Source organism: Dendropsophus ebraccatus, chromosome 2 (genome assembly GCF_027789765.1).
Source record: "Dendropsophus ebraccatus isolate aDenEbr1 chromosome 2, aDenEbr1.pat, whole genome shotgun sequence".
In the NCBI taxonomy this organism is placed as follows: domain Eukaryota; kingdom Metazoa; phylum Chordata; class Amphibia; order Anura; family Hylidae; genus Dendropsophus; species Dendropsophus ebraccatus.
The window spans coordinates 104,590,167-104,734,345 of record NC_091455.1 but is presented as its reverse complement, the minus strand read 5'-3'; the positions used below and the strand labels follow the sequence as shown (position 1 = coordinate 104,734,345).

The following is a 144,179-nucleotide window of genomic DNA, read 5'->3' as shown; positions in this document are numbered from 1 at the left end:
CATGACGGGGTTAAGGTAATCCCCCTGGCAGTTATCCTCCCTAAAGTTAGTAAGTTAGTACCCCACCCCCGGGGAAGTTAGCCCCCCCCCCCCAGGGCCGTTTTAATACATTGGTGGGCCCAGTGCACAGCCCTCAAGAGTGGGCCCCCTATATATAGACCACTAGGTGCTGCCCTCAGTAGTATATAGACCCCTTGTGTGCTGCCCCTAGTACTATAGACGACTAGGTGCTGCCCCCAGTAGCATATAGCCCCCTCTGTGCTCCCCCAGTTATATATACCCCCCAGTGCATCCCCCAGCAGTACATATACCCCTCTGTGCACCCCCCAGTAGTATGTATATCCCCTGTGCTCCCCCCAGTATTATATAGTCCCCCTGTGCACCCCCAGTAGTATATATATCCCTTGTGTGCCCCCAGTATGCTTTCTTAGTTATATATACCCCCTGTGCACCCCCCAGTTATATATATATATATATATATATATATATATATATCCTTTGCTCCTCCTGTTTGGCATGGGCTTTCAAAAAGATCAATCTTGACCAGAGAAAAATAATTCAAAGGACTTTTATTTTACTCCACAAAAATAATTCACATGACAGCAGTCAGCTTGCTGCTTTCCACATTTTAACATAGTACAAAACTTCACAATCCACTCAATCATTTACACCTGATGGGGTTTTATACCCTTGTCAACTCCCACAATGCTTTGCACATTTTCCTATAAAACCCATGAGTTTCTGCTGGTCTACTGCTTACATGGTCAGAGCACACACCTTGCAGCTGCTCCAGGCAGGTAAGTAAAAAGAAAATACACAATTGATATAATGTTACATTTCACATTACAGTACTTTTACTTAGTTTTAGTACATTGTTCCCTGGTGGCAATACCAGAAATGAGAGGAAAAATTAGAGCATTAGGTGGCCAGCCTAATGAGAAAAGCAAAGCAAGAAACAAAAGAACCATTCACACAGGTGGTTTGTCAGTCCAGGGAAATTCATGTGCCAACACAAAGTTTACAGTTTTTTTTCCTTTAAATTCACATAAATCTACTAACATCTTCACACACCCCCAGTTATATCCCCTGTGCGCCCCCAAGAAGTATATAGCCCCCATGTGTGCTCCCTGTTATATATACCAGTTGTATATACCCCCAGTTATATATACCCCCGTGCACCCCCCAGTTGTATATATATCCCCTGTGCGCCCACAGTAGTATATAGCCCCTCTCTGCGCTCGCCCTGTTAGATATACCCCCCTGTGCACCCCCAGTAGTATATAGCCCCTCTCTGCGCTCGCCCAGTTAGATATACCCCCCTGTGCACCCCCAGTAGTATATAGCCCTGCTCTGCGCTCCCCCAGTTATATATACCCCCCTGTGCACCCCCCCAGTTATATATACACCCCGTGCACCCCCAGTAATATATAGCCCCTTCTGCGCTCCCCGTTATATATACCCCCCTGTGCACCCCCAGTTATATATACCCCCTGTGTACCCCACGTAGTATATAGCCCCCCTTGTGCTCTTACCGAGTTATATATACCCCGTGCCCCCCAGTTATATATACCCCCTGTGTGCTCCCCGTTATATATATACCCCCTGTGTGCCCCACCCCCAGTTATATATACCCCCCTGTGGACTCCCCATTATATATACTCCCTGTGTGCCCCACCCCCCAGTTATATATACACCCCTGTGCACTCCCCGTTATATATATATACTCCCTGCGTGCCCCCCCTCCCCGTTATATATACCCCCTGTGCGTGCCATCCCCCCCCAGTAGTATATAGGACAACCCTTTGGCACCCCTAGTAGTATAGACCCCTGCTGTGTGCTTCCCCCTTTATATAGCCCCCTTCATGCTCCCCCCCCCAGTAGAATATAGGCCCCCCTGTGGATCCCTGCTGTGTGCTGCCCCCGGTTATATAGCCCCCCTTTGTGCTCCCCCTCCCTGGCCTCCCATATAGCAAATAACAACAAAAAAAGCAGGCAGTACTTTGCCTGCAGTCACAAGAGGCCGCCCTCCCCTCTCGCGATGCCGGCACTGTGTGACGTCACCCAGCGCCGATACCACTGCGGGAGAGCGGCCTCTTGTGACCACAGGCAAAGTACTGCCTGCGGCCACCAGGATGGCTGACAGAGAGGGAGCCAATGGCACTGGGCGTCATGGATGGGTAACTTACCCATCCCGATGGCGCCCCTTGGCAGGCTGGTGGCCGGTGCCCTGTGCGACCGCAATGGTTGCACAGAGCAAAGGCGGGCCCTGCTCAGGGTGGGCCCGGTGCACGTGCACCATGTGGCCTCTGGTTAAAGTGGCCCTGCCCCCCCCCCTTCATTTAGGCATCATCTTTAACATAAAACTCACATACTGTACTTACCTGGCTCCTGTAAAGTCCACTGGTATCTTGTTATCCTCCTCACTCTGCAGACATATCAACCACAGAACTGCAATAACCGAGTCCCAATGATGGCCCCATCCAAACTAGAGGTGCAGCGAGCCGGGGTTGCGTGGGAAGAGTGAGGGGAGTGAGGAGAGGATGATGGTGATGGAAGTCTCTCCTGAGCGTGGCGCTGAGCTCCTCTGTGAGGGGATGCACTGAGAGCTGCAGGGGGAGAGTGTGCTATACCTGCAGGATGGCTGGAACTTTGTCACGGTCACAGGTGAGCACGAGGGCTTCTGCAGGTACAGGGGGACTCTCTGGCGCTTCCCGGGTATCACTCTCTCTTCTGTGGCTGCTGCAGCGGTTTCTGTAGGGGGGCTGCACCCGTGTATAAGGTGGTCGGTGGTGTGGACCTGTAGTTCCCCCGGGGCCAACCCCAAAATACTGCTGTCTGGTAATATGGCCCTTGATGGTGGTGTGGTGCAGATGGACCAGACAACAGGGAGACAAGGAGGGAGGCAGTGTAACAACAACTCCTTTACTGTTAGTCTTGCAGATGTTATACAGTCCTTTAGCGTACAGTGGTGAATACTGGCGGCTTTGACTAGGTTACTGTACTTGTGAGAGCCTGGTGGTGTGTAGAGGGACGACCTGCCTTAGGTCCTGGTCTGCCAGTACGTGTGGGACCCTGGTGAGCACTGTGATCCTGTGGAATTCTCCCCAATGGCTCTTGAGTCTGCTTTTCCCTCCCTGTCTGCTAGGGAGCTTCCTGCTTAGGTTACTGGGCCGGGCCTTAGGCCACAACTTTCGGGTCCCAGAGGTATCCAGGGGTCCTAGTCAATCCTACCCCCCGAATGTCAGGAAGATGGGTGCCGAGGCCTAGGTTAACTCGGCTCCCTCTTACAGCCAAGTCTCTCCACTGGGTGTCTGTCTTTAGGATTCCCACTGACTGTATACGTGCTGGCCCTTTCCTGAGGGTGCACCTGACAAACTGTCTCTCAAGGTCTCTCTTTCTCTCACCTCCAGCTGTTTGTTCTCTTGCTGCTCTGTGTAAGATCTTTCTCCTTGTTCCCCTCAGCAGCTTCTCTCTGTGGTGATCTCCTGAGGTGATGTTATTCCCTCTACAGCTGGTCACTTGTCTCACTAGTCTCTTGTCTCCTGTCTCACTTGTCTCACTTGTCTCACTTGTCTCAGCTAAGCCACAGGAACCATGTTCTGGTATACTACATAATTCCTCCTCTAAAAATAAGCCGGCCTCGGCGACGGGCTGGGGCGAGGATGAAAGCTGGAAACACAAATAAAAGGCACCATACCTGTATAAAAGTGTAAAAGTTTGGTTAGGCACATAGGCAAATATAGTGCAAACAATTTTGTAAACATAGTGGGCTCCTGCCCAACAGGGAACTCTTAAAGTCTCTCTATTGGCACTTAGCACAGCGTCCATATTAGAGTGGTCCTTTTGAATAAGCAATACACATGGCTGCAATAACAGTGTAATAGTGCAAACAAACTCTTTGGCACATGACCTGGGTAGCGTCCATTAGAGTCTGAGTTAAAGTGGAACACTGGAGTGGGCAGTCCATGGCATATGTGTTTCTTTTTAACACACTAAACCCCAACAAAAACATAACCCCCCCCCAAACAATAGCACTTTAAATGCAATAATGTGAAATGATCACTTTACATGGTGTAAGAACCAGGCACTTCACTTGAACGTTGCAGCACACATAAAACCTTATAAAAGCATACTTCAGATCATGGCAGATGCCAGGCACATAGCACTTAAAACGTTGCAATAAACAGTTAACTTGTAGTAGTCCCTGAGGTAACTAGGGCATTCCTGCCAACAATGGGTAGACAATACCTCAGTCAAGTTCAGCGCTGCAGTTGCTGATAGAGAGCCAAGATGGCGGCTCTGCCCTTAGCGCTGGTTAAGGGTGGTCGCTCTTCACCTGGTGGGAGTGGCGGAAACGCTGGTAGCTGTGCTGCTGCTACTCCAGATGGTGTGTGGGTGGAGGACTCGGCCGAGACCCCTGCAGGCACTGCTTTCTCCTCTCCGGTGGAAGTGCTGGGACCGCTGAGCACCTTCACTCATGGGGCTAGGTGCATATGCCAGGTAGCATTCGCCTCCACAATAGTGGTGGTGGCGACGTCCCGGACACCCGGAGGGCTTGTGGACCAGGTTGCCGTGGACACAGGCTTTGCAACCACCAGGGTGGCCTCTGTAGTTGCGGGTGGTACCTCTAGGGTGACGGTGGGAACCGCTGGAGCTGTGACAGTAGGGACCGGAGCAGGCGGAGCCGCTTCTGCAGCTACTGCTGGAGCTGGGACAGTAGGGACCGGATCAGGCGGAGCCGCTTCTGCAGCTACTGCTGGGGCTGAAGGGGGAGAAGGCGCTGGTTCAGCCGTGCTGGCGCTGGGAGCACTCCCATCAGTGTCTGGGGGCGGTAGCGGCAACAGACGCAGGCCCTCTGGGGTCTCTCGGAGGGCTACGGAGGGTCTGTGGGGGTCTTCTGACCAGTCCTCATCTGGGCCGCTATAAGGTGGGGGCGGTACCCTGGTGACACCCGCTGCCCACCACCCTCGGGGTCCCAGCATGGGGGTAAACTCTACCTGTTCTCCTGGGAACAGGGAGTGTAAGTGTTCTGGCAGTTCAGAGCGTTTCACTGAAGCCCGGTTCACGAAATACCACTTGGGCCCGTGGTTGTCCTCAATAAACCCATACCCCCGGTCCCGGCTGAATTCACGTACTGTCCCTTGCAGCCGTAAGGGGCGTTCGTCCTTCTCGGTGGGCTCCTTCAGCCTCTGGCGGATCTCCCGCTCTCGGTCCATCCTCTCCTGGTAAAACTGCTGATACTTCTGGTCGGTGTCGGGGCTGGGTCCCCTGGACTCTGTTAGCTTCCCGGATCTCAGTGAGGATCTGCTGCAGGCAGTTTCCATCCCCAAAGCACCATTTTGGGATCGCGGATTCCTCCGGGCTCGGTGGCCGACCGTCCATCAAACGGGGTTTTATCGATGCCCTGTCCTCCCAGGGTATGACAGGAACTTGGCGTGGTGGAGCCTCTAGTGCCCGTGCCTCTTCTGGGTTGGCTGTCTTGAGCACTGCGTCGGGAGGCATACTAATGCAGACCTGCTCCGAGGAGTTAGGGGCAGGCTGCGGCTCAGGCATGCCGTCCGGGTTGGCGGACATGGCAGATGTGGGAACTCCGGTCTCGGGTTGCTGCTTGCTCGCCATGCTGCTCGCTACTGAACCCCCTCCTCTTCCGGGCGGTCCAGGCTCCGCCCACTTCCTGTGTGGGACGGAGGCGCTCTTTTTCCTATGAGGCTGGGACTCACCCAAGATGGCGGCACACAGTGGACTCCGGAAGCGCTGTCTGTGCAGACCTCTAGGAGACTTGGCGGGCGACTGTTGCTGTTGTGGTGCTGCGTAGCTGCTCTGAGGTGAGGCGGGACTTACCCTTTCCCGCGCTTCAGCGGAGCTGTAGTTAACCCCTTGAGGGGCGGTGCACTGCGACTGTGACGCAGCAAACAAATCCTTCTTCTTTAGGATAGTGGCAATGTCTCTGAGAGCACAGTAAAGGTGGCACAGTGAAACAAACATGGTGGCTTGTAAAGTCTCTTTCAATAAAGCAAAGTCCATGCTGTACATCTGCAAATCCACACACAGGGATATGGGTTCCATCTTCCCCCTCTTTTAAGCAAAGTTTCTCTCAGGGGAAACAGTTCAGTAAAACAGTAGCAGAAACACTTTAGCAGTCTTTTCTCACAAGCAGCATACAGTTAAAGTCTCTGTGGATACAGGGTTCCCCCTCTTTTGCGGTTAGCACACACTTGAGGGCAGTTTTCTCACAGCTGAGGTGTTGGTACTTTGTGACAGGCACACAGCCTGTCCTGTTCGTGACGCCAATTAAAACATGCAGCGAGCCGGGGTTGCGTGGGAAGAGAGTGAGGGGAGTGAGGAGAGGATGATGGTGATGGTAGTCTCTCCTGGTAGTGTGGCGCTGAGCTCCTCTGTGAGGGGATGCACTGAGAGCTGCAGGGGGAGAGTGTGCTATACCTGCAGGATGGCTGGAACTTTGTCACGGTCACAGGTGGGCACGAGGGCTTCTGCAGGTACAGGGCAGTTCCCACTAAGGTCAGTAGATGTCGCTGTAGTGTGTTGTGTGCAGTGTAAGCATGTAACCCATCTCTGCCTGCCAGTTACAGGGTACAGAGAAATACACAGAATGGTTGCACATAAAACATGTTAACTCCTAAAATATATAATAACACTTGTTGACAGGTGCCATCCTCAGCCCAGCCACAGGAACCATGTTCTGGTATACTACAGAGGCTCCTACATACATAAGTGCATGAAGACGGCTACAGATTGCAGTTCCATCCCAACAAACACATATATGCACAAGGCCGTGCAGCACCTCCTCTCTCCCAACAGTCTGGTGGCCCTGTACAATGACTATAAGCACACATAGCTAAGAGGGTGGGATATGCTCAGAACAGTAATCTCACAGCATGCAGACCAAGTGCTTAGTATTGTCACAGAACTTACAAGACTTACACATTGAAGTAACGATATAGGAATAATGCACGTCATGATATCATAGCACTGAGGTAATGCTTACAGAAATTGTCACTATGTATGAGTGACTTCTCATCAGGGAGCAAACCCTACAGTATTTATTGTATATTACATGCTAGTAAAATGCACATGTGATAATAATACATTAATGTGACAGTATATAAAAAAGGGAAGGAACAAGATTGGGACCCTTAAATATTAAATAAGGAAATAAGGATTTAGGAAAAAAGTGTTTTTAATAAGAAGCTAAAAACAAGAACAAGGGAGCACAGACTGAGGTTAGTTGGGGGAACTATCAGAAGCAACATGAGAAAATATTAATTAACTGATGCCACTGAGTTTATTAGCTTTCCTACGTTAGATAAGGTTAGCTAGGGTTTGACAATTTAGTGTAAAATAAACAGTTTGTAATAAAGACAGAAAGATAGTAATATAAAAATGCTTGTTGAATTTTGCTGGTGGGAATGAGGGCACATTTGGCCTCTTGTAAATTCCTTTGGAAATTTATATTGGAACACTCAATCAAAACATGCTCCTAAATAATTCAAAGTTCAGTTGTATTATAGTTCTCATGTAACACATTACACACATGGTGCATCTCTTCATGGGAAGAATTATTTTTATGTAATTATAGAACAGTTGGTATAACACAAACATTATAAATAATTAAGCATGTGACACTATTCTCAGTCTAGGCATTGTAAAGCTATGTGACAACACAACAGTTTTGCTCAATATTTTGCAACCAATACAAGGAGTGGATTGAAAACACAGAAAGGCTATGTCCAGACACTGTTGAAATTGAGTGAATGCCCATCATTTAATGGCAAATATTTGCTGTTATTTTAAAACCATGACCTTTATTTGCAAAAAAATGGTGGCCATCCACTCAATTTCAACAGTGTGTGAACATAGCCTTCCTGTATTTATAATCCATGCCTGGTTTTGGTTGCAAAATACTGAGCAAAAATCCTGTGTGGAAACATAGCCCAAGGCTATGTTCACAAGGTGTATAAACAATGGTCGTTTGACAAAGCCATTGTTTGCATTGTCAAACAGCTGTTGTTTTACATGTTCATTCGGCCGGCACTGCATTATCAGCTGGCTTAAGATTACAGTGGTACCTCCATTCTCAAACATAATCGGTTCCGTCCACCTCTGCCGACTCCCCAAGGTTTGGAGATCACCCCCGCTCGCCTGCCCCAGCTCCTGGCACCCCTCCCCAAGTTCCTGAGCTGTCCCGCGTGAAAATCAAACCAGCCGGCAGCCAGTTCAGGATCCTGGGGTGAAGTGTCAGGAGCTGGGGCAGACCCTCAGCTTGGGGAATCAGCAGAGGTGGCGGGAAAAGGAGAGCTGGTGGCTATGGTGTGGAGGGCCACCAGTACTGGAGCGGCCTAGAGAAGAGTGCTGGGAGCTGCTCCAGGACGGGTGAAGCAGCTTAGGGAATTCTCGTCATTATGTGTTCCCCAGAGTAAAGAGGAAAGGCAGAAGCAGGCGGCTTATTAAACTTGTTGTGCCCTCCTGCTTCTCTCAGCTGCGGAGAGCACCCTGTAAAGAAGGGGGGATTCCCATCATAATGTTGGGAATCCACGTTCCTGTAAACTTGGTGTTCCCAAACACCCCAAAAACTGTCAGCCGAACAGTTATCTCCCCTGATTTTGTTTGGATCCCGAACAATGTTTGAGTACTGAACAAAACTTCAGGGGGGAATTTTGTTCGAATACCGAAGTGTTCGAACACAGAGGTATTACTGTATTTTAAAATCATTATAATCTGGCCGCCCTATATGTGTGCCAGGAAATCAATTAACCATTGATTTCCAGGCACACTACAGCCACAAGACAGCCACATGCTGTTTGTAAACAACGGCCGGAAATAAATGACAGCAATCACTTAATGACTTTGAAGCAATTTTATTTTTCCAGCAATCGTCTTTTAGATGAGTAGATAAATCTTCACAAAAACTTGTTTTTTCAATTGTTGATCATCGTTCAACTGATGTTTTTTGCTTTTATACAGTACAAACAGATTTTAGACAAAACAATCTAAAAACGTAAATTACTCACCGGTAATTGTTTTTCTGTGAGCCCATGACAGCACCCCTGGAGAGCGTCCTTCCCCTTCCCAAAAGACAGGAAACAGCCGCCAAGGATGAAAGCTTTAAAAGGGGCAGGACCGACCCCAAACTCCAGTTCACAACAAGTTTTCAGGAATCTAGAATAAAACAGAGCTCTGCTCTCCAGCAGAGAAAACACTTTCCCCTCCACGGAGAAAAAAAATTTTCTATCTGCCCTTCTTTGGGCTGAAAAAAAGAAAAAAGAAGCTAAGGTTTAATTTTATCTTCATTTCTCCTTACTACTTATAACTCTTATTCCCTCTCTCCAATTTGTACAATTTCAATTTATAATACATTTATCTATCTCTCTTTCTGGGTGGGTATTATGAGGGGTGCTGTCATGGGCTCACAGAAAAACAATTACCGGTGAGTAATTTACGTTTTCCCTATTCGCCCTATGACAGCACCCCTGGAGACTAGAATAGGCTTTCTTATTAGGGAGGGACTACAGCCTGAAGCACCTTTCTCCCAAAGGAAAGGTCTTCTGACCCTGGAAGCTGAAGTCTATAATGCTTAAAGAAGGTGTGTGGTGAGCTCCAGGTGGCTGCTCTACAGATCTGCTGCTCTTTCTGCCCAAGATGTTGAGATTGCCCTGGTTGAATGAGCCCCAAAACTCCCTGGAGGGGCTAATCCTGACGAGGAGTATGCTAAGCTAATGGCCTCCTTAATCCATCTAGAGACCGATCTAGAGGAGGCAGCCTGACCTCTATTCTTTCCCTGAAATAGAAGTAGTAACCTCTGAGATTTCCTCCAATCCTTAGTCTTTTCCAGGTAGAATAAGAGACAACGTCTTACATCCAGGTTGTGGAATCTACGTTCCCCCTCATTCTTTGGATCGGGACAGAAGGAGGGTAGAATTACTTGTTGGGATCGGTGGAAATCTGTAACAACTTTGGGCAAAAAAGCTGGATCAGGAGATAAAATGATTCTATCCTCTAGTACAGTCATATAAGGATGGATAATAGACAGGGCTGAAATCTCCCCCACCCTCCTAGCCGTAGCTATAGCTAACAAAAAAGCAAGTTTGAGGGATAGAGTCTTCTCTGAAAGCTCCTCTAAAGGTTCAAAAGGAGGGAGGGCCAGGGCCGACAACACTATATTTAGATCCCATGGAGGGATGTTTGATCTTACTGTGGGTCTGAGTCTCTGATGCTTTTATAAATCTTTTTATCCATTGGTGGTCTGCAATACGAAAATCAAACAGAGCACTTAAAGCTGAAATTTGGACTTTGAGGGTACTGGTGCTTAGCCCTAACTCTAGACCCTTTTGTAGAAACTCTAGAATCTTGGTTATGTCAGGTGGATCGAGGACATTAACCGGAGATCCCATAAATCTACAAAATACTTTCCACGTCCTTAGGTAGATTTGTGAAGTAACTCTCTTTCTACTAGCTAAGAGTGTATCAATAACTGATGGGGATAGACCTCTATCCATCATCAGTTGCCTCTCAACAGCCAGGCCGTCAGATGAAGATGCTGCGATGTGGGATGCAGAACTGGGCCCTGGACTAGGAGATCCTGGGTCTCTGGAAGAACCCATGGCCTGGCTATTGAGAGCTTCCTCAGCCAGGAAAACCATACCCTTCTGGGCCAAAAGGGAGCAATGACTATTATAAGGGCCTTGTCTGTTCTCACCTTTCTTAGCATTCTGGGGAGCATACGTATGGGGGGAAAGGCATATAGTAGATCCCTGCTCCAATCCTGAGCAAATGCGTCCACTCCTGACGGCATCTCTACTGGATTCAGTGAATAGAACCTCTGAACTTGTCGATTGGCTCTGTTGGCAAACAAGTCTATCACTGGATTCCCCCATAATTCCGTGATCTGTCTGAACACTGACCGACTGAGGCACCATTCTGACTGATTCAGAGAGACTCTGCTCAGATAGTCTGCGGTCACGTTCTCTGAACCCTTCAGGTGGAGGGCTGATAGGGAAAGAATCTTCTGCTCTACTAACCTGAAAATGAAGTGAGACACTTTTCATGAGTTTGTCTGATCTCGTCCCCCCCCTGATGATTGAGGTAAGCCACTACTGTGGAGTTGTCCGTCAGTATTCTCACATGTTTTCCCTTTATCTTCTCTAAACTGCCTAACAGGGCAAAAAACACTGCTCTTAGTTCTCTGACATTTTGTGGATCTTCTGCCTCCCTGGGATTCCATTTTCCCTGCAACAGAAGGGCCTCTGCATGGGCTCCCCACCCTCCTGGGCTGGCATCGGTCGTGATCTGGAAGATCTCCTCCTTTTCCCAGAGGACACCTCTGGATAGATTCTGGGGATTCAACCACCACTCCAGTGACCTCAAAACCTGTGGAGATAGGGAGAACTGCATCTCCAAGGAGGACCTGTGTTTGTCCCAAACCTCCAGAATCTGAGCCTGAAGCCTCCTGGAGTGGTATTGGGCCCAACAAACCCCCGGAATGGCTGAGGTCATTAACCCTAGAATAGACATTGCTTGTCTGATGGTGCAGGACCCCCTTCTCTTTAATTCCATCACCCTTGATACTAGGTTTGTGACTTTCTGCGGGGGGAGAAAAGACGTCTGGACTATTGAATTGAGGCTGATCCCTAGGAAGGAACATATTTGACTTGGCACTAGACAAGATTTCTCTAGATTTACTTCTAGACCTAGCTTGGCTAAAATCTCTTGTACCACTAGTCCCTGCTGTGCAAGTATCTCTACTGAAGGACCTATGATCAAAAAATTGTCCAGATACGGGACTATCAGCACATCTCTCTCCCTTATGTGGGCCATTACCTCTGAAATAATCTTTGTAAAGGCTCTGGGAGCCTGACAAAGCCCGAATGGGAGAGCCTGGAACTGATAGTGATGTATCTCCTTTTGGATTCGGACTGCCACCCTTAAGTATTTCTGATGACCATGAAAAATTGGAACATGATAATATGCATCTCTCAGGTCCAGTGTCATCATAAAACAGTCCTTCGAGAGATTCAGGATGGTCGATTGAATCGTCTCCATCCTGAACCTCTCGTAGCATAAATGCTGATTTAGGTCTTTCAGATTTATAATAGTTCGGAACGTTCCATTGGGCTTTCTTACTAGAAATAGGGTTGAGTAGAAACCCTTCCCTATCTCTGACTGAGGGACTGGGATTAATACCTTTAGGAGAAGAGACTGGATCTCTAATTCTAGAGCTGACTGCTTTTGAGGATCCCTGTTCAGATCTGTAATGACAAAACGACCACCTGGGAGAGACGACATCTTTAGTTTTAGACCAACTTTTATTGAATCTAACACCCATCTGCTTCTGCTTATCTTTTCCCATTCTGGGTGAAATAGGGTCAAGCGTCCCCCCACAGGTGGCCTGGCGTCATTGCTTGTCATCTTTTTTACTGGTCGCACTTTTGGGAAACAAAAAATTCTTGCTTTTCCCCTGCGCTTTCCAGTTTTTTCCCCTAGATGAGGAAGATTGGGCTCCCCCCCTACCCTTGCCACGAAAGGGCCGTTTAGCCGGAGGAGGACCAACTGAAGGGAACCCCTTCTTCCTGTCAGATGCTTTCTCTAAGACAGTGTCCAGGGCGGGGCCAAAAAGAAATTGACCCTGACATGGCATAGCACAGAGGCGTGATTTGGAGGCCATGTCCCCTTTCCAGTCCTTAATCCATAAAGCCCTACGGGCTGAATTAGAGAAAGCAGTGGATTTTGCTATAAGTCTGAGTGCGTCATCAGATGCATCTGACATAGTCTAAGGCATTAGAAAGAGATGGGAGAGATTTAATTAATTCTTCTCTGGGAGTACCATCTTTAATACTAGACTCAAGGTCAGTTAACCACATCTTTACTGACCTAGCAACCGAAGTAGTAGCTGCAACAGGCTTAAATAAAGCCGCTGTCGCCTCCCAACTCTTTCTAAGAAACCCATCAGCCTTTTTATCCATCGGGTCTCTTAACACTCCAGTATCCTCAAATGGAAGAAAGGCCCCTTTACAAATTTTCGCTACTGCCGGATCCACCATAGGGGGCCTGTCCCAATACTCCGTTTCTATCTCATCGAACGGATACTTCCGTTTGAGGGTTCTGGGAACAAAGAACTTCCGGTCTGGTTTCTTCCACTCCCTCTGGATTAAGTCCTTAATATTTTTATGTAATGGAAACACTTTCTTTTTCCTAGGAGCCAGGCCCTCAAACATCTTGTCCTGCACAGACAGCTGCTCCTTGAATTCCTCCACCTTCATAGTATTTCTAACAGCCTTGACTAAAGCGTCCACACTGTCAATAGGGAACAACGCTTTTCCTGCAGCATCCTCCTCAGAATCAGAAGACTCCCTGTATTCCCCCTCCTCCTCATCCTCAATCTGGATAGGCTCTTGAGGAGACATAGGAACAGAGGGAGATAGTGCAGAAACCTCTAGCTGAGAGGTAGAGGTAGAAGGCTTGTCAGATGAAATGGAGGATCTGATCTCATTCTTAATGAGGGTTCTGCAAGGAATTAAGAACTTGTCAGGAAAAACCATTCGGGGAAAAAAACTCCGAAAGAGAACCCCTTACAAAAAACATTCTTGCTTAACAGTAGCCATGAAAGATGGGGCTTTTTCCTGCATGACTTTAGTAATGCATGTATTACAGAGGTTCTTGGAATAGGATGATTGTAATTTCTTCCTACACATGGCGCATTCTTTTTTAGCCTTAGGTCTTTTGGAACCTTCCTAAAATATATACATGAAACCATTATAGAGGGAATAAACCATGTTGGGGTACAACCCCTCTCACCCGACCATCACAGTCACCTCCGACCCGGTCTCCTGGGATTCAGTGTGCTCTGCTTCTTCCATGTTGCAGAATCAGAAGAAGGGGCAGTATACACGGGGAAAAACTTCCACTCTGCCTGGAACTGGCTGGCGTCCCGTCCGAGGAGCACACACCTCTGTCTAAGTCTCCTGTTCTTTTTAAAGGGAGCCTTTTTGCCCCCTCCCTCTCCATTTCCGGTGGTGGTTCGGAGCACGGCCCCTAGCCTACCCCTCCCACTACCGGAGCCCGCCCGGAGGTTTCAGGATCGTACCTGACTAATCCGCCGCCTCCCTGCTTCCCCCACAGGAAAGGCCGCCGTCCGCGCCAGGCCGCACCGGAACTCGTCAGACGTCCAGCGGAAGTGATGTCACACGCCAGCCGGAACACCCGACAGACTCCGGAAGCGCTCCCATAGGAGCGCTCGCACGTGACGCTAGGCTGCCGCTGCCGGGAGGACACACAGGAAAGGACGCCCGGACAGACTGGCACTCACCCCGCCTCCTTAGCTGACTCCCGCGCGAGAGGTGAGGGCGAACAGGAGGCCCGACGGACCGGGACAATCCAGACTGGCCGGCAGCTTCCACCAGAAGAGTTACGCCAGGCACAGGTAACCCGTTGTCCTGAGGACTAGTCATAGGGACCGGGCGCCTCAGTTCTCATTCCTCGGCGGTACCTTCCTGGGAGAGTGAGACTGCAGTCTCACTCTCCCTCTTCCTAGAAGACAGGAAACAGAACTGGAGTTTGGGGTCGGTCCTGCCCCTTTTAAAGCTTTCATCCTTGGCGGCTGTTTCCTGTCTTTTGGGAAGGGGAAGGACGCTCTCCAGGGGTGCTGTCATAGGGCGAATAGGGAAAAATACCTGTGAAGGACCAGCCACAATTTACGAAAAATAGATATTCCAAATAAAAAATGGAATTTTAAATTTGACCCCATTGTTCTTTAAGTCCTGTAAACTAAAGGGTGAACAAACTTTCTATATGGGGGGTTCTAGCATAAAGGCCTCTCAAATCCATTTCAGAAATGAACTGAAATTAAATGGAAAAAAAAATCGATGTCTGAAATTTCCCTAAAAATTTTAAAATTTGCTGCTAAACTTCTAAATTTAGTACATACTTTGCAGGCTGCCCTAATGTCGTAAAAGGGTTTTCTGGGAAAATCATAAATTGTGCCTACTGTCTCCCAGCAACAAACAAGCCATTCTTTTCACACACACAACCCCCCTCCCCTTATTGCTACCAATGTGCGATCCTCAAGTCTTAGCAGGATCCACGTTTGTTCCAAGGCAGAACATCAGCAGATGCCCACAAGATTGGAACACAGCCAGAACCAAAAGATTGTACAACAGGAGCAGTGGGGCAGTGAGGGGGGCTAAGTATGGCTTGTTTGTTGTTTAATGCCTTGAGGGGGTGTATGTATAGTATAGTTTCCCTAGAAAACCTATTTAACCTCTTAAGGACCCATGACGTACCGGCACGTCATGGATCACTGTCACTTAAGGACCCATGACGTACCGGTACGTCAGCCCTTTAAACGGGCGCCGCGGCCGGCCGGGTCCCGATCGGGGGAGATAGCCTGCTATAATACATAGCAGGCCATCTCTCCATGTCGGCATGGAGGGTTGTTAACCCCCCCCATGCCGACGATCGCCGCTATTGGCTGATAAGCCCATAGCGGCGATCGGAACCTTTCCGGGCCATCGGTGGCCCGATGACCCGGAAAAAAATGGCGGTCGGTGCTGTCCGAGGACGGCACCGACCGCCATTACTGTAAAAAGTAATGGTGGTCACGGTACCACCGTCCCGATCGCCGTGAACGGCGATCAAAGTCCCCACAAGTAATAAATACCTGCTCCGGACCCCTCAGCTAGGTAGCTGAGGGGTCCGGAGCAGGTATTTGTACATTACTCACCTGTCCCGGGGTCCTGATCGGCGTCTTCCGGGTTCCCGGCGTCCTCTTCATCTTGTCGGGACTTCGGCTTCTTCCGTGAGTCCCGATCGGCTTTTCCGGCTCCAGCGTCGTCTTTTTTCGTATTTTTCCGGCTCCAGCGTCGTCTATTTTCGGATCTTGCGCTCTGCTGCCCCCTAGCGGCTAAGTGTAATACACGTATCAGCCACTACAGGGATGTTCAGAATGTAGTAAAAAAAAAATTTTTTTTCCCAATTTTTTTTTTTTCTATTTTCCGCACCCTATCGCCGCTGAGTGTTGATCAGCATCGCACGAAAGTGCGCTGCTAATCAGAAACTCCTCCTTTTTGGTGTAGGGTGGGGTTTTTTTATATCCTACTGCCACGGTCTGCTGATAAGTGCCGAACATAAGTGCGGCATTCATCAGCAACACCATTTTTGGCGTAGGTTTTTTTTGTATACTTACTGTAAAAAACACGTAAAAAAACACTACATTACACCACACTACATTGAATAAAGTTTTACACTACACCACTACATACCCCATATACCAATCCCCATATAAAGATGGCCCCCAGGGTGTTTTCGGTATCGGACGCATACATTATTATTGCCTCCGACACCGAAACAGCCAGTGAGGATGAATGGGGGGTCCTTTGTTCCTCCATTCATCCTCATCCTCCTCATCATCCAGTGACGTGTCTGGGAGTAGCGTAGCGTACGCTGCCCCCCAGACACGTCTTTTCCGCCAGTACCGTCCCAATAAGAGATGACGGTATGGCGTGAAATTCTACAAACTCTGTGAGAGTACCTCAGGGTACACTTACAGATTTAGGGTACGTGCACACTGCGGAATGGCGAAGGATAACCCTTCGTGCATTCCGCAGCTGGCACCCGCTGGCGGACTGATGCAGGGGCGCGTCTCCGCCCGTGTCATAGACTCTATCCTATGCATGGGCGGATTCCATCATCCGTCATTCCATCAACACGTTGGACGCAGAGCGGAATCCGCCCGTGCATAGAATGGAGTCTACGACACGGACGGAGACTTGCGCCTGCATCAGTCCGCCGGCGGGTGCCAACTGCGGAATGCACAAAGGGTTATCCTTCGCGATTCCGCAGTGTGCACGTACCCTTAGAGTGTATGAAGGAAGGGACACTCTAATCCAGCCCCCAGATGCCCACTCCCCCCCCCCCCCCCCCCCCCATCCTCGGAGTTAGTGGGGACATCGTCCGGGAACTGATCTTCCCACTGCTGGATAAAGGTTACCACCTGTACGGGGATAACTTTTATACCAGCACCCCCTCTTCCGGTCCCTCGCTGCCCGAGCTACTGTAGCTTGCGGCACGATCCGAACATATCAGAAGTAGTAATAGAGCCCTAATATTTAGCAGCCATGGAGCGGACCCAGCACTTCTGGATATAAAGGACCCCGTATCGCACCAGGACAACATTTTCCAGGTGACGTCCCCCACACTGGAGAAAGGGAGACCCCAGAAGAAGTGCAGAGTGTGGGGTAACAGGGGGATCAGGAAGGACACCATTTACCAGTGTGACACCTGTCCTGATCCCCCCCGGCCTCTGCATACTGGATCGCTCCAAGGCGCACCACACGTCACTGGGGTTCTACATTATCTAAATTCTGTCCCTTATTCCTATTTCAGGGGTCACGTTGATCCAGGGATTATTCTGATCGCCAATATGGAGTCGGGAAGGAATTTTTCCCCTGTGATGAGGCTACTGTCGTCTGCCTCACGAGGGGTTTTTGCCTTCCTCTGGATCAACACAGGTTGAGTTTGATGGACACCTGTCATTTTCAACCTTATAAACTAATAATTGGCCTAATACCCCCAAATAAATTAGAATTGTCCCTTTTCCCCAGCTAAATAGGTATGGCCGCCATTCCCATTAGAGACTTGCCATGATGCAATTACAAAGCCTCTGTGCGGCCAGGACAGTAGAAACCCCCCATAAGTGACCCCATTCTGGAAACTACACCCCATAAGGAATCTAACAAGTGGGGCAGCGGGTATATGGCCCCCTGGTGACGGCCACATTTGGGACGTGAAAATGAAAAAAATGGTATTTTTTATTTTCACGGCACATGTTCTACACATGTGCCCATCACTAGTGGGGTCCATATGCTCACTGCACCCCTTGTTAGATTCCTTATGGGGTGTAGTTTCCAGAATTGGGTCACTTGTCGGGGGTTTCTACTGTTCTGGCAGCACAGGAGCTTTGTAATTGCGACATGGCCTCCATCCCCCATTCCAGCCTCTAAATGGCGCTCTGTCCTTTTGGTGACTTGCCCTGTGCCCATATGGCAAATTATGTCCACATGTGGGGTATTTTCGTACTCAGGGGAAACTACCCTACACGTTTTGTGTTCATTTTCTTTTTTAACCCCTTGTGGAAATGGAAAAAAATCAAGGCTAGACCAACATTTAGTGTAATTTTTTTTTAATTTTTACTCTAAATCATTGATCTTGTCTTTATTTTTTCATTTTCACAAGGGGTTAAAAGATAAAAAAAAACACAATGTGTAGAGCAATTTCCCCTGAGTACGGAAATACCCCACATGTGGACATAAAGCGCCATGCGGGTGCAGGTTAAGCCTCCGAAGGGAAGGAGCGCCATTTGGTTTTTGAAGGCTGGATTTGGATGGAATGGATTTCGAGGGGCCATGTTGCATTCAAAAGGCCCCTGTGTTGCCAAGACAGTTAAACCCCCCACAAGTGACCCTATTATGGAAACTACACCCCTCAAGGAATGTAACAAGGGGTGTAGTCAGCATATGGACCCCACTGGTGACGGGCACAAATGTGGAACAAAGTGGCGTGAAAATGAAATATAAAATTTTTTACACTATAATGTTGGTCTAGCCTTGAATTTATCATTTTCACAAGGGGTTAAAAGAGAAAAAAAAACACAAAATGTGTAGAGCAATTTCCCCCGAGTCCGTAAATACCCCACATCTGGACATAAAGCGCCATGTGGGTGCAGGGCAAGCCTCCGAAGGGAAGGAGCGCCATTTGGATTTTAGAGGTTGGATTTGGCTAGAATGGATGATGAACGCCATGTCGCATTTACAGAGCCCTTGTGCTGCCAAAACACTGTAAACCCCCCACAAGTGACCCCATTCTGGAAACTACACCCCTCAAGGAATCTAACAAGGGGTGCAGTGAGGATATGGACCCCTGGATGACGGGCACATTTGTGCCATGAAAGTGAAAAAATGAAAATTTTCACTTTCAAGTCACATTTTTCCACATTTGTGCCCGTCACCAGTAGGGTCCATATGCTCACTGCACCCCTTGTTAGATTCCTTGAGGGGTGTAGTTTCCAGAATGGGGTCACTTGTGGGGGGTTTCCAGTGTCTTGGCAGCACGAGGGCTCTGTAAATGCGACATGGCCCTTGAAATCCATTCCAGTGAAATCCAGCTTCCAAAAGCCAATTGGCGCTCCTTCCCTTTGGAGGCTCGTCCTGCGCCTGCTTGGCACTTTATGTCCACATGTGGGGTATTTCCGTACTCGGGAGAAACTGCGCTACATGTTTTGTGTTTTTTTTTTTCCTTTTATCCCTTTGTGAAAATGAAAAATTGAAGGCTAGAACAACATTTTAGTGTAAAAAATACTTTAGTCTTTTTTCAAGCCATATTGTTTGGAAAATCTGTGAAGCACCTGTGGGGTCCAGATGCTCACCGCACCCCTTGTTACATTCCTTGAGGGGTGTAGTTTTCTAAATGGTGTCCCTTTAGGGGTGTTTTTTAGGTTTTGGCACCCCAGAGCCTCTGCCAACCTGAAGTGGTACAGTCAAAAATGACCAAAAATAACGGAGCCATTGAAATTCACTAGGCGCTCCCTTATATCTGAGGCTTGTGGTTGCGTCAAATAGCGCAATAGGGCCACATATGGGGTATTTCTATAAACTGCAGAAACGGGGCAATCAATATTGGGGTGCATTTCTCTGGTAATAGGTTTATAACTATGAAAAATATTGGATTACAATAAAATCTCTGCACAGAAAATTAAAATTTACAAATTTCTTACACACTTAGCTTTTATTTCTGTGACTCCCCTAAAGGGTTAAAAAACTTTCTGGATGTGCTTTTGCAGAGTTTAGGGGGTGCAGTTTCTGAAATGGGGTGCTTCGTGAGGCTTTCTAACACACAGTCCCCTCAAATACACTTTAAACCTGAACAGTTCCCTAAAAATATCTGATTTTGAAATTTTACTGAAAATTTGGAAATTTGCTGCTAATGTTTTAAGCTTCCTATTGTCTAAAAATAATGAAATATAGTTTAATAAATGCCGCCAACATAAAGTAGACATGTTGCTAATGCTATTTAATATATAATTTATGTGGTATAACCATTTTCTGTATAAGCAGAAAAGTTTTAAAGTTGGAAAAATGCATTTTTTCACAATTTTTCACGCTATTTTGGGTTTTTTCATAAAGATTCGTTATAAGTATCGACTCCAATTTACAAGAAATGTGAAGTACAATATGTCACGAGAAAACAATCTCAGAATCAGCCGGATAGGTAAAAGCATCCCGAAGTTATTAATGAATAAAGTGACACTGGTCAAATTCATAAAATTTGCTCCGGTCCTTAAGGCCATTTCAGGCCCGGTCCTTAAGGGGTTAAAGAAGTACTCTGGATAAAGGTGAAAAATACAGAGGGGAACAGGGGGAGGGAACATAAAAAGGTCACTCTTCCCCTTCCCCCCCGTAGGGCAGCGCCACTAGTTCTTTGTTGGCATGCTGTTTTAATAGTTTTACCTTTTATTTACATAGTAACATAGTAACATAGTAAATAAGGTTGAAAGAAGACAAGAGTCCATCAGGTTCAACCTAGGAGAATCCTACTGTGTTGATCTAGGAAGGCGAAAAACCCCTATGGGGCAGAAGACAACCGCCCCACCACATGGAGAAACTCCCCCCCTCCCCCCCTCCCCCCCCCCCCCCGACTGCAATGGCAACCAGAACAATACCCGGATCAACGTATCACCAGAAATCTAATGCCCATAACTTGTTATATTATATTGTTCAAGAAAAGTATCAAGTCCTCCCTTGAACTTATTTAATGAATCGGCCATGACAACCTCATGTGGCAGAGAGTTCCACAGTCTTACCACTCGCACAGTAAAGAACCCGCGTCGATGCTGATGATGAAATCTTCTTTCCTCTAGACGTAGAGGATGCCCCCTTGTCATTGTTACAGACCTAGGAGTAAAAAGACCACTACAAAGATCTCTGTACTGTCCATTCATATATTTGTACATTGTGATCAGATCGCCCCTAAGACGTCTTTTTTCTAGCGTAAATAACCCCAAGCTTGATAACCTGTCTTGGTACTGTAACCCACCCATTCCCTTAATGACCTTTGTTGCCCTCCTCTGCACCCGCTCCAGTTCACCTATGTCCTTCTTATATACCGGTGCCCAAAACTGTACACAGTATTCCATATGTGGTCTGACCAGTGATTTATAAAGAGGCAAAACTATGTTCTCATCTTTAGCATCTATACCTCTTTTGATGCACCCCATTATTTTATTAGCCTTGGCAGCTGCTGCCTGGCACTGATCACTAAAGTTGAGTTTACTGTCCACCAATACCCCCAGGTCCTTTTCGGAAGTACTTTTACCCAGTGTTTTATTATTTAGCACATAACTGTACTTATTATTTCTATGGCCCAAATGCATAACCTTACATTTATCCACATTAAACTTCATTTGCCATTTCTCCGCCCAAGCCTCTAGCTTCTCCAAATCCCTCTGTAATATGATATTATCCTCCTCTGTACTGATTACTTTACCCAGTTTAGTATCATCTGCAAAAATGGAGATTCTACTCTGTAGCCCCTCTACAAGATCATTAATAAAAATATTAAAAAGAAGTGGACCCAACACTGACCCCTGTGGTACCCCACTAGTAACTAAAACCCAATCTGAATATTTTCCATCAATGACCACCCTCTGTTTTCTATCACACAACCAGTTACTTACCCATTTGCATACGTTTTCCCCGAGTCCCAGCATCCTCATTTTGTAGACCAACCTTTCATGCGGCACAGTATCAAATGCCTTTGAAAAGTCCAGATACACAACATCCACAGCCTCCCCCAGGTCCAGTCTATAACTTACCTCTTCATAGAAGCCGATCAGATTAGTCTGACAGGACCGATCCCTCATAAATCCATGCTGGTGCTGCGTCATAAGATTATTATCATTAAGATACTCTAGTATAGCATCTCTTACAATCCCCTCAAATACTTTACCTACTATAGATGTTAGACTTACGGGCCTGTAGTTTCCAGGATCACTCCTTGACCCCTTCTTGAATATCGGTACCACATTAGCTATGCGCCAGTCCTGTGGAACAATCCCTGTCGTAATAGAATCTTTAAATATTAGGAATAACGGTCTGTCCAACACAGTATTTAATTCTTGCAAAACTCTAGGATGGATACCTTCTGGGCCCGGTGACTTATGGATTTTAATGTTTTTAAGGCGTTTCCCCACTTCTTGTTGTGTTAGGCAGGTGAGATTTATGGGAGGATTAACATTATCCCTAGTCATGTCGTCTGTTATGGGATTCTCCTCTGTGAATACAGTAGAGAAGAATGTATTTAGTAGATTGGCCTTTTCCTCTTCCCCCTCCACCATTACACCCAGATTATTTTTGAGGGGACCAACATTTTCGGTTTTAAGTCTTTTGTTATTTATATAAGTGAAGAACATTTTGGGATTTGTTTTACTTTCTGTGGCTATCCTTCTTTCTGTTGCTATTTTTGCTTCTTTTATTTGCGTTTTACACATTCTATTCTTCAGTCTATAGTTGCTCAATGCTTCCCCACTACCTTCTTGTTTTAGTAGTCTGAATGCTTGTTTCTTATCATTTATTGCACCCCTTACAGCTGAAGTTAACCACATTGGATTTCTCTTATTTCTACTACTTTTATTCCCATATGGTATGTGTAGTTCACACGATTTACCCAGGATGCTCTTAAATATGTCCCATTTCTCTTGTGTACTTTTATTTCTGAAGGCATTGTCCCAGTCTATGTTCCCAAGGTCCTCTCTTAGTTTTTGGAAATTAGCCTTCCTGAAATTTAATGTTTTTGTAGCCACTCTACTAATAATTTTATTGAAGGATAATTGAAAACTTACTATGTTATGGTCACTATTACCTAGGTGACCCCCCACCTCTATTTTTGATATTCTGTCGGGCCTATTGGTTAAGATCAGGTCCAGAAGGGCCCCCCCTCTTGTTGGTTCCTCTACTAGTTGGGAAAGGTAATTATCTTTTACTATTTCCAAAAACACGCTTCCCTTCCTGGAGCTGCAGGTTTCTGCTTTCCAGTTTATATTTGGGTAGTTAAAGTCCCCCATAATAATGACTTCCCCCTGCTTCGCTGCCGCATCTATTTGTCTTATAAGAAGATTTTCTGATTTTTCCACTATACTTGGAGGTTTATAACTCACTCCTATAAGAATTTTATTATTCTTCGTCCCTCCCCTTATTTCTACCCAAAGAGACTCCACATTATCATCACATATATCCTCCCGCAGAATAGGCTTAAGGCATGATTTAACATATAGACAGACCCCTCCCCCTTTCTTATTTTTACGGTCATTTCTGAATAGACTATAACCCAGGATATTAACAGCCCAGTCATAACTCTCATCCAGCCATGTCTCGCTTATCCCAACTATATCATATTTCTCTTCAACCATTATGAGTTCTAATTCCTCAGCTTTATTAGTGAGGCTTCGAGCATTAGTATACATACATTTAATATATTTGTCCATATTCCCTTTCCTTTTATCACTAGTGACTATTCTAACCCCTCCCGCCGCTCCACCCCCAGTTCCATAATCTAGGCCCAGCTCTCCATCTACTCTGTCTTTACTCACTATATTGTTGTTGCCCTCCCCCCCGGGCCCTAGTTTAAACACTCCTCCAACCTCTTAGCCATCTTCTCCCCCAGCACGGCTGCACCCTCCCCATTGAGATGCAGCCCGTCCCTACCGTACAGCCTGTAACCGACCGAGAAGTCGGCCCAGTTCTCCATGAACCCAAACCCCTCTATCCTACACCAGCTCTTGAGCCACTTATTTACCTCCCTAATCTCCCGCTGTCTCTCAGGTGTGGCTCGTGGTACAGGTAATATTTCAGAGAATATCACCTTGGAGGTCCTAGTTTTTAGCTTCCTGCCTAAGTCCCTGAAATCGTTTTTAAGGACCCGCCACCTACCTCTAACTTTATCATTGGTGCCAATGTGGACCATGACTGCTGGGTCATCGCCAGCCCCTCCCAGTAATCTGTCAGCCCGATCCGCGATGTGACGAACTCGAGCGCCAGGAAGGCAACACACTGTTCGACGATCCCGGTCTTTGTGACAGATTGCCCTGTCTGTCCCCCTAATAATTGAGTCCCCCACTACCAGTACCTGCCTGGCCTGCCCTGAACTCCTGTTTCCCACCTTACTGGAGCAGACACCCCCCTGGCTTTCAGAGGCAGTGTCCTGCTGCAGCAATGCCACCCCTGAATCAACATCCCCCTCATCCGCCAATTTGGCAAACTTGTTGGGGTGTGCCAGATCAGGACTGGCCTCCCTCACACTCTTCCCTCTACCCCTTTTTCTAACTGTGACCCAACTAGCTGCCTCTTCCTCCTGTAGCTCCATGCTATCACACTCTCCCCCATCTACCCCTTGGAGTGCTTGCTCAGTGAGCACCAGACCCCTTTCCAGTTTGCTAATGCATCTCAATCGTTGCAGCTGCTCATTTAGATCCAGGATCTGGGCTTCCAAACCAGCAACATGCACACATCTCCCACAATGGTATGCACCCTCGATCGGTTGATCAAGGATTGCATTGCAAGGATTTGTTCAATAGTTTAAAAAAAGGGGTATTATGGGCAAAGGTGAAAAATCCTGGGGAGAGCGAGGGTGGGGGGTAAATAAAAAGAAATCATACTTACCCATCCCTGTGCCTCCGGAGCACAGCCCCATCAGTTCTCTGTCAGGGTTTGGTCTCCTCAATCTTGTGAGTTCACACGCTGACTGACACACTCACACACTGTCCTCTGATGTTCAGCTCACTCACTCTGCACTACAGTGAGTGGGCTGAACATTAGAGGACCAGGCCCCTCTCCCTCTCTGGGCCCCTAGAGGTGCTGTGAGCCCCAGCACTTGCCCAGGTAAGCCTGGTGGTGATGCCGGACCTGGATACAAATAAGTGCAAATTATTCCTATTGCAGGGCCTTTACAGGACTTTACACCCTTTTCATCATAGTTGGTCACATATTCCCTTTTACACCAATAGGTACATGTGTGTGCAGCCGACTGCATTTTTTGTGTGGGCTTTTAAATCATTGCTAATCAACTTCTCAGTCCTCAGCTGATCACTGGATCTTTGACACAGTTCAGTTAACGACAGTGAGCATTCCTGCTTGCTGATAATCAGCCTCTGTAAAAGGACCTTTACTTGAACTGTGGACTACCACTATAATGTTAACTGCTACAAACAAAAAAACACCCAAATATAGGTCTTTAAGATCAACCCTACCTACAGTACCAATGCAAAACCTCTATTATTGAGTAGGTATCAAGACAAATCTAGTATGCATGACAATCTTGCTCTTTTTGGGCTATTATTGCACATTTTACTGGCTTTCTGTCGACCAAGTATGTAGCATTTCCTAAAAGGTTAAACTTGTATTAAAGATTAGAAGTATAATAGTGTGTTTACGGAATCACTAAAAGAATGCAAACGTAATCCACTATTATGTTAAGGAATTTACCAGAAAGGGCTTAATCTCAGTCAGGCATATGACAGAGGAAAGAAATTTTACTGCCAATGTAAAATATAACAGTCTGGTCTCATTTGGATTTCTGTTGTTGTATGTGGATACGAAGATGAGAAGTGGCTAAAAACCACATGAATGTCATGTAATACCTATAGCTCATGGTATAGGTGTATTCTGTACATTTTCTACAAAAAGAGAAATCAATAAAGCTTAAAGGGGTAGTGCGGTGTTCGACTTTTTAAAATAAATAACCCATATTACATTGTAATGTGTGTTATTTAAGTGAATGGCCCCCTTCCCCATGTTGCCAACCCCCACCCCACCCCTGGCCGTGGACCTGGAAGTGTGATACAGTATACTTGCGAAATCCCTGTCGACCCCGGACGCCATCTTGGGACGATCACCTCATCTTCAGGAGGCCGGCCTGACTGCTCCGGTGCAAATGCTGTGTACTGTGTACAGTATATTGCTTGTGAGCATAATGCTTACACATATAATAAACTGCAACACCGTTAAAGTTCCTTTGTGTGTACTAGAGTGGTATGTGCTGGAAAATAATACCAATAAATATACAAGTTTTTCTGCAACACAAGAAGCTCCCACTCAGCATAAGAAAAAATTAACCAAAAAGGTACAGGTCTTGGATTGTGGCGAGAGTTTTTTTTATTCAATAAAAAGTGTAACTATTGTGCCAAACTAGTAAAACATAAAAAAACTATATACATTTAGTATCACTGTAATTGCTCTCATCAAGAGGATAAAAGTGCAATGTTTTAATGCTAAGTAAACGCAAAACAATTGATACAAAAATCTACATTTTACCCTCCCAAAAGAAACATTTATAAAAGTTAATCAGTAAGTTACATGAACTAGAGATGAGCGGAACTTTCGGAACACAGCTCTCTCCAGTGCGATGCCTGCGATCCCGGGAGCGTAGTTGAGCTCCCGGGAATCTGCGGGCAGAATCTTCCAGGGAATTTAGGATACATTCCCTGGAAATTGAGGGAATGTATCTTGAATTCCCTGGAATATCCTGCCCGCAGATTCCCGGGAGCGCAACTATGCTCCCGGGATCGCAGCCATCCCAGGCATTGTAATTGAGCGAAGATGCCGTCAGACCAAAAGTCCGACGGTTCGCTCATATCTAACATGAACCCCAAAATGGAGCCATTAAAAAGTCCAACTTGTCCCACAAAAAACAAGCCCTAAAATGCCAACAAAAAAATAAATATAGCAACAATGAACAAAAAAATTAGGAAAACTGTTTCGGCAACAAGGCTCACATTGGCTTGGTCACTAAGTGGTTTAAAAGGAACCAATTAGCACGATTGTGCTGATATGATTCCCTGCAGCACAGTAAAGAGCTACTGTGCAGCTCACTGAACATATCAGCAATGAGCTGCACAGTAGCACTATACTATGCTTTAAGATAGGATGCCAACAAACATTTGATTCACAGTTATCTACCATAACAAGCCAATTATTGTGCAGATCCATCTGGTACCACCAGAAAAGCCCAAACCTATCTTAACATGGGTTATGTACAGTGCAGTTTGAACTCTTATTTACCACTCTTTATTTTGGCAGCATCCTTGTGTATCCTTAGTTTGTCTCTTGGACTTTGAGCTCCAGCCATTGACATGCTCTATGCTTCAAGTCATACATCCATGTTTAACCCCTTAAGGACAGAGCCAATTTTGATTTTTGTGTTTTCGGTTTTTCCTCCCTGTGCTTAAAAGGCCATAGCACTTGCATTTTTCCACCTAGAGACCCACATGAGCCCTTATTTTTTGCGTCACTAATTGTACTTTGCAATGACAGGCTGAATTTTTGCAGAAAGTACACTGCGAAACCAGAAAAAAATTCAAAGTGTGGTGAAATTGAAAAAAAAAAACGCATTTTGTTTATTTTACGCCATTCGCCCTGGGGTAAAACTGACTTGTTATATATGTTCCTCAAGTCGTTACGATTAAAACGATATGTAACATGTATAACTTATATTGTATCTGATGGCCTGTAAAAAATTTAAACCATTGTCAACAAATATACGTCACTTAGAACCGCTCCATTCCCAGGCTTATAGCGCTTTTATCCTTTGTTCTATGGGGCTGTGTGAGGTGTCATTTTTTGCGCCATGATATGTTCTTTCTATCAGTACCTTGATTGCGCATATACGACTTTTTGATCGCTTTTTATTACAATTTTTCTGGATTTGATGCGACCAAAAATGCGCAATTTTGCACTTTGGGATTTTTTTGCGCTGACGCCGTTTACTGTGCGAGATCGGGAATGTGATTAATAGTTCGGGCGATTACGCACGCGGGGATAGCAAACATGTTTGTTTATTTATTTACTTTTATTTATAACCTGGGAAAAGGGGGGTGATTCAGACTTTTATTAGGGGAGGGGGCTTTTTACTAATAATGACACTTTTTTTTTTTTTTTTTTACTTTTACACTTATACTAGAAGCCCCCCTAGGGGACTTCTAGTATAAGTGCTTTGATCTCTCATTGAGATCTCTGCAGCATAGATATGCTGCAGAGATCCATGAGATCGGCACTCGTTTGCTTTCGGCTGCTGCAGCCGGAAACAAACGAGTGCCGAGCCGGGGACGGCGCCATCTTGGAGCGGTCCCCGGCTGAATTCAGTTACGGAGATCGCTCCTCCGGGATAACATCCCGGAGGAGCGATCTCCCCACTAGACACCAGGGATGACGCTGCGTCCGGTAATCGGATGCAGCTGTCATGTTTGACAGCTGCATCTGATTACTGTATTAGCGGGCACGGCGATCGGACATCGGGGGACAGCGGACAGGTAAATAGACTTTTTTCTTTTTCTTTTTTTTGGTGACTGATGGACCCCACTGACTTACTGTATAAATGTGTTTGCAACGGTCAATTATTACTAGTGCTTGAGTTGCTACCGATTTGGAGGCTTTTACAGTTTGCTTCCTTTACATTCCATATGAAATCATAGACCATATTAGCAAGTGCATCAATTTCAGACTCATGTGGGAATATGCTATTGCACACTAGCAAAGTGAGAGGCTTTAGATATCCAAAAGTTCCCATATTCAGTGATGAAAGCAAAGGATCTAATATGGAATATGCATTCATATAAAAGGACCCTAAGGCTCAATGTCAGCAAACTGCATCACAAAGTCACATATCCATATTTTCCAGAACTGTATAAATATTTCTCACTTTTTTATATTTTTGGTTCGTTCAGCTAAAACATTCATTGCTTTTTATTTATACCCATAACCTAATGAAATCTTGACACATATCTGGATTTCACATTAACTTTAAGTTTAGTTTTAGCACTATAAATCCCACTGGGAAACAGTTGGAACACAGCTGAAGCCCAGAGGCCCCACTTCTTTATTCTGACTACATTTGAGATATGCAGCAGATGGTGAATGCATGACCTGAATTATGAACTATTCTACTTGTTTTATTTACAAAGAATTAAAAAACAAAGAAACAAAAAAAATAAAAGAAATACTGTATAACTAATAACAGGTGAGCTGAAAAGGGTATTAATTGTTATATTCATAGCCTTAAAAACACCCAGCACGATGTGTATGGAAAAGTGCACCGCTAAAAGCTGAAAGGATGCTAATGAAAAATAAACAGAATATACATTCTAAAGAATTTAGGTTTCATAAGTAAAATAGCTTACTGGTGAGAAAAGTGTCAACTCGAGGAAGAGGTGGGGTATTATCTCTCCACTAGATTCCAGAGAGTGACACGAGGCTGAATATAGAGGCTTGTATGTGTTTTTATTGATATTCTGCCTTACCTAGATCTGAAATCTGCTGTCGGTCTACCGTAGGGTGACTGCTTATCTTGTCTACAAAGCAAACCCATACCTCACAACTTTTATTAAATGGAAAGAGGGACAGATTAGCTCCATTCATTTAGAATAACTGCATTCAATCCCCAATACCCACTAAAATATAAAAAATAATAGGACAACGTAAAGTACAGCACTTACACTAGACTGTGGACATACTGGGAGCAGCACTTACACTAGACTGTAGACTGACTGGGGGCAGCATTTGCACTACACCGTGGACTCCTCAGGAGTAGCACTTACATCAGATTCTGGACTGACCATAAGACAACAATTACACTAGACTGTGGACCTAGGGAGATGTTTGGAGTAAAGGCTAAGCTCTACACTACCATTCAGTGGACAGTGCTGCCACACAAATATTGTATACACTAAGGGCACATTCATCACACTCTACACCTAGCGCAAACTTTAAAAAATTGGGCAACTTTTTGCACAAAAACACCCAATATGCAAAAATTAGCATTTTTTTTCAAGTTTGCGCTTTGAACGCAATATCAGTGGCGAGAGGACGGGAAGAGGCCATGACATTGCATGAGGGGAGGCAAAATTGATCAATTTGCGGCTGGATTAGCCAAAAAAACTGGATAAAAATAAGTGCTCTGCAAGAAAAGCTCGCTTTGCCCCTAAATATATACACACTATATACATACACATATGCATGTATACTATACTATGTAGCAGCTGTGGCAAAACTAGGCATTGCTTATATAGTCCTTGCTGCCTTGGATTAGGAACAAAATTCATTCTGGGACTGTGCTTGTAATCCAAATCTACTCTTAAACCAAAGCAAATTTTCCCATAAGAAATCATTGAACTGCAGAAAATTTGCAGAAAACAGCTGAATGTCATATTGCATGTATACTATATGCATGTATAATATACTATATGGCAGCTGTGGCAAAACTAGGCATTGCTTGTATAGTACAGAGGTGCCTTGGATTACGAGCATAATTCATTCTGGGACTGTGCTTGTAATCCAAATCTACTCTTAAACCAAAGCAAATTTTTCCCTTAAGAAATCGTTGAACTGCAGAAAATTTGCAGAAAACAGCAGAATATGTGATATTATAGGTTACTGTGCAGTATAGCAATCAGCATGTGGAGTATAATGTATAATATGTGCATAAACCAGAAGAAACAGCCGCAGTTTGTAGATACAGGATGGAACTGCAGATCCCCATAATACAGAAGCATAGTAGAACAGGCTTGAATAGAGAAGCAGGGCTGCTGTCAGAGGTATGTGTGGTCACATGACAGCTATGGGGAAGAGCTGCGTGTTCATCATGGACCAATCAGGAAGTGAGAATCACAGAGCTGTACAGAAGAACAGTGACGGAGACTTCTCTATACAGTAGTGTGAATGGCTGAGTGTAAGTGCAGGTGTAGTGACCCACAAGGCACTACAAAGTTTTATCTGCAATATGACATGTGCTTTGTAGAAAGTAACTGTATAATGCTTTATCACTGGTGTCCAGCAGGTGGCAGTGCATTGCCAACATGTTGACAGTGAGCATTGGGACCCAGCGGCCTTCCACCTCAAGTGTGTTGCCTAGGCAACAGTAGGAGGTCTGACAGGTCTTGAGAGGAGTTGAGGAGATGTAGTCGGTGAGGAGGAGCAGACACGTGCTCTCCATCATAGTCAGATATAAGCAGTCGTGTGCTGACTAAAAACTTCAAGTGAAGTAACCTGCTGAGTGCAGAGCAGTCAAAGCAAGAGGAGAGATTCTAACCAGCCAGATAAAGGCTATAACCACTAAGGCAGAGGGAACCCAATGCTCACTTCATGCAGCCTGACTGGAGAGTGACTGAACACCATTCCAATGTGCTGTATTACTGTGTAAACCAGAAAGTAAAGTCCCTCAGTTATATCACAGTCTATTCATTGTCTCCAAACACTGGAAACCAACCACCTCATTGCTGTGACGACCGCCCGGGGCCTTAGGAGAGCCAGGACCGCTGAGGTAGGAGTAAAGCACCGTGACACTATTGCCCCTGACAACACCACCGGCACCCTATCTGGTCCTAATAGTGCCTCCAGTCCACCGTGCGGACGTTGCAAAATGGCGTCACGAAACAGGATCGAGACTTCTGCGCCTTGATCCATCAGTACCCTACTAATATCCAGGGGTGCCCCCTGACAGAGACTGAGATTAGAAACCCCAAAAGTGACTTTTACCTGCTTAAAACATCTGAATACTGCATTCACTAATTCACACTGGCAGAAGAGGGGTTAATCGGCCATTTTAAGAGATTAGACTGCCCTCCTGCTGCCCATATATGGAGAGAGGCTGTGTGCTGGACTGTGGTATTACATGCTGTGTCTGGGTGGATTGCTTGCAAGTCTCCCTGTGAATAAAGTCTATGCTAAAGCCCCCTCTATAAGTGTCTCTTACAGAAATAAGAGTTCAGCAAGCTGCTTTACCAGAGGAGCCAACCTTCTTCAAGGGGGAGCACAAAAATACAGCCGGCATTGTGTGAAAGGAACCCAGCTAGGCTGTACACTCAGCAAGCTCCTAAGTCCCTGGAGTCCAGGATTTCCTGCTGTGGACACATGAGTGAGTACTATTGGGGGAATAAAGCAGGGAAAAGTCTGTTTGAAGTATTAGCTATCTCCCTGAGTTGCACATTTTCCATAAACAAGTTGCTGCATTTATTCTTAAAGGAGCCACGTCCCAATTTCCTGCCCGTTGCCCATAGCAACGCTCCCAAAAAATATAAGTTAGCTCAATTTAAATCTGCTAGGCTGGTGCAGAATGTTGAGGACAATGTTGGACAGCGAAGACAACACCCAAGTGGGCCACAGCAATTCTTCAGCTCCCATTACACCCAGCTGCATTATGCAAATAAGTATGCCATACTATCCAGGCGCATCATGGTATCCGCATTATGATGGAACACCTGGTACCCTTCAAGAATTTAGAGAAAAAATGCAAAGTCATTTTAAACTGTTCTCTGTTACTGAAGAACAGAAAGTTGAAATTTTGATCAACCAATTACAAGGACCTGCACTCCGTGAGGTCAAGTCCTGGCCTGGACATGAGCACCAAAACAGTAAACAGATTCTAGACCGACTGAGTGTTACATTTGAGTCTAGAACTGCTTCTGAGCTGAAGAAGCGTTTCTTTGGGATGAGACAACGCCCCAAGGAGTCGCTTAGAGACTATTCCCTGACCCTGCACGAAGCATGGCGAGCTGTTATTTGGGTCGATCCTCATGAAGCAGTAGGTCAAGATCAAACCCTTCGTGAACAGTTTATTGAAGGTGTGTTAGACAAGACTCACAGGAGCCAGTTGAAAATGTTGTCTGTACAACATCCAAATGCTTCTTTCCTAGAATTTAAAGAACTAGCCATAGAAATACTAGAGGAGAAATCTCTGCCAGAATGGCAAGAAGATAACAGAAGTGTGACAACACCCATAACAGCACCTGTAAGTCTGATGGTTGAACAGAGTGCTCAGTCCCCGACTGCTCAAGTCTCACATTGCGCTAAAGCTATGGAAAAAGTAGAGCATGAAGCAACACTGGCTGACCAAATATCACACCTCACCAAAGCAATGGAAAGAATGATGAAGCGGATGGATCAACTAGAAAACCCCTCTAGACAAGGAAGAGAAAGTCCTCCCATACGGAACCGAGAGCGACCACCACCACCTACAAGAGAAAGACAGTGGCAACCAACGGTTAGACGCTCAGATACCTGGTATCAGAGTACCAGAGGATTACAGTGTAAATATTGTCACCGCAAAGGGCACCGTGAGGAAGATTGCTGGCAGTTAAACGACAATCCCCTGAGGCTGCGGGACACCCCTCAGGTGGAGAGGCGATAGGTCCCAGAGATGCTACATGGATGCCAAAGTATGTGGGTTCTAGGCCTACAGTCGAAGTCAGCATTAACAGTGTGAGCTTCCCTGCCTTGATTGACACTGGATCTCAAGTGACCACTATAAGGGCCGCAGCATTTGAAAAGTGTAGTAATGGGGCACAGTTAACAAAAACTCCAGAAGCCTTGCTCCACATCATCGCTACTAATGGAAAATCTGTACCCATACACGGGTATTGGGAGCCAACCTTGCAGATTGGCGACACAGAACTTCCCCGACAAGGAGTGATCGTGATTCAGGTCCCTGAGGATGAAAACTTCTCAGTGATCTTGGGCACCAACGTACTCCGCCATTGCTATACTGAAGTGCTGGAAGCCCTACGAAAGACTTTACTAAATGTGCCTAGAGGCTCTCAGAAGGCCATCCATAAAACTATGAAAGTGCTGGCAGCTCAGCAGAGGTTCACTAATATCAAAGGAGAAATATGCCGTGCTCGCATCAAAGACTCTCAACCAATCCGGCTGCAACCTGGCACTGAGACTATGGTGTGGTGTAGAGCTTCCATGGGACTACAAGGACAAGATTACCCGGCATTGATAGAACCGACCCTAATAGGAGATGACATACCTGTCATGGCGGCTAGAAGTCTTGTGACAGTATCTCGTGGCCAAGTACCCATTCGTTTGTTGAACCTTAGCAACCAGCCAGTGGACTTGAGAAAGTATCAGGCAGTAGCCAGCTTGTACAGTATTCATCAGGAAGATTTGCTTGAAACGTCTGTTACTGCTGCCCAACAAACTTCAGCAGGCAATTCAACTGAAGATCCAGATTCACAATCCTCGCTGTCAGAACTAAGTATCTGTGATGACACCACCTCCACTGAACAGATTCAAGGTGTGCTGGAGGTAGTCAAGCAACATCATCAAGTCTTCAGCAAACATCCTATGGACTATGGACAGACCAGTTTAATCCAGCATACCATACCAACCGGTACGCATCCTCCTATCAGGGAGAGATACCGGCCTGTGCCTCCTTCCATGTACCAACAAGTGAAGAAAATGGTCCAAGATATGAAAACCACCAACATTGTCCAGGATAGCCACAGTCCCTGGGCTGCTCCCCTAGTCCTAGTAAGGAAGAAGGACGGAACAATCCGCTTCTGTATGGACTATCGTAAGGTCAACAACATAACGCATAAGGACGCCTATCCATTGCCTCGGATAGAGGAGTCACTTGCAGCTTTAGGCTCTGCAGCCTTCTTCTCAACTCTGGATCTGACCAGTGGCTACTGGCAAGTTCCCATGGCACCAGAGGACAAAGAGAAAACCGCCTTTACTACCCCGATGGGCCTCTTTGAATTCAACTACATGCCATTCGGGCTCTGCAATGCTCCCGGAACTTTTCAGAGATTGATGGAGAGATGTCTAGGACATTGGAACTTTGAGACAGTCCTATTGTACTTGGATGATGTAATAGTGTACTCCAAAACCTATGAAGAACACCTACAGCATCTGGCGGAAGTGCTTAAAAATCTTGCGTGGCATGGGTTGAAAGTTAAGCCTTCAAAGTGTTACTTGTTGAAACCACAAGTGAAATACCTTGGTCATGTTGTGAGTGCCGCTGGTGTGCAACCTGACCCAGACAAGATAGCTCCTGTGAAGAATTGGCCTGCACCTAGAACAGTCAAGGAAGTTAAGAGTTTCCTTGGATTTGCTAGCTATTACAGAAGATTCATTCCAAAATTTGCCCAGATAGCTAGTCCTCTCCAAGAGCTCCTCAAAGGGAATCCGAAAGATCGTCAGAATTCACGGATCCCTGTGGAATGGACTAATGAGAGAGAAGCTGCATTCCAGCAATTAAAAGGTAAGCTTACTGAACCACCGATACTGGGATATCCGGACTATAGCCTGCCCTTCTGTCTATACACTGATGCCAGTAAGAAAGGCCTTGGAGCAGTGCTCTCCCAGACACAGAATGGAACCAAAAGAGTAATCGCTTACGCAAGTCGATCATTGAGAGAACCTGAGCAAAATGATCAAAACTATAGCTCCTTTAAGTTAGAGCTTCTTGCTTTGGTATGGGCAGTGACTGAAAAATTCAAAGACTATCTAGCAGCTTCTACATTCACTGCCTACACGGACAATAACCCATTGGCGCACTTGAACTCAGCTCGCTTGGGAGCCCTAGAACAAAGGTGGGCTTCTCGACTAGCTAGTTTCAACTTTACCATCAAATACCGGTCTGGTAATGACAATGCCGATGCTTTGTCCAGATTACCCGCAGAGAAGGAACTTAAATCCATTGATGAGCAGTGGGAAGATGTGGAAATGCCCACTTTCTACGCTCGATTTGCACGGCAAGAGGCTCAGCAGATAAAGCATAACGCTCTCAGTAGTCCCCAGCAGAGTGATCTTGTTCCTCCAGTTGAAAAAGAATGCTGGCTAAAGCTTCAGGCGGAAAGCAGAGTCATCGGTGAACTATTGAATTACTTCTCCAGTGGGCGAGTTCCAGAGAGAATCCGAAAACACAGCCGACACAGAACTGACACGGCTTTGGCGACTGAGAAAATCCCTCTTCCTGTTGAGAGGTTTGCTTTATCGCAGAATTCTAGACCCAGTCACTTATGAACGAGTCTTCCAAGTGGTGATACCCAGAAGAGATGCCAAAATCGTCCTGGACATGTATCATGACCAATCTGGCCACTTTGGAGTTCAAAAGACAGAAACTACCATCCGAAAAAGATTCTTTTGGGTCAATATGAGAGCTGACATTGAGGATTGGTGTCGTAAGTGCCCCACTTGTGTAGTGAACAAGAGTGAAAGACAGGATCAGCGTGCACCACTCCATCCAATTGTGAGTAAAAGTCCCCTTGAAATTCTAGCCATTGACCATGTGAAAATTGGACCAAGCCGATCTGGACACACCCATGTCTTAATCATGGTTGATCATTACACCAAGTTTGTTGTAGCTGTTCCTGTAAAAGATCTCACTGCCAAAACTACAGCTGCCACCTTGTGGAAAAGCTTCATCCTACCCTATGGCAGCCCTGACAAGATTCTCACTGACAAAGGATCTGCTTTTGAATCTGAGTTGTTCCAAGAGTTGTGTGCTCTGTACAGTTGCAAAAAACTGAGGACAACAGCATATCACCCTCAAGGAAATGGATTATGTGAGAAAGTGAACCAAATCCTGATTAACAGAGTCAAAACCCTCTCCACAGAGAAGAAGGCAGATTGGCCAAAGTTTCTTCCAGAACTAGTGTTCCTTTACAACAAAATTTCCCATTGTTCCACAGGATACACTCCTTACTATCTAATGTTTGGAAGACATGGAAGACTACCTGTAGACGTTGCTCAGGACATCTCCATGCCAGATTCAGAATCTCTTCTTCCTCAATCAGATTGGGTTAAAGAACATCAGAGACGTCTAGAAGATGCCAAAGAAATTGTTGACTCTAGAATTGAGAAAGCTCAACAAAAACAGAAGCAGGATTATGATCTACATGCCTGTGCTGAACCCTTTCAAACAGGAGATTCCGTATGGTTGAAAAACAATCATCCTACTAGTAAGCTAGATAGCCATTGGGAGCGTGAACCGTACATTGTGCAAAATATTTTTTCTCCAGAAGTGTACAAAATTTATCGTGAAAATCATGGTACTCAGCGAGTACATCGCAACAGGCTAAAGAAATGTTTGAGGGAACCTGATCCTCAACCGCATTCAAGTAAAGAGCCTGAACCTTTTTCACAAGCAACAACACCTCGGCAAAGTACCACTACTGAAGTACTCCCTGGATTAGATCCGTTCCAGTGGTTCCTCCAACCTCATATCAACATACTGGTTCCAGGGCCTGCAAACCCTACTTCAGTGGAGACCCAACAGAGTCCTCTGCCTATGCCTCCTTTACCAACTGAAAATATTGACACTCCAGAGAACTTCTCTACTTCGCTTCATGGCTTGGAAGAAGAAGGTACAGAACCAGAAGGAAGTACCCAAAACGCTTTGCGAAGATCCCGAAGGGAGAATCAAGGAAAGCTTCCCGCTCGTCTGAGAGATTATGAACTGTTACCACCGCCAAGGAAGTTATCTTGTGCAACAAAGACTTTCTTGATTTAAGCTAATAACAAGTAAAAGACTCCACATCTGCTCAGGATATCACCCCAGTTGCGCCATGTTTGCGCCAAAGTCCCTTGCTTTTCCCCTTCTCATGTTCAGATGAACTGTTCATTATCCCTGAAAGGAACTTACTCTATGGATCGCAGTCATCGCCTTGTGGATTACAATTATTTCTATTTTTGTGTTTTTCCTATGGAATAACTTATTTTTGAGAACTATGCTATTCCCAGGATGTTCTTGTTGATGCAACGTTCAAGTTTACCGCCCAGAGAAGAGACTCAGACCTATACTTGAGCTCTCTGTGTCCATTTTTGCACTGAAAAGTGATACGTTGCAACATTATTTTTGCATATTTTTATAATTTTTCGTTGGACTTCTCATGGTAAAATGGACTCTTCACTAATGTTTTGCATTGCCTTTACTTAGTTTAGTCAGGATTTGCAGGTACCCCGAGCAGTCCTCACCCATTGGTCCAGACGATCCATTGCCTAGTGTCTGAAAGATGATCCAGCTGCTCCAAGTAAAGAACAAGTATAACTGTGTTTATTAAGTGTAACTGGTTTTTACTTCCTGTGTAGTAAGTTAGAGACGTCTCATTTATATTTTTGTAAACGTGTATTGATCAGCATGTTGTGACACAGTGAAGGCCTACACTTAGTTTGGTAGTTTGACACTAGTAGGTATCTTGGCGATAAAGCGTTCTGAGCAATTATAGGCCTTGATAATCTTGAAGGGAAAACAGGATTAAAGGGGTAGTCCACCCAAAAATTTTTTCTTTCAAATCAACTGCTACCATGAAGTGCCAGAGATTTGTAATTTACTTCTATTAAAAAATCTCAAGCCTTCCAGTACTTATCAGCTGCTGTATGCCCAACAGGAAGTTGTATTATTTCCAGTCTGGAGAGCAGGAGAGGTTTTCTATGGGGATTTGCTCCTGCTTTGGACAGTTCCTGACATGGACAGAGGAGGCAACAGAGAGCACTGGGTCAGACAGGAAAGAAAACACCACTTCCTGCTGGACACACAGCAGCTGATAAGTACTGGAAGACTTAAGATTTTTTAATAGAAGTGAATTACAAATCTCTGGCACTTTATGGCACCAGTTGATTTGAAAGAAAAATTTTTTTGGTGGACTACCCCTTTAAGCCACCCTTCTAACGGTAGATTAGCCAACTTGTTAGGTGGTTGGGATAATTACCCCCACACTTTCTGTGTTTCCTGGCCAGAAACATCGGAAGGTTCAAGACTAGTCTTAGCCTTTAGCACACTAGTATTAGAGAGAAGAGTAAAACACATTAGCCATAGCATAGTCAGGGAACTGGGTATGAGTCTGTGGTAACTTTAGGTAACATTGGAGCTACATGCAGCATAAAGAATAGCCTAGTCACTCTAGGTCCAGCTCGCATGACAATAGGAACATAGACACTGTAGTATACGTTACATTAGGACCAAGGCATTCCTTACAGGTGCACTCCACCAAAAGCCTGGGGGAACATGGTACAATGCCCCGACATACAGGTAGTTTCGTTAGCACAAGCCGGGGGCGGCTTGGGTCTTCTTTAAGGGGGTATGTAGTGACCCACAAGGCACTACAAAGTTTTATCTGCAATATGACATCTGCTTTGTAGAAAGTAACTGTATAATGCTTTATCACTGGTGTCCAGCAGGTGGCAGTGCATTGCCAACATGTTGACAGTGAGCATTGGGACCCAGCGGCCTTCCACCTCAAGTGTGTTGCCTAGGCAACAGTAGGAGGTCTTACAGGTCCTGAGAGGAGTTGAGTAGATGTAGCCGGTGAGGAGGAGCAGACACGTGCTCTCCATCATAGTCAGATATAAGCAGTCGTGTGCTGACTAAAAACTTCAAGTGAAGTAACCTGCTGAGTGCAGAGCAGTCAAAGCAAGAGGAGAGATTCTAACCAGCCAGATAAAGGCTATAACCACTAAGGCAGAGGGAACCCAATGCTCACTTCATGCAGCCTGACTGGAGAGTGACTGAACACCATTCCAATGTGCTGTATTACTGTGTAAACCAGAAAGTAAAGTCCCTCAGTTATATCACAGTCTATTCATTGTCTCCAAACACTGGAAACCAACCACCTCATTGCTGTGACGACCGCCCGGGGCCTTAGGAGAGCCAGGACCGCTAAGGTAGGAGTAAAGCACCGTGACACTATTGCCCCTGACAACACCACCGGCACCCTATCTGGTCCTAATAGAGCCTCCAGTCCACCGTGCGGACGTTGCACAGGCACATTATAGCAGCAGTGTGTTAAGCTGAGTGTGAGTGCAGGCATACTTTAGCAGCAGTGTGTATAGCTGAGTGCAGGCACAATATAGCAGGAATGGAGAGAATGGGAAACATAAGGGCTGATGGAGACTACAGGGAGCATGAAGGAATGAGCAGGGCAGATGTGGGCACATAAATGCAGCACTATTGTCCTGGGAGAGGGGTTACAGCTATGGAAAGATTACCTCCACAGTCCTGTCCCCTGTTGCAAGCCCCAGCCTGAAGTGGATCTGCCATGATTTGGTAGGTAAGGAAGTCTTTCTGGGTCAGAGTACAGGGCCGTAGACCTCACTATGCAGACCATGCCCCTCCCTGACTTTCCCTTTCACCTACAACAGGGAGCTCTTAAAGGGGTGCTCCGGCGGGGGGGGCACTTTTTTGGGGGGACCGGGGAGGAGGTGGCTGAAATAAAAGACATCCACTTACCTCCCCGGTTCCAGCGGCGGGTCCCGCATCACGGTGCTCCGGTCCCCGGCCGCTTCTTTTATTTCAGCCACCTCCTCCCCGGTCCCCCCAAAAAAGTGCCCCCAAGCTGGAGCACCCCTTTAAACCAAAGCAATGCATGGCATACATGCCTCATGGCGCCGTAGAAAACTGACATGTCAGTTTTCTGCAGCCGCTATTCAGTGAATAGCGGCCGCAGAAAACCCCTGTCAGTTCACACAATAGAGCGAGCGGCCATACGCTCTATTGTGTGCTGTGGGGAGTTCTGATGCAGGGGCGCACGGATGCGCCCGCATCAGAACTCTGTGGCCCGAAAGATCATCCTGCCGGTACTGCAGTATCGGCCGGGATGATCTTTTCAGAGACCGGACGTTCCATGACCCAGCAGAGTGACGGAACGGCCAGTCTCTTACAGCATGTGAACATGGCCTCATGATATAGCCAATATGCATGGACATGTATATACCACATGACAACATTTTGTACAATAAAAGCAAATAATAAAGTGCTGATGTGCAAAGGACTTCCTGGCTTCAAAAATGTTAAAGTAACTAAAGATACTAAAAAAAAGTTAGTAACCTATTCTTGTTCCATGTACACTTTACCAATCCCTCACAATTAAAAAAATTAATCCTTTTTTTTTTTTGCAAAAAAACTAGAGAAGGTGAGCTGCTCATTTATTCCAGGGACAAACATGGTTTTGAGTGTGGAGAACTTTTTCTAGATGTCCCGTCCTCTCCATTCAAAATGTGCCAGATCTATGGCTCTGAATTTCAGGTTGTCCCATTGTCCTGGCTGGGCGATCCAGAGGTATCTTGGAATTGTATTAGGTTTTGCGTGCCTCCTTGATCCCTCAGTTCTACCTTTTACTGCTGCCTTGATGTCCTACTTATGCTCAATTATGCAAACTTTTAACTCCCTGCTAGTGAGACCGATGTAGGTCAGTCCACAAGGGCAGGCGGTATAATATACTACTGCTGTGGATTTACAATAAATGTGGTGAACAATCTGATATTCTTTATCACCTTTGGAGTTATAAAAGACTTCTGTTTTAGTCATTTGATTATATGTCAGGCCATTACCACACTTTAGGCCTTTAGATTGGGTGCAGCATAATGGCTCTTCACCAGCCTTTTATTCTTTATTCTACATAGTTTTCATAACTCCTATTGACTTTTATGAGAGTTATGGGAACAGTGTACTTGGTTGCTTTCATAATCCTGGGTGCATCATCCAGGTAAGATGGTGTCAGGGGACTCCTGAACTAGAGCAGGTGATGGTCGGAAAGGAAGGACCCACATTTACTGTTTATGGCCTTTTCTACGGACATGTCATAAATGTCTCAGATGGAAGGCTTTAAGTTGCAGAAAGAAAAAAAATGAAACTTGCATGAAAAGGGTTAAATATTTCTGTGAGTATCACACACTCACAGTAACTTGTAGAGCATCTTTTTCTTTGTCCCTATATTAGTAGTATGTTTTATGAGAGCTTCAAAACAGGGTTAGAAAAGTTCATAAAACAAAATAACATTAATGTGTAAATAGAAATCTAAAATGCATCCATCCATCTCCTTCCCTTTGTCCATCTCCTCTCTTGGTTGAACTTGATGGACAACCCTACAAACTATGTAACTATGAAGTTAAAGAAATTCTTTGAATGAAGAGAAGCAGAGGCAATATTTTTTTTAAATGTCTGAAAAAAAAGTAAATGCTCTGGTACATATGCATAGATTTTATCAGCACTTTCTATATGGACAGGAGGGAGCAATGTTATGTTTCCTGTGGTTAACATCCAAACTTCTTTATTATCGTTCTTCTATTGTAGCTCTATGAAGAAAGTCGAGCACTAAATTCACCAAAGAGTGTTAAGCCTATGACTACGCATCGTGAGAGGACCTGCCGTCAACCTAAAAATAGATGTTACAATCTGTATATTGCATAGTATGCCCTGATCACACTCCTTTTTACAGTTTCTTGATATGTCCTTCCCTTCCCAAGATGTGCCTTTATAGTTTCTCTGACAATTCAGTTTTAGGGGTACTCCTGCGGGAAAAAAAAATATTTCCAATCAACTGGTGTTAAAAAGTTATATAAATTTGTAATTTACGTTTATTTAAAAATCACATGTCTTCCAGTACTTATCACTGGCTGTACAGTATGTCCTGCAGGAAGTGGTGTTTTCGTTCCTACCTATTCACAATTAGTCAAAAACCCTTGGGCCGAAGCCACTAAACCCCTTCAGTCTCCTGGGCTTTGGCTCAAGGGTTTTTTGACTAATTGTGAATAGATGGGTACCCCTGACCCACCTGAGAGATTTAGTGTGTTTCTTTCCTACCTGACACAGTGCTCTCTGCTGCCACCTCTGTCCATGACAGGAACTGTCCAAAGCAGGAAAGGTTTTCTATGGGGATTTGCTACTGTTTGGGACAGTTCCTAGCATAGACAGAGCATGATATTCACTTCCATTATTAAAACTGAGGCCACACCTATATGACTAAGGCTTTTATCAAACATTTGGTAAATTTGTCGGTAACTGGATATCTGCAATTATGAACAAATTTAGGGGCCATTAATTTCTATTGAGCTATTTACACTATCCTTAGTTTTATGGATCTGCAATCCGTTCCGCCAAAAATAGGACATATGTTAGTGCAAACTGTTCCCATTTTTTGGAATTCAGTAACAGTATCATGTATCCAGCATGGGCTGCACTGATTGGCTGGTGGGGACCGCTGGTAGCCTCACATGCAGCAGCAGCACCAAGCAGGTAATGTATGCTCTGGGCTGCGGGCGTCAGGGGGTTAAAGGGGCCCCTGCGCGTATGTAACCTCATTAAACTTTACACTACATGGATTCCCAGCGGATTTTGCTGCAAACTTTCAGTGCGATATCCGCTGCAGATCCAGTATGTGTGAAGTTAACCTTAGGCTAAGTTCACACTACATATATTTCAGTCAGTATTGTGGTCCTCATATTGCAACCTCACCCAGGAGTGGATTGAAAACACAGAAAGGATCTGTTCTCACAATGTTGAAATTGAGTGGATGGCCGCCATATAACAGTAAATAACTGCCATAAATTCAGTACAACAGCCACTGTTCTAAAATTACAGCAAATATTTGCCATAATATGGTGGCCATCCACTCAATTACAACATTATGTGAACAGAACCTTTCTGTGTATTCAATCCACTCCTGGTTTTGGTTGCAATATGAAGACCAAAATACTAACAGAAATATACTGTGCGTGAACCCAGCCTTATAGTGAGTATATCACACATCCCAGGAAAAGTATGGCAATTACCATTAAAATGTTGGCCTTCTTGTGACACTGGGCAGGTGATTATCTTGTTTAAATGTCCATGTTGCCAGACATCACGCATTACATCTGAAAGGAGAAGTCCGACCACAACAAATAATCCACTGAAGGCAGGCAGGTGCGAGAACATGATAAAGAATGTACAGTATACCTACCCATCCCTGTGCCCCTATAGCGCCACATTACCACCTCTCTGACAGCCACCAGACTTCATTATTCAACCAACTTCATGGTACGTCATGACCCGTGGGAAAGTACTCAATTCCACTGACTGGAGCCCGGGTTATGACGCTGCAGGAGTGGAAGCCAAAGGAGGCTGGCTGGATTTCTCCTTTAAAAGTAAAGTAACAGCAGGTTAGAAGGATCTAGTCAAGTCTAGTGTACAAATACACAGGTTAAACTACATTGAATAAAAGCTAAGGAAAGAGCAGCACTGTTTTTATGCTATTTTGTTTATTCTGTTGTAGATGCTATAGACATTAAGCCATAGAAGCATTACATACATCCAGAAATAAAATAAAAAAAGGTACAGCAGAAACCAATCTTAGCATTGCAAAGCATACAGCAAGTATATGTAGACTTTAACAAGATAATGAAAAAGACAATTCCTATGGTATGGGAAGAGGCATCGCATGTTGAGCAAATAAAGTAAATAATTAATGGTATTTGTAGCAAACAGCAGCAACCTGCGTATATGCCAATAATGGAAAAGATCACAGTATAAACACACATCAGAACAGTATATGGGCCCATCGCTCTCAAATTGCTTAGCATAGAGCTTTCCATAAAATGTCCCTAATAATCCACCTAAATTAGATTGGCTACTTACAATAATACCTACTGAGCCCTAGTTAATAGTTTATCATGCTGGATAAAGAGCCCTAAAAAACATACAATTAAATACAGGTTTTGTCAAGTCAGTCAAGTCATGACTCAAAGGCAAAGGAAGGAGACTGTTCACCCCCAAAAAAGAAGACTGGTCCCTATGAATAAGTAAGGGTCCAGAGATGCAGTTGGGGAAAATTAGGGCCCCATTACACAGCCCGATGACTTTCTGTAAGCAAGCGCTGATCTCCTAGATCGGCACTCGCTTACTGAGCCCACACACTGCTCGATAATCGGGCAGCAAGAGCTGCACGGACATCATTAGCAATGAAAAAGATAAACTCCTACATACCTCTCCATGCTCCTTGACGTCCTGCTATTTTCAGCCCGCTCCTGGCACTGTGTGAAGTCAGTATGTACCACTTTTCTATGTTGTTGAAGCACAGACAGATATAAGCATCCTATCAGCATCTCCATTTTTAATTCTGTTTACAGTGTTAGAGTATTGAACAGATTCCTTTTGGTACTGCATAAGGAAATGCTTAACATATTTCCAGAACCACATTTTGCTAAAAAATACATATATATTGCACATGAAAATCAGTCTGGGATGCACTGACTCTGCATATTTTTCTTGCTTTAAAATAATTACTTTCAAAAACTGTTTTTTTCTCTTCTTAACAGGTGCTATTGTTGATTTTAATGTTTTGGCAGCTCTGAATATGTGATACAGTGTATGACTTATTCACCTTTATGTGAACATGTATGATACCTTCAATTGTTTCCCTGTATGATAAAAATCAGGACTTACAGCAGGAAAACACACCTGAGTTCTGTACTTTCATTTCTTTTTTTTATATAGAGCATATAAATATATTTTAATACCTATCAAATGTCATCCATGGAAGGACAGCTGGTGAACTAGTGACACAATCATTGTTGCCCAGGGCTTCCTGATGATCGAGGAAGACCTAGCCCACATTGGTTAAAAAGTTAATGCTGACTGTGATAAAGGTTTTTAGAACACAAAATGCATCAAAATTTAAAGGAGTACTCCCATTGGAACCTAGACAATGAGCTGTCAACAATGGGAAGAAAAAATTGGTATATAATGGGTGAAGGAGGCAAATTTACTAAATGAATGTATTTGCAAAAATAATTAATTTGATGCCATCATTGTTGTTGTGCTCACTCATTGCCCGCTGCAGGGTCCATGTAATATTCTGTTCCTTTTGTGGCTTAAGTCTTGGCATAAACTCCATGGGGGACATTTATGAAGTCCGGTGTTTTTTACGCCGGGCTTACAAATGTCCCCTTAGCTCCGCAGCTCAGGGGATTTATGTAGACGCATTGCCTCTTCATAAATCCCGATTGCCGCATTTATCAGACTGGCTCTGTGCGCACACACAGACCGCGCCCCTTCTGTGTGCAGCCGCACCCCTGTAACGCCCCCCTCTCCGCCCCACTGGCGAAGGTGGCGCAGATGGGACAGATGTGAAAAAAATATATTTACAAAAATACCGTTTGCGAATGTTTGTTTTTACAACGATTTGCCCCATCTGCACCTAAAAAAGGCATTTATGCCTTTTTATACATTTGCAACTTGAGAAGCTGTCATTACCATCCCCTAGCCTTCCACCCAAGTATAACAATGTTAATTGCCATATTACCCTTTTAGACCACGGTCATATGCTGTAAGACAGCGGCCGTTCTGTGACACGGCCGTGTGATAGAATGACCACTGTCTGTGAAGTTCAACCCGGCCGATACTGCAGTACTGGCCGATGAACTTCATTTCTTTAGAATTGGAATGTGGGCACATTTGGGTGTGCTCGCATTCCAATTAACCATCGTAGACAATGTAAAGTGTGGTCGGAGCTTGATTGACATGTCAGTTTTGAGTGCAGCTGCATGGAATCCCAGCCGGAGAGTATACTGTGTGTATACACCGCGGCCAGGATTCCATAGAAAACAATGTTGTTTGATTTTTATAGTGGCCGTTGAAATGCTGCAACAACGACCGTTAGTTAGTAAATAAAAATACATTCTGTGAACATGGCCTTAATGTGTTTAGTGGCCATCTTCTGCCCATTCTGACCTCTGCCTATTGTCGAATGCTTCTAAATTGGGAACATGAGCACCAAAACCGGACCCTGGAGCAATAGTAATAGGTTGCCTGTGCTGATGAATGGAATTTTCCTTTGTATCGTGTTTATATATTTATATCATGTTCACACAACATATAGAGACCGGCCGTTCCGTGACCCGGCCGGGTCACAGAACGGCCGGTCTCTGCCCGGATCATCCCGGCCAGTACTTAAGTACCGGCTGGATGATCTTTCGGCCGCAGGGTTCTGATGCGGGCGCATCAGCACACGCCCGCATCAGAACCTCCCATAGCACACAGTGAAGCGAGCGGCCGGAGCCGCTCGCTTTACTGTGTGATCCGACAGAGTTTCCTACAGCCGCAATTCATTGTCAGTAATTTGCGGCCCCGTGCAGGATCCCGGTCGGAGTGTATGCGATGTGTATACGCTCCGACGGGATCCCATAGAACAATAGGCATTGTTCACCCATACAAAGTGCGGTCGTTGTTGCCGATGGCAACAACGGCCGTACTTTTACGTAGTGTGAACATATCCTTTGGCTGGATGCATGTAAATTAGGAATTAGGCATTAGGAAGACACTATGGTAAGAATAAAGCTGGCACCAGCAGCTTGCTGTCCTAAGCATTACACCCAACTAAACATTTGTTGCATACCAAGTATTCCAATTGACGTTAAATACCTTGTGCTAAACATACTGTACAGAAGTGGCCTCTTTCAGCACAATTATAGGGTCACACAATAACATTTCTTTAGGAGTAGTTTGAGGAACAAAAGCATTTAAGGGACATACTGGGAAAATTAATTTTCCTTGACAGCCCCACTTGACAGCATACAGTACTTACAGTACTGAGCAAAAATACTGTGTGGGAACATAGCCTTTTAACGCATTTTGGACTAACATATGACATACAATGCCTACTTAAAGACAACCGATTAAATGTTACTACCCTTGTTAAATGTAGAGAGCAGAGACAACAGCCACCATTTTTATTATGAAGTAAGCACCATCTTTTTTTTTTTTTTTTGTAGTGAACCACACCATAGAAACATATAAAACTTTGTTGATCTATTCTGTCCTGTAATTCCTTTCTTATTATATAAGGATAGAAACCTCTAACTGTATGCCCTTGTTCTTCTGTTCAGTTTTTTTCTTCCCTCTTAACTTATTTAGCTAAAGAGGCTACTGTATGTCAGCAGGTTTATTGTGTCCTTTCTAAAGGTACCATAAACCAGTGACTGAACAGAATGATGTATCACTTACATTGTTCTGTGCAGCTGATTCAGAGAGATCCTCCTGAATATCATGGTCAATAATTAGTCCTCTCCATTATGTGCATGAGCCCAGTAGTCCTTGATATTCATGAGAAGCAGATCTCTGCCTACTCCATGCTGTATATAAGCAGTCAACTGTAAATCAACACTGATCTGTTCAGCATTTCTGTCACTAGTTAATACTGTGTTCATTTAAAGGGGTTATCTATTATCCACATTAAGAGGCAAACAATGAAATGCTAGCTGGTTTTACTCACCAAGCTCCCCTAAGTATTTTGAGCCATCTCCTGTCTTTCTAGCTACTGACATTTCTGAGTTACAAGTTTTTCTGTGTTACAAGTTTTTCTAAAAGCCGACCTATATCCAAGATGGAAAACTACATTTCCCATCATGCATTTCCCTGATTGGTCCATTTGTGTACTCGCCCCCTTAGCTTTCTTTCTTGCCCACTGCTGTCATTACTATTGCACAGTAAACACAGGACTGTTTTTTTCACCGATTTTGCATCACATCACCCCAATATGTATTCCATACTAGCTGATGATGTAGCAGAGCTGACACACGCATTGTGTAGCTATGTGCTGCTGTTTACTGGGGGTGTAGTGTAGGTTTAGATATCTGCTTGCTGACTGTGAATGAAAACATTCTAGTTCCATTCAGACTCTAATATACAGAGTTGTGATACAAAGACAGGTACATATGCCTGTATTCACAGACAGCAAGCAGTGATAGAGCTTTAACGTTTCATACTACATAGAGCTAGACTCAGGGACAGATGTAAGTCTATGGAAGCAGCACATGTGCATGGGGATGATGCAGATAATGTCTCCTGGGGTCAATTAACCAAGTCATTGGACAGCTAACCAAGCCCCCAGAGAGGAGATCACATGTCCTGTGACCACAAAGGGAGGGGGTAAGAAGGAGCTGAGCATGGTCAGAGTGGACTGAGAGTAGAGGATTTTATAAACAAGGGCGGATAAGAATGATTAAAAAAAAACAGGGAAAGGTTGTAAGATAGTGTACATGTATAACCTACTGTTCAAAAGTTTGGGGTCACATTGAAATGTCCTTATTTTTGAAGGAAAAGCACTGTACTTTGATGAAGATAACTTTAAACTAGTCCTTACTTTTAAACAAATACACTCTATACATTGCTAATGTGGTAAATGACTATTCTAGCTGCAAATGTCTGGTTTTTGGTGCAATATCTACATAGGTGTATAGAGGCCCATTTCCAGCAACTATCACTCCAGTGTTCTAATGGTACAATGTGTTTGCTCATTGGCTCAGAAGGCTAATTGATGATTAGAAAACCCTTTTGCAATCATGTTCACACATCTGAAAACAGTCTAGCTCGTTACAGAAGCTACAAAACTGACCTTCCTTTGAGCAGATTGAGTTTTTGAAGCATCACATTTGTGGGGTCAATTAAACGCTCAAAATGGCCAGAGAAAGAGAACTTTCATCTGAAACTCGACAGTCTATTCTTGTTCTTAAAAATGAAGGCTATTCCATGCGAAGAAATTGCTAAGAAATTGAAGATTTCCTACAACGGTGTGTACTACTCCCTTCAGAGGACAGCACAAACAGGCTCTAACCAGAGTAGAAAAAGTGGGAGGCCGCGTTGCACAACTAAGCAAGAAGATAAGCACATTAGAGTCTCTAGTTTGAGAAACAGATGCCTCACAGGTCCCCAACTGGCATCTTCATTAAATAGTACCCGCAAAACACCAGTGTCAACATCTACAGTGAAGAGGCGGCTGCGGGATTTTGGGCTTCAGGGCAGAGTGGCAAAGAAAAAGCCATATCTGAGACTGGCCAATAAAATAAAAAGATTAAGATGGGCAAAAGAATACAGACATTGGACAGAGGAAGACTGGAAAAAAGTGTTGTGGACGGATGAATCCAAGTTCAAGGTGTTTGGATCACAAAGAAGAACGTTTGTGAGACGCACAACAAATGAAAAGATGCTGGAAGAATGCCTGACGCCATCTGTTAAGCATGGTGGAGGTAATGTGATGGTCTGGGGTTGCTTTGGTGCTGGTAAGGTGGGAGATTTGTACAGGGTAAAAGGGATTCTGAATAAGGAAGGCTATCACTCAATTTTGCAACGCCATGCCATACCCAGTGGACAGCGCTTGATGGGAGCCAATTTTATCCTACAACAGGACAATGACCCTAAACACACCTCCAAATTGTGCAAGAACTATTTACAGCAGAAGCAGCAGCTGGTATTCTATCGGTAATGGAGTGACCAGCGCAGTCACCAGATCTGAACCCCATTGAGCTGTTGTGGGAGCAGCTTGACCGTATGGTACACCAGAAGTGCCCATCCAACCAATCCAACTTGTGGGAGCTGCTTCTAGAAGCGCGGGGTGCAATTTCTCCAGCTTACCTCAACAGATTAATAGCTAGAATGCCAAAGGTGTGCAATGCTGTAATTGCTGCAAAAGGTGGATTCTTTGAAGAAAGCAAAGTTTGATGTAAAAACAACGTTATTTCAAATACAAATCATTATTTCTAACCTTGTCAATGTCTTGACTCTATTTTCTATTCATTTCACACTGTATGGTGGTGAAGAAGTGTGACTTTTCATGGAAAACACAAAATTGATTGGGTGACCCCAAACTTTTGAACGGTAGTGTAGATTAGCCATAGGGTGGTATTGGGACAGGGGGATTGCATAGAATATTTTTTTGTTACCTGGAAAAACCCTTTAAGGCAGCATAAACCTAGTGACAGATTCCCTTGAAAGGTTTCCATCATGTCCCATCTCTCTCTTCTTTCCTCTAGACTATACAGATTAAAATCCTTACATCTTTCCTAATGTTTGATGCCTCACACTCTCCACCATTTTGTAGCCCATCTTTGGACCTGTTTTATTTTATCAATATCCTTGTTTAGGTGAGGTCTCCAGAACTGGACACAACCACAACTTCACCAATCACTGCATCTTCTGCATCAACCACTGTGTTTTTGCAAATCCCAATCCACTTACTTGATTTCACTGGTCCCCTTCATCTAGTTTAAATGCATGTCCAAAAACCTGAATCTAAATACAGTACCTTACCAAATACCTGTGTACTCACACATGATGGATGCAAGTCTTCTATCTTGTACATCTCCTTTTTTGACCACCTTCAAGAATTCTGACTAACAAACCTTAACCTTCGGCCTTATACCATTGCCTTAATAATGCATGAAAATATGAGATGCAACATGCCTTGTTACTCTGATTATAGATTGGCAAAACCTCTGAAATTTCACCAAATCTGTTTGCCCAGCTCCAGGTTAAAAGTTTGGAATTCCTTTTTTACCAAATCCACATCTTTCTGGGACAAGATGAACCACCAGAACAACTGTAGGCTTTGAAGTCTGCTCGGCTCCCTGCCACTCCTCCCCTGGTACTGGAAAAAGGTGTATCCAGTCCTGGGAAACTGGGAGAACTTTTCCAGGACTGGATTCATTTTTTTCTAGCACCCGGGGAGTAGTGGCACGGAGCAGAGCAGACTTCAAAGCCCAACAGACTGATGATCGGAATGCAGATAGGAACAAAGCACTTTGTCCAAATCGCCCTTTTACTCTGGGTCTTTGAGGTGGTGGCTGGTAACAAGGCTGCTCAGCAATGACTGGGATAGTCTCATCACATCAGATTGATGTCTACAGACATGGAATGGAATGGGCTCCAATCTATAGATTTCACAACATAAACTAGACATCTGCTTGCAAATTGGACAACACTTCAAGCCCCAAAGGTGCTACGTAATACAGCAGCCAGACAAGTATTAACCCCTAGACGACCCACGGCGTAGTTACGTCATGGAAGTCTGTCACCAGACGACCCTGGACGTAACTCTACTTCCTGGGTGTCTCTCCGGCTATGAAGCACGCTCCGGAGCAGAGCATGCTTCACAGCAGGTGGGGGCCGGCTGCAATCAGCAGCCGGGACCTCACCGGTAATGACACGCTGCAGCTATCGCGCTGCCGCGTGTCATTAACCCCTTAAACGGCCGCGGCGTTTAAGTGTAAGTGATAGGGGGAGTCCTCTGTCACTTACTGATCGGGACCCCCGCAGTGTGACTGCAGGGGTCCCGATCGTTAAAACGGACCGCTGGAGGTCTCTTACCTTCCTCCGTGCGGTCCAACCGGCGATCGGACCGAACTGAGCTGCACAGGCAGGCTCAATGAGCAGATGCCTATGGCATAGCAATCATCAGTGTAGAAATCAAAGTAGTGAATGTAAAAGTCCCCCAAAGGGACTTCAAATGTGTAAAAAAAAAGTTAAAAACACGAATACACTACCCCAAAACCCCTCCCCCAATAAAAGTTAAAATCACCCCCCTTTCCCATTATATAAATAAAACATATAAAAATAAATAAATAAACATATAATATACCGTAGCGTGCGTAATTGTCCAATCTATTAAAGTATAACAAGCGTCATTGCGAACGGAGAATGGCGTAGACAGAGGGAAAAAAGTGCGCGGATTACCTATTTTATGTTACATTAAATATATATATATATATATATATATATATATATATATATATATATATATATATATATAATATATAAAAATTCATAAAAAGTGATCAAAACGTCCGATCTTCATAAATATGGTATTAATAAAAACTAGAGATCATGGCGGTAAAAATTACGCCCCATACAGCCCCATAGGTGAAAAAATAAAACCGTTCTAAGCGTCAAAATAGGGCCATTATATTATTAACTAATTGCCAAAAAAAAAGGATTTCATAAAATATATATAACATTAGAGAATCTGTGTAACCTGCATATGGTTGTGTTCGGGCTGACCTATAGAATAATAGTATCATGTCGCTTTTACCATATAGTGCATTACGTAGACACAGGAACCCCCCAAACGTTACCATATTGCATTCTTTTTTACGATTTCACCTATTTATCTTCATAAATAATATATTTGGAATTCCATCATACATGTTAATGGTAAAATGAAAGACGCCATTACAAAGTACAACTATTCCTGTAACAAATAAGCCCTTACATGGCCTGTAGATAGAAAACTGAAAGTGCTGGAGCTCTTAGAAGGGGAGGAGAGAAAAACGAAAGTGCAATGATCAAAATTTGCGCTGTCCACTGGGTCATTTTGGGCCTGATCCTCAAAGGGTTAAACTGCACTAAACCAGACCTCTTTTCAGAACTATTGAAGACAAGTTCTTACCGAATCAACACAGTAGGGTTTCTGTATGTTGAACTTGATGGACTCTTGATGGACTCTTGGACCTTATTAACTATGTTACTAATAGGAATCTCCTGCAGTTACCAAACTCCTGCCATTTTCAAAGTACTGCAGTTTTTTTAATTAACACTTTTGCCCCATTGCACTTATGCACTTGAGCCTGTACCTTTAGGTACAGCTTTAATTAGGTTAATGAAGGAGAGATTTCTCTTTTTTAATGCAAACCTAATTAAATCAACGACAGGTTAGAAATGTCTAACCACACCCTGACAGATCAACACATGTTCCCAAAATCCAGCAAGCAAAAACACACTACTGATACCATCTTTCGATACACACTTAGGGCCCTATTAAATGGAACAACTATTGTTCAAATGATCGTTATAATGATCGAATTTAAATGATAATTGTTTTGTGTAAATGCAGGCAACAAACGACAGAAGAATTGTTCATGTGTTGATCGTTGATTTTGGGCTGACACCAAAATCATTGTTGCAATCCCACATTGTTTGCTCTTTTGCTGGAAACCAATGGAGTAAAGCTGAGTTTACATGGAACGATTATTGTGCGAATTTGCATGCTAACGATCGAATTTGAACGATAATCCTATGTGTAAACGCAGCAAACTATCAAACGACGCGCGAGAAATCGTTCATTTTGATCTTACATGTTGTTAAATCATCGTTCGTAAAAAATTTGCAGATCGTTCCGTGTAAACAGTCGTTCACCAATTTTACTTATGTGCGAGATAGGCTTAAGCGATCGCAAAACGATTTTGCCATACGATATATTGTTCCGTCTAAATGCTGATCATTCTAAAAAAAACATTGTTCCTCCGATATCGTTAAAAATCGTATGATCGGGCGAATTATCGCTCCGTGTAAACTTAGCATAAGGGCTAAGGATTATCGTTCTGTGTAATATGGTGAATGATTTTAAGTGGCTCTTGTTTGCAACCATTTAATGTTAATAGTTAAAAATCGCTTCATCTAATAGAGGGGTGTCAAACTCAATTGCACAGTGGGCCAAAATTAAAGAATTCGAGAAAGTCGTGGGCCAACCTTAATATTTAATGACGAGTGCATGCAGTGTTTCTGGCACTGTCAGAGCAGCGTGCGGCATTCCTGGCACTGCCTATTCCAAAGTAAATGTCCCCACATGGTAGTTACCCATTATATCCCTCAAGCAGTAGGTAATCCCATAATTGTGCACCATGTAGTAGCTCCCCCAATAGTGCCCCACATATTAGCCAGGCCTTAAATCTTGACCTTTTACCTTTATGGGACTCTTTGAGATTTCTGTTGGTGTTCCAGTATTTTTTATAGCTGTGCCCTATTCATCAAAATTTTCTGGGGAAACAGAGGACTTTCCATAAATTTCTCCTGTAATGACTGCTACAGGTAAGACCAGGCATAGAAAAGCAAAAGGAGCCCTCCAGCATCACTAATAGATTGTGGTTCTTAACAGGGGACTTCCCATTATGATGTCTATATGCCATGATAGGGCAGATGGAAAAGGGTTGTCTTGTTGAGGCAACCCCTTTAATACTAAACAGTTATTTATTGCATATCAACAAGCTGTTATATACAGTATCTACTGTATACTCAAAGAAGCAACAAAAAAAGGTTCAAATGTAAATTTCATGAAAGTAAATCCACTCAGGCTGGGTTTAATGTAGTTAGATTTAATTTGTACTTGGAAGATAAGAATCAACATTACCAAAGTAACATATGGCATCAAAAATTCCTTTTTTTATGATTTCTAAGGGGCCATTTGCAACTTTTACTCCCACAATTTATTGAATTTCTTATACCATAACCCATACACAAATTGTAAATCCACTCCCACATATCATTACCAAGCAAAACATATTTGATATCATATATATTTCTTTAAATTAAAAAAGTGATGTATGTGCAAAAATGTAAAATCTAAAAAACATTTTTTCTTTTAAATTGTATCCGTTTCATTGCTTTATTTAGCTAAATGTGGACATCAATATAAAATTAAACCTAAAATATTAAAACATGTAAAAAGTATATAAAAACAATAAAAGTAATATTCTTTATCCTTTCCATTAACAATATTGAAATTCCATCCAATAAAAATGAAAGGAGGGGGGGAAATATTTTCCTATTGAAACAATTGTATCATGGGATGCTTAACATTTCAATGGGCTCAAACAAATAAAGATATTTTATTCCATACCATAATCTAGGATGTTTTTATGGTAAGTAGGGTCATATTAATGTCAGATTTTTTTTTTTTTTATAAACATAGACTATTCTGAATTTCTCTCAAAGAACATACATAAATGACTTATCAAGCGTCTTCTCAGACTTCTAATGTAACTTCTAAAGTATGTCATGGTAAAATATACAAACTATGGCACATAGCGTCTTCTCAGACTTCTAATGTAACTTCTAAAGTATGTCATGGTAAAATATACAAACTATGGCACATAAGTACTGCTGGTCCACAGGGACATACCTAGACAATAAATATTGCAGTTGGTGTTTTTAGGAAGAGGAATTTATTAATTGGAGAAAGGAAACTACAACTGCAATTATAGTCAACCTCTAACATGTAAAAACTTTGTTTCTATAGTACCCATTACTTTGATGCACCAATAATGGTAACTGGGCTTATTTATTGCAAGGTGATGACTATTTTTGCATCTATGTTATTTCATGTGCATCATCGTGATTCATTTCTTTACATTAGCCTTCAAAACTCAACATTGTTTGCATGATGCACTTATTGATAAAGAACATTCAGTCTCACCTGCTTCGTAGGCACCTGAAAATGCAATATATTGACAGAATGCTAAATAATTTAAAGAAAGAAAACAAAAAGTCATCCCCACACGAGAGCCAAGTCAGTCTAAGACCTGAGATGTATGCAGATATAGGTTAATGAAATGCCAAAGAACATATTTATTATCTGTCTGATGGCTTGGGGAAAAAATACTACTTTATACTTTTACCGCTCTATTAAAAAACAGCTTATCGTTTCCTGTTTCTATTCATTTAAGATGTTTTTCTTCCTCAGGAATTAAATTCTTGGTCACAGTCTGGTGAATATGGCCATAGCACAATGAGCTAAAGTTAAGTCATCTTACTATCCTATAGTCAAATGTACCACACAAGTCCTGTGAAGGAATGATGACTGCATGCAATCTTCATTAGTTCTAACCGCACTGTAGGAGGGTGTTCACACATCACTCTCTTAGATCCTCCAAGTGTAGGAAGCAGTCAAGTTCCCACCCACTGGCAGTTGATTTTTCTTATGTTTACAAGGCTGCTGTGTACATTTGCTTCTATATTTTGCTCAACATATACAAAGAAAATCCACAGGATCTATTTCAGCCACATGAAATCACAGTGAATCGCTTTGAAATGCAAGACATGTTATGAAGAACAATTCCAAGTAGGAAGACCAAAACACATGCAACTAATATGACAGTGCAAACTCCAGACCACGTAGAACTTTTAACAACTCCTCTTCTCTCATGTTCTTCCTCTCCGATATCCTGTGTCATTGCACCCTGCAGCGGCTGTTGTTCCATAGGCACAGTCACCACCGTGACTGGTTTTTGCTGATTTCCCGGTAGCAATCTACAACCTATATCACCAGGCAATAAAGCTCTTTCTTTGGTGACAGGAAGAGGCCACATGTAACATCCATTGCTTGGCAATTTAATAAAGACCGGGGTGTTTTCAGATGTATGAGGGATTGCAATAACCGCAACAACATCTGGGTCATCAGGCAATTGTGATACAGAATATCCAGGGGGTAGCCTTGTCACGCCTCGGCACCAAGGGCATCTAAGGTCCTTCTGGCTAGCCCTCATTTGCTGTAGACATACTGAACAACACGTATGTTTGCAGTCAAGCAGTTTTGGTCTTCTTCGAGGACTATAGTAATTAAAGCAGATTTGGCATTCCAAAAGAGAATCCTGGGACAGAGTCTCCATGATCAGAAGACTTATTTGTTCAGTCTAATAGTTGTTCACCTTATTTTCTGTATGAAGACACGTTTTAGGAGATATGAAAAATCTGCAAGAGGGTAAAAAGAAAAAACTATTAGAAATTGAGGTGCAGTCATTTGCTGAGAACATAGGACAGGTTAAAATGTTCCATACACAATACAAGTGCAATACAAAACAAGGAAAAAGGTTGTATATACTGTAACTGCTTATAAAGGTACCTATAACCAGACCCCAACCTGAAAGTGCTCTCTATTTTCAAAGATATTAGTGTACCCAGAAGTGTGGTGCATTATACATACCTGACGCATGTCGACCCCCGTCTTCGATCTTCAGACAATGATGTCCTCTTCGGGCGGCCGGCCGAACACCTCTGACTGTCCCTAGTGCCAGCCGCCCTTTGCAGTGTCATCAGATGCTCATTGGCTGAGCATAACTGTGCTTAGCCAATCGCGGCTGAGCGGCTGATGACTCATCTGCGTCATCAGCTGCTCAGCCGCGATTGGCTGAGCATAACTGTGCTCAGCCAATCGCGGCTGAGCACAGTCATGACGCGGCAGAGGGGGACGGCATCAGGAACGGCAGGAGCTGTTCGGCCGGCCTCCAGAAGATGACGTCTTGGCACAAGATGGTGGACGGGCGAGACGCAGATCAGGTATGTATAATGCACCACACTTCCGGGTACACGGGCGGGGGTGGTGGGACACGGGGAAGGGGGCCATTCACAGACATAACATACATTACAAAGTTGTATAACTTTGTAATGTGTGTTATTCTGTGAATAATTGCTGAGCGCTGCACTACCCCTTAAAAGGGGAACTATCAGCATCTAGCCTATTGATAACCCACACACACACATTGTGCAGGAGATGCAGAAGATGAAGGTATGTCTCTTACCTTCATCCTCAGTGCCATTCTCATGCAGTTGGTCACTCACTCCTCAGTCCAGTAAGACCATTAGCTGCACTGGGAAACTGTTAGGAGCACTGCCTGTCTCCATAGCGCCGATCCAGGAAGAGGCGGGATTGCCAGGAGGGAGGATCAGCGCTATGGGGGCAGGACAGTGCTCCTAGTGGTGCCCCAGTGTTCCTAACAGTCTTACCAGACCAAGTAGTTAAAGACTAACTGCATGGGAACAGTGCTGAGGATGAAGATAATTAACACATCTTAATCCTCAATGCCCTGTGTGCAATAGGTAGCTATCAGCAGATTAAATTCATCTTCTTTATTCCTCTTAGAAAAAAAACATTTAAAACATTACGCAGAGCCTATGCAGTTCCTTAGAAGATAGCAATTTGGTCTCCGTGTGTTGGTCTAAAGGCTTCAATGAGCACCTTATGTACAGAGCTGTTCTCCCCTAGAAGCATTGCATTAGTGCCCATACCTCAGTACATGCACAATCTGATCCAACTGTTGTTTTTTGTTGTTTTTTTACAGACTACAACAGGAAAAAAAACAATAAAGCTTTCTAAAAATAAGTGTTGTACTTAGGTTTAAGAAAGAACATATGCATTACAATAAGACTACTATTACAGCTCCTTCTACATGAGGCTTTATATACTGAACTTAATATATCATTAAAAGAGTCAGTCAGTTAAAAATCTTAAATATCTTACTATACAGGTCAATCAGTCACAATAGTGACAGTGAGCTTCATGTATTATGACTGCCCTCACTGCTTAGAACAAAGTTCAGCTTTTTAAAACTGCTTTGAAGGCTGGGCAACAAGAATACTTTCTATGAGAAATGTAAATCTTTACAAAAAAAATTTAATGTAAATAATTTAAAATAATACATTTTATTTCCCAATTGCTGAACTAAAGCTAAAATAATTTTAACTACAGTAGATGGCGCTATAAGAATTAGTCATGTATACTCTGACAAGTCACATCCACTTCTTTACCATACTGTGTTAATATGTGATCTCCAAAGCAAAACCATCAATACACAAACATAGGAAACCTCATGAATGACTTGTCACGGCTTTGACTTCTTACTGTCATAGACTAGTCAGAACCCTTTGACACTTATTCAATTTTAGTCAACTTGTGTGATTGGACATATGCGGAGCTAATTTTAGTCAATGTGTTTGGCTAGGCACAGGCTGAGCTATGCAGCTGTGTTTGACAACTGTAACATGTGAAAGTTTTCCACAGCATTTCCCAGGAATTATAAAGGTTATACCGTATATATTTAGGGGAACTAGATTCAAACTCAAATAGTTTTTCCTTTTTAACACATTTTTGGATTCTATTTGTTTCCATGAAATGCAAGCTGATGGAAAATTTATTCATTTATCAGATCAAGCATATACCATTTGTCACAGGATTAGAAAAATATCTAAATATTACTGTGAACCAAAATAGTTTATAATAACCTGCATTCCCAGGCTACTTCCATCTACAGATCATGCATGAAAGCACAAATGAATACATATTTATGGTCTGTGGGCCTGCAGTCTTTAAAATATACACACTAAATATGCTTGGAATGTTACAGAAATTCTTCAATACACGGATATTTAAAGACAAAAATGTATCCAGCAGTACTGGAGTTTTTGGAAGACCGCATTCCTGAATACCAGGGACACGTACAAATAGGTACAGTTGCAGCACTTGTGCCTTGCTGCCTGTGGGGACCCAAAGGCTCCTGTTGTAAGGAAACTTCTTTCTCACCAATCAGGACCACTGAAGTTAAAGGGGAACTATCAGCAGGTTAATAAATAAATCAAACCTGCTAATAGCCCCCTATTGCGCAGGAGGCTCAAAGGATGATGGTAGGTCTCTTACTTTCATCCTTGGCGCCATTCTCATGCAGTTAGTTGCTTACTCCACGGTCCAGTAAGACCGTTAGGAGCACTGCCTCACCCCCATAGTGCCGATCTGGCCCACTTTCAGTCAGGGGATTCGTCTAACCTGCTGATTCTCCTTTCAGTCAAGATCCTTTTATTTGGCAGCAAGGAAACGAAACATGAATGTGGTTAGGCCTTATATAGATTAAGAAAAAGGTCTTACGGTTAAAGCTGAAGATCACAACATCTCATAAGAGTAAGGACCTGTTCACACTAAGTAATACAGGCAGAATTCCACGTGGTGCCCCCACCACAGACTGTACTCAGAATCCCGCCTGTCACACTGCGTCAGTGCGATGCCTCACGCATGCCTCTATGCTCCGCGTCACATTGACACACTGAGGCAGGCGGGGTTCTCAGAGGAGTCCGTGGCGGGGGCTCTGTGTGGAATTCCACCACTTTTGCCACCCCTTTTGCTCAGTGTGAACATGTCCTCAGGGGGATGAGCAGGAACATTTCTTTTTTTCTAAGGATCAATGAGTAAGTTTGCACATCGTTATACCTACTCAGGGCCCTGTAGATTCTTGCTTAACCAGCATATTAACAAAAAGTATGTTATAACACATCAAATAAAGCCTTATTTTAAACATTTCCAACACCTGTATCACACGAGAAGACATCAGTATTTAAAAATTGTGCAGAGCAAGCTCAGTGGGCCTTCTACGGACCAAAAGGCTTAGGTTATGTGAACATTTTTGACATCTTGTTGTTTTATTTCTAAAACAAAGGAATGAGAAAGCAATTCTTGATATATAAGGAACATCTTTGTAGATGTGTAGCAAGAAACACTGTAATTTTCTTCTACATCAACCTCCTCTAATCAAACACGGCAGCCTGTACCACACCAGCATTTCTCTATAGAAAGCAAACATCTCTATGTACTTTCTTCTCTATTCATCATGTCCAAAGAGTAGAGAAGTAACTGGAACTCTAAAGCCAAACTAACATGCTGACAAAGCAAAAATTGATTTGGCTTCCTTTGTACATCATCGAATTACTCTAGATAAAGGGAACAGTTCCAGAGATAGAATTAAATTAGAGTATTTATCTATGATTTCCCAATATAAATCTGGATTCATTTTCGGCACAATATTGGATATCTTCTGCAGTTTCTGACTAACAGGGATACTCAGGGGTGGACATGGCACATGTGTAACCTTTGCAGTTGCATGGGACCCTGTAGGTTAGGGGGTCCACTTTAGCCTTAAAAGTAGCTTTCATGTCTAGGAACTGATAGAGTCATTTTGCTCTTCGGTATCAGAATTCTATTTTACGTTCAGTGGTAGCATTTGTAATCCCATGTGGAACAATAGAGGACTGCCACTGGCCCAAGAGTAGTTTTTTTTTTTTTATAACCTTGGAGGCCAAGTGGGGTGAAGAAAGGTTAATATGTTAATCCATGTTTGCCCAACGCAAATAACTGTAGTTTTTGATGGACCAGTTGGCCCAGGACTGTTTTCTCCCAGGTACTTCAAGACATACCTAGAAGATTAAAGCTAACAATGTCACTGCACCTGCAAAGTAATGTAACTAAATGGTAACTAAGTAGGAACTTAACCCAGGACACTTCATTAGCAATTTGCTCCAGACTAGCAATATTATGAAAAATGATCTACTCAGCTGTCAGCTTAAAGGAGAAGTCTGGCAAAAAAATTTATTTAAGTATTGTACTGCCCCCCAAAAAGTTATACAAATCACCAATATACACTTATTACGGGAAATGCTTATAAAGTGCTTTTTTTCCTGCACTTACTATTGCATCAAGGCTTCACTTCCTGGATAACATAGTGATATCACGACCCGACTCCCAGAGCTGTGCGGGCTGTGGCTGCTGGATGATGGCAGGGGCACACTGAGGGACAAAGGGCACTGGAGGGACACTGAGCATCCCCCTGCCATCATCCTCTCCAGCAGCCACAGCCCGCACAGCTCTGGGAGTCGGGTCGTGACATCACCATTTTATCCAGGAATTGAAGCCTTGATGCAGTAGTAAGTGCAGGGAAAAAAGCACTTTATAAGCATTTCCCATAATAAGTGTATATTGGGAATTTGCATTTGCATTTTGGGGGCAATACAATACTTTGATAAAAAAAAATTGCCGGACTTCTCCTTTAAGAAAGAGGAATATATAGTTGGGCCTTAGTCACTAACATGTTTTACCCCCATTGTCCACTGTGATAGGCCTTTCACCTCTTGACTCATCTGCAAATGAACCACATGGATACATGGTATGTCCACCCTTGTACACATATGTCAATGAATTACAGAATAATTAAAAGCTGTCATTATTTAGGGAATCTGGTATTCCAAGTTATAGAGAACCCCAAGCAGTTGTGTAAGATAAGCAGTGTAAGACGATCTCAACCTGTGCTCTCCATGAGCAGTGTTATCTGTTCTCCACTTTTCTGAATGAGCAGAGAGTTTTATGTGTCATGGAAAGAGCAATGTTCAAGCAAATGCTCACAGTGTCTTCTCCCCAACACAATTACTTATAAATGTTGTAGAGTAAAAAAAAAATACAAGCCATTACATTACAGAGAACAATATGTCATCATGGAATCTCTGGGTAGCTTCCAACTCACATCTGTGTGATTTTACATGTCTCAGGTCATTGCATTTCTATCTATGCCATTTAGATTTGATGGGGAAAATAATGGAGGTCACATTATTCCTATCTTTGTTCTCTAAGGTCATAAAATATTTACTGTATGTATAACCAGCATAGATTTTTAAAGGAAACCTGTCACATTAAATATGATGCCCTCTCTGCAGGAAACACGTTACAAACCAGGAAGAATCGTAAAGATATAGTTTGGTGGAAAAGATCGGGTATAACATAGTTTAGATGCTCTCCACTGCTCTCTTCAGTAACTGACTGACAAAAAAGAGGGGTGGGGAGAACTCCTTCAAGAATACAGCAAACTCCCTGATGACTACTGACCCTCTTAACTACTCAGCTTTATAAACAGTCTTTTCCAACAGGTGAGGGTGGTTTAAAGGTTAATGCTGAAAGCCGGAAGTCTGAGATGGCTTATAAGGGGTAAAGAGTAAAACCCCTCATGGCCCAGAAAATAGACGCTACTGCTATCTAGACTGATTCCAATTGATTAAATTATGTTTTAGGCTGTAGTACTGTCCCTGCTGCCTATGACAGGAAGCTGAATGTCACTGTTTTCAACATTCAGCTTCCTCTTCTTCACTTATACTTGATCACTGTTGATAGTTTGACTGGAACTTTGTCTCTTTGATGAAGCAAATCTTTACACGACTATTCTATCTGATCACTGAATGCTCTGGGAGATCTAGCAAATAAATGCTCCTTATATTGATCCCTTGCCCCCAGAGTATGCTCTAATACAGAAACTATTAGGACAATACTAAAATATCCTACCATCAGATATCCTGATTATAAAACATTCTAGATAATGAAAATAAACTACATACACTATGTACATACCCTGCACAGACACACCTCAGCATGTGCTATCTTTTCAGACACCATGTTCCTGCTAATGTTGAGAATTGTTTTAATAATCAGTGTTGACATATGGTCATTTTTCCCAGCCCTATAGTCTGAGTGAAAAGCCAATAAGCCAATATGCAGAAAACATCAAGTACTTAGCAGCAGGGGGGAAAAAAACTACCAGCAAACACTTCACCATAAAAGCAAACAACCATGTGATGGTGTATAATACATTGCGTGACCCTATTCTGCCTTAGGGAAGTCTATTTGTTTTAAAATAAAACACACGTGTACACACACACACACACACACTATATATATATATATATATATATATATATATATATATATATATATATATAATTACACTGTATGTTCCCAGAATGGCCTAAGATCTGAGCTAGATATTTCCATTACAATGCAGCTGACTTTGCAAATTATTTTCACATTATATCTTACAAGTCACAGAGATATAATTTATTGAAACAATTAAGGACCCGCTGACTTAACCTTGCTATATCATCCTTCAGAATTATACATCTGATATGTAAACTTAGCTCGGTAGACACAATGTAGACAAAGGGTTAAATCTAGCAATTCTTTACAAGGCATACACACTATTTGTATTGGGTTGATGCCCAAAACCAATATATTTGAAGAAACACTTTTACAATAAATATGTTTTGGCAAATGTCAGACCCAATTATTGTGTTTGCAATTCTATCTATCGTAAGCTGTCACATGGTCGCTGCCACCCACAGACATAATTGGACATAATAGAATATCATTAACCGAGAAGATGTGTGGTAACAAAAGAACATGTTTCTATGTTCTACCTGTACAAGCTGAGTATCAGAAGCTGAGAAAATAAAAAACACATATAGGCATTGCGATGCATTTGGTTGAAAGTGCATATTGGTTTGCAATGGTACATGCACAGAGGAATACATGCAGAATGTCTCATTGCTAGCAACAGACCTAAAATGTATAGCAAATGTGCACAGCGCTGGAATCATTAGTCCACATTCCCAGCCAAATTCTTACAGTATGACATCAGGCGAAGCTCTGTCTCTTGTGAATTCAGCAATACATCCTGCTCCACATATCCTGTACAGCTGGTCCGAAATGTACATACACCAAGTCCCTTATACAGGCAGCCAGTGCTCAGCAATCTACCCAGACTATATATACATGAGTTTGTATAGTTGCACATAGCATAGGAGGCTGACATCACTGCAGCATCCAATGTTAGCATCCCTAGGCGTCCCACAGAGAGTGTCCTGTCTGTGCTGTGTCCCTCAGTCATCACCAGTGGACATTACCTGTCTGTCCCAGTGTTCTGCTGCTCCCCAGTCATCACCAGTGGACATTACCTGGCTGTCCCAGTGTTCTGCTGCTCCCCAGTCATCACCAGTGGACATTACCTGGCTGTCCCAGTGTTCTGCTGCTCCCCAGTCATCACCAGTGGACATTACCTGGCTGTCCCAGTGTTCTGCTGCTCCCCAGTCATCACCAGTGGACATTATCTGTCTGTCCCAGTGTTCGGCTGCACCCCAGTCATCACCAGTGGACATTACCTGTCTGTCCCAGTGTTCTGCTGCTCCCCAGTCATCACCAGTGGACATTACCTGGCTGTCCCAGTGTTCTGCTGCTCCCCAGTCATCACCAGTGGACATTATCTGTCTGTCCCAGTGTTCTGCTGCTCCCCAGTCATCACCAGTGGACATTACCTGTCTGTCCCAGTGTTCTGCTGCTCCCCAGTCATCACCAGTGGACATTACCTGGCTGTCCCAGTGTTCTGCTGCTCCCCAGTCATCACCAGTGGACATTACCTGTCTGTCCCAGTGTTCTGCTGCACCCCAGTCATCACCAGTGGACATTACCTGTCTGTCCCAGTGTTCTGCTGCTCCCCAGTCATCACCAGTGGACATTACCTGTCTGTCCCAGTGTTCTGCTGCTCCCCAGTCATCACCAGTGGACATTACCTGTCTGTCCCAGTGATCTGCTGCTCCCCAGTCGTCACCAGTGGACATTACCTGGCTGTCCCAGTCTTCTGCTGCTCCCCAGTCATCACCAGTGGACATTACCTGTCTGTCCCAGTGTTCTGCTGCTCCCCAGCTCCTGCATAATGCTATCAGCTGCCTGTGCTCTGTGTTATTATGCAGGCAGGAGGCGACAAGAAGGAAGCAGCACGGGGCTTTGTTCTGCCAGCAGTGAATCACAGACAGACAGCAAACCCAATGACAACATCCTCCTTACTGGGCACAAAGTAAATCATTGTATCTAGCTAACATGCCAACAGCTGTGGGATCCAGCCATGCCAGCTTATGCCTAGCTCAGGTCTGCTTTTATTCCCATGTGTATGAGCTGTGGGCACAGGTTCCATGTTATTTACAACCAGCCGCTGGGCTAGCTCCCTGCCATAGCCTGCTGCAACACACAACAGCCATGCACACTCAATAACATTGTTTCCATTCATGACAATGCAGCAGAACCCCATATACCATCCACACAGCACAGAATAACCTATAATAGGCAAGGTGTGCCCAAAAGAAATGCACCTAGAATTATCAGGGAGCCCAGGGGCCAGGGCTGCTTTACCTGCAAACTCCTATAGTGCAGCCAGGCACAGACATGGGCACATATATCAGCAGCCAGGCACAGACATGGGCACATATATCAGCAGCCAGGCACAGACATGGGCACATATATCAGCAGCCAGGCACAGACATGGGCACATATATCAGCAGCCAGGCACAGACATGGGCACATATATCAGCAGCCAGGCACAGACATGGGCACATATATCAGCAGCCAGGCACAGACATGGGCACATATATCAGCAGCCAGGAGAGGTGCCAGCACAGCAACCTGCAGAGGATCAGCCACTCACCTGCTAGTAAGGAGCCCTGCTCCCAGCACTGAGCAGCCAGCCCGGGACTCCAGCACTGACAGCTCCAGCACTGCGCTGTCTTGTGTCTGGGCTGCTCCCTCCTTGTCACGCTGCTGAGCAGGGAGAGGAAGGGGAGTTTCTTCTGCCTCTTCCACTGAACTCATAGAAAGTAGTCACACTTCATGTTTCCCTCTCACCTAACCATAACAACCCCAAATATCCAGTGTATTCAGTGCAGTGACCTCTTAGGAATCCCACTATGTCATCAGTAACAAAGCAAATGGGAGGAATTAGTGTGGAACACCCCACCCCACCAGGGCTCTGGCTTCTTACAAGATCCCAAGCATAAGGCATCTCACTGCAAGAAATATTGCCATTAGAAGAAAGGTGGAAGTAAAGAGTGAGAGAAAGTGCCATATAGCAATTTCTCAGGATAAAGTAAAGACCACTGTGATACAAGAAGTGAGGGGTCTGTCACTATAGAAGTGTAAGCCAGGAAGCCAAGTGTTATGAAACAACTCCCTCCTATCTATTACTAATGTTATTGCTAGGACTCTGGGCTGTTTGGTCCAGATAACTATTGTCATTTACATTTATCTTTTGTGTCATAAGAGCAGAATATCCCAAATTCAGGGGTGATCAGTCACACAGCAGCCCAAATGTACTCTTGTTATCTATGTGTAAGCAGGCTTTGCATGAATCTTCTGTTCAGTGGTGGTGGATTTACTGCTGGATTATTATGGGCGCATGGCTATGCTCATTTTAGCGCTACCTGTCTGATATTGCTAATATGCTGCTTGTCTAGATCTTGTTTATACCATTTTCAAAGTGGCATATTATGCAACAGCTATATTTACCACAATCTGGGGCATTTGTTTCATAAATCTAACTAAAAAGTTGCAGATGACAGGGCCCTTATTGGCAACCAATCTCTTCAGAACCTGCCAGAAAAAACACCTTAGACTGCAGTTTTCCAGCAACTTGCTTCCCTTTTTCTCACCTATAGTAATTCTGCTGTTTGGTGTCATGTACAGTAAAGTGAGTAGGTATGTGGGTTGCTTCCTGTATGTTGTGTTCCCTAATGTGCCCCTATATAGTAATAATGCCCATATAGTAATAATGCCCTCTGCTGTGCCCCCACATATAGTAATAATGCCTCCTGCTGGGCCCTCCATAGTTATAATGTTCCCTGCTGGGCACCCCAGCCCCACACCAACTGCAATTAACCCACTCTGACCCACCACTCCCCACAATTAACCCCCTCTGTACTCCATGCTTGTAATTAACCCCCTCCAACCCCCCTCAGTACGGCATGCTGCCAGTGTTGACAGGACATTACCTGCATCTATGGCAGGGTTGGTCCTGCCCAGCACTTTCCAATGCTCCCTGGCCTCCAGCTGCTCTGCCATGTCCCGATGTGCCAGCTCTTCTTGGGGAGACACTTGTCTGCCTGCTACTAAGAGTGTACCTGTCACCAGCCGTGCTTTCACGGCTAATCAGCTGCATCTGGTGATAGGTACACTAGCAGTTCTGGCGGGAAGGGCGCCCCATGTCTCCCTGGCACAGCAGGGCCAGCAGAACATGTGTCTGCACTGCATGGTGACCAGGTCCCAAAGGACTGGCACTGCAGAGTACAGGCCTTCTCTTCCTTTCGGACCACCACAATGTCCCGGTGCTGCTACAGGAGACAACCAGCAGCAGCTCCAGCTGTAACTGTGCCGTCCTCCGCACTAGATCCCTTTTATTTTCTTTTAGGAATTTATTCTCCAGTGGAGGCAAAAAAATCTTTTGGGGCTAGCCTTTTTCTTTTGGAGTTTTGTCCTGGACATTTAGGCCAGTAGCGGATTATAATAGGTCCTTTTCGAGTGTTAACCCGGGGCCCGGGGTGGTGAACAGCCTGGAGCATATGGTAAAGTTAATCCGCCACTGATTTAGGCCTAGCGTTACCCCTGAGCACAAGACCAAAGGCATACAGTATGTTGCAAATAGAAAATTTTATGAATATAACATTTAAAACATAGTCAGGTGCACCCGCATTCTAATTACTCATAGCAGGAGCCTCACTTTACATTGTCTGCACAGTCAGTTCTGTGCGGCTGCTATTCAATGAATAGCAGCCGCACAATGCTGACATGTCAGTTTTTTCTGCGGCCGCATACACTATGTATACACTCTAGCCAGGATTCCATAGTAATGAATGTGATCAGCAATTTCAATAATTAATGACCGTTGTATAATGAAATTATATGTAGTGTGAACTTATCCATATACTTATACTGCCATAATGAAAACTGTGAAGCCTACAATTTTCCTCTAAGTATGATACCATACCTCCATTAATTAAAGTTGTACTACTCTGAAAAAAATGCCACTATACAAGATATATCACTATTACCATCATACTGTCACTGAACAAATCCCACCATACAGAGACTAACATTACCAATAATAAACCTGTAATGGCCAAATAGTACAAGAGTATAAGTGATTTACCCTACTGGGTATGGTTCCAATGCATTAATACTTTGCTGTAGTTTTCTTTATATAGTGTATGCAAAGTACTGTAGGTTTAGGGGCTTTATTTGAAATGATTCACCATATTTTGGGAACTTCTTTGCTCAGATGCCACTTCCATGTCGTTGAACAATTATTTTTGAATGTAGTATTTTGAATGAAGAGTAGAATTAAGTAATGTATACATTTCTGAAGTTAGTCCCTTGGAGGAAGGACTTCTAAGGCAAAGGTGTTCACAATAAGTAATCTAGGGGCACAGCATGAGCACCAAAACATGTACTAGCTAGATCTGAATGGGGAAAATTAAATTTTGCTTTTAATATAATATAATCGTTTTGCAGACGCCCCAACCTAAAAGCTATCAAAATGTGGCCCTTTTCAAAGTTAATTAAATCCTTACACTTTCCATTTTTTCCTGCCTCCAACACATCAATAGTTTGCTTGCTGTCGAATATATCCTAAAGCCATCTTTCCTAACCATGGTCCATTCATGTTAAAGTTACAGCTGTAGCATCTGAACCAGAGCTGATATCACCATAAGTAAGCAAAGTAAGAATAAGCTTATAAAGGTAAGGTAGTTAGCTCAAAAGCGTTGTCCAAAATTTTCCTCCTTCCTACTATTTGATACTGGGATCATAGACGTGGAGGCAGCAACTTATCTTGTTTTTCTACAGGCTGTGCTGTGGCAGAGCATGGCAACTCCAGGTACACAATACGTACTATCGAAATCCTCCTGGTACACTGAGATAATGGCACAGATAGCACTCATTTGGGTGCCTTTTTTCTTGTCTCTCAGAATACACATCTGTTCAAAGTAGACTACGACCTACAGTAACCCTGCTGCCAACTCAACCCATTGTGACAAGCTGCTCCCCTCTCCTGCTGTCTCCCTTATGATAAAGATTGTATACCCTCAAGGGCAGGGACCTCTCTTCCTGTGTACCAGTCTGCCATTTACTTTATTCATGTTGTATTCTTCATTGTATGTTACACTCTGTATGTAAATATCCTGTATGTTAATCCCTTATCATATGTACTGTACAGCTCTCTTTATTCAAGGGCGCCTAAAAACATAGCACAACAATATAATACAGGTATCTCTACAATATATCATACTGCTGTAACGGCGGCTGGGCGCTCCAGCCGCCGTGTGTTCATTCACCGCCATTAGTCCTTCAGGCCTTCGAGTCAAGCTGCATGTTCCTCTGCATGTAGTATAGTTCTAGCCACTAGAGGGGGCGCGTACACACTGCTCTGTGCTTTAATTATGCTGCACCTGTGGCTTAGCCATTTAAGGAAGCTTCCTGCACATGTGCTCTGCCTGAGCGTTAAAGTCCTTTGGTTTTGCTAAGGTGTTCCTGCATTTGGTCTGCAAAAAGCTTTCCTGTGTTCCTGTATCCTCTGCCCTGGTTCCTGTGTTCCTGTATTCCTGCCCTGTTCCTGTGTTACCACTGAGGTGTCCTCGTTCCCTGGAGTTCCTGTTGTTTGATCCTGCACTCCCAGTTGCTTCCAGCATACCTGCATCCTGTGTGTGAACCTGACCCAAGCTGTGTTTGCTCCTGCTACCTTTCCTGCATCTGGTTATCTGCCTTGTGTGAACCGCACCGTGTGAACTGCACCTGTGTCTTCGTCCTTGGCATCCGTCACCTGCTTCCATCACTTTCATCCGGTGTGTCCTGTGTGCATTATTGTCTGTACTGTCAGTTGGCAACACGGGTTGTCCCACCCTTGCCATCTGGTCTGCCCTGACCAGCTCTCACGTGCTTTGTCTATCTCAAGAGGTAGCGACCTGGCGTATCCTCTGGGAAAGTCTAGCTCCACCTTCAGGAGTATCTTGTGAAGAACAGGGGATACGCTTAGACAACGCCCTTAGGGATAGACTGGCACGTGACACAGTGGGCTCTCGTCCACTGATCCTGACAACTGCATGTTATATAGTTACCAGGATTAGAATTTTTTTTCTAGGGATATTTCAACTTAGACTTATTGTGGATGTGGCTTGTGTGTGTGTACGCGCACAGAGGGTGGATTGTCACTGTGAGGGTTTTTTTTCAGAATTATTTTTACTACTTTTCATTACTAAACTGCTGCTGTTAGGCCGAGGTGACAATCAGGAGTAATTTTATTCAAAACCAAAGGGCTTAATACAAAGTGGGGGAGGGAGGGCTTAAAAATGGGTGAGGCTTATCAGGAATACAAGCGGAGCTTAGTGGTGGCCAGGAATCTTAGGTGCAGGGGTCCTGCCAGCTCCTGCTTGCCAATTACAAGGTTCATCAGTCAACAACAACAAAAGTAGGTGAGAATAGCAATGTGTGTGCTGTGTCCTGCTGACTGATATATGTAGAGATAGTGATAGATGTATTGTTTATAGTATATGTCCATTGTATTTCAAATATTTAAATGCTTCTAGAATACCATGCCTTGCTTAGGCTGCCCTTTCACCATTGACCTGTCTAGCACCGGTGACCCCACCAGGAGTATTACTCCCACTTGTTTAGCTCTTTGGATCACTAAGGCACACAAACTCCCACACCATGTCAATGTAAAGGCACCATGAGGGAGCCCATCCACCCTAACCTGATTACCCATCCAAACCCTTAATTTACCTTTCCTTCACTTTAACCTACCTAGAACTCCTTAAAATTTTGCTCCCAAGCCCTTCCTGGCACCCTTCCTTGCCTAGCCCCCCCCCCCCCAGCCCTCAAAACTGGATCCTCCCAGGTGCCCTTCCTAGCCAAGGCTCATCCAGCCCCCTAACACGGACCCTCCCATCGCTATTCTCAGTCCAGGCTCGCCCCATCCCCCTAATGTGGACCCTCCCTTCACCCTTCTGAGTCCAGGCTCGCCCCATCCTCCTAATGTGGACCATCCCATCACCCTCCCGAGCCCATGACCACCCCAGCCCTCTAAAGTAGACCCTCCCGCCACCCTTCCCAGCACAGATCCACCCCAGTCTAACACAGAACATGATCAGTGTCCATCTCTATTGTCCTGTGTGTGGTGTGTACCAGTAACACTTACCAGTACATGTTTTGGGATAATGTACCTGGGATCTGTGTCGTCCATCAGGCATCTGTAAAAGGGAAAATGGGCAGAAAATTGCCGCTCAGAAACCACAAGCTGCCACAAGACACTCAAATCATAACATTCTTTGATTGGACAATGACTTTTTTTTTTTCTAAACAGCTTTATTAACAACCAGTTGTTTTTAACAAAACTTACTATAAATTATTTGAAATGCCATACATAGCATGACAGTACAACATACAGTAGGTATCTCCACACTATACATCATACCCCATGTTATATAGGTACCTGGATTTTTATTTTTTCCCAGGGATTTTTCAGCTTCAGCAATGAGGGGTTTGACTTATTGTGGGTGTGGCTTGTGTGTGGGTATGCAGAGGGTGGCTTGTCACCGTGAGGGTTTTTTTCAGATTTTTTTTTTTTTTACTACTTTTGATTACTAAGCCTGGGTTCACACTGCGTTTTTATTTAAAAAAAAAAAAAAAAAAAAAGATCAAAACAGATGCATTTATTTTTCTTTTTTAGCATATACTGACCCCATTTTTGTGTACGTTAAAAGTAACTATTTAAAAATGGATATGTTAAACAGACTGCAAAAATGCAGTGTGGACCCAGGCTAAGCTGCTGCTGTTTGCTTTCTACCTGGCTGGTTGCGGAGAGGAGGGAGTGCCATACTTTTTTAAATTTTCTTTAAGTCAGTATTTTCCCCCTCTATTTTCCAAAACCAGCTAGATAAAAAACAACCTGTAGCAGCCTAGTGATATCAGGGTAGGACAGGCCCTGTATCTTGGCCCTGTGTAAAGGCATATATATTTCCCAGTGATATGCTATCACATTTTGTAATAGATTTGTTGGGTCCATGGTGTTTTTTCCCATATGCAGCATGCTGTAGGTATGGTATTTTGTGGGTGTTTATTTACTATTTATAAGCCTATGGGGGGATATGCATGCTCGGTATGTTTTCCTGGCAAAAAAAAAAAAATGTTGAACTGTCCACTATCTACACTACAGAGTGAATGTGGCTGGAAGCAGTTTGTCCCTGTGTAGAGCAGCGACTAGAGATGAGCGCGACTCGAGCATGCTTGCTCAACGTTTGAATACCGGTTGCTGACAAAGTTTGATGCCGCCCTAGGGAGTCCGGGAAAACATGGATACAGCCATAGGCTGTAGAACAGGACACCCTAGTGCTGCATCCAACTTTATCAGTCACCAGTAGAGATGAGCGAACCTGGAGCATGCTCGACTCCATCCAAACCCGAACTTTTGGCATTTGATTAGCGGTGGCTGCTGAAGTTGGATAAAGCCCTAAGGCTATGTGGAAAACATGGATATAGTCATTGGCTGTATCCATGTTTTCCAGACAACTTTAGAGCTTTTTCAAAGTTCAGCAGCCCCCGCTAATTAAATGCCGATCGTTCGGGTTCGGATGGACTCGAACCCGAACCTGGTTCGCTCATCTCTTGTCACCAGTATTCAAAAGCTGAGCAATCACTCTCGAACATGCTCGAGTTGTGCTCATCTCTAGTAGCAAACTGTTTAACATAAAGCAGACAGCAAGTGGGCGTCTGTGCTCCTCAATGCCAGGGCTGAATTTTATTCACAGTCCAGCCCTGAACCCAGGTGTCATTGTGAGATACTCAGGTATATTCCCATAAGGTTGCAGTTATTGAATACAAAGCCAAGAATGGATTTGAATAAAGGAGAAGTCTCAGTCTTTCTTTCATACAGTACAGGTCCTCCATTTATTATATGTTCCTGGGTTTACATTCCATAACTGGAATTAAAAAATGGATTGAACACACCCTCAACATTTGAATATTTAGACTGGGTTCACACACTGTCACTGAGGCTGCGTTCACACTACGTATATTTCAGTCAGTATTGTAGTCCTCATATTGCAACCAAAACCAGGAGTGGATTAAAAACACAGAAAGCATCTGTTCACACAATGGTGAAATTGAGTGGATGGCCGCCATATAACAGTAAATAACGGCCATTATTTCAATATAACAGCCGTTGTTTTAAAATAACAGCAGATATTTGCCATTAAATGGCGGCCATCCACTCAATTTCAACATTGTGTGAACAGATCCTTTCTGTGTTTTTAATCCACTCCTGGTTTGGGTTGCAATATGAGGACCACAATACTGACTGAAATATACGTAGTGTGAACTCAGCCTAAGGTTATGTTCACACAACGTAAGTTCTGTACTAATCACGGCTGTTGCAACAACGGCCTTGATTAGTACGGAACTTATGTTGTGCTGAAGGCTCTGGCGGGGTTCCATAGCGTCGCAGCGAGAAACTGACATGTCAGTTTTCTGCGACCACTATTCAGTGAATAGCGGCCGCAGAAAACCCTGTCAGTGCTCACAATTGAGCAAATTGTGAGCAGTGGGGAATTCTAATGCTGGTGCACACGGATGCGCCTGCATCAGAATTTAGCGGCGCTAAAGATCATATGGCCAGGATGATCTTTTCTGAGACTGGCCATTCCATGACCCGGCCGGGTCACGGAACGACCGGTCTCATACAGAGTGTGAGCATAGCATATTTTTGCTCAGCATTTTAGTCAGTATTTAGCAGCCAAAACCAGGAGTGGATTAAAAACACAGAAATGCTATGTTCACACACTGTTGAAATCGGGTGGATGGCCGCTATTTAATGACAAATAATTGTCATTTTTAAATGACAGAGGCGGGATCCTGCCTGCGCGGACTTGAAATGTCAGGTCTCAAGCCTGTGTCAGACACCAGGAAGCGGCCGGGCAGCGGGGAGCGGAGCGCCGCGACATGGGACCCACTGCTGGAACCGGGGAGGTGAGTGGACGTCGTTGCCCTCAGCCACCTCCTCCCCGGCCATATAAAAAAAAAAAAAAAGCCCCCAGGCCGGAATACCCCTTTAAACTTCACCAGAATCTTGTGCCACATACTGGAGCATTTTTGCCACATGCCAAAGTCATATCTGCTTTGGCAGTCACAGGGGAAACGTTTTTAAAAAGTGTCTAAAACTCCTGGTAAGCATAGTAGAAGTCATGTAAGACAGTTTGTAGTACCAGTTCTGATGCATTTACAATAGTAAATCTGCCCTATTGTTTTTACTAGGTAAAATAGAAAAGTAACCTGGTATCAGCATGCCTTTGTTAGATACGTGTGGGGCAATGCTAGGGCTAGATTGAGTCTCAAACCTCTTACTAAACACAAGTCCCGGGGGACAGGACTGCCTGACTTACGACAATATCATGCTGCGGCCTTCATCTCTAGAATAATAGACTGGACTCATAAGCTACAACATGATGGGTGACTCTTGAAGACGCTATAGCTCCCATGACTCTGGCCACGACGCCCTGGCTTATAAAGACTGATCGAGACTCTGTGCAGGGGTGGCCGTACCTAGCCAAACATACGTTTTGCATGTGGGACCTTTGGGTGACTAAGCATGGACTCTCCCACCAACCGGGACCTATGACCCCCCTGTTCACTAACCCAGCTAATCCAGGTGTGACGCATTCCTCATTTTTGGTTTGGCGGGCAGGGCATTCTCCCAGGTTACACCACATTCTGTCATCCACAGGGATCCCAACCTTGCCTGATCTACAGGCACAGTGGCCTGATAGAACCCTGTTCTGGTTTGCCTACAATCAGCTTTGCTCCTTTCTACAAGCCTCCTCTGTGGGCATACCCGCGAGTCCAGATCTCACGGAGTTAGATAATTGGATTCTGTCCTCTGGAGGTGAGTCGGGCACGTTGTCCAGAATGTATGCTCTGCTCCTTACTCTGAGCAATACTGACAGGCCGCCCTTTTTCTCTGCTTGGGAAAGAGATCTCGGTGTCACCTTCTCGTCGGAAGATGAACTGAAAATGTGTTTTTTTTCACACAGACTGTCCCTCGACTCACACTCCAAAGAAAAGAATTATAAAATATTGTCCCGCTGGTATCGGTGCCCGACCTTGTTGCACCGCATGTATCCAGAAGTGTCCGATAGGTGCTGGAGATGCCAAACTGGGGAGGAATCCCTCCTACATATTTGGTGGGAATGTGCTATGATTCAACGCTTCTGGGAGAGTGTTTTTGCTATCTATGAGAAGCATGCAGGCACAACGATCCCCCATACCCTGCAGACTGCTCTGCTCTCCTAACTGCCTGGCACTCTTGCTTCCCAAAAAAAAGGCATGTTGAGACACATGCTAGCTGCAGCTAAGACTGTTCTGCCATGCCACTGGAAAACGGCGGCAGTTCCTACGTTGTCTGAGTGGCATAAAGAGCTTCGGCCATACAGAGGGCGGAGAAACTGGTGGCTGAGGTGCAGTACCGCACGGAACAAACATCTAAGGTTTGGACCCCCTGGGTCCTCTGAGAGCTCACCTGACTTTCTCTTGTTCCTACCGAGTGCCATGTTGTTACATATCACACGCCTCCTGTTATCTTAGGTCTACTGTCCTTGCTGGTTATTACCCTCTTGTGTTGCCCTCTGTGTCTTTTCTCTGTGTTCGTTATATATGTTCTTTTTCTTTTCACAAATGCCTTAACACATACTTGCAAAGTAGCAATTCCTAGTCACAGACTGAAAGTGATTGTATTTTTGTCCTCATACTATGTTGGGCATTCCAATTGGGGTTATTAAGCAGTGCCTAAGCGGTGGAAGCACATTATGGACCTCTTCCAGTAAATGGTCAGTGTCACGGACTTATGGAACTCTCTTGATAGTCTCAACATTCGCATTATTTTGTGACACCTTCCGATGTGCCTATACGCCCTCGTTTCTATTGTACTTTCAATACTGTCAAATTTTTATTGTATGCCTGTAATCCCTTTGTCTTTCCAAAAAATTCTTTAATAAAATAGAGTTAAAATAAATTATCATGATTTTATACAACATGGTGACCATTGTAAAAGCAAATTCCAAAAAGTAAAAGTGAAATAGCTGTTTTTGTGAAAGAAAACTTATCAGTTGGGTCAAGGAACCTTATGATTAGAGCTAGGTAATAAATTCCCACAGTCCTAGGCTTCTAATTAAAATAAACAAAGTGGAGGGACTGTAGTGAAAATGCTATAATACATCTTATAGCATACATTTATTAATGAACATACACATGTGCATTAAACACAAACATAAATCATAGGTTTTTTGATTCTGGGCAAAGATGAGTAATAAGTTACCCCTAAATAACCCTGCCTAGTGCTGAGGTGGGACCCCCTGGTTCAGGCATCCCCAAACGACAGGAGGGACTGATCCTGTGCTAGGGTTAGGTAGCTCTGTCCCGTCACCGATATTAGTCGTCTTAGTACATTTAGATGAAGCAATATACAAGGTGCATAGCATAAACCAGGCAGGTGTAGATGTTTAGGTTATGATTCAGATATCCCTTCTTCCGTTTTTCCAAAGCATTTCCCTTGTTCTATGGCGACAAGTTCCTCAGGGAATTGGAAGAGTGTTGTAGAATAATTTGGGATATACCTGTAAGCAGGGACAGATATTCAGTCTTGCTTACGGGTAGTGTCTATTGGTAGATAGTGTGTCTAGTGCAAAGGCATACCTTAGTAAGGGTATCAGTCTAATCCGATGACGTTGTGGATGATAAACTTGGGGTGTCCCCTTAGTCAGCTTGTGGGGGATCACCAGTTATTACTCCTAGGATTTATTGATGATAGACTCTATCTGACGAATCTTGAACAGTCAATAACCCTAGTTATATTCTAGATAGTTCTAGTAGATCTAGTTTTTTGTGAAAGCTCACAATAGTTAAAGTACCTGTGTAAACACCACCACATCCTACTGTCATCCAAACAAGAGACGGGTCTTCACTCATTATAGGACTTTAATTATGCAACACCTCCTTAGCTTTAAAGGGGTAGTGCGGCGGTAAGCAATTATTCACTAAATAACACACATTACAAAGTTATACAACTTTGTAATGTATGTTATTTTAGTGAATGGCCCCCTTCCTCATGTTTCCCCCCACCCACGCTAGACCCGGAAATGCAGTGCTCTATACTCACCTGATTCGTGTCGACCTCCGTCTGCCATCTTGTAACAATGATGTCATCTTTGGGCGCCAGGCCGAACCGCTCCGACAGTCCCTCGTGCTGGCTGCCCTCTGCCACGTCATCAGCTGCTCAGCCACGAGTATAGATCACTACACTTCCGGGGTGGGGGGGAAGGGGCCATTTACTAACATAACATACATTACAAAGTTGTATAACTTTGTAATGTGTGTTATTTAGTGAATAATTTCTTACCACCGCACTACCCCTTTAAACAGTTGCTGTGGTAGCTATTATATGTTTAGACTCTAGTTCATATTACACTGTTCTTTTACGTTATTGCTGATGAGCATTGCAGCTGGGGTACATAAAAAGCAAATCACAACTCTCAGCCACTGACTGCTATAATAAATTATTTATACAAATATTCCAACTCAAATTGCTCTATATATACATTCCTTTTATGTGAGCCACAGAGGTAGCATCATATACAAGGAGGACACGTATTATGATGATTCTTCATTATACTGCAATAACAATATCTAACACTTTGACTCCCCTGCAGTCAGCTGGCAGACAGTCTACTTAGGAGTGCCCCAGACTCCTAAGCTCAGAGACTTGGAACAGCAGACTCCTAAATCCTTTATTAAAATACAAAATGTGGGCCATATGTGGCCTTGCTACCAGTTCAGGGGCAATAAATACATAGTTGGAATCTCTCACCATTCATGCATTATAGTAGTTCAGTGCCCTTCCCATGATAACAGATTCCTTTGTAAAAGCGAGTATTATGAAATACACATAAATTAGACCTGCAGCTCTGATACAGCCCTGTGCTGATGTAATTATCAGGCATAATTTGCTTTCATTTCTTCACATCAACCAGTTGCTGATCACCCGATGAATTAAAACATCCATGCAGAACTTGCACTGGAACAGAGACCATGCTGCTGCAAGTGAGGATAGCTGTCCGTGACAGCTGGGCTCTCTGGAGAGAAAGCAGAGATGATTTATTACCATCCCTATGTGAATACACAGCACTCAATGAGGAGCCATATGGCTTCCTGCTTCTCAGACTGGTGATCATGTGATTGCTGGGTACTGGGTAGCTCAGGGAGCTGCTAGGTCTTAAAAGGGTTATCCAGCGCTACAAAAACATGGCCACTTTCCCCCTACTGTTGTCTCCAGTTTGGGTGGGGTTTTGAAACTCAGTTCCATTGACGTAAATGAAGCTTAATTGTAAACTGCACCTGAACTGGAGACCATTGTTTTTGAAGTGGCCATGTTTTTGTAGCTCTGGATAACCACTTTAACATACCCATCTGAGCTGGGCAGAAAGTGTCAGGGGGCTGTATACCCCCTATAACTGGGGCTTTCATATTATATTTAACCATAAAACATGTAGTGTTAATGCTCACATCCGTGAAACCCAGACCCTTCCCTATCCTATATTCTGTATAAAAGTATAGATAGATATTATAGGATATGAAAATAAAACATAATGGCGAACATTTATAAAGACTGGCGTAGATCTTTGATAAAGTCTTAGGCTGTGTTTACATTTTACACACACAGATAATTGACCAATATGACAGATTTTTACAGCCAAAGTCAGGAATGGATTTGAAAAGAGGAGAAATCTACGTCTTTCCTTTATGGCCTGTTCTCTGCTTATAGTCTGTTCCTTGTTTTGGCTTCAAAAATCTGACAGATAAATTGGTCAATTATCTGTGTGTAAACGCAGCCTAAGGCTATGTTCACACTGCGTATGAGTCCGGCCGCATTTCGTACGCCGCCGTACATGTGCGGCTGAAACTACGGGCGTGGGAAAAATAGACATGCGGCCGGATGCGTACGAACCGCGAACATACACCCGTAGTACAGTTATGCTTCCCTAGCTTGTTTTGAAGCAATCTGAAACAGGTCATTTACTTGGAAATCTTCGCCCAGCCCCGTAAACCACACAGAACCTTTTGGATCGAAAAATCAAGTTCAATTTGGCTGAAATAAGTACTTCGTACGGGACCGCGTGGAAATCCACAGCCGTGAGTTTCAACATTTCCGTCATCAAACAATGGTCGTGTTCATTTTTCACGGCGCCGCATACGATCCAGCCGTAAGCTCATACGTAGTGTGCATTGTGCGGCCGTATATCGTATACTTTTAAAAGAAGGCATCAACCTCAAAACTACGTGCGTATATTTGCTGTTCGCACTACGGCCGGAATCATAAGCAGTGTGAACATAGCCTAATGGTGCGTTTACACAGATTTATCTGACAGATTTTGAAAGCCAAAGCCAGGAATGGATTTGAAAAGAGGAGAAATCCCAGTCTTTCCTTTATGACCTGTTCTCTGTTTATAGTCTGTTCCTGGCTTTGGCTTCAAAAATCTGTCAGATAAATCTCTCTGTGTAAACGCACCATTAGATAAAGCCCTGTTCCCATTTTCCCATCCAGATTTACTGAGAGGCAGTGATAGAACAAAAATCTACACCTGCTCCAGAGCAGGTGAAAATTTTGCAAGGTTTGCATGGTAACTGATAAATTAGGCATGGTGTGGTCTCCCACCACGGGTGTTGCTATTGGTCACACTCTATGCAAAAGCCTATACAATAGTAAAGGCGATTTTAAGAAAGTTTGTAATTGGGTTATTAGCCGAAAAATGCATTTTCATAATGAAATAGCAGTTTGAAGCTCTCCCCCCTCCATGATTGTCTATGAAGAGGGGAGGGGTTGAGGTAGATGAGGCACCAAAACAGGACAACAAAGAGTTAATTTATAGCTACATCACAAGGCTATCTCCTCTGATGTCAGCACTGACCTCTCTGACCTCTGAATACCAGCTTCACGCAGCTTCCCTATGTAATCCTTTGTTCTCTGCTCTCTGCTGCCGACTAATCTCCCTCCTTCCTCCTCCCCCCTCCCCTCTTAATAGAACAGACAGGACCCGACTGTGTAAGAGTTGAGGTTTCCTGATAATGAGCAGTTGATGAGAGAGAGGAGGGGGGGACTGGGGAAAGGCTTTTTCAATGCAGTTAATGGAATATTTGCCTAATAAACCCAATAACAAAGTTTCTTAAAATCGCCTGGACTATTGATTTCTGCAAAAAAACAAAATGACAGTGATACTTAAAGTGTAAGTGTAGCAGTAGAGTTTTGCCACATTATGTCGTTATTGCAACTATGTATATCCAGATATTGCACAGCTGTAGTACCCAAAGGGTTATTGTTTTTTTATGTCACATGGATCTGTACACCAATGGGAGTTCTTTCTTCTTCTCACCTATCATCTCTCTCTTTACTTTTGCACATGCACTTCTCACCCACTCACAGCACAGTTTACACAAGGAAGTCACATGGGTAGAGGAAGTGTAGGGTCTTTTATCTGAGATTCTGTAGAGGAAGGGCGCAAGCTAGAATGCTCTCTACAGCAGTCAAGTTGGGCCAGTTGGTCCTAAGTTGTGGTCTAGATGGACAGCACATGCATCTAGACACAGTTTCTCTTCAAGTAACCATATTCCATACTATGCAGTGTTAAGCTACTTCTAGAGAGAACAGGTCAGGGATCATCCTAACCCATGCCGTGGACCAGAGGAACACAGTGCAGGACAGTATCCATAAAGAAGTAAAGGAACTGATCCGAATAGAGCAAAGTTGCTAGAAGCCTATGCACTCTATCTCGCAGAGGACTCTGACCACTCTGCTCATCCCAGGTAACAAGGTCTGGGGCTTTTGTCACCCTCTAGGGAGGGTCACCCAACCCTGGTGGGCAATAGGTGATGCAAAGACCAAAGAGTCAAAACACAGGCACAAGTATTCTCTCTACTCTCAAGTATTCTTCTATTTCTATTCTTCTATTTCTACTTCTATGACGTTTTGGCAGAGCACAGTACTACTTGGGTTGGGACTCTCTCAACATCCTCCTTTCTATTCTTCTGATCCTCTTGTCTACCTCTCATCACACAATTCAGTCAGCAAGGCTGTATCACTCCTTCTACTCTCAGTACAGATCTGAACTCTAAAGTATTAAGTAACTTATCAAGTGTAAAGTATTGTATCAAGGCAAAGCTGTATTATCTACTGCCTGTATCTTCACAGTAAACAAGATTATACTTATTCTAAAGAGACTCTATAATTCTTTACTAAGCACCGACACAGCAGAAACATCTTCCTTTGGTCATCTCCCTTTTCTGTGTGTGGCAGGGCCAATAGTCTGGGTGGGTCACTACACCACTCTGGACCACTGTGATAATTATTTAAGGGACCCCACAACAGCCCGGCAGGTCACTGTCCACAGGGGAACAAGGTATAGCCAGCCCAGTAAAATAAAAGCAGGTGTGCCACCATCCCTGTGTGCCCAACCAATACTGGTGTCACGACAAACTACCACCGGGCAGAACTATACCTCTGCCAATCACTACATCAGTGAAGTCACCCTGTACCAGCTAGCCAAGGAGGCAGTACGCTGGGACCCCATGCAGCGAGAGACAGGTAATGTATACAGAGCGGGAGCGCAGCGGGAGCCGGGCGGCAGCAGAAGGGGTTAAGGGGCCGGCAGAATTACATTCAGACCGCTGCGTGTATGTAGTGACAGTGATCTGCCAGGACCTGCCAGACTCACAGCGAGATTTCCACTGCGAGTCAGTGAAGGCACCCTAAAAGGGTTTTCCAAGGAAAACATATTGAAGGGCTAACCAATGGAAAGTTTATCAGTTACTGATGACACCTAGAACCCCACCAATCAGCTTAACAGCACCCGAACTACACAGTGAATGGGGACTCAATCAGTTGGCTCCATTCACTGTGTAGTAGTGGCAATGTGTAGCTGCAGTTCAGCTCTTATTCAAGTGAATGGAAGCTGATCTGCAGTGATCATGTCTATGACCATGAAATGTCTATGACTAGCGATGAAGGAACTTTAAAAAAAAACCTTAAATGAACTGCACTAAAACAACTAAACTATGGCATCTACACAAGTGGGACTACTAAGACTCTTTTGCAGCAAAAACAAGTACAAAATGCATTTTTCTTTGCAGCTAAAAGTGCTTTTTAATGTCACATTGTTTTCAATTGTGGAAGAGGCTGTTTTGAGCCTTTCTATATGCACTTTTGTGGCATACCCCCCACAGAAACTCATCAAAACTATTGCCAAACACCAATAAAAAGCTTTGTCTAGGTCCCTGTGGTTCTGTCCCTGTGTTTCCGGCCCTGCATGAACGTGAAACTATAGTAGAGGAAAGTACAGTATGGCGGCAGGTTGGCAGCGTGGTGCAGGTGCTCGTGAGCAAGGTTTCCATAGTTCGGGTTGCTGGGACTGGTATTAAACCTGCTGTTAGGCTTTGGTGTTTTGGGGGTTACTTGTCACAGTGGTCAGGAGTGGTAACACCCACCCCCAGACACACATCGACCGGACCTTGGTTAGAACTAGAGATGAGCGAACCTTGAGCATGCTCGAGTCAATCCGAACCCGATCGTTCGGCATTTAATTAGCGGGGCTGCTGAAGTTGGATAAAGCTCTAAGGCTATGTGGAAGTCATGGATACAGCCAATGACTATATCCATGTTTTCCACACAGCCTTAGGGCTTTATCCAAGTTTAGCAGCCACTGCTAATCAAATGCTGAACGATCGGGTTCAGATGGACTCGAGCATGCTCGAGATTCACTCATCTCTAGTTAGAACTGAAGTGAGGTACAGAGTGTAGGTGCAGGTGTGGCGGCAGAGAGTCCCACTTAAGGGTTGGGTTCACACTATGTATATTTGAGGCTGTATTTGGTCCTCATATCAGGTCCTCATAGCAACCAAAACCAGGAGTGGATTGAAAACACAGAAAGGCTCTGTCCACACAATGTTGAAATTGAGTGGATGGCCGCCATATAACGGTAAATAACTTCCATTATTTCAATACAACAGCCGTTGTTTTAAAATAACAGCACATATTTGCCATTAAATGATGGCCATCCACTCAATTACAACATTATGTGAACAGAGCCTTTCTGTGTTTTCAATCCACTCCTTGTTTTGGTTGCTATACAGCCTCAAATATATGTAGTGTGAACATAGCCTAAAACAGTATTCAACTTTACTTAAAAATTTTATCTTCAGTGCAATAAGAGTAACAACATTAAGGACAGGGCCAATTTTCATTTTTGCGTTTTCGTTTTTTCCTCCTTGTGTTTAAAAGGCCATAGCACTTATCCACCTAGAAATCCACATGAGCCCTTATTTTTTGCACCACTAATTGTACTTTGCAATGACAGGCTGAATTTTTGCATAAAGTACACTACGAAACCAGAAAAAAATTCAATGTGTGGTGAAATTGAACAAAAAAAAAACATTTCTTTTATTTGGGGGTATTTGTTATTACTCCATTCGCCCTGGGGTAAAACTGACTTGTTATGCATGTTCCTCAAGTCGTTACAATTAAAACGATATGTAACATGTATAACTTTTATTGTATCTGATGGCCTGTAAAAAATTCAAACCATTGTTAAAAAATATATGTTCCTTAAAATCGATCCATTCCCAGGCTTATAGCGCTTTTATCCTTTGGTCTATGGGTCTGTGTGAGGTCATTTTTTGCGCCATGATGTGTTCTTTCCATCAGTACCTTGATTTCGCATATACGACTTTTTGATAATTTTTTATTATATTTTTTCAGAATTTGATGCGACCAAAAATGCGGAATTTTGCACTTTGGGATTTTTTGGCGCTGACGCTGTTTACCGTGCAAGATCATGAATAGGAGTTATTAATAGTTCGGGCGATTACGCACGCGGCGATAGCAAACATGTTTATTTATTTATTTTTATTTATAACCTAGGAAAAGGGGGGTGATTCAGACTTTTATTAGGGGAGGGGGCTTTTTGACAACAACACTTTATTTTTTTTTTTACACATATACTAGAAGCCCCGCTGGGGGACTTCTAGTATATACACTTTGATCTCTCATCGAGATCTTTGCTGTATAGATATACAGCAAAGATCAATGAGATCGGCACTCCTTGCCTTGGTTTGTTGAAGGAGGAGTCCAGCAAAATTTTTTATTAAAGTATTGTATTTCCCCCCCCCAAAAGTTATACAAATTACCAATATACTCTTATTATGGGAAATGCTTATAAAGTGCTTTTTTCCCTGCACTTACTACTTCATCAAGGCTTCACTTCCTGGATAAAATGGTGATGTCACGACTTGACTCCCAGACCTGTGCGGGCTGTGGCTGCTGGAGAGGATGATGGCAGGGGAATACTGAGGGACACAGGGCACTGGAGAGACACTAAGCATCCCTCTACCATCATCCTCTCCAGCAGCCACAGCCCCCACAGCTCTGGGATTTGGGTCATGACATCACCATTCTATCTAGGAAGTGAAGCCTTGATGCAGTAGTAAATTTCAGGGGAAAAAGCACTTTATGTGCATTTCCTGTAATAAGCGTATATTGGTGATTTGTATACCTTTGGGGGGGGGGGGGGCAATACAATAGTTTAATTTAAAAAAAATTACCGGACTTCTCCTTTTAAGTTCGGTTTGCTCATCTTTATCTATGACCAAGGAATATGTGTACAGGAGCAGAAATTTCTATCTAGAACTGAACTCCCTCCTCCTTTACTGTATTGAGTGGTTATACATGTATTGTCTACATGGCTACACACTATGCAGAGATGCCCAATACCACCCACTCAGGGACTGTGTAATCTGGTGCCTGAGGCAAGATGCTTATCTCGCCTCTTGGCAGAAGCAGTCCTGACCTAGGCTCTCCCATCTCCTTCCTTCTTCCTGCCTCTCCATAGACTTCCTTTGCTTGACCACTGAGCTAGCTACAGGATTATAATAAGCTGATTTTTCAGTGGAAGGCAGTTCAGCAGTAAGGCTCCATTCACACGGAGTAAAAAGACATGAACATGTCCATTCTTCAGCGCGGAGAGAGGAGGCACCCTTAGACTGCCATTATGACACAAAGACTGGCGGGATTCCCCGGCAGAGAATTACGCCGAGGAATTCCACCACTTTTACTACGTGTGAACGGAGCCTAGGTGGGGGAGAGGCAATATACTTAGTAACAGGAGTAGGAAGCATTTTTTTTATAAGATACATCACAAAATGTCTTTATTTTCCTTGTACTATTAGTTTAAGCAAAGTTTGTTGAAACCATAGTGCCTGTTGAAACCTGTTGCCTGTTAACTCCTATTGAGTTATACCAATTTACTGGGATCAGTGAATTGAGCATGCGCCTTACATAATCAGTGGTCGCACTCCACTCCTACTGTGTCAAACAAGTTTGGTTTCAAGCAAACACAATTAGCTACCTGTGGAGAGGGAGAAATCGTGCCTTACCACAGCGTTTGCCGCACTCCTAACCCGCCCACCCAATCAGCTGGGGAATACCAGTATTCGTGATCAGGTAATAAGGCTATAAACACTAACAAAAAATGTGTTAATGCACACAAAACAATTGTGTTAGATACAAGTAAAAAAAAATAGTAGCCATTAACATCAATTAAAAGAAAAAACAAAAAGAAAGTAATAAACCAAGAGGAAAATTTTAATATCCCCCTAGAGATGATATAACCATCAAGGAACCCATGTGTGTCACAATGTGTATCCACAACTTATACTCGGGACAAGTAACCCAAAAAATCACAAACTATCATGAAAGAAATAACCCTATATATAATACCTAAATGTATCACTGGTACATACATAAATAATAAATATGATGTGGAAAAAAAGAGGTTAGAAAAATAAAAAGTGTCAATGAGCACTGATAAAAGAAAAAAAATTGCAAAATTAAGATACAAAAATGGACAATCGAGTAATATTAAAAAATACCACCATGTGCATATATATTATTAATATCAAGTGAAATGCATACATAAGTGTAAATACCAAACATAACATTTTGATGTGCATCTAATAAATAATAATTAGAGATGAGCGAACCTTGAGCATGCTCGAGTCGATCCGAACCCGATCGGTATTTGATTAGCGGGGGCTGCTGAACTTGGATAAAGCCGTAAGGCTATGTGGAAAACATGGATATAGTCATTGGCTGTATCCATGTTTTCCAGACAACCTTAGAGCTTTATCCCAGTTCAGCAGCCCCAGCTAATCAAATACCAAACGTTCGGGTTCGGATCGAATCGAACCCAAACCCGGTTCGCTCATCTCTAATAATAATAATAAAAATAATAATAATAATAACAACAACATACTTATAGGGCAATAACATGCGCACCCAAAGTGCACCCAAAAATATAAATACAACTGATAAACTAGACAGGCAGTAGCGTAGCTACCATAGAGGCAGAGAAGGCGGTTGCTATGGGGCCCGTGGAGGGAGGGGGCCCATTGAAGATAAGAGCATCCTGTGTCCTTTTGCTTAACCCTTTGCTTAAATTTACTACAGTGTGTAAGTGACCCAGTGTTCTCTTACATGCTGCAACACAAAAAAAGGGTTAATAAAAGCTCAAGACAATTAGCTCTCTGATAACCTCTGATCTCTGAGCTCCTGCAGAAGTCAGGGGTTATCAGTGCAGGAGTAGCAAAGGAGAGAGCTAATTGTCTCCTGCATTAACCCTTTGTTTGTGTTGCAGCATGTAAGAGAACCGGGGTCACTTACACACTGCAGTAAATAAGGGGTTAAGCAAAAGGTAATCTGCTCGTGAACCTATGTATATAACCATGAGGCTCCTAATAGGCTTTTATAGTTAAATACAGTGGATGGACAGAACAAGCAGACATTGGCTTTCTCCTCTGCCAGTCACTGTTGTCACTGCACGCAGGATTCTGCCTCTGGCCACAAGAGAGTTTTTTTTTGCCACATCACCGAGTATATATATATATGGGAGGGGGGCCCCATACAGTTTTTTGCTATGGGGCCCCATGAATCCTAGCTACGCCCCTGTAGACAGGGATCAATGTCCCCCAGGTTGATAATGTATAGGAGTGTTTTTTTTTTACATTGACCTCTTAAAGACATATGACATAAATGTACACCAATATGCCAATAAGGGGGTACAGAGGAGGTTTGGGATTTGGGCACAGTCTTTACCATGCTGCTCCCAGCTGCTATCAGCAGCCAGGGACCATGGCTATTAGCCAGTTTAATTCACTATTTAAATGCCACTGTCTGACAGCATTATTTAAATGTTGTTAAAACACTATCAACAGTAGTCTAGTGATGATCCATCAAATTTACCGGCCAGGGCCTCAGTGAGGCCCTGACGCTGTTCCCAGCTTGGCAAATGCTCTAGGCTCCCTTTAGGAGGCTTAGAGTCCCCTAAATGGACTACAAATTAGTGTAAAAAAGTTTTTTATTCATAGAAAATCCAGATTCCCACCATCTGTGCCGGTTTCTCAATCTGCAGTTCGACCCATTCTATGCACTGGAGGGGGTCTAGCACCCCCAGTGAACTAATATTTCCTCATCTGAGTGACGCACCTCCATCAGAATCAAGTCTGGCCCAGTCACCGAGGGGAGAGATATTGGTGAACTTGGGGTGCAAGGCTCGCTTCCAGTGCATAGAGAGACCAAATGGCAGATCAAGAGGCCGGCACAGATTGTGGAAACCAGTCGGCAGTTTGAAAAATGGATCACACCACCAGATCTAAGTACCAGCCCTGACCAGTTACTATAAAAAATATTTTCAGTAAGCAAAGTGGTAGATTTGCCTTAAATGCTGTTAAAAGCAGCTCAGGAAAGATGGCTGCACACATAAAAATTTACCAAAAAATTACATTTTAAAAACTATAAACAGAACATAGAAACAGAAATAACAGTAGCTGACCACACTAATGACTTATCACTGGGTGGGCAAGGACTTTCCCTCTAAATTTTACTAATTAAAAACCACTAATAAAATATAACTTTTAGATTAATACCACGACTTTTGCATCTTCTGTTATTCTGCCATGCTTTGTTCCTATATCTTCCTAAATGATGATGCATCTTGCTTTAGATTATAAAATGTTTTTGACACTTGTGACCTGAGGCTCTTGTACACTTCTCCTCTGAAGACTGAAATAAAGTGGTAGAGTCATTGTGAAATATGGATCAGGATTATTGTCACTTGTTTAGCGAATGTACAAAATGTATTATCACAGTGCATGCTTGTTAAAATATTTAACTATACTGGAATTGGGATTTAACAAGCTAGAAACTTACAGATCCTGTTATTTGAAGAAAAAAACAATAAGAATATTTGCACTTTAGTGTAGAATAAGTTTATTTTTAATTATAATAAGACTTCGGAACAACGCTCCACGTTTCTGTTTGTACAGCTGAGATAATTAGGCTTATCATTAGTATTCATGCTCCAAAAATCCTTCACACGCTTCTCCAAAATCAAATGTTGCAGGAGATTATAAACACATTGTCACCAAGTCCGCAGGGAAGTTGGTTTCATATAGATCTCTTACCTACAGTACATTATTATTTTTTTTACAAAGTTTTATTTATTATTTTCCTGCAGGCAAAGCTCACCAGCTGCTTTCCAGCATTGTACACTATGATTTGCATCCAGATGTTACTTCCTCTGGAAATGTTTCTGCGGGCTGGTAACTGTTTGTCTGGCGGCCTGTCAACAAAATAATGAAAGCCATCTGGGAAACTGAGAGATACACTTCATGGGCACTGGATGGTGGCACTGGGAATATGGAAGTTGGTGTATTGTCTGTCACCAAGAACATTTTCCCAGAAAGCAGGTTCCCCAAGGAGACAGAACACAAGGTGCTCTTATAGACTTTATATTGCCAAGATACAAAGTACTTTATATATTTGCATACATATAAAGGAAAGCACAACATTTAAATTGAGCAGCTAATTTAACAGATATAATTTCTGATGAGTAAAATGCTCAAATTAGAATAAATGTAACTACTCTGTATAGAGTTATGAAAGGTGATACAAGTAGATAGCACAAGTATAGAACAATAGCAGCTCTGCTTCTCTCTCCCTGTGAAATTGCCTTTCCATAGTTTGTAGACATTACAGAGCATGCTTACAAGTGTATAGGATAGAGTACACTTCCATCCAAGGAATAGGGTCTGGAGATGTTTCATGAGCAACCTTGGATGGCCATACATTCAAACAAATGACAGGTCCTCTCTTTAATGGTGGCTCCACACTCTGCTTAATAAAAAGAGAATTGCGTTGAAAAAAAAATATGGAGATGTAAGGAGTGAAGTATGTGTGTGGTGGGGGGAGGGTTGTTTGAGAGAGCAAGAAGCATGTAGACGACCACAGGAGTTGAGAAAGTATTAGATTTCACCCTAGTGCTTGATTAACAGCTTACATTCCTTATATAATAGTATAGTAATTCTATATAATATCCTGTATGATGCTGCTGCTTCTGAGGGTTTACTATAGAGATAAAGAGAAGCAGAATTCTCTCTTCTGATTTTGTGAAGTGTATAGAACAGAACCTAGAACAGGCATGTCAAACACTGGCCCGCAGTGCCATTATTATTGTCCCACCGAGGACATCAATTGATTTCCTATAATTTCCAGCGGATTATAATATCGGTATTCCGATTAGCTGCTCAGACCACCTATATTATATTCTTCTGGGACGCAGGCAGTTTTAAGCCTGTGAAGTGAGTGAGTCACATCCAGGCAGCGTAGTGACATCACCACACAGATCCTTCCCAAGGTGCAGCCCGATCTCCCGTGGGGGCAGTAATTAACAACTATAGGGGGAACTATTGTTGGAGCTGGCTACTATGTGGTGAACTATTGGCAGGGTTGGCTACTATGTATAGCACTATTGGGAGGGCTGGCTACTTTGTATAGCACTATTGGGAGGGTTGGCTACTATGTATAACACTATTGGGAGGGTTGGCTGCTATGTGGAACACTACTGAGAGGGCTTGCTACTATGTGGAACACTATTGAAAGGGCTGGCTACTATGTGGGACGCTACTGAGAGGGCTGGCTACTATGTGGAACACTACTGAGAGGGCTTGCTACTATGTGGGACACTATTGCAAGGCTGACTTTAAATGGAGCACTATTGGGAGTGTTGATTACTATATGGGGCACTACTGGGATGGCTAACTACTATATAAGGCACTATTAGGATGGCTGACTACTATATGGGAAACTAATGGGAGGGCTGACTACTACTGTATGTGCGACACTATTGGAAGGGCCACACTGCATGCTTCAGTTAAAAGCATGGTTGAGCCGCGACTTTGTCCAATTTAACATCCCTGACCTAGAAGCTAGGCTGCTCCTACAACTCAAAATTAGATAAAAGACCTGCACAACAGAATTCTGTTGAAAAATGCCATATACAAGGCAACCCTCATGTACACAAACAATATCATGTCCTGAAAAGTATTCTGAAATGACAGTGCACATTAACAAACTTATGTGATTAAATGTGCTGTTAAAAGTGATGAAAGCCACATATACTCTGATGAAGCTAGCGCTTTGCAACCAATATCATACAAGTTGTAACCTGTCATATGTAAAGATTATCTGATCTAAGTTTCCTTTGTTTGGTTTGTTTGTGAATAGAAAACTGTTCAGTTTGTGCGTGCGGTCATTTTCAGTGCAATAACAGTCCCAGTCATGCCAGCTTGGATCTGGCTATTCAGTCTGTACTGCCAGCACGCAATGACAGTCTGATTATCTGTTCACTGATAATACTTATTTATTCAGCAAGATGCTTTACTGGTGCATTTTCTACAGTGGAAAATTGAGAACAAAAATAAAGAATAACAAGAAACAAAAAAATCCATTTCACCACATCCTCTCTACTATACCTATTAAAAACACTTTACTATCAGGCCTCATTTAAACATGGAACTCTTGGGTTGTAAGAGCATACACAGTATAGAACCATATTGCAAGCAATAAACCTCCATGTACATTTTCCTATAACAGACCCAGAATTTTACTAGAAGCAGTGCTTTATTCATTGTTAGGCCATGTTCACATGTATGAACCGTATGACACCGGCCGTTCCGAGGCTTTGGAGATGTTCATTGTGGCTATGTCCAAGAGGCTTAGTAAAGCATTTTACTAAACGTCTATTCACCACATGTAGCTGGCGTCTGCATCGCCCAAATAGAATGGAAAAGATTTTATGAAACTGCAATAAAAGTTACGTTTTATGGTGAGTGCCCTTCTTTTTGATTCAAGATTTATGATGACTTATTTCTGTTTGGAATGGAGCACCCCGTAATCCGTTTATATTAAGGGCAAAATCAACATACAGGATTTCACAATAAGACTATATTCAGACCGCGATTGTGCCGATCGCTTTCTCTTTTTACAGAACTGGCATTTTACTAAATGTTGTTAAAACAAATCAGGCAAAATGTTGTCCCCATAATAATGTATTAAAATAAAAATAGAGAAAGAAAATTTTTCAGTATCTAGATCTAATCAATAAAAACAAACCTAGGTGATACAATACATTCCCTTCAAAGGAATGGGGTGTAGAAAAGGCTGAGATGAGAGGGGGACTGGTGCATGTTGCGAGCATGGCCAATAGCGGCATTACACAGCTACTGGACATAATAAAGAAGGAGAAAGTGGACCACTGGGAGCAGAAAAGGTACAACTTTTTCTTCTCCCTGCACAACCTCCTTTAAACACAGTACAAGATTTTCTTGTTAGAGGGGCTGCCAAGTTAGCTTTGCAACCAGACTCGTTTCATGGTTCACCCGCTTACTCTGGTCTTCCTTGTTTTTAGTGTGAGACCTAGTGCCATAGAACTCTAATAGACTGGAGGCAGAAGCTATGGGGATGGATCAGAAAGCTCTCTCGATGAATAGTTATACATGGCAGAAAAGGGGGAGAACAGGTCCTCAGAAAATATTTCAGCACTGAATGCAAAATTAATGTGTAGCAGACTGGAGTGAGAGGAATCAGGCATGAGAGAGAAACACTGAATAAACTTGGGGTACATAACATTTACAGTATCTATCTGCAGAGTACCTCCCAAGATAGCCAGAGGGCCAGAGATGGGTCACTTGTATTAATATGATGATTTGTTGTAATATGGAGTCGCAGTTCTTGATACTGGGAGTCAGGGGCGTAACTACCACTATAGCAGCCATAGCGGCTGCTATGGGGCCCGCCGCATCAGGGGGCCCCATGGCCTGCTCCTGCAATACACTGGGCCCCCTGAGTCGTCATCATTTGCAGCACTGGGTGGCCCTGCTGGTCTCCTGGGTTTTGCAAATGTCCCTTTAACTGCAAGCACTCCTGACCAGAGCTAGCAGTTATGTAGTTATGACTTCACTTGACCGTTTAGTGGTCAGTCGGGGGGGGGGGCAATCAAAAGTTTGCTATGGGGCCCAGCCACTTCTAGTTACGCCCCTGCTGGGAGTGAATGACAAACCAGTGGGATGAGAGTCTTTTTAGAGATATCTGGGCCGAGCCATAAGCCACAATGGTGTGGATCCCAGAAAATACTCAAGGTAATTCAATTTACCCCTCAATGTAGAGTACCTATAAGAGAAAAGTTGATCAAGCCTTCTCCGCTAACAAAAATTAGCTACTTGGCTTAACAACTCACATCTGTCACTGTACAGGCCCTATTACACGAAGCAATAATCCCCCATCCTATTCAATCAATGGGACAGGTGGAACTTCAAGCAAGGTCCATGGCACAGACTCCGCTTGAAATTCCGAGCAAATTCCATAGTGTAAACAGGCCCTTATGACCTGTAAAAAAAGCAGGTCACTGAACGAAAAGAAAACGGAGGCAGCCGCCCCTAGTAACCAATCACATTCCAGCTACCTTTGAAAATGAAAGTAGTAATCCTATTGGTTGCTAAGGCTTCAATATACCTTACCAACTACCATTAGTGTGTGTGTGTGTGTGTGTGTGTGTAGGGGTGTGTGGTCAGACACTGACATCATCTTTGTGAGGTAAAATCTGATCTGATCAGGACATTGTACCTTTTATTTCGTTGGCTAAGCGCTAATGACATCACCTGTGCATTGCTGGGGAGAGCTGCAGCTCTAATTCCATCACCAGGTTGTGCAGTGTGGAGGTTCCACCATTTATTTCTCCTTTCACACATACCGAATCCACAGTGGATTTCATGCTGCGAGTTTGCAGCTAAATCCTCAGATCCTGCCTATTTATATCATTCAGGGATTTCAACATATGTGATTGTAGTTGATTCTTTGTCATTTCCTCTGGGATAGCCACCATTCTTTTAATGTTTGGTTTCTTTTTTCTCTTTTTAACTATCATGTTTTAATATGTCATCAATAAAGACAATTTTTTTGCTACTTGAAATCAGCATTTTTCTTGTTTTAGGAACATTTATTTCAATCGATCTGTTTTTCCCCAACCCTCTCCTCATGAGCTCCCACCAGGCCTGGCTGTCATATCTATGATTCTTTGGTCCTGCACAGTCATGTCTCTATAACTCTGACTGAGGCTGATTCCCTCACCTGTGCATTGCTGGGGAGACACAGCTCTAATGATGTCACCTGTGTGTGGAGATTCTCCCAGTCATTTCTATGGGGCGCTCTTCCCCCCTCCCCTCCTGTACATTTGGCAAGGACAGGTCCTTCACTTTAACCTTCCCAGGCACCCAATGTACCTGCGTGCCAAATTTGAGATCAAACGGTTAAGGCATTCAGAAGTCTTTATAGGACAGACAGACATTCCTTTAGTTATATAGATATTCTACACCTTCATAGAGTACTATGTGATTAATTCTCTATTGGAGTATGGGTCAAATTAAGAATAAATGTACTAACTTTACTGTGATCGATTTAATCTAATCAATTACAGGAAAAATCTATTTGTGGAACATGGCATCATCATTTACAAACAGACATTACATTATATAAAGGGGGGGCATATGCATTGGTGATTAACAATCTAGGTTTGACCTACAATTGATTGGTTCAGAAATGCTGATGCAATATTTGATTCCCACTCTGCTGGGCAACAGGAGCTTTACCTTGCTGCTTACTCTATCTCTAGATAGAGTCTGTAAAAATCTGTAAAAATAAAAATTCCATTTTAAAAAGAACATATACAGCATCCACAGCAAATTTGATGTTGCCGATCCGCAGCAGATCTGCAGCAGATTTCATATCAATGTAACTAAATAACTCAACACAGCATCAAATCTGCTGCGGATCTGCTGTGGATCCTGTATTTGTGAACACACCCAAGAGTTTGTGTGCCTACAACACCATTCCACAGCTCCCTGGATTAAGGACTATACCAATAACTGAAAGCCAAGCTCCACTGGCAAGTATACATACATCGCATCTTTTATGGATGTGAGTCAGTCTTTTTATGTATCCACTTTTATTTACCTTCCTTTGTATTATACTTTTGTTACTGTACCTTCTATGCCCTGTTGCTAAGTTATATTAAACTAATTTGTTTATTATAGCTCCTGTATTGTCTTGTTGATGAAACCCAATTCTATTTAGTATTACAGTCTACTGTGTGTATAAAAGTACAGGGGTACTTTGTGACTTGGTTTAAGAGCATTGCTTTGGTTTAAGAGCTTGTTTCATTTGTTTTACATGTTGGTCAGAATATTAAATCATTATTTTGGGGGGGTGAAACCAATTGTCTGCATTTCAATGATTTCCTATGGAAAAATTTGCTTTGGTTTAAGAGTGATTATGCTCGTAATCCAAGGCACCACTGTATATTGGTTCGGCTATAGGATATTTGAGTGGGTGTGTCCCGTACCTTCTGCTCAATGATGGGTGGGAATACTTCTAGCATAGGCAGGCAGGAATCCCGGGCAGATAAGGGTGAGGTCCCAGAGATTACAGTACCGTGGCAGGCTAGGGACAGCCTTCTGCATAGACCCACAGGAAAAGCAAGTATAAGCCTTGTAAAATTGTCATGGTAACTTTATTCTGTGGGTCAGTACAATTACATTGATACCAAATTTTTATACTTTTTGTTTTGTTTAAGGTCTGTTTCTGCTACAGAAAAGGGGTCAGCAATGATAAATAATGTTCATGATCATTATTTGCTTCCATCTTTATTAATGGAAGGACACCTTTGCTCAATAAAGTCCAGTAGTGGGAACACAGCCTTAGGCTGGGATCACTCTGCATTCTTCTGTCCATTTCATTTCTTTCATTTTAGTATGTTTAATTTTAAGTTACAGAAAAATGAGGTCAACCACATTTTTCTGCTTTTGAAATAAAAAAAAACTTTTTTTCTAATACATAATGAGACAAAAAAATTGGGAGATGTTTAGAATTTTTTTTACCTGAAAAGCAGTAAAAGGGGGTGATTTAAATCATTGGGGGGGGGTTAAGGCTTTTTGTTTATACTTTTAGAGTCCTATAGGACATTTATTATACTTGTTACAATAGCCTAGATAAGGCATTCATAAGGGTGCTGATCAGACCCCTGAACCACAAGTGACTCACAGTATAATTATATAGATGTCACAATTAGTAACGAGTGAGTACTGAAATGCTCGGGTGCTCGTTACTCAAGACAAATATGTCACGATATTCAAGTGCTCGTTTCGAGTAACGAACCCCATTGAAGTCAATGGGAAACTCGAGCATTTTTTCAGGGGACCCAAGCTTGGCACAGGGAAGGTTGTGTGAAAACCTGTCAACCTCAGGAAATGATGGAAACACCAAGGAAATGGAGAGGAAACACCAGGGGCAGCATGCATGGATCCCTTTGAGGCTGCCTAATCGCACCATTAGGCTAAATTTTGGGCAACAGCATGGCAGTGATCACACAGTGAACCATTAAAACAGAGGTAGCATATGAACCACCCCAAAATTTAGCCTGACACAGCCTGGCAGTGAGAACACAGAGAACCATTAAAATAGAGGTAGTATATGAACCACCCCAAAATTTAGCCTGACACAGCATGGCTGTGAGAACACAAGGAACAATTAAAACAGAGGTAGTATATGAACCACCCCAAAATTTTGCCTGGTACAGCATGGCAGTGAGAACACAGGGAACCATTAAAACAAAGGTAGCATATGAACCACCCCAAAATTTAGCCTGACACAGCATGGCAGTGAAAACACAGGGAACCATTAAAATAGAGATAGTATATGAACCACCCCAAAATTTAGCCCGACACAGCATGGCAGTGAGAACACAGGGAACCATTAAAACAGAGGTAGCATATGAACCACCCAAAAACTTAGCTTAACACCACGGAAATGGACAGGAAATAACAGGGGCAGCATGCATGGATGCCTCTGAGGCTGCCTGATCACACCATTACGTCAAATTCTGGGCAACAGCCTGGTGGTCAACCTCAAGACAATAGTGCTGACCCAGACCAAGATGGGCAAGGCACATGCGACCAAGGTCAAAGGCCTGAAGGTCACTTTGAAGGTCAAAGGCCTTGGACAGTGTTTAACTGCCAGTGCCTGACAAGCTGACTGCTCCCCTCCTCCCCCCCTTAATAACTTGTCTTTTTTTAATTACTAGACTGAGAAGGGCTGGGGCATGACACCCCCTGACTACTTTAGCAGTTGGGGTAATTTTACCAGTATCATGTCACTCACCACTTCTCCCCACTGCTTCTGTTCTGGCGACCGAATTAAATTTTTTATTTTATTTTTTTTTAATTTGAATTATAATTTGATTTTGGGTTTGAATTAAAATTTGAGTTTGAATTCAAGTTAGTTTAAATTTTGGGTTTGACAATAACATGGTATGAAATGGACAATACAATCATGCAATAAAAATAGCCAGATTATGGCTAGATTTAGCCTCACACCCTCATGCAGTTTTGCATGACAGTCAAAATCATTGGAGGTAGGGACAAAAAAATAACAATACAGTCTTCTTAAGAGGCCCCGGAATTTGAATAAATACACTTTTAATCCTTTAAAAAGTATCTAAGAGAGGGCTAGTGCGGTAGTAGTGGGGGGACTTTTTCCACCATTTTCACTGTCTGTTCCTTTTAGCTGTGGCATGTATCTTGGAGATACAATAGATGACCAGACAGTCCAGCAAAATAGTCGAATTTGAATTCGACTATTTGTCGAATTGAAGTCGATTTGATTTTAAAATTGAAATTGAAGATTAAAAAAGGCCATAAAGTGGCCTTTAACGAGCAGCTGTCTACTGCCTTTGAAACAGCTACAAAATTAAAGGACATCAGACAACACCCGCAAGTTGACATCCACAGATTGTATGGTTCGAAATGGATAACACAAGGATCCTAAATTAGGATCCACCATTTTCACTGGCTGTTCCTTTTAACTGTGCCAGTGCCTGACAAGCTGACTGCTCCCCTCCTCCCCCCCCCCCCTTTAATAACTTTTTTAAAATTACTAGACTGGCCAGTAGCTGACTACTGCCTTTGAAACAGCTACAAAATGAAAGGACAGCAGACGACACCCGCAAGTTGACATCCACAGATTGTATGGTTCGAAATGGATAACACAAGGATCCTAAATTAGGATCCACCATTTTCACTGGCTGTTCCTTTTAACTGTGCCAGTGCCTGACAAGCTGACTACTCCCCTCCTCCCCCCCCCCCCTTTAATATCTTTTTTAAAATTACTAGACTGACCAGTAGCTGACTACTGCCTTTGAAACAGCTACAAAATGAAAGGACGGCAGAGGACACCTACAAGTTGAAATCCACAGATTGTATGGTTCGAAATGGACAACACAAGGATCCTAAATTAGGATCCACCATTTTCACTGCCTGTTCCTTTTAGCTGTGGCATGTACCTTGGAGATACATACAATAAATGACCTGACAGCCCTGCAAAATAGCACTTGACCTGAAGTCGATTTGATTTGATTTGAAATTTGAAATGGAAGATTAAAAAAAAAGGCCATAAAGTGGCCTTTACTAAGCGGCTGACTTCTGCCTTTGAAAAAGCAACAAAATGAAAGCACGGCAAAAGAGAGAACACCTGCAAGTTTACACCCACCATTTATATGGTTCGAAATGGACAACACAAGACAAAGATCAATAAATTAGCATCTACCATTTTCACTTTCTGTTCCTTTTAACTGTGGCGTGTATCTTGGAGATACAATAGATTACCTGACAGCCCTGAAAATTGAAAATGACAATTTAAAAAAAAGACCATAAAGTGGCCTTTACCAGCCTTTAGATAAGGCAGGCGTGGAACCTCCCAAAAATTAGGCCTGACACAGCATTGCGGTGAGAACTCAGTGAACAAGGTAGATAAGGCAGGCGTTCAACCTCACAAAAATTAGGCCTGACACAGCAGAGTACCGAGAGGTAGCCACCGCCATGAGGTTCCGAAAAGCCTCTGTCTCTAACAGCAGATAGGGCAGCATTTCCAGGCTCAGCAGTTTGCCTATGTGCACATTTAGGGCTTGTGCATGTTGGTGAGTGGCAGTGTATTTGCGCTTCCGTTCAAAGGTCTGTTGTAGGGACAGTTGAAGGCTGCGCTTGGACACCTTGCTGGAGGGTGTGGAGCACAGTGGAGGTAAAGGTGTGGGTGTAGGGGGGGAGGCGCTCGTGCCTAGGGCCTGGGCAGGGGGACTGACAGAGCCAGCATGTGACACGGGGGAAGGAGCAGGGGTGTGACTTGCAGTAACTCAACGGCCTTGGTTTGACTGAGTGGGCATGCTGGTAGTGGTTAGGCTAGTAGTGGTGGCTCCCCTGCTGATCCTGGCGTGGCACAGGTTGCACACTACAGTCCGTCGGTCATCTGCAGTTTCTTTAAAGAACCTCCAGACTTGCGAACATCTAGGCCTGGCCACGGGAGTTTGACTACATGAAACAGTTGCTGATCTACTTGCTATGGCCCTGCTTCTCCCTCTGCCCACCCCTCTTTCTCTTCCAACTGGTCCTGTGGCTGAACTTGCCTCCCCCTCAGAAGCACTGTCTACACTAGGCTTATCCACCCAACTCGGGTCAGTCAACTCGTCCTCATCCACCAGGTCTTCCTCCAATTCCTCACTCTGCTCCCCACTTTAAGTTACAGTGGTACCTTGGTTTAAGAGTAACTTGGTTTAAGAGCATTTTGGTTTAAGAGCTCACAGTTTTTCAAAATTATGACTTGTTTTAAGAGCATTGCTTTGGTTTAAGAGCTCCCTGTACTGGGTTGGAGCAAGTGGAGGAGGAGCATGGTCTGCATAGCGGGGTCTACAGCACTGTACTCCGACCATGGAAGTCTCCCTTACTTCCAAATCATGACAGATCCACTTCAGGCTGGGGCTTGCATCAGGAGACAGGACTGTGGAGGTAATCAGATTGCTCAGGTTGCTCAGACTCAGGGAAGGGTCCAGAAAAGAGTTCCTGGGAGCATGGTGGTGGTGGTGGATCTGAATCCCTCCTTTCCCTGGAGGGGCCAGGCTATGGGAAAGGAGGCTGAGCTGCTGGAGCAAGGGTTCCACTTCCTTGGCTAGCGTGGGTGGACTGCGTGGAAGACTGGGTGGTGAATAAGTTACTGGACACATTATCCGCTATCCACGTGATCACCTGATTCACACTGCTGCAGTTTCAGTAGCGGTGTACCCTGAGACCCCGTAAGTTGCGAGAAGAAGCTAGGGAGTGAATGTCTGCGGTGTGTCACTGCTGCCTCAACAGGTGCTGCTGTGCAGCTGGGGCGACGGGGGTGTAGCTTGGGTGACAGGGGGGGGAGCTGGGGCGACAGGGAGAAAAGCTGGGGCGACAGGGGGAGTAGCTGGGGCGACAGGGGGAGCAGCTGGGGCGACAGGGGGAGCAGCTGGGGTGATAGGGAGCAGCTAGGGGTGTCAGGTGTCGGGGAAGCAGCTGGTGGTGGCAGGGGAAGCAGTTGGGGAGCAGCTGAGGGTGGCTGGGGGAGCAGCTGGGGGTGGCAAGGAGAGCAGCTGGGGGTGGCAGGGGGAGCAGTTGGGGAGCAGCTGGGGGTGGCAGGGGAAGCAGTGGGGGAGCAGCTCGGGGTGGCAGGGGAAGCAGTTGGTAAGCAGCTGGGGGTGGCAGGGGGAGCAGTTGGGGAGCAGCTGGGGGTGGCAGGGGGAGTAGTTGGGGAGCAGCTGAAGGTGGCAGGGGGAGAAGATTGAAGGGCGGGGGAGCAGCTGGAGAAGAAGGGAGGGCAGGGGGAGATGATGGGGTGGCAGCTAAGGTGACAGGCAGAGACATTGAGGGGCAGATGGAGAAGCAAAGGGAGCAGCCGGGGGGGCAGAGGAAGCGGTCGATGTGCAGGGGGAGTAGCCAGACGACAGGGGGAGTAGAGGGAAAAGCGGGGGGGCAGAGGCAGTCCCCCTCCCCCCAATGCAGGTCCGTGGTGAGCTTCCGGCAGAGAGAGCCTGTGTCACACAGGCCAGAAGCTCACAGTGCAGCCCCGTAGTGCCCGAACTTCCTTCCTGCTGCGCACATGATGTGACATCATCACACTGCCACCAAGCAGGGAAGAAGTACGGGCACTGTGGGGCCGCACTGTGAGCTTCTGGCCTGTGTGACACAGGCTCTCTCTGCCGGAAACTCACAGCGGCCGACCCATCGACATTGCCCCCCCCCCCAGGCGCGGGAGGCGGATGGGGGGGGGGTGTTAAAAAAAATAGGCACTGGACCACGGGTGCCTAGTGGCAAATACGGCCCTGTATGCCACCCTCTTATGCAGGGCAATTAGCAGTGAGCTTGGATATGACTGCACTAAGAAATAAAGAAATAAGAAAATATACTGGTCACACTAGTTTTTGAAGGTTGTCATATAGAATCTGTGGGTAAGTGCTGCTATATAGTGTATGCCACCCTCTTACACAAGGCAATTAGCATTGAGCTTTATTATAGCTGCACAAAGAAATAAGAAAATTTACTGGTCACACTAGTTTTTGGAGGTTGTCTTATAGAATCTGTGGGTAAGTGCTGCTATATAGTGTATGCCACCCTCTTAGACAGGGCTATTAGCAATGAGCTTGGATATGGCTGCACTAAGAAATAAAGAAATAAGAAAATATACTGGTCACACTAGTTTTTGGAGGTTGTCGTATAGAATCTGTGGGTAAGTGCTGCTATATAGTGTATGCCACCTTCTTACACAGGGTAATTAGCAGTGAGCTTGGATATGGCTGCACTAAGAAATAAAGAAATAAGAAAATATACTGGTCACACTAGTTTTTGGAGGTTATCGTATAGTCTGTGTGTAAGTGGTGGTATATGGTCTATGCCACATGTTACACAGAACAATAAGCAGTGAGGTTCTATGCAACTGTACTAAAAATCACAGCAATACAATGTACAACAGCAGCAGCACCAGCCACAAAAAATATAATAGTACTAAGGACTTTGTTGGGGTATGTATGCACCACCTGCGCTCCCCTTTTTGCAAGCAGTCGATCACCACAGTGTGCTGCTAAAATTATGGTAGCTGCACTGCAAGTCACAGCCAGCAGTCTAGAGACATCCCAAAAAAAAAAATAATTTAAGCCCTTACAAGGGCTATTGAGTTCTTTCTCTACTATCCCTGCCTACAGGAAGGAATTCCCTCCCTAACGCTCTCCCTGACAAGCAGAAGCTCTGTCCCTATTCTCATCCAGCAGGCATGTGAGGCGAGCACCGCTGGCCCAGATTTTTATAAGCCAGGGTCATCTGATCTGGCCAACCAATCGCTGCTATCAACATGTATGGATCCCACGTCATCGCAGGATGTACCAAAGAGTCTCCTGCATGTTGATTGGCTGAGAAATTGCGCCCAAACTTATAGGAAAAGGGTAATGCCATTTTCTCGAGTTTCGCGAGATGCTCGTCTGAGTAACGAGTACCATCGAGTACCCTAATACTCGAACGAGTACCAAGCTTGGACGAGCATGCTCGCTCATCACTAATCCCAATCTCTATTAATTCCAGTCACTAACAGTGGGTGTCAGCTGCAGATAGCAGGTAGCACTCGCCCTGTATGAAGCAGGGTCAAAATACTGTATAAGCATAGTAAATTACAAACCTTGGTAAAATCTGTCAAACAGCTGCCCATAAAGGAGGATGAAACCCCTTTGGAAGAGGGTAAAATGCTTAATGTAGACATTTTGATTTCCTACTGTTGACTGATGTGTTTTTCCTGGATTTTCTTTTTTTCTTGCAATCTCTTTTTGTATGTTTATTTCTGGCCTATATAAATTTGATGGTGGAATTGTAATATATTTTTGACACTTTCTAGAAGTGCTAAAATTACACAAATTCTCAATTTTCCTGTCAGACAATGTTTGACAAGTAAGGCTTTCAGGTCTGCATTGCTCTTGACATTATAAATGCACCTTTATGTTCACCCCTGTGCAAACTGTCCAGCTCCTGTCTAAAGTCTTAATTCAACAAATATAACAATTCAAGGTTTCTTTTTTTTATTATGAAAAATAATATAAAGATTGGTGCTGGAAAGGGTAGAAAAAGAAACATTATCACAGAAAGAAAATAAAATTAAACTTTTGAGTAATCTAAAGTGACTCTGTATCCACCAACCCACTCCACCAAACCGCTAGTACCATCCATTTGATAAGAGTAAATTCTTAATGGTTGTGTCTTTTAAAATGTGCCTGGTGCCTTGGTTAGAGTAAAAAAAATGATCTTTTAATCTGTAGCGCTGTGTCATACTGGTGTGCCCTAGAGTTTCTGTGCCCCAGGTCTGCAATGCCTCTTCTTCCTTCCTCACCACCATCCTCATCCTTAGGAATGCCCGCAGACAAGATTTCTATTCATCACTTGTCTAAACTCCACCTGTGTTACTATAGCCCAGGTGCAGTTTAGACAAGTGATAAAATAGGAAAAATTGTGCCAGGGGGTGTTCCCAATGATGCGTAGGGTGGGAAGGAAAGAAGGAGAGACATTGCAGACCTAGGGCAAAGACAACGAGCTAGACACAGAATTTACTCTCATCAAATAGATGGTAATAGCAGTTTGATGGGGTGAGTTAGTGGATTTAGAGTCTCTTTAACCCCTTCGTGCTGCAGCTAGTTTGGGCCTTAATGACCAGGCTAATTTTTCAAAATCTGACCTGTCTCACTTTATGCTCTTATAGCTCAGTGATGCTTTAACGTATGCTAGTGATTCTGAGATTTTTTTAGGGACTAGTTCTTTTTTTAAATGGATTTAGAAGTCTGGTATCCTGAAAACCCCCATAAGTGACCCCATTTTGGAAACTACACATCTTAAAGAATTAATCTAGGGGTATAATGAGCATTTTAACCCTACAGGGGCTGGAGGAAAGTATTCACAATTAGGCAGTAAAAAAATGGAAAATTTAAATTTTCCAATAATATATACGTTTAGATTAAAGTTTCTCATTTTCAAAAGGAATATGAGACAAAAAGCACCCCAAAATTTGTAATGCAGGTTCTCTTGAGTACAACGGTACCCCATATGTGGGCGTAAACCACTGTATGGGCACACAGCAGGGCTCAGAAGGAAGGGAGCGCCAATTAGCTTTTCCAATGCAAATTTTGCTGAAGAAGTTTCTGAGCGCCAGGTGCGTTTGCAGTGCCCCTGTAGTGTCAGCAGAGAGAAAACCCCCCATAAGTCACCCCATTTTGGAAATTACACCCCTCAAAGAATTCATCTGGTGTGTGGTGACCATTTTGACCCCACAGGTATTACAGGAAAGTATTCAAAAGAAGACAGTAAAAATGAAAAACTCGAATTCTTCCAATAATATGTTCGTTTAGTTTGAAATTTCTCAATTTCACGAGGAACAAGAGGAAAAAAGAACCCCAAAATTTGTAACGCAGGTTCTCCTGAGTACAATGGTACCCCATATGTGGGCATAAACCACTGCATGGGCACACAGGAGGGCTCAGAAGGGAAGGAGCGCCAATTAGCTTTTTCAATGCAGATTTTGCTGCAGAAGTTTCCGAGCGCCAGGTGCGTTTGCAGTGCCCCTGTAGTGCTAGCGGAGTAAAATCTCGCCATAAGTCACTCCATTTTGGAAAGTGCACCCCTCAAAGTATTCATCTTGGTGTGTGGTGACCATTTTGACCCCACAGGTATTAGAGGAAAGTATTCAAAAGTAGACAGTAAAAATGAAAAACTCAAATTTTTCCAATATTATGTTCTTTTAGTTTGAAATTTCTAAATTTTATGAGGAACAAGAGGAAAAAAGTACCCCAAAATTTGTAACGCAGGTTCTCCTAAGTGAAAAGGTACCTCATATGTGGGCATAAACCACTGCATGGGCACACAGGAGGGCTCAGAAGGAAAGGAGCGCCAATTAGCTTTTTCAATGCAGATTTTGTTGAAGAAGTTTCCAAGCGCCAGGTGCGTTTGCAGAGCCCCTGTAGTGTCCGTAGAGTAAAATCTCCCAATAAGTCACCCCATTTTGGAAAGTGCACCCCTCAAAAAATTTATTTTGAGGTGTGGTGAGCATTTTGACCCCACAGGTATTTGAGGAAAATATTCAAAAGTAGACAGTAAAAATGAAAAACTCAATTTTTTCCAATAATATGTTCCTTTAGTTTGAAATTTCTCAATTTCTCAAAGAACAGGAGAGAAATGTCACCCCAATATATGTAAAGCAGGTTCTCCTGAGTAGAACGGTACCCCATATGTGGGCATAAACCACTGCATGGGCACACAGCCGGGCTCAGAAGGGAAGGAGCGCCAATTAGCATTTTCAGTGCAGATTTTTCTGAAGAAGTTTCTGAGCGCCAGGTGCGTTTGCAGAGCCCCTGTAGTGTCAGCAGAATAGATTCCCCCCAAAAGTCACCCCATTTTGGAAAGTGCACCCCTCAAAGAATTCATCTTGGGGTGTGGTGACCATTTTTACCCCACAGGTATTAGAGGAAAGTATTCAAAATTGGCCAGTAAAAATGGAAAAACTCGAATTTTTCCAATAATATGTTGGTTTAGTTTGAAATTTCTCAATTTGACGAGGAACAGGAGAGAAAACATACCCCAAAATCTGTAACGCAGGTTCTCCTGAGTACAACGGTACCCCATATGTGGGCATAAACCACTGTATGGGCACACAGCAGGGCTCAGAAGGGAAGGAGCGCCAATTTACAGGAGCAAAACCGCAGCTAGTAATGGTTATTAGAATAGCGCAGTTACTAAAATAAAATAAAAAAAATTAGATTACAGGTAATGTGGGGTGGTTACGGGCAACCAGGGGTGGTTATGGGCAACCTGAGGTGGTTACAGGTAATCTGGGGTGGTTACGGACAACATGGGGTGGTCACGGGCAACCTGCTGTGGTTACGGCAACCTGGGGTGGTTACAGGCAACGTGGGGTGGTTACGGGCAACGAGGGGTGGTTATGGGCAACGTGTGGTGGTCACGGGCAACCTGCTGTGGTTACGGCAACGTGGGCTGGTTACAGGCAACGTGGGCTGGTTACAGGCAATCTGCTGTGCTTACAGACAATCTGGGATGGTTACGGGAAACAAGGGGTGGTTACGGGCAACCTGCAGTGCTTACAGACAATCTGGGGTGGATACGGGCAACGTGGGGTGGTTACGGGCAACCTGTAGTGCTTACAGACAATCTGGGGTGGTTACGGGCAACGTGGGGTGGTTACGGGCAACCTGCAGTGCTTACAGACAATCTGGGGTGGTTACGGGCAACGTGGGGTGGTTACAACAGATTGTCCATTGACTAATACAGGACATGTTAGCCCTGGTTTAGGGCACAGGTGCCTGAAGTAGGTTTGTCAATGTTGGACAATAAAAGTAGATTTAATCCTTCATAAACAGCTGCTGGTTGTAATTGGTAAATACTGTATACTAGAAAAAGTGTCAGTGTGTTAATTAGATTTGATCCAAGGTCGCCCAGGAGGCAAATCTATGCCATTGTGTTTTTTTTTGTTTAAGAGGAAATTGGCAGGAGCCCTATATGCCCCTACATACAGTACATACCCCGACAGTTCTGCACTGTTTATCTAAATTGTAGGTTAGAAATAAACTAAAAACTTTAAACATCCTAAATACCTAATAGCCAAACCGAGATGTCATCATGTGATCAGACTGTATACAGAGCCTGGTTATATACAACATTGTCAGTGTTATATACAGCCTGGTTATATGCAACATTGGCAGTTTTATACAGTATACAGCATAGTATACAACAATAACAGTATTATGCTGAGCCTGGTTATATGCAACATTGGCAGTGTTTTTTACAGCCTGGTTATATACAACATCAGCAGTGTTATATACAACATTGGTAGTGTTTTGCTGAGCCTGGTTATATACAACATTGACAGTGTTAGTAGAGGTCCTGTATACAGTACCTGTAGTATATAGTCGGTGGGGGTCTTGTATATCTGCAGTGTATAGTTGGTGGAGGTCCTGCATACCTGTAGTGTGTAGTTTAGGGTCCCCCCCCCACCACCACCAACTGCAGACCATAAGTAAGGTGTGTGTGCAGAAAACCTGCAGCTTATAATAAGTGCATACACAATCCTGCATCATCATAATCTGGCCCTCTTCGGCACTACCTTTCATCCTTTGTGAGGACAACACAGAAGAGGTTTCAAAGTTTCTAATACTGTATACACTCCCCCCTGCAGGTAGCCCCCGTACTGTATACACTCCCCCCCCTTGTAGGTACTCCTATACTGTATACATTCCACCCCCGCAGGTAGCCCCCATACTGTATACACTCCCCCCTGCAGGTATCCCCCATACTGTATACCCTGCCCTTCTTGCAGATAGCACCCATACTGTATACACTCCCCCCTTCAGGTAGCCCCCTGCTGTACAAACTCCCCTCTGCAGGTAGCCCCCATGCTGTATACACTCCCCCCTGCAGGTAGCCCCCATGCTGTATACACTCCCCCCTGCAGGTAGCCACCATGCTGTATACACTCCCCCTTCAGGTAGCCCCCCATGCTGTATACATTCCCTAACACCCCCTTACTGTATACATTCCCCAACACCAACACCCAGCAGGCAAGCCCCTTGCTGCATACACTGTATATACACTGTACACTGTTAAGGTGCCTTCACACCTATCGGACCCGCAGCAGATTTCACGCTGCAAATTCGTAGCGAAATCCACTGCGGGTCCAGTGTCATTCAACCCTATGACACTATATAGGGTTGAATGACAATCCAATCCACAGCTCTCCAACTGGACAATGTTGTACATTGCAGTCCACACAGGCTGCTAAATAGACTACATATGAGGTGTTACAATTTATGTAGCTATTAATATTATACATACTTCCATTTGAATATGATTAAAATTCTTTAGCTCTTAACATATGTGTGCACGTAATGCATTTTGTGTGGCCACATTTATACGAACCTTTAGTTTCCAACCATATACTTGGAGTGTTTTTCTGACTACTATAAAAATATGGGGATAGAGTCGAGCCCAATGTGGGAGCATGTTTGGAAACCACCCTCACCCCCATCTTAGTTATGTGATACAATTTTTCATCTTGCCAAAGAACCGGTGTTTATTTACAATATTTTTAATTTGATTATATTGGAGGCTATAAGTAGTGGTAAATGTTATTTTATGTTCTGTTTGTCAATGTTTTTTCTGATTTCTTATTGTGTCTAATGTTTTGTCTCATAGTGTTTCTTCTCTTGTTACTGTAGATATTTTTTATACAGCTCTGGTGATACTGTGTTGTGGAAAATGTCTTTCCTTAAATCTAGACTGAAGTGCAGTGAGTTTTTTATATACTGTATCTTTGCTGCAATTGCGTTTTAGTCGTTGGCATTCACCATATGGGATGTTGTATACTACGTGTGGAGGGTGACAGGAAGTGGCTAACAGAATGCTATTACCTGCACAATCTTTACGGTAGGGTAAGACCTCAATTTTATTGCATTCCCCCTTGAGTCTTACATCTAAGAAGACAACCTCTGACCCTCCATAGCACGAGGTGAACTTTAACCCCAAATCGTTCTCGTTGAGATATTCAGTGAATGATCTGAAGGACACCTCTGTGTCCCTCCATACCACCACTAAATCGTTTATGAATCGTCCGATCCAGTGGATACACTTCAGAAAGGGATTGTTGTCACAAAAGATATATATTTTTCTTCTAAAACCACCATAACTATATTTGCTAAAGACGGCGATAATTTCGTCCCCATGCTTACGCCTTGTATTTGCAAAAAGTAGTTGTCATTAAATGCGAAATAATTATGCGTTAGAAGAAAATCCGTGGTCATTATCAAAAATTCCACCTCCGAATCTGAATATGTCCCATATTTCACAAGAAAATATTCTAAACAAAAAAGAGCCACTTGTTTGGGTATAGAAGGGTATAAAGCAACCACATCTAGGGTCGCTAGACTCCATTCCTCACTCCAGCCCATATCTTCAATAATATTTAACACATGCTTCGTGTCTTTGATATGGGATGGTGTGACACTAGTCAAAGGTTGCAGGTAGTGATCCACCCATGATCCCAATCGCTCTCCCAGCGATCCTATCCCCGCCACAATAGGTCTAAGTGGGGGAGGGAATTTACCCTTATGGACCTTGGGGAGCGAATGGAATACCGGGATCACTTGATCTTCCACAAATATAAAATCTGCCTGTTTTTGGGTAATCGCACCCATGTGAACACCTTCCTGGAGTAGCTTTTGCAGTTTGTCTTGGAATACCTTAGTAGGATTCGAGGACAATCTGCGGTATGTAGTTTCATCCAATAACATCTCATAATTAAGTTTCTCATACAGTCAAGAGTCAAGCACTATTACAGCACCCCCTTTGTCTGCATTACGTACTACTATATGATTGTTATTTTTAAGTTCCTATATAGCTATTCTTTCACTTTTGGTGAGATTATCCTGATGGTGTGCATTCTTAGTGCTTGACTCTAAAGCCGTTAGGTCTCTTTCCACCAGCTCCTGAAATCTGTCCAGAGCTTCACACCTGGAAGCTATCGGATAGAAAGCAGGATTACTGGTTTGGAAAGATAACCCATGGTTTTCCTCATTCACATTAGACTCCGATGCCAGACTATGCAATGCTAACAAAGACATTTGTTCATCTATATTAGTACATTTACTAGCTGGGTATTTATCCCCGATTTTACCAATAGGTGAATTTTCCCCCTGTAAATCAAAAAAATGTTTTTTAACAGTGAGATTTCTTGAAAATTTATTAACATCTAATATAGTTTTAAACACATCAAAATTGCAAGATACGATATGACACTATATACTTGCAGGGGGACTGGCATCCCGCCGCAAGTATGTAAAAAAAAAACCCTCGGCGGCCAGAGCGTAACTTACACTGACAGAGGTGCCCATCATCCTGCCGACACAGGCCACTGTTAGATTGTGCAGGCTCCCCTCCAGTGAGTTCTGCGCTTCGCTGCTGCTGCCGGGCACGGCTCTCTCCTCACAGCTCTGAACGTCCCCCCCGAATCAAGCTGGAGCGGTGTGTGCACTGTCCAGAGCCGTGAGGAGAGAGCTGTGCCCAGCAGCAGCACAGCGCTGAGCACACTGGAGGGGAGCCTGCCAGATCTAACAGCGGTCTGTGCGGGCGGGATGATGGGCGCCTCTGTCAGTGTAAGTTACGCTCCAGCCGCCGAGGGGGTTATTTTACATACTCGCAGCGGGATGTCAATCTCCCTGCGAGTATATAGTGTCATAGGGTTGAATGACACTGGATCCGCAGTGGATTTCGCTGTCCCTAGCAACCAATCAGATTCCAGCTCCCTTTGAAAATGAAAGTAGTAATCCTATTGGTTGCTAAGGCTTTCAACTGCCGTTTCTGATGGTCAGCTTCAGCACTAATTATATCACCTGTGTGTGCAGTGTGGAGATTTTCCCATTCATCTCTATGAGGCGCTCTTCCCCCTCCCCCTCCCCTCCTGTACATCTGGCGGGGACGGGACCTTCGCTCTAACCTGCCCAGGCACCCAATGTATCTGTGGGCCAAATTTGGGGTCAAACGGTTCAGGCATTTGGAAGTCTATAGGAGACAGACAGACAGACAGACAGATAGACAGACAGGCAGACTTTGATTTTTATGACATAGATAACAACTCCCCAGCCAACCTTGTGCTATTTATAATACTGCTGTATCCTATATGACAAAGGGGCCCAAGTGCATCCACCTCTGTATCACCCTATAGTTATGCTTTTGTCCATCCTTTTGAACCTTGCCAAATGATATTGTTTAATAGACAAGGAAACAACATATTTGTTTAAATATTGAACATATGTCTGTGAGTATATACGTTGGTTTATAGGGTCAACTTTAATTTGCATGGTGCCCTTGGAAGCTCCTGGTGTATACCTCTGATGATGTGGAGAGCCTTATAGGTTTAATCAGTCCTCACACCAGACAAAAATATATAATTATTGGTGATGAGCGAATACTGTTTGATCAAATAGATATTCGATCGAATAGTGAGATATTAGAATATTCGATATTCGTACGAATATCCCGCGAATATTCGATAAATATTCGATATGCATTCAAATCCCCCAGCTTCCGGTTTCACCCTCCAAATGGTCAAATAGATGTTTTTCACTAATCGAATACTTGTTCCCATAGACTTTAATGGGATCGAATATTCGATCGAATATTCGCGGGATATTCGTACGAATATTCGAATATCTCACTATTCGCTCATCATTAATAATTATCTATAGATGTTTCTGTAGAGAACATCCTAAAGCAGGGGTGTCAAACTCAGCCCCTCCAGCTGTTGCAAAACCACAATTCCCATCATGCCTGGGCAGCCAAAGCTTTCTGGTGGGAATTCTGATGGGAATTGTAGTTTTGTAACAGCTGGAGAGCCTGAGTTTGACATGTGTGTCCTAAACGGTCTTTTACATAGGCTGATCATCAGCAAGAAGCTTTGCAAGAAGAGCTCCTGCGTCCGATAATCATACTGTGTAAAAGTGACAGCTAAGGATGGGGAAAACGCCCAATCCTTGACTGATCGTGTCTTTAGGGCAGGCTTTAAAATTTATTGTTATCAGCCACACTTCTCCCTGTGTAAGCAGGCAAAGGCAAACTGACAGCACAAATATGCCTACATCCATTCTGTCTGTTTCCAGAGTACATTTACCTAGTGTGCTGTGGCAGGCAATACACAACTGTATAAAAAAATAAATAAATACTGCTGTGCAGCATCCTAATACTTAGCTATAAGGAAGACAGATGTACAGGACCACATAGCATTAAGGCAAATAAGACAACATCAAGGTCTATTACAATGAAATGTATAGTTTTCATCCCTGTGGAAATCATAAAGATTATGAATGGTAGTTGGGCAGAAAGGGGGTACTTAACAGAAGAGCAAAAAAGTGTAATAAATGGCAAACAGTTCACTGGGTGGTAAAAATGCCATGTTAAATTTATTGCATGGGTCGGTGCAATCAATAAAGCCTATTAATAAGCTCACACCTCTCCTCTCTTCACAGTAATCTCTATACAGGTTACAGAACATGCCTAGAAAATATTCATATCAATCAAGTGCGCCATGCTACAGCTTCCCATGGACCATGTGAGTGATGTAAAGCATATCTCTAAATGCCATTGAAATAAATTCAGGTGTAATCAAGTATAGGAAATATGATAAGAACTACAGAATAAAATCTTAAAATAAAAACAAAAATAAATAAACAGTGTCTCTTTATAATTAGTTAAATGGTGATACATTCTGCATGTCTAAACAGAGATCTTAACAGACATCTAGTACAGTAAAAATAAAGATTTTATCAGATTTTATCACAGAATACCTGTAAGGATAAAAGTACTAAGCAATGAGCTGTCCAAAAAACAATAAAAATGCATAGGTCGCAGGTTTACTTTAAAACGGACACCACACCGTGTATCAAGTGAACACACAAAATTAACATAAACATTAAAAAGAAAAAAATGCTCGTGATTTTCATGATTTATGACAAACTTTTTTTATTTCTAAATTTCTTTATACTATTTCAATGAGCCATTCAATTCATAAATTAAAACACTTCATTACATCGAATATATTATGTCAAAAAGAAAAAGATGGCTATTCTGTTCCTAGAGGCTAACCTAAAGCAAGCTTTTTCTTATCATGTATTTGACCTTTGAACATTTTGGTAAGTCATGTGCAATCCAGTACATTTGTCACGGTGAAAGGTTTAGCTTTATATGTGTCAAGGACTTCAATAACATTTTTACGCTCTGAACTTTGAGACGAACGTTTTTAATTGCTTTCATTTTAGAAGGATTAAATATTCCCATGGAAATAGTATCTAAATGAAAAAGCACATGATATCTAAATCCCATGGAATATGTGGAGTGAAGAAGTGAGCACTGAAAGTACTTTTATTTCATAGAATGTATAAATCATTAACAAATAGTTTCAGTCTCATGACAGATTTTGTATCTTCGAATCGGCAGATAAATATACCGTGATACTAAAGCTTTATATGTCCATTTGTTTGATGGGTTTTATGTTTACAACATTAGACATATACTGTATAATTTCTTTCATCTGTGTTGGGTCCATTAAGTCATTAGCCTTTTTTAGTTAGCAGGGATGTGTTTGTGTTATGTATGAAAATGGGGCATAGCATCTTACCTGAGTAATAAAAACAACACATGCAGGGAACGGCGCACACCACATATTTTGTTCGACCCATGATATATTGGTTGACCACTCTGAGCCCAAAATGATATTGTGACAACAGTACTTACAAGATCTGTGTGTCTATAATTCCACATTTAAGGGCTTGTCCAGGCTTATAATGCATGGCTGCTTTCTTCCAGAACCAGCACCTCTCCTGTCCGTAGGTTGGGTGTGGGTTTTGCAGCTCAGTTCCTTTAAAGTGAATAGAGCTGAATTGTAATATCACACACAACCTGGTGTAACACCATCTGGGTCCTGCTCATACACACACAGACTTCATCCTGTCTGCCCCTCTGCTGCTGTTTATGCTTTATGTAATTTCTAATTATGTAATGCTTTATGGAAAGCCAACTTGTTAGTCTCCAGGAAGGGGGGGGTGATTAATCATATATCTATAATGTAGAAAAATGTCTTTGTCCTATGCTGCAAAGAGGTGTTCCCAAGGCCTTGAAGTGCTGAGGACTGGAACACATCCTCACTCCCCTTTCCATGTTCCTTTCTCCTTGCTTGACAATTTGAAGCCAACCTCTTAACAAATCCCGTTCCTGTGCGCAATTCATATGTACATCACAGGAATGAGATTTGAAGGCTGAGCTCTCACTGCCAGTCAAGCAGGGACAGGGATGGGAGGAGGCATTTCAGCTGTCAGCACTTTAGAGCCTTGGGAACACCTCTTGGACTCTCTGCACTAGAGAATAAAAACAATTTTCTATGTCAAGGAAGAACTTCTTGATAAGTAAAAGGTACTATGTTTTCTCTTGCCCTAACGGCAGCAGTATGGAACATGAGAACAAGAGATGGCATATAGCTTTCTAATTATGTAACATGCTACCAACAAAATTATAGCTCCCGAAAGTCAATCAAAGAAAAGTGTAAATCAATATTTACTAAATCAAATAAAAAATCTTCTGTAGAACTGTTATTTACAATTAGAAGTGAAATGCAAGTCCCTTATTACTTATTAATTATGCAAAGCTACACTACTCTATAAAGAGTCAATGTGATTAATGGACTCTAAAGCCAATGACTCAGCAGCCAAGAAAACTACTAGAAGAATACTATGTTGTTTCTCATTCAGATCATGTACAGTAGTTGAAAGTGGTATATATGGACTACAGACATTAGCCTGATACTGCAAGGTAAAACATGTCTGAGTAAACATCAGTCATTTCTAGATGTAGATGAAAGACTCACACTTCTGTATTACAGAACTATACTTCATTTGGAACTCATATTTTCAATTTTGTATGTGTGATTTCTTACTGTATGTGCATTACTTTTTTTTTTTTTAATTTTTAATAGATATTGTCATCTTTAATATACATTTTCTTGAATTTCTCCATTCCTTTGCACTGGATTTCTAAAATGATTAGACAGTTAGAGATACCGCCAGGGTGTGTGGTTGCTTTTTGGCTCCAGTTAGGCAGGATTCACCCCAGGATTTGTGCACGCAAGGCACAGATACATTGGGAAAATGTAAAAAAGGCATGCCGACATATCTATGCTTGGGCAGGCATAGGCGACATTTAATGGCATGAGCATACTCAGCTAGTGACTACGTTTGGATAATTTTCTGAACATAGTATTGTCTCAGATTGGAAAGAGTTACAAATACTACTTCTCAGCCCCAGCCACAACTTGGATACACTCAAGAACAAATGACCAGAATGTATGTTAATGACCTGATGTATGTGTGTCTCAGAGACACAAATCTAGCAGGAAACAAGCCCTTACACTCTCTCAGAAAGGCTATGCTCACATCCCAAAATAGCCTACATTTCTTGTATATGTTGGCAAACTGATAGTATGGTATACTGATGGACACTGCATACCCCGCTTTTGTTTCAAAAGACTTAAAAAAGTGGGTAGTTCCACAAAAAAGCTTTATATGTTTGGAAATGGACTGGACATAGTCACTAGTAAACTATCTTCAGTCCATTTAAATCAACCGATCCGTTTATGTGGACAGAAGAATAACAGAAAAATCTAACAGATTCAGTGTTCTACAAGGATGGTGTTCTCACTTCTTTTCAGGAATGCCCCATGGCTCAGCTCGCCACGTGACATATCATTACTTTTTTTTTCTTTTTCTTTTTTTCTCTTTTTTTACTAGGCAGATGTCTCGGGCTATATACCCAACAGGCACATGGACATCAAGTTAAAAGGGCTTTCTGGACTGTACTTAAAATTGTCTAGAATACTAGAATAAATTATATAAAAATAAATATTCTCACCCCTGTACACTCAACACAGAAATCTGCAGCCAATCACTGGTCCCAGCAGTCACATGCACCATTCCCTGCTGAATGTATAGGAACACCATTGGGGCACTTCTGCCAGGGATTACCTAGTCATGTTGGTGGTGGACCAACAGCAAGCGGAAGGGTATGATTATGATGATATAAGAACACTGTTAGGAGAAACAAGAGTCCAATGCATTCTTAAATCTCCCCTCATCCTCCTGTGGCTGATTGATAAGGGAGAGGGCAGTCATAGACATCAGACATCAGACTCCTGCCATACGGCATGCTGCGATTTTTAAACTTTGAATTAAAAAAAAAAAAAAATATATATATATATATATATATATATATATATATACTGCTTGAAATTAGTGCCTGTCCCTACTGTACATCATGCTGCCCTCAAACAGGACAGTATAAACCAGGTGACAGGTTCCCTTTAAGTAACAATGCATGATTCACATGTTTCAGACACTAACAAACCATGTTTTCACATTGATGAACAGACTGCAATCATAATACACCCATAACAATTTACATGTACCAAAGGAACCGTAAAGAAAAAAGCTGCTGCTTTGTACCTGGAGAATGACAGATTAGCATTTCAGCAGCTCACCATGCAAAACAGCTGCTAATCTTTATATAGATGGCGAATACTTTTATGGTGCCTCTATTGTGGAAATATATTTATCTGCTACAGTTTTATGGAAAGAAAATATTCTCATAAAATATTCTGATCTTTCACAGTCAACATGTGTTTTATAACTAAATGATGTTTAGAGCGGTGACATAATAAAAATTCAGATCTCTAATGTGTTTTGTAAGCCACAAAGTGAGGTGAATGTGCTCTCCAGCTCTCACAAACTAATTGAAGATCTTCAGCCTGACAGTAATATGTCAGATTAAAGCTGCAAAATACGAGACTCCCTTGGATGGAGTGCACATCCGATGGACTTCCAAGCCGCCTTTAGAAATTGGAGCAATTGAAAGACTTATAACAGGATAATAATTCTAACAGCCAGACAGCTAGAACATATCACCAAACAAGGCACAGTAATACTAGAACAAACATAAGTCAGGGATTAATAGAGAAAGCTACCAATATATGATTGCAGTCACCGTATACAGTAAGTGCTGTACCAATATGAGTAAATAGGAGGTGGCAGGCTATAGGTGTAATAAGGGGTGAGGGCATGTGGTGTTTGAACTGGCTGGTGGTTTGGGTGCAGCATGGGTGAAGTCAGTCAACTTAGCTCTCAGTAACTCTTCTCTTCAGCAAAGCTCTTATCGGTATGTCAATTTAAGGCTAAGTTCACACATTGGATGACAGTGGCCGTTCTGTGACACGACTGCTGGCCGGTAATGCAGTACCGGCCGGATGAACTTCATTTCTTTAAAATTGGGATGCAGGTGCATTCCTGTGTGCCTGAATTCCAAATACCCATAGCAGACAATGTAAAGTGCGTCTGGAGCCGCACTTTACATTGTCTGTATTGGCAGGTTGTTTTTTTTTGTGCGACTGCATGGAATCACGGACAGAGTGTATACAATGGCTGGGATTCCATAACAATTAAAGCGATTGTCAAATTCATTAAATACAGCCATGGTTGCAAACCTGCAACTAAGGCCGTTGTTTAATGAATTTATACATTGTGTGAATTTAGCCTAAGGGTGTATTCACATGAGCAATGCTGTGTTTGATCCAGAAAAAGCACTAATTTCAGTAAAAAAAGAAAAAAGGAAAGCTGTGAGCTATGCTCACTTTGACTGCAATGGGAGCCAGGGAAACATATGAAAAAGAATAGGTGACATGTCATACACAGCTTTATAAATATATAATAAATATATAATAACTAAAAAGTTTCACATTATCAGTAAGCTTGATGTATGCAAGATGGATTTCTTGTGACTGCAGCGTCACTGTTGTGACTGCTTGTGGGTCCCAACGAGGCCCCATTCAAAACAGGAGTGGCAGTGCCACCAAATCACATCAGTTTTTGGTCGTGCGACAAGTAATCGCCATGTAGCCCCAGCCTAAATCTCATCATTGATTTACAGTATTATGGAATTTTTCTATTCTACAACTATGTCTATAGTATTATTATTACTGTATGCATAAATTCTTATATATAAATTGGTATTATACAAAGTGTCCCACTCATTTTTAAAATGTTTAACTTGTACACTTCCCGGCTTGCTGCTCCACTTAGCTCATGTATGGATTGTATAGTATGCCTATGGAGCCTGTCGCCTGCAGCAAGATGAGGAGTGCAGCAAGTTGGAGAGAGAATCGCTCAGCCGTGCTTCCCATGGCTTTATATAATAATCAATGGGGGGTATCTTCACCCAGACCCCGACTGATCAAAACTTTTGACATGTCTCTGTAACAAACTCAAACAAGAAGCAAGTGCTTTTTGGAACTAAAGTTATGTATATTAGATGTAGGCAGGTTTTTATTGTTTGTAAAGTTCACATTTACCCTGCAATTTATTTAGTACAAGAGTTGGTGGGCACACAGGCAGGTAGAGTGGGTGCCCAGGGACTGTAGTCGGTCCTTGGCACGGTATTAAGATACATAATGCAGGGTGTGGGCAGAGTTGCTATATTCTTGTGCCTTCCCTCCTCCCTTGTTTGCTCTGAATGTTTTTGCCCATGTATAGCCAATAGCAGGCTTAGGTTTTCGCGCCTGCTAAAGTAATATTACCACCCCGCAACACCTCCCCACCCCCACCCCCCATCCTGATTTCTTCCTCTTGTGTTGCGGAGGCAAGCTGTCATTCCCTACCTTAAATAAAAATAAAAAATAAACAAATTTTAAAAGCAAGAATAAAAAATACGTTTGATAAGCAATGAATACCATTTGTGTTTACTGTTTAAGTTGACAGTTTATGTTTTAACAGTATTTCCTTGAAAGGGAACCAATCAGTGCTGTATAAAGCTCCTGCGTTATGCTTTATACCGGAGAAAATAGAGATTTATTCTCCGGGCGTGTGACACAGACAGGCGGGGAAGTAGTCATCTGGGCAGCTCCCCACCCGTATCTAGTCACCGCTCTCTGCCTGTCAGCGCGCTTGGCGGGATAATTGACAGGCACAGAGGCCAGTAATGGATGATTACTTCCCCACCCGTGTCTGACACGCGCCCAGAAAATACAACTCCTTTTTCTCCGGTATAAAGCCCCTGCTGCAGCTGCGGCCCAGAAGCTTTATACAGTGCTGATTGGTTCCCTTTAAGTCACAGCTGGCAGTTTGGTTTGAGAAAGTTGCTGCTCTGGAAGGACGATGTGCACGTTGTGAGTCCGGCCGTCCAGCAAAAGGTCTATCTTGTCATGTCATCCTTTCAGGTTTGAGGGTTTATGGGTCTCTCACTGCATTGGGTGGTTAAAGGGGTGATCCCACCTGACTGCAGTCTTACTGCCACATAGAGGAAAAAGAGTGAATACTTCAGTGCAGGATGAGGGAACATGAACTGTCTGAGCAATCCAGTTGCTTAGAAAATAAAGCAACATTACATTAGTACTTAGACAAGGTCTGAGATGTGAACTTTTGAACTATGCAAATGACTCAAGATGTTGTTTTACCAATTTTATTTCCTCTGATGCTTGCATCTGTTTTGCCATTTTAAAGGGAGAATTAAAGCTTGTCCTACAAGGATAGAAACATTCTCTTCTGGTATCAAGTAACCTTTTTATATTGTGATTTTAATGGCAATTACTAAGTATACCTTACTAGGTAATTAGGAAATAGATGCAGATATAAATTCCTCTAATGTTTGTTAAAATGCAAGATTGCAAAACAAAGCTAATTGTTATTTAGCCACACAAGATAGCTGAGTAACAAAAAATAAATACGAATGAAAGTAGTACTTTTTTGCCATCAAAAATATCCTAAAGAACTTGATTAAAGTTTGTGAGGTCAGTATTTATTTACTGCAGCCATTTTACAATGGATCAAGCATAGCGGTCCATAGCCAAAGAATTCTATTACTATTAGCAGGTCTTGGTTCTGGATCACGTAACAGGCACTTGGTATTGTGCTGGACGTTGCATCAGCTAACTAACTGAATGAGGCTCCGTTGGCAAATGTTGCACGAGTTGTTATAATGTATTTCCTTAACAAAAGGGAAAAACAGGTTGATACATTGTTTTGATAAGATTAAAAAAGCCTTAAAAAAAACCTAAAAGACACAAGGGGAAGTGTGGAACTAACCGTTGGAATGGATTGAAGAATAGCCAAAGTGGCAAAGGTGAGTACTTCCACAATCAGAAGATGACTTAGTAAGTTACCAACAAGAACTCCAGCAAAGTCCCAAAACAAAACAAAAAAAGACATGCCCTAAATAGCTTAAAATTTGCCAAAAAAACTAATGACTGGCCCAAAGAGAAATGGTAATGGATAAAGTTGTGATCCACAAGGGATCTCCACAAGAGAAATTGTGTAACAGTTTGTGGACTGATGAATGCTAATTTGTTAGTTTTGGGGTCTAACAGCTGTGGAAAGTATGTAAGACAACCCAGAACACTAACTTAAAGCTACAGTACATTGTAAAGACAGTAAAACATGGTGGTGCAAAAACCATGATACAGGGATGTTTTTCCATACTGTGATGTTGGACGTATATACTTTTCTATCACACCTGAGGAATCGTGTATTTTATCATGACAATGACCCAAAACACACAAGTAAGCCAATTTGGTTACAGACAAACAGGATTGAGGTAATAGAGCGTCCAGTCCAATCTTTGGACCAAAATCCCATAGAAAAACTGTGGAAAGTAATCCAATCTCCCTGGACTGGAATACCTGTTCAGAGCTGCCACTGCTATTTTTTAACACTATAGTGGCTCCCCCTGCAAGTGCTAGCTTGTTGGTTGCCATAGAGTGCTCTAAATAAAAAAGTAGGGATCCACTGTTTTACATTGCATTCAAATAGTACACAAATAACTAGTTCACACACAATAGCTAAGTGAATAGATATATAAAGACAAAAAAGAAGACAGGAGTATATAAGGACACTTCTATTCTAAACTTTGTCCAGTTTAAACTACTTTCATGGGCTCTTATTGTAACCTAATAATATTAAGTGAGAATTAAAGAGTAGAAACAGATATGCACCAAGTTACAAGAGGATGCTGGGAAATGGCTTAGGGCACAAATGCCCGCCTCTTTGAACCACCAAATTAAAAGAGCATTTTTATGAAAAAGATGGCACCAGAAGATATTTGGACCCCGGGATCGGACATGAAATGCTGACAGCTACTTAAAAGTACCAGTGGTTGCAGAGTGTCGGGGTAGCTACAGATTCGCTTTAAAATAGAAGAATGTATAAAACATGGATTTGTGCTTCCTGTCTCTTAACTACACTTTTGGCCACTTTTTTAAAAGGATGTCACTCATCTACTTTGGTGACTCAGCAACTTAGACTTGGTAGGAATGGACTTCAATGACTTCAATGTTGTTCAAATTTATTGTCCATGTTCTCTCTCTATCTTATTGTATTGATTGTTTTCTCCAGAGAGAAGGATGCTGAATTTTGCATTTTGAGGCTGGGTTCACACTATGTATATTTCAGGCAGTATTTGTGAGGCTGTATAGCAACCAAAACCAGGAGTGGATTGAAAGCACAGAAAGGCTCTGTTCACATAATGTTGTAATTGAGTGGATGGCCATCATTTAATGGCAAATATTTGCTGTTATTTTAAAACAACGGCTGTGGTATTGAAATAATGGCCGTTATTTACTGTTATATGGCGGCCATCCACTCAATTTCAACATTGTGTGAACAGATCCTTTCTGTGTTTTCAATCCACTCCTGGTTTTGGTTGCTATGAGGACCTGACATGAGGACCAAATACAGCCTCAAATATACATAGTGTGAACCCAGCTTGAAACTGCAAACTACAGCTCCAGGAGGTTTTAATGAGAAGACTGTGTGTTCTCCTGATATGGGCATCAGCCATAGAACTTTTTATATCCATATGGAACACTGTCTTATCTGAACAAGCAGTCATGTCTGAAGACGTTGCTGTGTTTTTAATGACCAGTTATTTAAATGATTGCATATTAGGAATGGTATTCTATCTTTTTCTAAATGTGTACTGTGAGGCAGAATTTCTGATAGATTCTCATGAATTGCTAATGTTTTACGTTTTTACTGGATATATGAGCGGTGTGCCTTTACTTGGCAGTTTGCAGTGCATTTGAAGAATACAAAAGGAGCTGGGAAATGTTTGGAGAAATAGTCATGTAGTCAGGAAGTTTGATCTATGTTTCTATCTCCTAGGAATATTTCCAGGGCTAGAATACTGTGAGCAGGGAGGCCCTTTTCTGCGCTGCACCTAGGTAAATGTCAAAGTACATTAAAGGGGTAGTGCGGCATTTAACTTTTATTCACTAAATAACACACATTACAAAGTTATACAACTTTGTAATGTGTGTTAATTAAGTGAATGGCCCCCTTTCCTGTGTTCCCCCCACCCCGGAAGTGTGATGCATTATACTTACGTATTCGCTGTCGACCCCGGCCGTCATCTTGGGTCGACGACATCATCTTCGGGAGGCCGGCCGCAGCGCTTCAGCCGTCCCTCGGCCGCTCCCCCGCTGCCGCGTCATCAGCTGCTCAGCCACGATTGGCCTAGTCTAATAGTCCAGAGAGTAGTCAGGTAACCTAGAGCCAAGGTCGGAAAAGCCAGATAAGAATGCAGACAAATGATAGGGAGACGCTAAGCATGCTAGAAACCTAGTCTAATAGTAGCCAGCAAAGGAAATGGGAACTAAGGGCCTGATTTACAGATTACACCGCTCTCTTGAAAAGATGTAAATTGTTGAAACTCTGGCACAGTTCTCTACTGTACAGGTACTGTCATTATTACAAATCCTTCTTTTCTGTATAGTTGGTATAGTATGTGTTAGGGAATGATGCACATCTAAAACACTAGATTATGGTCCTTGAATGACTGTTCATGGTCATTCTAAATATTCTTGATAAAGTAAGTCTATGTTCTAAGAAACAACCTAGAATGAAGTAGGAGAACAGGTTAGGTGAGCAAGGTCCTGCTTTAGCTTGGTCAATTCCAGATTGAAAAAAATGTTGTTATAAATGTCATTCTTGGTTTATGATAATCACAGATGGATTCCTAAAACTTAACCTTTAATACTTGTTTGTAAAAACTTCAAACACACCTCATGTGTATACAAAAACCTCCACCATAGAAAAAATGCGGACAAGATATCCAAATAGCCTCTATACATATAGTGCAAGATAATATATTGATGGGTGCTGACACCATCCGCAATGTAAACAATTCTTTGTGTCATACAACACTATCTATATCTATTAAATAGCCAACATATAATAGTGAGGGATTGTGGACAGACTAAATCTTGTACACGGTAGTGGGAGTGCTGGACCCTGTTGATCCCTTTCTGGTGCACCACACTATCCCCACTTGCTCAGGAAATAGCGGGGTGATCGTCTTAATGAGGACAGCCCCTGCCCTGTGCTACCCCTGCACCACTTACCCTATGTTTTCTCTTCCTATCCTTCCGACACCAATGTTTCGTTAGGTAACTCATCAGGGGATTATGCAATAGGAAAGGGTTAATATAAAACAATGAAACGTTAATGGCAATAAAGCAATTCGTCCCAAATAGGTTAGGGATGCTGCACTCACATGGCCCCATGGCCTCACATAGCGGGTGGCAGTCAGTATGTGGCTCCTCAGGAGCCAATTTGCAGTATATAACAGATAAACCAGATGACGCATGCCCCGTCCCCCCTTCCTCCGTGTGCCAGCAATGGTGATTCTGGTCCAAATCACCATTACTGGCACAGAAAGGAAGAGGGACATGAGTCATCCCGTTGGGAATGTTTATTTTACCCACTTTGCTATGAATGGCCTGACTTTATCTATCTGGATGGTGCGGATGCACCTGGTTTATCTGTTATATACTGCATATTGTGCAAACAACTGATATTACTACCAGTGTTATCTCTCTATGACGTCTTATAGATAATGGCGTGCAGGGGCGGATTAACTTTACCATAGGCCCTGGGCTGTTTACCAAGCCTGGGCCCCCCCACCCCACTGTTACTATGGCGGTACTAGTCTGGCATTCATAGTACAGGACAGATAATGTCATGATGTCCTGATTTGTGCAAAATTGCTATTAAAAAAACGGTGATTTTTTTTTGTAAATCATGGCGGAAGTGTAGCCAGGAGACAGTACACCACTGAAAGTATAAGTCTTTTTGGGTGGTCATGGGCCCCCCAGGAGCTCAGGGCCCCGGGCTGCCGCCCAGAACGCCCCTATTATGATCCACTACTGATGGCGTGTATATCTATGCAGCATATGTGTCATCATTAAGACGTCAGATTATTATAGTAATAGATGTGTATCTTTAACCCTGACTATTGGGGTCCATCTATACAATACCATGTTTGGGAAGTAGTAGTTTGTCTGCATGTATGTAATATGTACGTATAGGGTTTGCCTTATGCCCCATGCTCCAAGTGCGTATCGGAGGTGTGGCAGCTGACTACTCCTATTTAAAGAGAACCTATCACCTAAAAATCACTGTCCTTTTTATTAAAGGTCCTCTCTTTACCTAATCCTCTTCTTCGGTGTAGTAATGCCGGGGCGCCGCCATCTTGATGACGTCACGCTGGAACGCACGTGCGTTCCAGCGTGACGTCATCAAGATGGCGGCGCCCCGGCATTACTGCACCGGAACAAAGGAGTAGGTAAAGTATAAGATACAGACTGCAAATGCAGTCTGTATCTTTATGAAGTCTATTTATGAAGATACAGACTGCATTTGCAGGCTGTATCTTATACTTTACCTAATCCACTTGTTCCGGTGGAGCAAGGCCGGTGCCGCCATCTTGATGACGTCACTTTGCGTTCCACCGCTGGAACGCAAGTGACGTATTCAAGATGGCGGCGGCCGGCCTTGCTGTACCGAACAAGAGGATGAGGTAAAGTATAAGATACAGACTGCAAAGGCAGTCTGTATCTTCATTTTGTCTATTTATGAAGATACAGACTGCCTTTGCAGTCTGTATCTTATACTTTACCCAATCCTCTTGTCCGCTGCCGGGCGCCACCATCTTAATTTAGTCACTTGCGTTCCAGCGGTGGAACGCAAAGTGACGTCATCAATATGGCGGCGCCCCCGGCATTGCTGCCACTCTGCATGACGGGAGCTTCCTGTCTCACACCGGCTCTTTTGAAAAGAGCCGGCGCGAGACAGGAAAGTAAAGTGTATATCTGAAAAATACAGTTATAAAAATAATTAAATGTATTTGCAAATATTAATAAAATTTAAATGTACAGCTAATTAGCAAAAAAAAAAAATTTTGAATTTCGGCCATGATTGGTTCTCTTTAAGGGGTTACATTCATCTATAGTGCGTCTCACATGAGGGGGTTTGTCTTCTATCAACCCCCCCCCCATCACTATATTTTTTTGTTTGTCTGGTTCTTGGGTTATCTTACCAGTTGCATGATTAATTTTGGGGTCATCTTACCCGGTTATACTATACTATACTGTACCTAGAAGTCTCCTGAGGATCCTGGCTGATGGTCCGGGTGAAAGGCGTTAACACGAGATTGAGACAAAATTGAGATATGATCCACATTGTTGAGTATTATAGGACCAAATTGCCCACCGGCTGGCAAGGACTAGGTCCCTATTTGTAGATATAATAATCTCTGACCCTGATCCTTGGTTTTCAGTGTGCAATTTTTGGAAATAAGAATTTTAATTGTAACAATAAAAGGTAGATTTTAATACGTGATTCTGTGATTTATTCCCTGAGCGAGTATGGATAGTGTGGTGCACCAGACAGACTTGTCTGTGATTAATTATTCTTGGTTTATGGTTATAGGTCTAAGAGATTGGAAAATGTTGACTGTTTACATAGGTAGTAAAGAGAGATGATTATATTATCTATTTTCATTATGGTTTTTTTTCCCCTTAATGAACATTTAGTTTGGGAGAGAACGCCAATGGGGTGGATTTTCTATTTTGTAAATCCCATTATTGTTATTATTTGCGTATTTTCAAATTAATAAAAGGGAGGAAGAAGTAAATTTAAAGGGAGGAAAAAGTTTTGGCAACTCGATTTCCCAAGATGCTGTCCCTCCCTCTGTGATAAAATTGAGTAGGTCTTTACTGACCTCTAAGGGCCCTATTCCACCGGACGATTATCGTTCGCATAATCGTTATCGATTAACAATCTCAAATGACCACTACTGCGAAAGACCTGAAAACGCTAACTCATTTCCATGGAACGATAATCGTTTCTTATGGTCGTATTTGCGATCGTTTTTTCTTCGCTATATCTTTGCTATTGCGTTCGTATCTACTGCGAATGACCAAACGACGTCTTATTCAATGCGAACGATGTGCGAACGTTTTGCAAACGAGCAACGATAAAAGTAGGTCAAGGTCTTATAAAGCGATCAACAATTTCTCGTTTGGTCGTTAATCGTTAACTGCATTTTAACCGAACGATTATCGTTTAGATTTGAACGATTTAACGATAATCTGAAAAATAATCGTCCAGTGGAAAAGAGCCCTAAGAGAGTTGCATAAAGAGTTGACCATGATACACAGACCGTGGTAGACACAGATTACAGAGTTCACTATTCTAGTGTATATTCCTTAAAAATCTTATGTAAATTAGAAATATATAATAATATGCTATCAGATTTGATCAATCTTGATCAGTAACAGGACAAGCAGTGCACATATAAATTGATCAAGCATGTGATTCTCTTCCACTGTTTTGGAGAGCCTATGATTGCCCGTGCCCCTCACAACGCCATATGTTTACACTTTAAACAGTCAGACTAATCATTCTTATTGTTACAAAACATGGTATCTGATACACATGGGTCCCTACACTAAGTCCACACTGTGCCAGTCAGTGGCCACCAACCCCGCAGGCGTGCACAGTAAGGGAACGGGGGCCATGGGACGGCCCTGCGACCCCCATGCCACAGGACCAGACCCAAAAACACCACACCAGAACCCGGCCAGCACCGCCGGCGGAGAAGGTCGCCCCCAAACAGCACAAGTCTGGATGAGGTATTGCGCTCACCAATGGGTCTGGTCCTGTGACATTGGGGTTGCAGGGCCGTTCCATGGCCTCCCTTCGCTGCAGGTGCACGCTTTGCGGGGTTGGCGGTCGCTGACCGACACGGTGTGGAGTTAGCGTAGGGACCCGTGTGGACCAGAGGACCTGCGCGGTGGTACACGGGGCAATATGGCTTGATCAATTCATATACAGACACTCTGGTGTTGATTTTTAATACAGGCCTAGCGGCATTGGTATCAGCCATAGATGGGATGTGCAGCCGTTCCATTCTCTCCAGTTCGTATACTGCAATATTAATGTTTAATGGATAATATTATCTTCTCCCAATATAATCAAAAAATAGCTGTGAAGTCAGAGAAAAAGCTTTGAATAGTGGTTCATGCATTTCAAGGAACATATTAAAACTTTCAAAATGAGGCCACACACACACACACACACATATAAAGAGTGATATATGTCTATGAATTGTATTTGTATATTACTATTTTTTTTTCTCTTTACATGGCTATGTTCACACACAGTATTATTGCTCAGTATTTTGCAACAAAAACCAGGTGTGGATTGCAAACACAGAAAGGCTATGTTCACACACTATTGAAATTGAGTGGATGGCCGTCATTTAATTGCAAATGACAGACCTTCTTTTGAATGGCGGCCAACCACTAAATTTCAACACTGTGTGAACAGAGCCTTTCTGTGTTTGCAATCCACTCCTAGTTTTGGCTGTAAAATACTGAGGAAAATAAGGAGCAAAAATATTGTGTGGGAAAATAGCCTTAAGGAAATGCATAAAGAAAGAATATTACATATAAATGCACAAAGGTGTCAGTGCACCTGGTGTATATTGAATACTTATTTTCCCCAATGTATATGTATATAACAACATCAGGCTTTGGAGGCAACGTAGTAACGAGTTTAGAATTTGGTTTGGTCATTCACCATCAATTACATGTTAGAAGAAAACAATCTCTCCATGAGAAGCTCACAGCAACCAAGGTGCATTATAATCACTGTTGCAGAAAGGCAAATAAATGAATAGGTTTCATACAGAATTTTCCTCTCATGAGTTGAACATATAGGTCAAACACATTCGGCTTTTTAGTTGTATAGGGCATGCTGACATTTTCAAAAATGTACGTTAAAATCACAGCAAAAAATGAGGCTAGATTAAAAAAATCCATTGAGGCATAAAAGCAAAGTGAACTTCTGACTGTCAATCTGCCATCTTCACCCTTTAACTCTTCCTTTTAGATTCCACAGCATAGAACAGTTGACGGTTCCAGAGGACATAGAGTTACATATCGTAGCTCCTTCTTGTAATATTAATCTCAATTCTGACAGTGGCACAAAGCGGTCAGAGGTTCCTATAGATAGTTCTGCCACTTCAGAGTGATTGATAGGATGTCTGAACCCATCTGACATGTGTTGTGTCTCTTGTATAAACAGGATTCATAGTGCTCCTCAGCAGGGAGGTGGATAGGTTCACTGAATATTTTCATGTCATTTTAGTACCACAAGGAAGCATCAAATAGTTTATGTACCAAATTATTACCAGCATTATTAAAATACATAACCAAATATCCAAGTGTTGAATAAAATTATCAATGTGGATAGATAGATAGATAGATAGATAGATAGATAGATAGATAGATAGATAGATAGAAGACTACTGGGAAATTAAGTCTAATAGCAGTGCTGGGGAAGAGGAGCAGCAAAAGAGACAGAGCAGGCAGAACACTGCAACAGAGGAGAGGTACTACTGTAAAACTACATGAAGAGTGTTGGGGGGGCATAGGTAAGAATCCTGCATTGTTTGGAAGGTTTTTTTTTTTGTTTCTTTTCTTTGGATCCAGACATAAAAAAAAACATAATATATACTGTAATGGAGCTTCAAAACAGGATATCAATGGTTTCCATTAGTGCTGAGAGAGCATGCTCAATGAGTGCTTGGGTAGCCATACACCTTCAATTACAGCCGAATGGTAATACCGCCAGAGTTGTTTTTTTTAAATAAACATTTATTGCTTATTTAACTTTAACAATAAAGAAATATCGCACCATAGACAATAAGTTTTTGTATATTGATCCACCCCACCCCCTTCAGCGCTAGTGCGCCAAACAAAAAAACAAACATTTTCACATGTTCACACTTTTTCAATATTTGTAGCCTTGCGACAAAAAAACATCCCTTTGATCTTACTTTTTATTATTTTTAATATTTCTACCTCCTTTTCATCACCCATTACTGCTATCCAAGGAGAGAGTGGTCCGAGACACTTCTTGGTAAGTATTTATTTGTTTTTTTAAAATTCTCAGAGCTTCTTCATTACACAGTAACATGTCAGTTCTTGACATAACGTTACAGGATTTATTAAGTATTAAGCGGAGTATTGCGCTTTGAGTGGGAATCTATTTCTCCATGCATCAAATAAACCCATCTCCTTACATTTTTTAGCTAAGGCTGTGGCACCCAATTTTATGTCACTGTTCCTCATTGTGTTTAGTTTTTCATCCATTACTGGATTGTATTCTCCCATAGCAAACACCAGACACTGCTCTTTTCCACATATAAAACAATATCGTTTTCTAAGGACAACAGAGTACAGAGGTGGTGTAACAGGATGGGTTCATTTCAGAAAATTAAAGTGTCTTATTGATGTAATGAGAAGGAATGTATTATTTTAATGTCTTGTGTGTATATATATATATATATATATATATATATATATATATATATGTATATATATTTATTCGTATGGCTATGTGTGTAGAAGTCATTGTAGTTGTGTGTGTGTATGTATACTGTCACACCTATGTCAACTGTCCAGCCATATACCTTCACAATAGTGTAAACATTGGAGGATACAGTTGTTTGTTGCTATTGTTGTATGGCTGAAAGAACCTTATAGCTTTAATTGTAAAACTGGGTCCCCATTGTGCTTGGTAAATATGTACAAGGCCGGAGAAACATCAGATAACTTCCATTCATGGTCATCAGTGGTCTACATAGACACACAAGCACATCACCCCCACCCAAACTTACTATAAAGGTCGGGGGTATGTAGCTTCGAGCCAGCCTCAGCTGGGACCATGGATGGAAGGTGCCCAGCACCCTGGTGGTCATCGAGGGAAATGGGCGTATATTAGACCATAATATACAAAGGGGCTCCCCATTTCATTGTGGATAAAACAACTATGCATCTGTACCATCTGTAACTACAGCTAAGTATTGTTCTTTGTATTAAATACCTTATTTTTCTATTAATCTGTGTGGTTATAGCCTTCTCCGACTATTATCAAAAGCAACCAGTTACAGGTGGTATGTAAATAATAGCAACAATTACGATCTGTCTATCCCATCTGTCATATAAAACTACATATCTACCATTAGTGAAAATTTCTTGTCCCAACAATTTCCAGTCAATGTAAGGCTAGATTCACACAGGATGGATTTAACGTTGCGAATTTGCAGCAAAATTCGCTGCATATCCTATGCTGATAACTTTCAGTGAGAATACATACTCGCAGCGAGATAAACATCCCGCTGGGAGTATGTACGTACAGCGGCATTAACTCCCCACTGGCTGGAGCATACTTTACCTGCTCCCCGCTCCGGCTTGCTTCAGGGGTTCTTGCCTTGACATCCTGCTCAGCGAATCAGTGCGCTGCCCTGCCGCAGCCACTGATTTGCTGAGCGGGACATGAAGACGCCGGGAGCCCTGAAGCTAGCTGGAGCGCGGAGCAGGTAAAGTATGCTCTGGCTGGCGGGGGTTAATGGCGCTGTCACGCAATTATTCCCAGCGGGATGTAAATCCTGCTGCGAGTATGTATTCTCATTGAAAATTATCGACTTAGGATCCGCAGCGGATTTTGCAGCGTAAAATCAGCTGCAGATCCGCCATGTGTGAATCTAGCTTTAGGCCAGGTTCAGACTATGTAAGTGTGCGGCTGTATTTGCGGCTGTAATTGTGCGGCGGTATTTTTGGTGGTTCATGCGTACGCTGGAAAGTATACGATATACGGCTGCACAGTGCACACTATGTATGAATCTGCGGCCCTATCGTAAATGGACCCGTAAAAAATGAACAAGACCATTGTTTGCGGCTGGACATGCGGCCGTGGATTGACAGGCGGTCCGTACGGAGTACTTCAAAAATAGCCGGCAATGATGCCGAATGCCGATGCCTCTAATAGTTAATATATTAAATTAATAAAACACATTTTCTTTGTAATAAAGTCCCTTTCGTTGTTCAATAATTTAATTCTAACGAATCCATCATTTTGCAATTAAATATACTGTTAAAATAAATAGATATATAAATAAATGTATATTTATATATATATTTATTTTTTGACAGTATATTTAATTGCACAATGATGGATTCGTTAGAATTAAATTATTGAATAACGAAACTGAATTTATTTCAACGAGAATGTGTTTTATTAATTAAATATTAATTAGTACAGGAAGCTCCATAAGCCGTTAATTCATATTCCCGGCAATAGAGCTTTCTGTACTAATCATCACTTTACTTTAATGAAAACATCAAATGTTTCTTCTAATTATGTTATCACAATAGCATTATTAGAAGAAACATTTAGAACTAGATTTGCATTTCCAGGGAAATACATAGTGCTTGAAAAGAGCGCCCCTTTAACAGTGACTTCCTTTTAATAGAAACTTTAACCCTTGATACCCTCCCTTTAAGAGCAACTTTGGTACAGTTCCTTAAGGAAAGACTTTGGTGACAATGCTTTGAGTGACCCATATACTGTCCCTTTAAGACCAGCTTAAGTACTCTCCCTTTAAAAGCGACTTAGGTACCACCCTTTGAAGACCAGCTTAAGTACTGACCCTTTAAGAGCGACTTGGGTAACGTCCCTTTAAGAGCGACTCATGTAATGCCCCTTAAAGAGTGACTTGGGTATCGTCTCTTTAAGAGCGAATTGGGTACGGTTCCTTTAAAAGGGACTTGGGTAACGTCCCTTTAAGAGCGACTTATGTAATGCCCCTTTAAGCGCGACTTATGTAATGCCCCTTTAAGAGCGACTTGGGTACGGTCCCTTTAAGAGTGACTTGGGTACGGTCCCTTTAAGAGCAACTTGGGTTCCATCCCTTTTAAGAGCGGCTTGGGTACCATCCCTTTAAGATCGACTTGGGTAATGTCCCTTTAAGAGTGACTTGGGTACCGTCCCTTTAAGAGCGACTCGGGTACCGTCCCTTTAAGAGCAGCTTGGGTACCGTCCCCTCAGCTCTGCTATTTTACTGACTGACCTCTGCTACTTATAATGGTATAGAAAGATCATTGCTCGGTTACCATGACAATCTTACTCATGTCAGGGAGACAAAATCATTAAGGACCTTCCATATATTACATCTTCTATTGGCCAATAGTGGACATGTGACTGTGGATGTTGTGATACATTGCTTGACAAGACCTTAGAGTTCCTATTGGCTGCTATATTTCAGCTATTTGCATATGTGCTGTGATTGGCTGTCAGCGTTTACAGTGTGGCCATTATTTCCAATGGGCCATTATTTTCTATGGGAAATTTCGGGTCTTTAAACGTAAATTTTCTAAAAATTACAAATCTGATCAAAACCGAAAATAGATAGCACACCTCACACCACCGAGGGCTTCAAACGCAGTTTGAACGGAGTCTGTGCGCAAAGCGGTTCGGGCTGTATTAATCGCAGAAAAATGGCTGAAAGAAGAAGAATACGGATTACAATATAAATACTAGATTTGCATTTCCAGGAAAATACATAGTGCTTGAAAAGAGCGCCCCTTTACCAGTGACTTCCCTTTAAGAGAAACTTTAACCCTTGATACCCTCCCTTTAGGAGCAACTTTGGTACAGTCCCTTTAAGAGCAACTTTGGTACAGTCCCTTTAAGAGCGACTTTGGTGACAACGCTTTGAGTGACCTATATACTGTCCCTTTAAGACCAGCTTAAGTACTCTCCCTTTAAAAGCGACTTAGGTACCACCCTTTGAAGACCAGCTTAAGAACTGACCCTTTAAGAGAGGCTTGGGTATTGTCCCTTTATGAGCGACTTGGGTACCGTCCCTTTCAGAGCAACTTATTTAATGCCCCTTTAAGAGCAACTTGGGTAACGTCTCTTTAAGAGTGACTTATTTAATACCCCTTCAGGAGCAACTTGGGTACCGTCCCTTTAAGATCGACTTGGGTACCGTCCCTTTATGAGCAGCTTGGGTACCGTCCCTTTAAGAGCGACTCGGGTACCGTCCCTTTAAGAGCGACTCGGGTACCGTCCCTTTAAGAGCGACTCGGGTACCGTCCCCTTAAGAGCGACTCGGGTACCGTCCCTTTTAAGAGCGGCTTGGGTACCGTCCCTTCAAGAGCAGCTTGGGTACCGTCCCCTCAGCTCTGTTATTTTACTGACTGAACTCTGGTACTTATAATGGTATAGAAAGATCATTGCTCAAATCAATAAGGACCTTCCATCTTCTACGTCTTCTATTGGCCAATAGTGGACATGTGACTGTGTAAATGTTGTGATACAGTACATTGCCTGACAAGACTATAGAGTTCCTATTGGCTGCTATATTTCAGCTATTTGCATATGTGCTGTGATTGGCTGTCAGCGTTTACAGTGTGGTCATTATTTCCAATGGGCCATTATTTTCTATGGGAAATTTGGGATCTTTAAACGTAAATTTCTTAAAAATGACAAATCCAATCGAAACCGAAAATAGATAGCACACCTCAAACCCGCCGAGGGCTTCGAAACGCAGTTTGAACGGAGTCTGTGCGCAAAGCGGTTCGGGCTGTATTAATCGCAGAAAAATGGCTGGAAGAAGAAGAAGACAGATTACAATATAATACTAGATTTGCATTTCCAGGAAAATACATAGTGCTTGAAAAGAGCGCCCCTTTACCAGTGACTTCCCTTTAAGAGAAACTTGGATCCCATTCCTTTAAGAGCGACATGGCTCCCGTCCCTATAAGAGTGACTTGGGTCTCATACCTTTAAGAGCGACTTGGGTCCCTTTAAGAGTGACTTGGGTCCCGTCCCTTTAAGAGCTACATGGATCCCTTTAAGAGCTACATGGATCCCTTTAAGAGTGACTTGGATCCCTCTAAGAGCGACCAGGGTCCCTTAAAGGGACCCAGGTCGCTCTTTAAAGGGAATCATTTCGCTCATAAAGGGACCCAGGTCGCTCTTAAAGGGACCTATTTCGCTCTTAAAGGGGCCCAGGTCGCTCTTAAAGGCACCCATTTTGCTCTTAAAGGGACATATTTCGCTCTTAAAGGGACCAAGGTCGCTCTTAAAGGGACCGATTTATCTCTTAAAGGAACATATTTCGCTCTTAAAGGGACCCATTTTGCTCTTAAAGGGACATATTTCGCTCTTAAACGGACCAAGGTCGCTCTTAAAGGGACCGATTTTGCTCTTAAAAAGACATATTTCGCTCTTAAAGGGACCCAGGTTGCTCTTAAAGGGACATATTTCGCTCTTAAAGGGACCAAGGTCGCTCTTAAAGGGACCGATTCTGCTCTTAAAGGGACCTATTTTGCTCTTAAAGGGACCCAGGTCGCTCTTAAAGGGACCCAGGTCGCTCTTAAAGGCACCCATTTTGCTCTTAAAGGCACCCATTTTGCTCTTAAAGGGGCATATTTCGCTCTTAAAGGGACATATTTCGCTCTTAAAGGGACCAAGGTCGCTCTTAAAGGGACCGATTCTGCTCTTAAAGGGACATATTTCGCTCTTAAAGGGACCCAGGTCGCTCTTAAAGGGACCCATTTTGCTCTTAAAGGGACCCATTTTGCCCTTAAAGGGACATATTTTGCTCTTAAAGGGACCAAGGTCGCTCTTAAAGGGACCGATTTTGCTATTAATGGGACATATTTCGCTCTTAAAGGGACCCATTTTGCTCTTAAAGGGACCCAGGTCGCTCTTAAAGGGACATATTTTGCTCTTAAAGGGACCCAGGTTGCTCTTAAAGGGACTCATTTACTCTTAAAGGGACATATTTCGCTCTTAAAGGGACCCAGGTTGCTCTTAAAGGGACCCATTTTGCCCTTAAAGGGACATATTTTGTTATTAAAGGGACCAAGGTCGCTCTTAAAGGGACCGATTTTGCTCTTAAAGGGACATATTTCGATCTTAAAGGGACCCATTTTGCTCTTAAAGGGACCCAGGTCGCTCTTAAAGGGACCCAGGTCGCTCTTAAAGGGACATATTTTGCTCTTGAAGGGACCCAGGTCGCTCTTAAAGGGACATATTTCGCTCTTAAAGGGACCCAGGTCGCTCTTAAAGGGACACAGGTTGCTCTTAAAGGGACCCAGGTTGCTCTTAAAGGGACCCATTTTGCCCTTAAAGGGACATATTTCGCTCTTAAAGGGACATATTTCGCTCTTAAAGAGACATATTTCGCTCTTAAAGGGACCGATTTATCACTTAAAGGGACATATTTCGCTCTTAAAGGGACCCATTTTGCTCTTAAAGGGACACATTTAGCTCTTAAAGGGACATATTTCGCTCTTAAAGGGACCCAGGTCGCTCTTAAAGGGACACAGGTCGCTCCTAAAGGGACCCGGGTTGCTCTTAAAGGGACCCATTTTGCCCTTAAAGGGACAAATTTCGCTCTTAAAGGGACCAAGGTCGCTCTTAAAGGGACCGATTTTGCTCTTAAAGGGACATATTTTGTTCTAAAAGGGACATATTTCGCTCTTAAAGGGACTCATTTTGCTCTTAAAGGGGCCCAGGTAACTCTTATATGGGCCCAGGTCGCTCCTAAACGGACCCATTTTGCTCTTAAAGGGACATATTTCGCTCTTAAAGGGACATATTTCGCTCTTAAAGGGACCAAGGTCGCTCTTAAAGGGACATATTTCGCTCTTAAAGGGACCAAGGTCGCTCTTAAAGGGACCGATTTTTCTCTTAAAGGGACATATTTCGCTCTTAAAGGGACCCAGGTCGCTCTTAAAGGGACCCATTTTGCTCTTAAAGGGACATATTTTGCTCTTAAAGGGACCCAGGTTTCTCTTAAAGGGACATATTTCGCTCTTAAAGGGACCGATTTTGCTGTTAAAGGGACATATTTCGCTCTTAAAGGGACCCAGGTCGCTCTTAAAGGGACCGATTTTGCTCTTAAAGGGACATATTTTGCTCTTAAAGGGACCCAGGTCGCTCTTAAAGGGACATATTTTGCTCTTACAGGGACCTAGGTTGCTCTTAAAGGGACCCATTTTGCTCTTAAAGGGACATATTTCGCTCTTAAAGGGACCCATTTTGTTCTTAAAGGGACCCAGGTCGCTCTTAAAGGGACACAGGTTGCTCTTAAAGGGACCCATTTTGCCCTTAAAAGGACATATTTCGCTCTTAAAGGGACCAAAGTCGCTCTTAAAGGGACCGATTTTGCTCTTAAAGGGACATATTTCGCTCTTAAAGGGACCCAGGTCGCTCTTAAAGGGACATATTTTGCTCTTAAAGGGACCCATTTTTGTCTTAAAGGGACCCAGGTCGCTCTTAAAGGGACATATTTTGCTCTTAAAGGGACCCATTTTTGTCTTAAAGGGACATATTTCGCTCTTAAAGGGACCCAGGTCGCTCTTAAAGGAACCCATTTTGCTCTTAAAGGGACATATTTCGCTCTTAAAGGGACCAAGGTCGCTCTTAAAGGGACCGATTTTTGCTCTTAAAGGGACATATTTCTCTCTTAAAGGGACCCAGTTCGCTCTTAAAGGGACATATTTAGCTCTTAAAGGGACCCATTTTGCCCTTAAAGGGACATATTTTGCTCTTAAAGGGACCCAGGTTGCTCTTAAAGGGACATATTACTCTTAAAGGGACCCAGGTCGCTCTTTAAGAGCGAAATGGGTCTCTTTAAGAGTGAAATATTTCCTTTAAAGGGACCCAGATCACTCTTAAAGGGACCAATTTCGCTCTTAAAGGGACCCAGGTCGCTCTTAAAGGGACATATTTCGCTCTTAAAGGGACCCATTTCCCCCCTCAAGGGACCCAGTTCGCTCTTAAAGGGACCAAGGTCACTCTTAACCCTTTAAGGACAGAGCAAATTTCGATTTTTGCGTTTTCGGTTTTTCCTCCTTGTGCATAAAAGGCCATAGCACTTGCATTTTTCCACCTAGAAACCCACATGACCCCTTATTTTTTGCGTCACTAATTGTACTTTGCAATGACAGGCTGAATTTTTGCATAAAGTACACTGTGAAACCAGAAAAAAATTCAAAGTGTGGTGAAATTGAAAAAAAACCCGCATTTTGTTTATTTGGGGGAAATGTGTTTTTACGCCATTCGCCCTGGGGTAAAACTGACTTGTTATATATGTTCCTCAAGTCGTTACGATTAAAACGATATGTAACATGTATAACTTATATTGTATCGGATGGCCTGTAAAAAATTTAAACCATTGTCAACAAATATACGTCACTTAAAATCGCTCCATTCCCAGGCTTATAGCGCTTTTATCCTTTGGTCTATGGGGCTGTGTCAGGTGTCATTTTTTGCGCCATGACATGTTCTTTCTATCGGTACCTTGATTGCGCATATACGACTTTTTGATCGCTTTTTATTACAATTTTTCTGGATTTGATGCGACCAAAAATGCGCAATTTTGCACTTTGGGATTTTTTTGCGCTGACGCCATTTACCGTGCGAGATCAGTAATGTGATTAATTAATAGTTCGGGCGATTACGCACACGGCGATAGCAAACATGTTTATTTATTTATTTATTTATTTACTTTTATTTATTTTTTTTTGATTTAAACTTTTTATTAATTTTCAAACTTTACAGAAATTTACATTAATAAGGCATATACCTTATACTCATGATACGAAGCAAACACAAAAACAATTATAAGCAATACACTAAGTCCCTCCCCCCCCCTCCCCGACATCTGATTCTCTATATTAGCCTATTATTTTATATATCACTAATTCTTAGTATATTTTACCTTAATTTTTATGTCTCTTATCCTAGCTTCTATTAGGGTAAAGCTGCAAATAGTACATGCACCATTTTTGCCAATGTTTATGGGATCTTATAATCCCATCCATTCCTACAGCTATTGCAGTTTCCATCTTATAATTGTGTTGTACCTTAGCTATAACCTCTAGTGTAGATGGAATTTCACTAGATTTCCATCTTCTAGCTATGCTGCTTCGTGCTGACATTAATACATGCAGTAATATTACCCTGTCTTGGGGTGGAATGTTCTCAGTTTTCATTGAAATCAATGCCAGACCTGGACCCCAATTTGGTTGGTAACCAAGTATACTTCGTATGAGGTCCTCTATTTGGGACCAGAACATCTTAATTAAATGGCATTCCCACCATATATGAAGCAGAGTGCCATTACTCTCATGGCACCTCCAACATACCGGGGACATATTTGGAAAAATTTTTGCTAACTTATATGGTGTCCTATACCATCGGTATAATAATTTGCGGGATGCTTCTAGGTGTCCAATACAGTGTGATACTCTAGATGGAATACTATATACCGTGTCCCATTCATCCTGTGTAAATATATGACCTAGGTCCTCTTCCCATTTCTTTGTAAATGTAAATGATTTTCTTTGAGATGATAAAATTCTGTATGTTAGGGCGAGGCCCTTTTGACTTTCTTTTAAGTTGTATAGGAGTTCTTCATATTTTGTTGTTTTAAGATCAGATAATGAATTATTTAATTTGATCGTGTGAAGGCAGTGCCTCAGTTGAAGGTACTTATAGAAATCTTTATTGGAAATCCCATATCCATCAGCTATTTCTGAGAATGGTTTAAGACTAAGGCTATTGCCTTCACAGATATCACCCAGATTCTTTATTCCCTTTTCCATCCAAGTACTATAATCAGAATCTAATATCAGTAATTCCATGGTTCTAAGTGGAATCCTTTTTGGTCGTGTAGGTGCTAACACTGTTTTGACTATGTTACTGTTAAAAATCCTACATCCAGCTTCTAATGTAGGTGATAAATGAGAAGAGGATCTCTGAGATAATCTTGTGTGCCACACCCATGCTCTTAGGTCATAGCATTCTGCTAATTTTTGTTCCAATTCTACCCATAATCTCACATTATCTTTTACCCACCACCATTTTAGCTGCTCTAACACTGAAGCATAATAATAAAGGGAGATATCAGGGCACCCCAGTCCTCCATATTTTACAGGTGTACATATGATTTCTTTTCCTACTCTCGCTCTTTGGCCTGACCATGCATATTGCATTATTATTTTTTGAATACGTTTTAACCAGAATTGGGGGATGTGAATTGGCAGATTCCGAAAATAATATAAGATTTTCGGCAGTAACATCATTTTTATAATTGAAATTCGCCCTATCCATGTTATTGGTAACTTAGAGTATTTAATAATATCTTTATTTAATATCTTTAGTAGCTGATCAAAGTTAATTGTTACTAATTTATTAACAGGATATGTAAGGTGCACCCCCAAGTATGGTATAGATCTATCTGTCCATTGAAACGGAAACTTATTTTTAAGTTTCATAACAATGGAATGCGGTATTCCCATATTAAGAATTAATGATTTAGTGGAGTTTACTTTATAATAACTAATATTGCCAAATTCAGTTAATATTTTCATCACCGCAGGTAGGGATGACTCAGGTTCTGTTATGGTTAGTATTATGTCATCTGCAAACAATCCTATACGATGATCTTGTTGTATTGTTGATATCCCCTTTATGGTTTCATCTTCCCTAATTTTTTGGGCTAACGGCTCAATTGCTAAAATAAAAATAATCGGGGAGAGAGGGCAACCCTGCCGTGTCCCGTTTGTTATCTTAAAGGTTCTTGAAAGGGTACCTGCTGAGTATACCTGCGCCGTTGGATCTGTATACAAAGCCATAATAGCTTTTAATATTGGGCCCCTCAGCCCAAATCTAGTCAGGGTTTCAAAGAGATATTCCCAATGGACTCGGTCGAACGCCTTCTCCGCATCCAAAGTTAGGAGCAGAGAAGGCGTTCGCCGCAACTCCACCATTGCCATCAGGTCGATCAATCTACGGGTTCCATCTGTGGTTTGCCTACCTTTAACAAACCCCACTTGATCTCCTCCGATTAGGCTAGGTATTATCTCAGTTAATCTATGGGCTATTAGTTTTGCAAATATTTTTATATCTCCATTTAGGAGTGAGATTGGGCGTAGGTTACCAGCCCTATCTGGGGATTTGCCAGGTTTAGCAAGGGTGATTATTAATGCTTTCAACATTTCAGGTGGGAAGGACTCTGAACTTAAAATTTTATTGAACATTCTGGCTAAATAGGGTACCAATACTAACTTATGTACCTTATAATATTCATTTGTGATCCCGTCAGGCCCAGGAGACTTATTAGTTTTAAGTGTTTTTATTATATAGGCTACTTCTTTCTCTGTTATTGGGTTAGACAGTTCTTCCAATTCCGACTCGGTAATCGAGGGGACTGTAATGCTGTCCAAGAATGATTGGATACCTATCTTACTTGGTTGAGTACTATCATTATCCCCTGCCAAATTATACAGATTTTCATAGTACCCTGCCAAACTATTCATTATTCCCTGAGGATCCATTATTTTGTTGTTATCAGAATTATAAATATATGGGATTCTTCTTTTTACTCCTTGATTATTTACTTGGTTAGCTAATATTGAAGATGGCTTATTGCCATACCAATAGTGCTGAAATTTTAGCCTCTGTAGAGCAAAATTGTACTTATGCATATTTAGTTCATGCAGATCTTGTGTTATAAATGAAATTTTATCTGCTCTTCTCTGATCGTATTGTTGCTTATTCAACCTGTGTAGTTCCCCCAATTCCTCTTGTAATTTTATTGTCCTATGTTGGCGTTGGCGTTTATCGTGTGTAGCTTGTTTTATAAAATGACCCCTTATATAGGCCTTGTGGGCACACCATAAAGTTGTATCTTTAATTTCATCATTGTCATTAAAGGAGAAGAATTCTCTTAGTTCATCTACTGTTCTTTTTTGATACTCAGGTTGTTGCAAAATAAAGTTATTCAAGCGCCATACGAACTGCGAGGTTGTATGGCACTGTTCATTAATTTCCAGGATAATTGGCGCATGGTCGGACCAGGTGATTGTACCTATAGCAGATGTTTTGACTTTTGCTATTGTTAGCTGATCCACAAGAAAGTAATCTATTCTTGTGTAAGATTTATGTGTATGAGAAAAAAAGGTAAAATCTGTCTCCATTGGGTGTTGTAATCTCCATATATCATAAATACGGTTTTTATGTAATAATGTAGCAATCGGAGTTGATTCACTAGCATTGGGACGTGATGTTGTGTCTATTGAAGGCCATATGGTTTTGTTGTAGTCACCTCCCATAACTAATGAACCTTTTCTTACTGAGCTAACTGAAGAAATAAGGTGTCTCAAAAAGCTGTATTGACCTTTATTTGGGCCATATACTGATACCAGTGTAAAAGGGACATTATTTATCATGCACACCAACACAACATAACGACCCTTTTCATCTGTTATGGTTGTGTGGACTGAAAATGTCACTGTGTTCTTTACTGCTATCACAACACCGCCCTTTTTACCAGTAGCTGGTGCATAGTATATATTAGGGAATTTTTTATGATTCAGTCTATGACTATCTTCCATATTTAGATGTGATTCTTGTATAAACAGTACATCTGTCTGTTGGGCTATAGCTTCCTTCCATATAAGAGACCTTTTATATGGTGAATTTAAGCCCTTTACATTTAATGAAAGAAATTTAATAACCATAAGATTTAATTAAAGTCCATCTAATCAAGATTTCCATATGGTTATGCCATGCTTCAAGTGATAACATACTAAGGTCAAAACCCAATAAAAGTAAGGCCCGAAACAAATTAAATATACAGCTTTCTATTAAGAACCAAAGGCTACCCTTTTTGCTATATCTACATATTTTCAGATGTCTTACTTTAACCCTTCCCCTCCCACCCACCTCCCATCCCACCCTTCTAAAAAAATTCTGCTGGGGGGTCATTATTCCCTTTTAGGGCCTATCTCTGGCAGTTGATGGTGGTAAATTGAATTAAGATGCATTACACTTCCACTGGATTCTAATGATCTTTTATATTCTTCCAGCTCCTCCCTTATTTAATCTCAGTTATACCTTCGGTACTTTAATGACATCACCATTATGGCAATGACATCACCATTATCATTACAATCATGTGATACCACATTAGCTCCCTTATGGCTCCTTTAGCATCCTGTAAGACATTGAAGTTCAAGTTGTAAAGCATCACATATATTTATCACTCATTATACATACAGAAACAGCAATCTACTTATAGCATTTATGTAGATATATCAGCCTTCATATATCTTCCTCATGGTGCGTTTACACAGGGAGACCCACCCGACAGACTTCCGAAGCCAAAGCCAGGAACAGACTATAAACAGGGGGCAGGCCATAAAAGAAAGACTGAGATTCCCCGTCTCCTCAAGTCCATCCCGGGCTCCAAAACCGGCCAGATAAATCTGCCCGTGCAAACGCACCACCAGTCCTCCTACTAGGGACTGAACATAAGCAAATTATTAGTCATTATGGCTAGAGCAGATTAATCATGTTACATTACATATAATATCTCATCAGAGTGTTCAGTCCATCATTTGCATATATAGTAATTTATTAGATATCCGCACATTGCACATACGATCAGTTAGTCATGCGCGCGGACCAACATTTGTATCTCTCATTTTGTCTGCTTGTCTTTGCCATGTTTAACTAATGTCCATTCATTGACAATTTCGGGAGCTGCTGTAGCTTCACCAACTTCTATGTCCTCATTGCCTGTCAGTCTCCATTCTTTACATAGAGACCACGCCTCCTGTGGTGTTCTTGCTATTACTTTTTTCCCCTTGTAAGTTATAATTAGGTGCACTGGAAAGCCCCATTTATATGTAATTGAGTTATCACGAAGAGTTTTGGTGCTTTGTGCAAATTCTCTGCGACGGTTAAGGGTAAATGCTGATAAGTCAGGGAAGAGGGCGACTTCTTTAAATTTTTTTGGCATAGGTATGTCTGAACGGGCTGCTATCATGAGGTTCTCTTTGGTTCTGAAAAAATGTATCCGTGCAATGACATCTCTTGATGTTTCTGCCGGTAAGAATTTAGGTTTTGGGAGTCTGTGGACCCTATCAATTGTAAGGTCTATGTATGAAGCTTCAGGCAGGAGGTACCCAAAAAATTCACTTAAGAAATCCTCTAATTCCTCTGTTTTCACACTTTCAGGGATATTGCGAAAACGTATATTATTACGTCGGGTACGGTCTTCCATATCCGCCATTTTAACTTTAATGTTAGTTATGTCCTCTGCCATTTTGTTCACTGACACTGCTGTTTTATTATGTGCCGTTCCTAATTCTGTTACTTTAACTTCTAGAGCATTTGTACGCTCTCCAATCGCCCCAATTTCCTGGGACAGTTTAGTGCACATTAATTGCATATTAGATTGCAGGGACAGCTTCAAATCATCTAGCAACAGTTTTAACACTGGAACAGTAACTGTTCCTACGTCCTCCTGATTTAGGTTTGCAGTCTTTTTATTAGAAAGCTCTGTGGTATTAGCTCCAGCCATTCCAAGAGGTGCTCCTGGGCTCGTTAACAATGATGTACAGTTAGAGGGTTCTAGACCTTGATTGGTTATGTCAAGGCTGTCCCTTGATGATTCAAGATTTTCAGAGCTAAGTGGGCTAGGGGGTTTCTGGTTTTTATTTCTGTTAGAGTTCCTCCCTTTTCCACTTGTGGGGAAGAAGTTTGTTACTTTTATAGTGTCGTTAACTTTAACTCCCTTTTTCTTATATGGCATATCTCTTGTTTTATTTCTTAGTGTAGCAGGTGTTGTTATTGTAAGGAATAAAGTATCACTATAAGGGTGGCGAATATCACAGTTTTAAGTATGCTTGCGGACTTAAGTGCCGCTACCCTACTCACCACCTTCCTTCACTTCAGTAAGCTTTCCTTTTGTGATTTCAGACTTTCCTTATGCCTTTTTCATTAGTGCCACAGCTCCTGCTTTGTTTCAGTCCTATCTCCTTGGGCACTGTCCGGATGGCAGCACACCTCTCTTCCCTGTTTGCAATCTGGATGTGTAGTTTGATCAGCTGTGCTCCACTCTCTCCCAGCTCAGGCTGAGCAGATCTGCTGCTGGGGGCTGTTTAGACACTGTCCGGATCACAGCACAACACTCTTCCCCTCTTGTGTGCCTGCTGCACTTCACTCTTTACTTTCACTTTCACTTTGCTGCGGCCAGATGGATCTGTTTACTGGAGGGTGTCAGATTTCATCCAGGTCACAGTACACTGCTCTCCCTCTCTTCTGGTCCAGATGCCTGGCGTCACCTGCCGTGTTTCACTCACTCCTCCTTTCCAGCTCTGGCCTCTCAACCCCGCAGTCCTGCAATCTCTCTGTGCCGTCACTCTCTCTCCTCCGGTCTCCACTGCACTGCTGACTCCCGGCTGCAGACACAGGTATGGGATCGGCTTAAAGCTTGAAGTCTTGCTATACCAGGGAACTGTTTATCGCCGCTCTCACTGCTCCATAGCCCACTAACAGAGACACTACTCCGCCATGCTGGTCAGGCCCCGCCCCCACTTTTATTTATAACCTGGGAAAAGGGGGGTGATTCAGACTTTTATTAGGGGAGGGGGATTTTTACTAATAATGACATTTTTTTTTAAACTTTTACACTTATACTAGAAGCCCCCCTGGGGGACTTCTAGTATAAGTGATCTGATCTCTCATAGAGATCTCTGCAGCATAGATATGCTGCAGAGATCCATGAGATAGGCACTCGTTTACTTCCGGCTGCTGCAGCCGGAAGTAAACGA

The 144,179-nt window shown here is 42.9% G+C and overlaps 1 protein-coding gene across 7 annotated transcripts; it reads right to left on the bottom strand.

The window, feature by feature from the left end:
- Nucleotides 1-54,486: 54,486 nt before the first annotated feature.
- Nucleotides 54,487-143,870, bottom strand: RNF152 (ring finger protein 152). 7 transcript variants are annotated; one of them, XM_069960231.1, is made up of 3 exons: nt 143,284-143,850; nt 121,731-121,893; nt 54,487-56,880 (listed from the first exon to the last, which is right to left on the bottom strand). In XM_069960231.1, exon 3 carries the CDS (start codon nt 56,796-56,798, stop codon nt 56,187-56,189), a length of 612 nt encoding a protein of 203 aa, XP_069816332.1. In that variant the 5' UTR covers nt 56,799-56,880; nt 121,731-121,893; nt 143,284-143,850; the 3' UTR covers nt 54,487-56,186. The 7 variants fall into 7 exon arrangements, 5 of the variants coding, with proteins under 5 accessions (XP_069816332.1, XP_069816331.1, XP_069816330.1 ...); XR_011361885.1 differs by lacking the exon at nt 54,487-56,880 and adding an exon at nt 118,469-118,641 and having other exon boundaries at nt 143,284-143,870; XR_011361884.1 differs by lacking the exon at nt 54,487-56,880 and adding an exon at nt 119,185-119,338 and having other exon boundaries at nt 143,284-143,870.
- Nucleotides 143,871-144,179: the final 309 nt, after the last annotated feature.

Bases quoted from the DNA above. Each gene is read 5' to 3' on its own strand.
- RNF152 (XM_069960231.1), bottom strand. From the start codon at position 56,798: ATGGAGACTCTGTCCCAGGATTCTCTTTTGGAATGCCAAATCTGCTTT.